The sequence below is a fragment of the Lingula anatina genome, chromosome 7 (assembly GCF_051362555.1).
Source record: "Lingula anatina isolate TDL-2025a chromosome 7, LinAna3.0, whole genome shotgun sequence".
Lineage (NCBI taxonomy): Eukaryota > Metazoa > Brachiopoda > Lingulata > Lingulida > Lingulidae > Lingula > Lingula anatina.
The window spans coordinates 10,071,827-10,216,005 of record NC_141773.1 but is presented as its reverse complement, the minus strand read 5'-3'; the positions used below and the strand labels follow the sequence as shown (position 1 = coordinate 10,216,005).

General features: G+C 31.9%; 2 long non-coding RNA genes and 1 other non-coding gene across 12 annotated transcripts; 2 read left to right on the top strand and 1 right to left on the bottom strand.

Annotated features, from left to right (window-relative positions):
* The first annotated feature begins 24,135 nt into the window (after positions 1-24,135).
* LOC106154014 (uncharacterized) lies at positions 24,136-27,450 on the top strand. Of its 9 annotated transcripts, none has more exons than XR_015335566.1 (3): positions 24,136-24,291; positions 24,548-24,636; positions 25,330-27,450. It is a non-coding gene; the product is annotated as an uncharacterized LOC106154014 (long non-coding RNA). The 9 variants fall into 9 exon arrangements; XR_001237478.3 differs by having other exon boundaries at positions 24,548-24,640; XR_015335569.1 differs by lacking the exon at positions 24,136-24,291 and adding an exon at positions 24,296-24,358.
* A 2,837-nt stretch (positions 27,451-30,287) lies between these two features.
* On the top strand, positions 30,288-125,982 carry LOC147760725 (uncharacterized). 2 transcript variants are annotated; one of them, XR_015335615.1, is made up of 2 exons: positions 30,288-30,417; positions 123,984-125,982. It is a non-coding gene; the product is annotated as an uncharacterized LOC147760725 (long non-coding RNA). The 2 variants fall into 2 exon arrangements; XR_015335614.1 differs by having other exon boundaries at positions 30,288-30,485.
* A 7,897-nt stretch (positions 125,983-133,879) lies between these two features.
* LOC106154015 (uncharacterized) lies at positions 133,880-138,790 on the bottom strand. Its single transcript, XR_015335528.1, has 2 exons — positions 138,589-138,790; positions 133,880-137,149 (listed from the first exon to the last, which is right to left on the bottom strand). It is a non-coding gene; the product is annotated as an uncharacterized LOC106154015 (transcript).
* Between the last annotated feature and the right edge of the window lie 5,389 nt (positions 138,791-144,179).

The following is a 144,179-nucleotide window of genomic DNA, read 5'->3' as shown; positions in this document are numbered from 1 at the left end:
ATTTTTTAGGAACTTTGCGGCTTCTTTTGAACAATACTGATGTCTAATTTTAAGCAATTAAGATTTGTATGTACCGCGCAATAGCATAAAAACATCATCACCAAGGATTTCCCTGCGGCCATTTTTTCCACATATCTCACCAATATCCAAAGCGTTTTTCCATTTGAAAAAAGTATTTCTTATACAGTGTAGGCCGTGCTTCCGACTCGTTGACCAATTTATCAAATCTATATGTGAAACAATATCGATGTGAGGTGACAGACTCCCCCATGAAAGACAGTCCAGTTCCCATCAATTTGCATAGGTAATTAAGCCCCGCCCTAGATTTTGACCCACTTACGTAGACTGACCCTAACCTGTATAATTAAATGGAGGGTTGACTCTCTGTTATCCAGACCCTCAGTTTCGTGGAAATTGCCTGGTGGGGGGTGGGGGGTGGGGGTAATGATGCGGGGGAGTATCAGTGCGGGGGGAGTAATGGTGCGGGGAAACAACAATGCAGGGGAGTAACGGTGCGCGTATAACGGCAATTTTAGAGGGGATTTATCGATGCAGGGATCTATTGGCGAGGAGTCGTATCGGTGTGCATAATGCAAAAATTTACTAAGGGGAAGTATCGGTGCGAGGGAGTAACGGTGCGGGGGAGTACCTGCATGACCCCTTTATAACGTTGCGTATTTTGTGTTGATGGCGTTGGCCCAGATCATGCAGTACGCGCTTTCCAAAAATATGTCAAAACCAGCTAAAAAGTTCCTTACACACCTAAAATCAATATTTCAAATGTTCTTTTTGAAAGATCATTGATAACTCAGCTGCTACTTGCATTTTATGATAACGCGATTTTTAGCATTTTAGGGTGATTTTCAAGATTTTCTACTGTTTCAGGACTGTCTTTCTACAACATGAATGAAAGTTATATAGGCCTGACAAGTTATTTCAAACTCACCAAAGCCAAATAAATGGGTTTTTTATTTGATTTTTTAAGAAATTTGTGTAAAAAGTTTATTTGAAAGGTAGCTAAATATTCAAAATCATGGCGGCATTGACACCTTATATCAATTACATCAACATGGTAATTCATCATTAATAGTTTTGATGACATTTTTCCTTTTAGATTTCTCATGATTTCCTTATCTTTTTAGGGTATCTATATTGTATTACTGAATAACTAGCTAGACAATGATGGCATCTACATGTAGCTTGTCTTGTAAGAGATGCTCTGGCATTGGAATATATCAGAATAGTCAATTAGTTTCATGCCATAACAAAAAGAAGATATTACCAGAAATGACAAAGGTTCTGGCTGTGCAACGCGGAAAATACTATGGATTTGGTGAATATCCAGTTAAATATCCTGTGTTTGATCAGTGTGAAAACATAGATGAGACCCCTGTCCACAACCTTCAAATGGAACGGCAGAGTGGTGACACCGTTCAAAGATTGAGGACGAAACCAAAACTAGAGGCTGTAGCTTGAGGGACTGTGCTAAAAAAAACTAGCAAATTAAGGAAAACTGTTTCTACTGAATACCGGTGTAACATGAAAATCTGACCCCCCCCCCTGAAATTTTGACTCCCCCCTGCAAACCTTTATAAATCTTATTTTATTTGAGTATATGACTTCTACAACCCAGAGACTCCCCTATGAAAAAAGCTATTTATTTGATATTTGATGATCATTTCAACATCTTTCCTTAAGTATACTTTGTTAAGAATATATTGGAAATATTAGAAAGTTTGATTGTAAAATATTGGGTAAAAAAAATGAAAAAAAATCTTGAAAAAATCTCCATTTTCTATGGTATTTGGACTCCCATGAAGAAAAAGTCCCATTTTATATTAAGTCACCATACCATTATTTTTCACATAGTTTGCATTGTGACGTATATTTTGTTAGTATTTGAAAGTTTGGTGGTAAAAAAATTGGTGAAAATGGAAATGATCACCAAATATCAAATAAACAGCTTACGTTATAGACACATCCTCATCACTGCCAAAATGTAGTCCTGTCTTCAGGATATTCAATACTGATGAGGGGAAGAGAAGGATGTTAACTCCAGAACAGTTTGGAATGAACTTGAAAAAGTTCCTGGAAAAAAAGAACTAAAGATCAACCATAACGCTAACTGACTTAAGCTTCCAAAAAGCATTGAATTTTTAGTGAATTGAATTCTTATTGAATTCCTGTCTTTTTTAACTTATTCTGAATCATTAACTAGGTGTAAGAACATTCAATTTAGTTTTCATATGCATTTAGTCCGTCTTTATGTCAGAATTGTTAGTCACAATAAAATTTGTGTTAAAATGTAAGCATAAACATTGATATGAAAAACCATCATATCTTACAAAATACAGAGTTTAAGTATTTTTAGCGATTTTTCTCCAAAATACTAAAACCCAAGTAGCAGCTCTGATAATAGAGATAGACTAATTTGGTTTTTTGTAGTTTGTTTTTAAGATGTATAAGCATCTTTTTAGGTGGTTTTGACATGGTTTTGGGGGAAAAGGTTATTAAAGGACCCCCCTAGCTTTAGTCCTTATGACCGTAGAATCATTGTAAAAACGTCAAATACACTCTCCATTAGAAGTTAGAAATCAACTATAAGTTTGAATAATACATTTTCTGTTATTTTAGAGAGGAAACGCACTTGCCAATGAAGAAGTGAGGGGCTTATTTTGGCTGCCAAAAGGTATGAACTAGACATCCGTCTTTAACAGTGTAAAACTATTGGGCAGGTATCTACATTCATTTTATGGGTTTTGTTTTATTGGAGAGGACAGCGACTTTTTTCAAAGTATGAAATATGTCCTGTTTATTTAAATAAACTTTAAACATACAAATGCGTATTCAGCAATAAAATGTTGTAATATGGCACTGCATTCCTGGAAACGACGGACTCAGGCTGGGTGCACGAGTGGAATGAAACAAGGCAGGATCTAGCTACTTTTTCATCAATATGCCCTACAAATAACTGTTAAAGGGATAACAACTGGTTGTTTTGGAAAAGAAAGTATTTACCTGGGGAAAACAACTATTTTCCCATACCTATATTAACCAATGTTTAACTACATTCAAAGTTAGTTCAAGTTTTTTTTTTCTAAAAAGTTTTTTTTCTTGTAATAATCTGCTAATAATCTTATGGAGGCATGAACAGCCACGTGGTTTGTTGGCAAGCACAGATTCCAGAATAATTACGATAACCACTGTTTTGGTGGTAAAATTGAGGCTGTTATATATTTCTAGGAGTTGTTTATAACATTTTTATTCTGAAATGTGAATCTCATACGAACATCATGCTTTTAATATCTCCTCGTCTTCTGTTTTTATTTTCCTTAACCCCCCTCCCACAGAAAACCCTGGCTTGGCCATTGAAAACGTGCCTAGATAACGCACATGTATTTTTCGCTCCTGTCAATCTTATGCACATTTGGCCCATCTGCCAAATGTTTTCTTTTACAGACTTATACATCTGTGAATCTTTCCGTGATACGAGCGCATGCTCTTTTCATATCTAACTTATAAATCTTAAGAAGCACGTTGACGTAAAACAATATGTTTAGGGTTTAAAAGAATGAGAATGACGCTATTGTAAAGTCTGCTACTGAAGAAAATGTGGTGGTTCATTAAATATGTTCATAATTTTTTATATTTCATTTTATATATAAATGCAAGAATAAGATGCTGTAATAATCTACATAATGCTTTATCAAATTGTTTTTTGATGTGATTTTTTTCTTTTAATTTCAGGGACTCCTAACCACTGCATTTCCAGGAAATGGGATATATGCTCCATGAAAGATCTAGGCTTAAGATTCAGACTGCCATGATGCTGGCAGTCTCGATTGTCCTGCCATGATGCTTACAGTCTCAGTTGTCCTGCCATGAAGCTGGCAGACTTGGTTGTCCAGCCAAGGTTCTGACAGATCTGGCTGTCCTGCAATTCTGATGACAGTCTCTGCTGTCCAGCCATGTTCTGGCAGTCTCCTGCCATGACACTGGCAGTCTTGGTCGTGCTGCCATGACGTAGGCAGTCCCGGTCGTCTACCATGATTTTGGCAGTCTTGGTTGTCCTGCCATGTTCTGGCAGTCTCGGTTGCCCTGCCATGTTCTTGTAGTCTTGGTGGTCCTGGATAAAAGTGAACATGTTTGCTTTAAATGATACTAAGGCTGAGTTGATGTGGTTTACATCAAGGTTCAAGACAAATAGGAAAAATGCAGCAAACGCCAACATTTGGATAGGAGATGTTCTTGTAAAATCATCTAGTTCTGTTAAAGATCTAGGAGTTACCCTCGATGAAAATGGCACTATGGGGAAGCATGTACAATGTATCTGAAGTGTGTAAATCGGCATCTTATGCACTATGGCGCATGGTGCTGGCAGTCCTGGTTATCCTGCCATGCTCAAATTAGAAAACCAGCTCTATAGGACTATCTTTTTCTAATTAAATTCATAGTATTTTTGAAATATTTTCATTTTTCTAATTCTGGCATTTTCAAAGTGTGTACTTGAACTCTCATGGGCCTGAACCTTTTGCTTGTTTCACATTTTACTAAAATCAGTTTTACCTGTTGTGCATTTTTCAGGGAGTGGTTACAAGGCAGCAAGAGAACTGGTATAGACCTGTCATTCAGTGATTCATGTCTGGATGTCTTACCAGTACACCTGTGGCAGAGTATCCCAGTGCATCTACCACCGCCCTTGGTTCTGAAGACAGCAAACTGATGAATCCCCCCCCCCCCCCAAGCAGCCACCTTTGCCCCTGTTCTCATTTTCACTCTGTATGTTGAGATCTAGCCATTGTGATCCCAGTCTACCTGACAGCAGCACCATCCGTCTAGCCAGCAAACAAAGCCACGTGTTATCCTTTCGACCTTACTTAACTGCAGGCAATCTGTCAATAGAGAGTGCAGTGAAAAAATTACAAATGGTTTAGAATTAACATTTAATATGTAGTATGTATTTTCAACTGAGAACAAAATTATTAAAGGCATTACTTCATCTGAATCATACATGGTACCAGACAGTACCAGAAGCGATATACCTGAATTCCTGTTTATATTCCTCCAGTGAAATGCAGATTATCTACATGTATTTGTAAAAACACATCCAACTTAATTATTAGCTCTTGGTAGTTTTCATGCAGCCTGGTTTTGGTTGAAATAAAAATTTTCTTCGTGTACTCTTAAATGTGAATCTGTACTTAAGTGTGAAGCTGTGTACATGAAGCTGCGTGATTTTGATGGCCACAGTGTACAGCTCTTCATTTCTTTTGTGATCTTATGTGGGCAGTTTGCCTCTGTGACATTTATATGAACAGTTCACTTAATGATGTGATACCTATATAGACCAATATATTTCTTGATAATAAAGTTTGTTTTTATTGCATATTTAGTATTTCACATAGCCTTTTCTGTTTTTTTTTACTTGCAGTAATGAATAAACTTGGAATAGTTATCATTGAAAGGAACATATTGGTGGCTGTTTTCTTTGTCATTTCCTGGGTAAAGTAAGAAAAGGCAATGTGCACTATTTAACATACATTGGTACTGTAGTGAAGATGTAGATGGCATTCTATCACATTGATTGATTTTTTACCACCATATAGGTGCAGTCTTCTGTTGAGCAATTTTTGTAATTCGAGTGTTTAGAAACATTGTGTTGAGTTTTAGTTTATTTCTCTTGAACAAACCCTAAACACTGAAGGGAAACAGTATTTTTCTTTTGTATTAAATGAAATGCAGTTTTTAGTACAGCCCGGGAGCCACCAGCTAATATGATGGTTATTTGGGAAAATATTAGATTTGGCCTCGTTTTCAAAAAAGGAGCGGAGAGCGCTAAGAAAAATGGGGGTGAAGGCATAGAGACAGGTAAGATGTACATATGTTTATACAATGACCAGTTAATTTAAATACTAATAAATTCGACAGGATAATACAGTATATGCTTAAGTTACATTTTATACACCAAAGGAATGTTCATGTATCGATTTCACTGGGTATTCAATATAATTCTACTCGGTTGAGCGAAGTGAATAAGAATGGAATTATTTTCTCCTAGGGGGCGACACTGTATATATTGTGTTAGTTGTGATAGTGGGTAAGTTACGATAGTTGTTCATTCGACCAGTTAGTGCAGACCAGTTGACACGTAAATTTTTATTTTTCAATTTGTTTATGGTTTTGTTGTTTTAATTTGATTAGTACATGTGAATCTTTTTTGTTTTATAACTACATTGGTTATTGCTGCAGTGGTTATTTTTATTTTTTTCAAAGTTTTTTTCAAAATGAGTACAGTGTATGTTGTATTAGTGTGTAGGCGTACAGTGTACATGGGTGCGTGTTTGGGGGTGCGATTTATGTTTATTAATACATTAATTTAATGATTGATTTATATGAGCTGTTTGGGAGGTAGTTTGCACTTGTGTAGTGGAGAGATGAGTTCGGAGGAGGTGTTTGGGAGGTGGTCTCTGGTGATTTCCTATGTACGGGAGAAATGAGATCGGAAGTGCTTGGTTTGTGATATTCTGTTAAATCCCTATGTAAGGGAAAGATGAGCTCGGGAGGCTATATGCACTTTATATGTTGTTTGTGTTGTTTTATTATTAATGTTATGCAGTGTCGGTTATTGTCTAGGAGAACTGAAGTTACATTCGTCTTCCAAAATGGCCACACACAAATACACTGCAGGGGCGGATCCAGAGATATTTTCTGACAGTCTTCCAAGTTATCTTTATTGATCCACCCTCCACTTTTGACCGTCTTCCAACCGAAAAAATTAGAGACCCGTCAATGTAAACTTGAAAATCTGACCGTCTTCCGGAAGACCCAGAAGACAGCCTCAATCGGCCCCTGCACTGCAAACACCTGCAAACACATGGCTTATTAGTTTGTGAAAGAAAATTGTTTCATGAAATAAAAACCTTATATTTGTAAAACTCCTCCTTTGTTTTAATTAATAAATATTGTGCATTTAAAATGCACCAGTACAATAATTGGTGTATGATAGTTGTGAACACTGTGGTTTGTAGACATGTACCCCAGTACTTTATGTATTTCCTAAAATCTTTAGGGCTTGATTTCAATGGGATTTTAATTGATTTAAAGGTGTGCATGTTTGCCACAGTTCAGCTCCTGATGATGAGCTTTATTTATACTGTATTTTGGATAATTTGATTGTTACTAGCTTCCCTATTACCAAGACTGCACAGTGCTTTATTATTTATAGTGTTGTGTGTGGAAAGATATTTGCAGTTAGAAAAGTGTTATGTTACTTTTTAAAACTTTTTAGTATATTAATCTAATATTTTTCTAGGCTTGAAGAACATGAATGGGACCAGGATTAATCATTTTTCCATTCCTTGGTCTGCAATTATTATGACAGAAGCACCTATCAGGGGCGGATTTAGGTCGTTTACATTGACGGGTAGGGGGCCTATCTAATTTTTTTGGTCAAAATTGGAGGATGAATCAACAGAGATAATTTGGAAGACTGTCAGTAAATAGCTCTGCATCTGCCCCAGCCTATCATTTCCAAATACTGTGTGGCAGTGAGAACCATCACAGCCTCTGATCATCATTCTTTTAAGGGATGAAAAATATTTTTGTGCTGTGCTAGCTGATGCCGCCCTGAGCTTCAGAGATAACTTGACACTAACCTCCTAACTATAGCCTATCTTCATCGTGTCAAGTTTAAAAAGATGAAGATAGGCTATAGTGAAGAGGTTAGTGTCAAGTTATCCCTGAAGCTCAGGGTAGCTGATGCTAATAATTATAATATTTATTGATCATCAGTATAACCAAGTTTGTCATATTATTTGACCGTTAGGTTTGAAGCGTGCACCACAAGTAGGGTAAATTAATTTTTTTCTGGATTAAAATGTGCAAAAAATAGGGTATGTTAAGTTTTTTTTCTGGATTAAAAAGTGCATTACTGGATTAAAATGTGCAAGCTTTTGCATACATTACGTGGCTTGTAGACAAAAAATTTGTATACTTATAAAAACAAAAGTTAATTCATATGCAAATATGTACTGGTACAGGAATAACTGGGTGTCAGTGAGAAAAAAACTGCTGATTTAAGGTAAATTTATAAAATTATATTTTTGTTAATATTGGTCCTGTTTCTGAAAGTGAGAAGTGTGTTGCTAACTGTATATGTACTTATCAAGAAGTGTAAAATATGATATAAATTACCATATCGATGTGTTGCGAAAATAAAAAATAACACTTTTTGCCACAAGTATGCATGTATATTTGCATAGCTTTAATCCCTGTTGGGTGTCACAATATTATTTTCTGTTGACAATATGTTTCATATGTTACAAAAGTTGCTCAAAAGGAAAAATTAAAATAAACTCAACTGATAAAAAATACTCATTTGTTTTGTTTTTTATTTGCCTTTTCATAAAAAGAAACTCTCATCAGTTGGCCTCATGTAATACACATGTAGATAAATGCTTATTTACCAAAAAAATGAGATATTTATATTTTCATTTTTCCCATTCTTCCTGTGCAAGCTTTATTTTTCTATATAGACAATATTGTGCGAAGAAAAATCCAAAACGAGATTAGATTAGAACTAGAATGTACTTAATAAAAAAAAGAGGCTGGAACGCGGATATTGCAAGTACATTTTTTTTCTGCGTTGTGAATTGATTTGTGCCATTCCTGGATGAAGGTAAAGTTCCTTACATGCTTACATTGACAGAAAGCTGAATAAATTTGCAAGAACTTGCTGGTAATTTGAAATTGCATTGTAGTTAAAGTTGGACTTCCGTTAATAGATTTAGTAAATTTTCGATTTCAAACTCCCTTTTGTACGCAAAATAGGTTTTAGATCAACTCGAGGAGCATCTCACATGATTTGAAATTTATTGCATAAAATGACAGTATACATAACGAAACTCATACCCTTAATAGCCGAGATAATCTGCCGTTTCTGACACCCTATAAATCTAAAAAAATTATTACCCAATTCAAAAATCTAGAACTTCCGGTTTGGTTAAAAGCCACCTAGCCACTGGTGGCTCCCGGGCTGATACGTACATATTCCTGTGACGTAAGCAAAACGAAAGAATTTCGGGGCTTTGCCATCCTAAATTGTTTGCCCTTAAAAAATCTAACTCGATCTATTTTATAGCCAAGCTAGCAATGATTGAAAATAAAACAGAGCAATAAAAATGAAAATTGTAAATGAATGAATGTAAAAATCGTACAGAAAGTCGAATATACTATTTCAACGCACTGTGCTTGTTGTAGTGAATCATTAATTGTACTGATAGTCCTCTAAATTTGCATACGCCATGTCTATTTACATTTGAATAATCAAAACTTAACTAAATATCTCATGTATGCAAATATAGAAGACTATCAGTACAATTAATGGTTCACTACATTGTGGAAAATGTGTGAACATTTTCGCACCTGATCCTTTTTTTTTCCATTTGCATAGTTTTAGTAATGCAGGCTTGATTATTTTGCAGTTCATAAGTGATCCATGCTTCTAACAATATTTTTTTTTGTAATTTTTGCCATTAACGTTATGCGACCTTTGCTCTAGAATGACATGTAGGTATACAGGGGCGGATCCAGGGTTATTTGAAGGGTAGGTTCTGTTTTTTAGGAATGACGGGCCTCGGCCGCGAAGCGGACCCTCGCCCCCTACTCCAGCCCCCTTGACATGTAGGTATGTAGGCCCGCTGAAGAGCACCGAAAATTTTTGGTATTTTAGAGGGCAAACGGTGCCATTTGCTACGGTCTAGAACTATGATTAAGCTAGTCAAAATTCTAATATCAAGAGAGGAGTATTGTTGTGTTTTATTTTTCAGAAACCGAAGGGGGGGGGGGGGGAGGACCCCCCTGACACTCCTTTAAACCTGCCACTGCTTAAACCCCCTTTACACTGGACGGCGTCCTATCTGCGTCCTTTGTGCGACCATGAAACTGGCCAGGACGCCGTCGGACGCTCAAAGAACGCACGGTGATCGCTAAGATCGCACAAAGAACGTTCAAGCATCGCCGAGGACGCCATGGACGCCGCGAAGTTTTGAGCATGTTCAAAACAATCGCAGAGAGAACGCGATGGAGGATGGACGATGGACGCTGCAAGGTCGCTCAATGGACGCAGAGAGGACGCACAAGCATCGCCGCGGTCGTAGAAAGGAGGCACAAGCATCGCTTTGGTTGCAGAACTCAAAGATCGTCCAGTGTTCAGCACCTAAAATTCATGAACCCATCCATTTTTGGAGGTTATTATATTTAACGAATATTTTGCCTTTTTTACAAGATGCAGTGAATGTGTCATCTGAAAACGGATTCAAACATTCTATGTTGTGTCAGTCATACTTTCATGTTTTCGGTGCCTGTCCTTCCTTCTTATAAGGATAACAATGAGCATCTGGCTGATTATCAGTCCATGCAGACCTTGAATCACTGTAGTTTAAAGCGTTTATTCCCATTTATTTGTTTTGTTTTCTGGAAATGTTCTTAATTGGATGACCTGGTCAGAACCGATGAAAAAATGGAGTTAGAATATATAGAAGGACGCACAAACAACGCCCATCGGTCAAGCAGTATGCAGAATGATCGTAGAATGGACGCCACTGATCGCCGATGAAGGTACAGAGAACGCAGCAAGGACGCTCAACGGTCGCTCAAACATCGCAATGGACACCGTGGGTTGCACAGGGGACGCACAGGAGAGGCAGACAGGTCGATCAGTGGATGCACGGGTCGCTCGCAGTTTTACAGGTAAAATCAAGATTCGGTCGTTCAAAGGACGCAGACGCCTTTGCACTGAGGCACGCTTTAATTGCTTTGGCGACCGTTGAGCGTCCTGACCACATTTTTGATGGTAGAAAGGACGCCGTCCAGTGTAAAGGGGCCTTTAGGCTGCAGTGTTTTGTCTGTGCTGCGGTCTCGGCCTCTTTGTGACGGCTAGCACAAAATTCATACGTTGTACTGATTGTTCTTACGCACGGTAGAAAAGGTTTAAAAAGTGTTAACTTTCGACCCGTTTGCCCTCCCACAAAAAAAAAAAAGAACCAGCCCGCCCCTTCCTCTGTTGACATGGAAAAGGTAGGCAGGGGTCTTTTTAAAACTTCTTTCTTTTTTTCTTTAGGCATACAGCAAAGGAATCATACAAAATATTATCATTCTTTTATATCCCGCGCTGCGACTGCCTTGGGCAGCCTAAGTGTGTGAGGAGGGGGCCTTCCCCCAATATATTTTGAAATAAGCCATTGATGCTCTCCTTTCGTCATGTAAACCAAATATTGGTCTTCAAAATGGAAGATACATGTAGACTGCCTTGTGTGAATAAAATTTTAATTAAAACAAACCTAGGCGGGGCTAGTCTCTATATAGTATGCTCTCTACTAAAATTGCCCCATTCTCGAGAAGACGCGTTCCTGTCTACCATTTAAAGACCCAGTTCAATAGAAAATGGAATGACTCTTTATATCAACCCTGTATCAATATCTGATTCCCCATCGAGTAAATTCTGAGTCATTCTTACGTATATAGAGATTAAAGTAGATTAAAATAAATGAAGAGAGAGAGAGAGAGTTAGAACCATAAGAATGGAACTACACGGCATTTCGGTACTGAGTTTACTTGTGAATGACCCTTAAATCGGGGCTTAAAAAATAATTAGGTAAGCTCAGTATCTGTGGGTATTCTAAGGGTAAATTTGAGACAAAAGAGGCCAAGATATGAAGTTGCCGCACACATTTTTTGAGTGCACTTCTTTTGTTTACGTACTGAAAGAGATGAATATCAAGACTCGCCTACCGCCCCCGGTTCCTTTCTTTGAACCCCTTTGACTTATCTGCTGACAAACCGACTTTTTCTCGACCTGGGGTCAAAACTACGGAAGATGTTTACATAATCTGGGTTATAGAAACAAGTTAAAGATGTTTATCTATGATAGATTAGTTGAAAAAAAATTAACGAGAGAAAAAAAGCTTCATTTTTCGTGTCATTTGCGGTATGAAACATTATATGCTGCACGTAGAATATTAACTGCAAAAAGCATGCCAGGAAATCTATTATATTATAATATGCGCCTTCGGGCAAAAAATCGGACAAAAAATCCATAGAATGTGCTAGATGAGGCAAAGCAAAGATGCTGTTGTTAATAATGAACTAATTTTTTTTCACTTAAAATAGAATAAAATAACTTAGATAAAAAAGTATTTTTACTTAAAAATAGAATAAAATAAATTAGAAAAAAAGTATGTTTTCAAGTAAATATTCGCTCAAATATTAATTCTTATACGGCGTAGCATCCATTTTATATATAATGAAAAGATAATTTTTACCAATCTGATGAAATATAGTATAAAATATTGAACGAACTACTTCAATAAATTAAACCAAGAATTTCAAGTCTTTGATTAAACCAGCCCGACTTATCCCACTATTAGTTTATTAATTTTCACACGTTATTAAAATCTGGAGTTTTTTTATACTTATGAAGTACTAACAATATGTAGCAGATTAAAGCTCGAAAGACTGTTAACGCATTGCATAAAATTGTTTTTAATTTTAATTTGGCAGTTTTAATTGTGTAGTTTATTTTAAAACAACAGTTTTCATGCAGGCTCCTGTCAATATACAGCGACGGGCTACTTATTGCCCCGGCCCTTGATAAGAACGAACAAAACCAGTACTTTTTCATTTTACCTGGCCACTAACATCATTATCTCGGCATTTTTTCTCTCCGAAGCTCATGAAAAAATGACAAGGTTTCACTTTTTATACCATTTGTTTTTTAAAAAATGATCCAAAAACATTCATTGGGTGTAAAAGAACATGAGCACGATTAAAGTAATATGTTCAGTTCGTATACGAAGTTCCGATATCGTAAGAGCATCAAAGAAAGGATTATGGAGCTACAAACATCGACAACAACGTTAATTCATGTATAGTCATTTTAACATCATATCCAGAAAAAGAATGACAACTGATTTTATTACAATTAAAAACGCCTGTGAAAAAATCTTTCACGTTGTTAAATTACAGTCACTCAGTTGAAATAAAGAACCCGACGTTTTTTAACGCGCTGCAAAAAAAGAAAATAAACTACCCCCTACCTCCAGAATGTTACGACATGTATTGTTATAGACAGGTATGAATCAAATTCAAACAGGCTAATTCACCTTTGATGGAAGCTGTCCAGCGCGCACGACTATGAATGACAGTTTTTTAAACAAACGTCAAACACAGTTGCTACACTTTTCTCTCCGAACATGTAAAACTCCAATATCCTTTGATTGACAAGATGCCAATCAAATTCATTAGTTTTTATAGTTGCTGTCAAGTAATAACAGCTTGATTGGCAGTTTATATAAACAAACGTCAATTACACTCATTACACACTGGATCACTTTATCACACTGGATAAATTTCAAGATGGCCGACTGATCTGAGAGGATGCAAAGAGCTCTCTAAAAGTTATACCAAAATACCTATACCAGCTACTAATATGCAACTGAATCAAGGTGAAGATTGTTTTTAAATTCAAAGGCATACCACTGGATCAAACATTTAAGGCAAAGCTTATGTGAAAAGACTAAATTCTGGAAAAGACTTTCAAGGAGCAAACAGACAGTCTCAACAAAGATGGAGGACAATCACTACACTAAGCTAGGAGTGAAGCCTAATGCTACTGCTGAAGAGATAAGGGATGCATTCACCTCAAAGGCAAGTAACCTGAATGAGTTCAATGGAAATACTCAAATCTTACTACAAGAATATAGTGAAGCTTACCACAAACTGATTAATCCAAAATCCAGACTAGTATATGACCAGGAAAATAGGATTGAATCAGATTATGACTATCAAGACGAGTACTATGGTCCTAATATTGTCTCCACAACCCACAATGCCCAATGTGCCATAGTTGGAATCAGTACTGTGCCCTTAGTGAAAAAGTGGTTTGAAGCTTGCAAATCATACCACAAACAAGCCACGGAAGATGTTGTCAATTCAGGATCAGGCTCACAACTCAAATTTCCCTATATCGGCTCTATGGGATCTAAACTAGGACATGTTTCTCTAACCTTCTACAGTACAGCCAAATCCAAGAAAATACATATCCAAGGAGCAGCTTATATGCTTTGGCTCGCAAATGACTATCCAAAAATTGCAATGCTCATATCAACACCCAAAAAGATCCAGCCAGCAGTGGCAGCCAGCCAGACAGTAGTGCAAACTGAAATCACAGAAATTACCAGTAAATCAGCAGAAGAATTTGATACAGCAATACTAGATAACAGTCAAACTGAGCTTAAAAAACCAACAAAGCCTCGCCATTCCTCAACTCCCAAAGGATTCAAAACAGGCAAACTTTATTCTAGTCCCAAAAACATGAAATCAGAGAGAGAAATTTGCAAAATACAAGAAACTCTTCAAACAATTGAAAACCAGTACTCAGTATTAATGCTTAAAACTGCAGATAAAGAGAGACAGGATACAAAGAATAGCAATGAAAAGTTACAAGCCATAGAGGAGCAGCTTACTGGGCTAACTACAGTCAATGCAGAGCAATACAAAGACTTGAAAGACACCCTGACCCGCTTAACAGCCCAATTAACAACATTATCAGATCAAGTGGGGAAGCTTGGCTGCCAGCTTACTGCAAAACAAACAACAAGTGTGAATGAAGGGACCCAATGTGCCTTTATTCCCACCATCACTGCAACATCAGATACTGGAACTCAGTGTGATATACCTCCTCCCCAATCACCAACAACAAACTGTGGAGTACAATGCATCATAGATGTGACAGATAATTGCACCTCGCCACAAGCACCTGCAGAGATGCCTCTCCCAAACAATGGACCAGGTAACAAGGAGTCACAGATATCAGAAACTACAGGTAACCTATTGATGAAGCCCACCCCTCTACCTGTGCTAACCAGCATCAAACTAAATCACGTAGAGACCAGCAACATGACATGTTCACCTGTGTCCACGATACAGGTGGGAGAAGAGGATCCCCTACCATCCTCTACTAACACCATACCCTCTAGTGGAGCTGCACAAAACAAATCTTTCCCACCCAAGGGTAAAGTAACTGAGACTTTGGATGTACAACCTCAAATCACCACAACCCCCACAAACAGTGATGGCACTAGTATCCAACACCCTTTGAACACTGAAAAAGGCCCTGGACATACAAGATGGAATATTAAAATCAACACAGGACCCCTTGATAATGCAATAGTATCTAGCTCAATTGGAAAGGGACTCAATGCTAACAAAATTTTCCCTGGGACCAATAGCCATTGTTTTGCTTTGAGTGGTGGACAAATATCAGATGCAAAGGCAGTGATCGAGGAGAGCAACTGGGGCAGTCCAAAAACCATTTCTCTTATAATTGGATCAAACAACATCCAAAAACAACAACCACGTGAAACTTGTGACGAATTGAAGAGCTTGATTACAAGTGTTAAGCAGAAATATCCTGACACTGAAATTATAGTCAGCAACATACTACCTCGGTGGGGTAACTGGTCATTCAACAAAAAAGCTCAGGAAACAAACACTCTCACCCAAAGATATTGTCAATCATTGGAAAATGTTACCTACATCCAGAACACTGACATCACTGACAAGCGGTGGCTATTTAGCCATGATGGAATTCACCTGAACTTTAAAGGGACAATATCGCTTGCTCGCAACATCAAACAAGCTGCCAGACACACACCTCGCCGTACCTTTCCTGCCCATCATGTACACCAACATCGGCGTAACAATGACATTCATCAGCCACAGCCAGTGCCACAGAAGGATAGCAATATTGGTAACGAACTTAAAATGCTGAGAGACTGCTTAATCAAACTAGAGCATAAGCTAAGGTAATTCTTTTCCAAAGCTAGTTATATGATCACTCACAAGTACAGTAAAGAACTACAAATATCCAGTGGATGCCATATGTAAGTAATAGTCATTATTAGTATTCATTACTTTGAAAGAAAGACTAATAGTCACAACCTATAAAATGAAAGAGTTATAAGTTATTGCAAACATTCTCACTATAGCTTACTACTTATATTCTAAATATACACACAATGGTTATGTTTACTAATTACTTTCCTACTGAAAATAATATAAGGAAAGTGTCTGTAAAAATCACTACATATAATCCATAAGTCAGATGAGGATGTATTGATTTTAATTAAGATGAAGCTGAACTTTTTTTTTTTTTTTTTTTTTTAAATTGAAAGCTTTAAGTGACCAACTAAATGCTTTAAGTAAATACTGAAAACTACTACTAGTAAGTGAATATCAACAAAAAGAAAAAGAAGATTTTCTCCCTGATTAATTACTAGTATAACACTGAGTAAGTTCATTGAAGTAGTGTGGATAGGTCTTTTTGTATGTTTTTTAAAGAGATATCAATAATTACAGAGAAACATGTTACGCATCGGTATGAGAAATATTAGAGGATTAGCAAAGAAACTTACTGATGAAAACTTTGTTGAGATGGTCGAAAATTTTGATATATTCATATGTGTAGAAACTTTTAGCACCCTGAGATCAAAAATGGTCCTACCTAGTGGAACACATGGCCACTTCTACAAAATAAAAACAAAAAAGAAAACAAAAGGACGCCCATCCGGCGGTATAGTCATATATTACAGAAAACAATTTAGTGGTGCTCTTCATGTAATGTCTAGCAAAAGTGAGAATACCTTATGGATAAGGCTACCAGGACAGTGTTTCGGTCTCCAAAAAGACTTATTCGTGTGTGCAGTATATATTAAGCCAAAGAATGGGAGATTTGATGAAGCTACCTTTGACATCCTTGAAGAGGAAATAGCTCAGTATCAATCAGATGGCATGATATGCCTCATGGGTGATTTTAACGCTAGAACTGGTACACTCCCAGATTATATCAAAAATGATAACACACACGGTATCCCAGTGCCTGGTAGCCACCCCACAGATATGCTCACTCCTGCTCGGAACAACTTAGACAGTATCATAAACTCTCAGGGAAGAACCCTTGTAGAATTATGCATTAGCAGCAATTTGAGAATACTGAATGGAAGAGTGTTAGGAAATTCATTAGGGTACTACACATGTTACAATCAAAATGGCTGTAGTGCAGTGGATTATGCAGTTTTGAGTGATAAGTTAGTTGATAGTGTAAAGTATTTCACTGTTCACCCAATTGACTATATCTCAGATCACTGTCTTCTAGATCTCACAATTGCAAGTAAGGGTTTCAAGGAGTCACCAAAAATTATTCCGCTTCAAAAATTCAAAGATCAGTACATCTGGGGCAATGACTCTGCAGATAAATTTCTTAGTGAACTGGAAAGTGAAAAAAACATAGAAGCCATATGTGAATTTCAAACTACCACCTTCCCAACTACTAAAGAGGGAGTAAATAAGGCATGTCAGTCTTTTAATAAAATCCTAGATGGCGCGGCTAGTGCATCACTGCGTACAAAAAGAATGTCAAAGAAAAATAGTAATCCAAGAAAAGGGAATAAAAAACAGCCCTGGTTTGACAATCAATGCATCGAAGTAAAACGGAATGTTAAACACCTTGGGAGACTACTCCACAAAAACCCGAATAATCACTTTATCTCTCACACTTATCATCAAGCTTGCAAAAAGTACAAACAACTTCTGAAAAAGAAAAAACAAGAACATAAAGACAACCTCCTTGAAAAGCTTTTGAACATTGAAGAAAAGAACCCCAAAGAATTTTGGCAAATTATCAAAAAACTTAAAAAAGAAGAGGATCAGAACAACCTTATTGCCCCTGATGTATGGCACAATCACTTCCAACAACTGTGTGGTATCCCGCCTCCAGGTGACAATGATATTGATGATGAATTGAAAAAATATGAAGATTGCCCTGGGAATCCCAAACTAGATGACCCTATAACCATTCTGGAGGTCCAAAAAGCACTCAGAAAGCTAAAAAATGGCAAAGCACCTGGGGCAGATAGCATACGAAATGAAATGCTTAAGACTGGGCGACCATACCTAACTGGTGCGATGACTAAAATTTTTAACCTGGTCTTAAACTCTGGTGAGATCCCTGATGCTTGGAATTTAGGCATAGTCATACCACTCTATAAGTCTGGTGAGTGTCTGGATCCCTCAAATTACAGGGGTCTTTGCATTACAAGCTGTTTGGGTAAGTTATTTAATTCTATTCTGGCAAATAGGCTAACTGACTTGATTGAAAAGGAAGGCAAACTCAGCGAAGAACAGGGTGGGTTCAGACCAAGTTACAGAACAACTGATCACATTTTCACACTTAAATCAATTATTAACAGATATACAAATCAAAATAGGAAGGTCTATGCATGTTTTATTGATTTTAAAAAGGCATTTGATTCGGTATGGCACAAAGGTCTATTACTCAAATTACAGAAACTTGGAATAGGAGGAAAATTTTACAATCTGATTAAACATATGTACAAAAATACTAAATTAGGAATCTCCACAGGCAACAGCTATACCAAACCTTTTTTTGCTAAGATTGGAATCCGCCAAGGGGATAATCTAAGCCCAACACTCTTTAATATATTTATAGACGACATAAAAGAATCCTTCCACACATGCAAAGCCACAGACAAGGTAGATGGCATCAATCACATACTCTATGCCGATGATCTGGTCCTACTGTCAAGAACAAAGGATGGACTGCAAAATCTACTGAACAAATTAGAACAGTACTGTCAAAAGTGGAAGTTACACATTAATACAAAGAAAACAAAAATAATGGTGTTTAGGAAGAAGGGCAAACTTGACCATCAAACAAAATTTTACATAAATGATGAACCCATAGAAGAAGTAAAACAATACCCATATTTGGGAATAGTTTTCTCCAATACTGGCTCATTAAAGGAAGCAATTGAAAATTTAAAGAAAAAGGCCCTAAAAGCCCTGTTTTCCCTTAAAGGAGCACTTGCCTCTCAAAACATCTCCAAACCTCTTTTGTGCATGAACTTATTTGACAAACTCATCAAACCAATTTTGCTTTATGGTAGTGAGGTCTGGTCACAGGAGATACTAAAACAGAAAAACATGTCTCTGAAAAAGATTAATAAAATGCCATTCGAACAGGTACACTTGAAATTTTGCAAATGGATTTTAGGTCTAAGAAAGCAGGCTAGCAATACCATGTCTAGAGCCGAACTCGGCAGGTACCCTATTTTTCCAACTATAGCTAAACTTGTCCAAAGATATAGTCTTAGACTGGAACAACTACCAGATAATAGAATTGTAAAACAGGTGTACAATCTTGAGCAAGACACAAAGGGAAACACATGGACAGAATCCATCCAATCTTTTCACAATTGTTGGGGTTTCTCAGAAGATAACAACCCACCAAAGAAATTACATCAAATAGAAAACCTAGTAGAAAAATTGAACATAAAAATCGAAAAACTCTTTTGGCAGGAATTAAATAGTTCGACCTCAAACAAATTAAGGACATACAAAACAATTAAAAAATCTTATGAATGTGAAAATTACATCAAAATGAGTGTCTCACCCTTAGATATCAAAACACTAGCAAAAATTAGACTAAGTGACCACGACCTAGCAATAGAAAGGGGCCGATACACAAACCCTAAAACTCCACTTGATGAGAGAAAATGTAAAGCTTGCAACTGTGTAGAGGATGAAAAACATTTCCTCACAGAATGCACAAGATACACTGTTGAGAGGCAACGAATGCATGATGAACTACTGAAAATCAGTGTAGTGGGTCTAGATGACAGTGATCAGATATTGTCAATTCTCCTTAATCCACCCTGTCATAAAAGTCTCAAAGTAATAGCAGAATTTGTAAAGACTGCTGTTAAAATACATAGTTCACCTGAAATCTAGTATATCACAGCCACTTATTGTCAATAATGCTGTGAATAGCTTAATTAATTAATATTATAGCATAATTTGCATTAACACATGTATGATTTAACATACTACATATGTAAACATATATAATTGTATACCCATATATATATTATGTAAATATTGTAGTCTAGAGAGCCTGCAAATGTATTCACATCATTTAGTGCTCAATAAACTTATTATTATTATTATTTAGTCGTCGAACACGTTTAGTTCAAGCTTCCTACATCCTTTGATTGACAAGGTGCCAATCAAATTCAGTTAGTTTTGATAGTTGCTGTCAAGTAATAACAGCTTGATTGGCAGGTTATTTAAGCAAACGTCAATCATTGCGCACTGTGATTTCTCTCGCTGTGAAACAGTGAGTACGCCGAAAGAGAGCGCTAAAATCTGAAGTAACTTGCAAAATATTTCAAGACAATATATACAACCTGTTTCCAAAATTAGTACTCTTTCTGAGCCCTTCAGCGTGTATAATACGACACTCTAGATTGCAAAATATTTTTAAAGACAACAATTTATCAAAAGAAACCAATTTAAAAAGAGATTCAAGTTTAAGAAATATGACATTTGACGTTATTCTGGAGGTAGCGCATGGGTCATTTCAAAATTAGTACAACTAGGTACCCCAGTATGTGCGTGGAAGAAGGAAGAATAAAAGTATTTGCATTATGTGTAGAATATTCACAGATTCTTTTACTGTCCAAGTCTACTTTCTGCAAAATAAATAAAGAAAGAAAGAAAGAAATGAATATTAAACGATACTAATTCATCTTCATTAAAGTTGACATTCGTGTTGTGGTTGAGGTAAGTGGGTTAATTCTTGCGGGGCTAAATGTTAGCAAGGACCTGTGATAATAAGTGGATGGGAAACAAAAATATTACTATCCTATTTAACAAACAAACTGCTCTTGTAACAATTTTGTTCGTTTATTTTACTGCAGTGCAGCGTGAATAAAATATAGTTCAAAACACCATCACAGTGCCGTTATTTTTGCGACTTCAGCTGCTGGGGTTAGGTGAAGGTGCGAGTACAGGAGCGGATCCAGCATTATAAAAAGGGGGATGCGAAACCGACCATCGCCTCCTTGGTGTGGGGTTTGGGGCCTGCTCAACGGCCCCGACAAAAAATGGTGTTTTGAAGAGAAAACAGAGCCCTTTGGTACGGTTTAGAACTATGATTTAGCTAGTCAAAATTCCAAGAAGGGAATATTGGTATGATATATTTTCAGAAACTCAAGGGGGTCAGGACCCCCTTGACCCCCTAAAATCGCCACTGTATATATGTGTGTGTGTGTGTGTGTGTGTGTGCGTGTGTGTGTGTGTGTGTAAGCCCACCGCCTGTCAAGCTGTTATGAGTTTGATGCTATCTCAACCATGATTGTGACGACCGCCATAAATATTACCCAATTGTGTTAGTGAAGACAGAGCTTGAAAGGGGGGGCGGGGATGTTCTCGAAGAAATGACCTGATAAGTTATGGGCAGTGATGACATGTTTTTCTATCTTTTATACCGATAAATCTATTACTATCCATATATTTGAAATATGGCAATTCACAAAGAGGGACTGATACATGCGGTTGATACAAGTCGAAAGGTTAAAATTGTTTTACGTAATGAAAAAGACTCAGAAAAAGCAAGTCAAATAGAGAACAAAATTATCTAATTGGTTTACTTGATATCATAATACAAGAATCTTTTTTTTTTCTTTAAAACTGCCCACAACCTCTAAACATACGTCAGTTGATAATAATATTGTAGCGTTTCTAAAGGCTATCTTCTTTGTGTGCCATCGCGTTTGACGAAAGTTGATATTTTGCCAAAGGTTTCCATTTCTCGCCATTGACCAAAGGTGTCAAAATTGTCAAGGCCATGATTCTCCAATCCCTCTTTTCTGATGGAATGGCCCAAGAACATCAGTTGTCTATCTTTGACTATATTGAGGAGCTGTCTTTTTTGGTCAACCCATCTAATGGTTTAATGAATTGAATTACCCCGAACTACAAGAAGAACGATGAAAAAGTATGGAGATGCATGTATAGGAAAAATCCATCTATAAAGGAAATGGAACGGCGGCACATAGCATAACGTCTCAAAAGTCTGAATATGGCGTCAGACCCACTGTCACTGTCACTACCCACCCCAATGAACCTGTACGGGTCCTATCTGAGAATAGTTGGTAATCGCGCAAGCGAAATTAAAAGAAAAAAAGTTGCATTCACAGAGCATTGTTGGGTTGCAGAAAGACGAAATACGTTTACCAGCTACAATAACTTCACTATGTTCTTAATGTTATTTTTCAATCACGCTAAGTGTTTATTAAGCCAACTTAAGGACCCGTCATCCTGACGTTGTTAGGTTGGTGCTACACGTGGGTTTTCTTAAACGAGCCGAAATGACCACTCTCTGCAGCAGTATGACGCGCAAGCTTATTTTCATGTCTAGAATTCATGAAGCAATTATTACGATACTGAATAATGTCCTGAAATTTATGTAAAGCAGTAGTTTGAATTTTTATGCTGGCCATCAGAGCCGTTATATAGTGTTATATTAACCTACTAGTTTATTATTGACTGCTTGCTGCAATGTGTTATTTTCAGTTACATACGGGACCAACTGACATAATTTTAATTTATTAATATTAAAATTTCCCCAATTTTGAGATTTTCAAAAAGCGTAAACCCACTGGTACTGTTTTTGTATCATATAACCTGCTGCTTGTTCAGCGAGGTCACACAATGAAAGTGATTGGTTGTTGATTGAAAAATCAAATAAATAGTTCACTTAGTGCAGGCAGAATGTGTTATTCGCTTGCGTTATAATGCTCAACCTCGAATAAAATTTTATTATTATTATTATTATATCTGAAATGATGACATGGAAGAAAATATAATATAATAAGATATCAAGTAAAAATGCTGTCTAAGAACAGTGGTGGATTTAAGGGGGGTTTCAGGGGGTACCGAAAGGCACCGTTCGTCTTCTAAAATACCAAAAAAGTATTAACACTGGACGCAACGCAACAGGTTACGGCATGCACCATTTCGGTTCGGTTAGATTATTGTCCCTCGCCCCCCACTAGGTTAATAAGAGAAAGATAGAAGATAAGAAACAGACAGAGAATGAAGATGTAAAATTGTAGAGGTGTAAGGTTCGATTTAATATTTACCGATCGAGAAGAAGTAAGCAACAAGAGTCGTGGATTTCTAAATAGCTTTATCCCACTGCTTAAGTTCGGGGCGCCACCGCGTCCCTTAGAGCGTTACCATGGCAGCAGTACATAAAAACTTTTCAGAATTCTCTGTTCTCAACAATTTCATTGAAAAAAATTACAGATTTTGTAAAAAGGGGACGAACGATTATATTTCCTAGGGGCGTTAGGTGTCATCTTCAAGACAACGTTAATTGGAGAAATTCTTGAATGATTGCATGGTGGAACTTCTTTGAAAAAAAAATTAAGATATTTGAAAAAGAGGAAGAAAGAGTATATTTCCTGAGGGGAAATGCTTTCAAATTACAGAAACAAACTAGACCGTTACAGATGTATTCTTGAAAGAGTCTCTTGTGACAGGAAAAAGAATTAAGTCATGTAGGTGAAAGTAATAAAGAACAATTTTCAATAATCGATTTTAGCAGTGCTTACAAAGTTTAAAAAGATTTGAAACTTTATAAAACGGCTTTTTATTTTCCGTTATTCGTGTGACAAAGTCATTATATTTATGCACGGTGATTCGTGATTCGCGCATCTTCAGTGAAATATGAATAAAGTTTTATTTACTGTGATGTGTGAAATAATGATTTTATTTCCCGTGAATTGTGATCACACCCCCCCCCCTCCTCAATGGTACCCTCTCATACGGCAGCTGGGCTGTATCCTCCCGAGGGAGGTGAGAAAATGTACACTTAGTTTGAGTCAGTATTAGTCTTTGCTCTAATGTACTTTATAAATCACATCTGTTAAGTCAATCCTAGCTGTGACAGCTCTAGTCAACTAAGCTGTACTCACTCTAGGTCCTAATAAACGCTGTCACTAATTTTAACGTTCTGTACAAATCGGGTAAACAAAAAACGCATCTTGTCTTCTCTAACACAATCGGTGCAGGTAACTTTTTTTTTTTGGGGGGGGGGGGGGATGAAACATAGCCAAATAATTTGATATCAAACTTAATGGTTGATAAGATGTTATTATATTCGCCATTATGATGGTAGAAAGCCTAAATCATCATCCCGGGATTAGGACCCCTTGAGCCATATCAAATAACAAAAACAAGTTTAAATCGAAACTTGCGTTCAAAAAGCGGGTGCCCTGTACATTATTATGTAATACAGGTGAGCATTTCGGTGAGAAGTGTTCAGGTAGGACCAAGGTCAGTAGAAGATGGAGAAGACAGAGGTTCTTGGTACGTTGATGCTATTTCCACATGTAGACCAGAAATTTAGCACAGAAAATGACAGGAAGCTGCCGTAGTATTGTATAGATGATATAAGATAACGTTGTGTATTTTGTGTAGACGACGTTTGCCCAAATGATGCGTTTCGCACAGGGACATTTTAGTCCTTATGACTGTGGGAACATTGCACTTATGTCCAATACACTCTCCATTAGAATTTCAAAATCAGCTCAAAGTTTGAATGATTTATTTTCTGTAATTTCAGGGAAGGAACGCACTTGCCAATGAGGAAGTGAGGGGCTTATTGCAGCTGTCCAAAGGTCTGAACAAGTCCTCAACAAGTAAGACGAATAGGCAGGTAACTCCATTCTCCTAATTGTTTTATTGGCGAGGTCATTGACCTGTTTTCAAAGTATCAAAAATATCTTGTATATGAAAGTAAACTTCAAACAGACAAATGCAAGTTCAGTAACAAGATGTTGAACTATTGTGTCATTGCATTCCTGGGAACGACGGGACCAGATTGGGGAGGTGAGGGGTAGGTGGGGGGTTGGGGGGGGGGGGGCTGGTACAGTGTCCTTCCCTTAATTTAAGAGGTATCCCTTCTACCTTCCAAATTAACAAATTTAAACAAGAACAAATCAAAAGTGCAAAAAAATTGTAAATGGCACGAAACTAGACGAAATCCAGCTAATGTATCCTCGCCCCCTCCCCCTGAAAACCCTGGCTTGGTCAGTGAAAACGTGCCTAGATAATGACTTTTTTAAAGATCCTGTCAATTTTATACTATATTGGGCCCATCTGCCAAATGTTTTCATTCACTGACTTTCATTTCCGTGAATATCTCCGTAATCCGGGCACCTGGTCCTTTCGTATGACATCTTACGTAAAGAAGGATGTTGTCATTAAACAGTGTGCACAGAGTAGAAAAGAATAGGAATGGCACAATAGTGTTTTGTTAACATAATCGCATGTTTTCCAAAATAGCATGCTAAAGATATATACATATTACCGTGTCGTGAATGTTATTTTCTTCGTTTATTTCAGTGGCTCCCAACTGCTGTTTACCGGATGATAGGATGCATAGCCGATTAAAGACATCAGATTCATGTTGGACATTGCCCGCAGCCATGCCAAGATTGTCTCGCTTGTTGAAGTTTGTTTTGTAGTTTATTTGCAGGATTGACATTTGATATGAAATGTAATTTTTGTCTTGGATAACAATATTCTGTATCAAAATAATTTTTGCACGCAGCAAGAATTTTTTAACGAAACTTCTGATCAGAGAAAAAGAAAGAAATGGATGGTGTCGACCCTGGTTATTAAGTTATATATTATACATTCTTTCTAAATCGTAGTACAGCACTCTATCTGCTCATATCGTTTCAAGGTGTTTTATTTATTGTATATATTTATTATTGTGTCAGGAGGAGGAACCCATCAGTTCTCAAACAAAAATACGGCTTGGAGTTCACCTTTGACAAAATATTTTTAATGCAAAAAGTATTTGCTGGAGTGATGGTTGAAAACAAAAATGATAGTTATCATTATTATAAGGCGATTTTAGGCAGAGTACTGTTTCTGTTCCTTCTAGTTGAAGGTAAAATTTCTCTGTGGGCAAATCTTCAGTTAGCCACTTAGCTGTGCATTTGAGGATATTTTAAATATTTTGAATTGAATTGAATTCTGAGAAATTTCAAGAAGAAAAATATCTCATCTTTATTACATGAAACTTATGAGAGATAAACGGTTACATATATTGAGTGTTAAGTTTGAGAAAAGAAAAGTTGTTAATTTTACTTACAAACACTGTACTTCAAGTTATAATGCTTTGGGAATTATAGCGTTATGAAAAAGATAAAATTTGTCCACGTGATTGCAGAATTGCCCATGTATTAGAAACGATCCTCTTTTAAAACGTGGCGTTTGTGACGCATGTTAAGCATTGCATGAGCTCATTTGTGTGTTGTTGGACTTTTTGCCAATATCGCAAAGCAGAAATGTACGTGCTATCCTGAAAAACTTTATTGTTCATATGCATAAAAATATCTATGTAGGACTGACATTTATCACAACCTTTACATTTTTAATTTCGAAAATTCATCGTGCAATTAAAATTGATTGCTTCAGTCGTCGCAAAAAGTTGGGGGGGGGGGTTAAAGTAACTTTCACTTATGTACTTTGTTCGAAGTGCTTTATTAATTGATATTTCTTTGGTTGAGAGGTGATTGAGGGGAAAGGTCATATTAGATGCCAGTCCAGCACGTCCTGTTGGGGGTATTTTTGCTTTATTTAAGTGTTTCTTTATCACTGAACACCGGAGACCAGAGTAAGGGTATTAGCATTTATGAATTAATGAATCTTAAGTCACCGTTTTTTTTTTTTGCGTAATCTTTTCAGTTTTGTTTGTATATTTTTCTTTTAAGAAATTAAAAAAAAATGTGATGACTAGAATAAGCTTGGAAATGAACCATGTCTTTATGCCGTTCTTGATTCGCATGTGTGCAAATTTAAGTTTTCGCTCAAACTCGTGTCATACCAATATTAGGATGTAATGAAATGAAAACAAAATAAGGTAAAACACTCGATTCTTAAAAATGACTATTTTTGTCTACCTTTTTCTGTGCGAGAATCGGCACGACGGCATAGAACAAGGTGTGCGTGTGTGCGAGTGCACGTGAGGGGAAGTCGCCTAGATGTGAGATTATATGCATTTTGGAATTTCGATATCATTCACACCACTGAGATTGGACACTTTGCTCCTCAATGGAATTAGTGATCAATTATTAACGTCAACTTTGAACAAAGTTTGACAAGTACGATATGATTTCAATTTATCTAACAGTCCTGGTCAATTTTTTAATATGAATTTTGTTTTGGTAAGAATTAAGTCGAAATTCTCTTTTATATAAATAAAAAGAATTTGTTGTTTGAGCAGCAATTTCCAAAGTGCATAAAATCCTTCATATGTGTTAGTTAGTCTACTATCTGGTAGACTTCTTGTATTTTTTGTAAAAGCATAATTTGTTAGAAATTTGACGCTATTGTAATGATTGCTATCAATGTAGAAAAAACGTAACTTCACGTATTTTGTTCTGTATAAAACTTCGTTGAAATTACTTGGAATTTGTTGAAACAATAAATAAAGAAAATAATGTACAGATATTTGTATGTTGAAATCCTTTTCATTTTTCACCTTCTGTTCCCTTTAGCTCTATTCGAACTCTCGTTCTCCAGTGCACATGTCTGTTGTCTTACCTGTAGAGCCTCTTGTATTAGTTTACCTTGCTTATTTGAATTTTTTTTTTTTGCAAAAGGTAATTTGCTGGGACCCAGGAGCGCCAGGTTTCGAACTTGGGACTTTCTGACTCGGAGGCAAGCGTGTTACCTACTCCTCTAACTGTTCCCACCCACCCTCCTCGAGAAGACTTTCCTCTTATAGTAACCAAAAGGAAATTTCTGTAAAGCCCCTTGAAAAGTATTCAATGATTTCCAAGTGCCCGAGGGGTACCACTGGGTCAATGAAATTATTGTAGTAACCAAAGTAAACTTCTAATAAAAATCCCAATACTTTAAAGAAATTTTAGAAACGTAAACCAAGGTCGAAGCCCAACCCCAGGTTGCCGCTGAGCAATACAACCGTCAAAGAAATAAGACTAAGACATTTTGTATACTTGGAAAGTATTTATTCAATTCCAAACAACTACGTATTAATTATATTTAAGCATTTTATTGTAAAACTAGCAAGTTTAAGAACAGTTAAATCACTACTTAATCACTTTGAATATCCGTAAGACATGCATGTAAGACAAAGTTATATCTCAAAGGTGTAACATATACAACAAATGTATTACATTTCACCAATAAACGGTCAACTTAACTACTCGTTTATAGTTTGGTGTTATCAATATCTACAAGCATTTCAAAAAATTTCAGAACAAATTTGAGAAATTGACAGTAATTAAAGAGATATAAAGCAGTTCATCAATTATTACACAAAATGTGCGTCACTGACTAATAAGATCAATAACTTGTGGCTATTTCTATATTTACATGATTTATTTTATTTATTATTATCATAGCAAAAAACGTGGAAAAAGGAAAAAATATAGAAAATCGCTGTTGGGAAAATATATCAGTAAATTGTTGTAACTTCCAAATAATCTTTCAAAACAGTCACTTTTGTCTTTTGAAAAAATGATGATCTCGACGATCAAAAGTTTCCATATTTGTGCATATTTTATTCGCACGACAACGTAACGCCAAGTCACCACTCGTTACCTTGCTGGTACTTTCGCCCTAAAAGGTTCGGAAACATCGTTATTTTGAATAGTTATAAAATAACCATTATTAGTTACGGTAAATATTTTATCCAAATATTGGTGGATAATAAACCCACCATTTGTTAATCTTTATTAACTCAGAAAATTTTCCCAACACATCAAATATTTTTTCCGATTATTAAAAAACAATATCACGTTTCCGAACTTTCTTGGTCGCGTGTATCATAACAATCTCTCAGGGCCGCTGATTTCATGTGCACTTTTCTCTGACTCATGCAGGTCAGAAAAGTCCCATCGTTTAACTAGAAACAAATCTGTGAAAACGTGTATCTAGTGAAAAATCAATCTGTGGCCCTGGTAGAGGGTAATCATTATTGTAGTATCATTTAACAAAGGCCACGGCGGCAAACTTGAAGGTCTTACGAGACAGGCACGTAGCCAGCAATTTCAAAAGGGGGGATCTTTTTCTGAAAAAGTGGACCCTTTTCCATAAAAACTTCATGTACCTAGTTCAAATTTTACCCAGAGTGGACCTTTTCCCAGCAAGAGGGGCGGTTCTTTCGAACCCCCCCTGGCTACGGGCCTGCGAGAATAGAGCACGTTGAAAGGCATAAGGGGCAGATATCTTTACTTAAATGAACCAAACCTGTATCTGACGATCACGCAGTCTTAAAAATAACATGTTTATAGTACCAATGCTTTATTTTAAAGGTATCGACATGAGGTATCAACAGAACGATTAACATTTGTTTGAAGCAGTATTTTGCGCTATCAGTTGTGCCCTATGCCTTGTATGGTTTACATTGTTGGCCAGTGAAGCCACAATTTTTAAAGCTCCCGTCACACAAAAATCTGTACAGTGTAGCTATAATTCAACTTATATATTCAACGGACTGAAATAGTACAACTGGACTAGTGAAATCGTGCCGAAATTAGAAGTTTAATACTTATACAGTGCACCTACTGTCTGTTATGATCGTTTTATTTCGACCTCCAACCGCTTACTATAAATATTTACATGTCAGTAAATAGGAATTTAAATGGGAGATTCCACAGCATTTTCCCTTTTTGTCTGCTTCTTGTAAATATTCTCCTGGTACGTCTTCAACTGACGATACTTTTTCTACTAACGAAGTTCGAAATAGTTATCATTTCCGTAGGACGTGATAAGGTGATGTAATGGAGGAAGCACAATGTTGTGGGGGAAACACTGGGGAATGGCCAAACCATTTTTATGCATGCACGCGTCACAATACATTTGTACTTCTTATAAAATTACAAATAAGTGAACATTAAATCCCTAACACTGATACATTGAAACGTTATACTGAATAGGTTGAAACATAAATATTCGTATACTTAGTTTCCAGATCGCCTCGCATCCACTCCCTGATCACGTAAGGTGTAACAACTCTTCCCAGTGAGTAGGTTCAATTTGCGTTATGGGGGAGGGGCTAAAGCTTTTCTGTCCAACGCTCACCCTTATCTGACGAACAAAACTTAATTAACAATTTACTAAAATCAAAATGTATATATATAGTGCATTTGTGTTAGATATATTTCAAAAACAAACCAGAAGAAAACACCCAAAATGAAATAATATTATGTAGGTCAATGGCGATTCTAAATTGGTCCACTGCTTTTATCTGAACAGTTTTCGCCATGTTTGACAAACTGGGCAGTACTTTAACGCCACCTGGAGGAAAATATAATCGTCTCTGTTGCAATAAGTACCTACCACATTATGATATCAACATACTACATGTAGTTGTATATGACATCTACGTCTTTGTATGTCCACACATGAATCTACAGTGTATGTACAGGTGTACGTGAGCAAAAATCTAATAAGGTTGGTTTTTAAACGTTGAACCTACATCGGTGTTTCAGTCTAGAAAGAGCAACTTGATTATGATTGAGGTAAGCTGTTGACTGTGTGTAATTGAAGTGAATTTTTGAGAAAAGTGAAAACTAGACTTAAAAGACTGGCAAATTCCGTAGATAAAAACAGTAAAATGTTAATAATAATGACATATCAAGTCCAATGGTTGTGACATTGTACAACCGAAGCTTAACAACTGTAAATCTGAGATAAGCTTATCAGTTGATTGTGTATGATGAAAAACTTTTTTGGACAATATATTAAAAAAAACAACTGATAATTACATTTAAAAAACTGGCAAATTACATGGCTTACGATAGTTAAAGCATTGATAATTTTGACAAATCTAGTCCATTATTTGTGATACTTTTGTACTTGCAATGCTGCTTAACAACAACAGAAATGTGATAAGCTCATCAGTTACACTGTGTGATTACTAATGACTGTGTAGTTGTGAACTTTTTAAAAATATATTTCAAAAGAGTGCAAATTACATTAAAAAACTGCCAAATTCAACAGATTAAAATAGTTATACGTTTTAACATTAAAATAACTCTTCAAGATGTACTGTCATGTTTGTGAAACTTGTAAAACTGTGGCTTCATTAGCAAATGAAATAAGATAAGCTGATCAGTTAACTGTATGTAATGAAAGTAATATTTAGGACAACATATTTGAGAAAACTGATAACAACTTTTAAAAACTGGCAAATTCCATTGATGAAAATAGTTAAAAGTTAATGATTTTGACAAATCTAGCCCAAAGTTTGTGAAATGTATACCACTTAAGTTTAAATAAAAAACATGAAACAAGTTAATCTGCTATGTGTAATTGAAGTGTTTTTTTTTCACAATTCATTTGAGAAAGGTGAAAACAAGAGGGTCAGAGAGGGGATACCGCCTCCAGGTTTTGTACCACCAGCTGGAGTAAGCACATTCTTATAGAAACAAAAAAAGGGAAACCACCTACAGTGTTGTGCTTGACATACTTTACAAAATGCAGTAAACAAGAGTTCTCAATTTTTTTAAGAATACATGTGTTACAATTTATAACAAATTGTGGGGAGAAGTAAAAGTTCAAATTCAAGGTTGCAGTAAGAATGAGAATGTAGGACTTCCCATCCAAGTTCAATTGTATATATCAGAGCTTGGAAATTTGGAAAGTGCGCTTCATGGCTAAAAGTAGGTAAAAGGTCAAATTCAAGGTCACAGGAATACTGTCAACATATGAGTTCTTATTCAAGTTCGGTAGTATCTATGGGCATGCCAATTTTGGAGACATAAGGGACAGAAAATTTGCAAAGTTCAGTTCATGGTGAAAAGTAGGTCAAGGGTCAATTTCAAGGTCACAGATTGCCAGTATATAACTTCCCATTGAAGATCAATATCTCTGCCAGTTTTGGAGTTATAAGGGATGGAAAAGTTGCAAAGTTCAGTTCATGGTGAAAAGTAGGTCAAGGGTCAAGTTCAAGGTCACAGTTAGATTGCCAATGTATAACTTCTTATTCAAGTTAAATAGGAACTATGGGTGTATCTCTGCCAATTTTGGAGATACAGTGATGGAAAACTTGCAAAGTTCAGTTCATTGTGAAAAGTGGGCAAAAGTAAATTTCAAGGTCATACATTGCCAGTATATGACTTCAATAGTAACTTTGGGCATTTCTCTACTAGTTTTGGAGATATAGGGGGTGGAAGACTTTCAAAATTCAGTTCATGGTGAAAATAAGGTCAAAAGTCAATTTCAAGGTCACATATTGCCAGTATATTACTTCCTGTTCAAGTTCAATAGTAACTTTGGGCGTATATCTGGCAGTTTTGGAGATATAAGGGACAAAAAGTTGCAAAGTTCAGTTCAAATTGAAAATTAGGTCAAAGGTCAATCTCAAGTTGACAGATTGCCAGTATATGACTTCCTATTGAAGGTCTATAGTAACTATGGGGGGTATCTCTGCTAATTTTGGAATTATTTCACATTTTATTTTCTCCAATGAATATTGCGACATTGTACTTTAAATTCTGATATGGCGCAACTCGTATACCATATGGAAAACAAAAAAAACAGACACCATCCCTAGTGTTCTGCTTGACAAGCTCTATAAAATGCATTAAACAAGAGGTTTCTAGCATTTATGGTTCCACGATTAGAGTTTTCAGTTCAGAAATCTAATGGCCGCTTCTCCCATAAAAATGCACCGACTGACCCCAAACTCACGAAGATGAAAGATGACCCTAAGGGTAATACCTGCCCATAATATTATAGGATAGGTCTGTTTACTTTCAGAAAATCAGCACAAATTTTTTTTAAGAAAACATTTTAAGAAAATTTTGGCCCATTTGACCTTAAATGGGCATATTTTAAATCTCCACATACCACTTTCAGTCATCCATAGAAATTTTTCCCGCAATTCCTTCAGATTGGGAGATATTTAGCATTTCATTTTGCAAATTTTGGACAAGGGTGAAATGTGACGAACACCACACCTGACCCAAACACCGACAAAGCCCAAAATTCACATGGATCAAGTTGAGATTATATCTGACCTACATACAAGAGATGGATACATGGGCTCTTACAGTTTAAGAGGAGAAGCAGTAACAGTGAAGAGGTGGCAGAGCACAATGTACAATAAGACTTAGAATGTACCAAATTACCATCATGAATATAATTAAATATTAACAATTTTGTCAATTATATTTTATTTCTTTTTAATTTTGAAAAAAATGAAGCTTACCAACTGCAAATATCTGTGATAAGCTTATCAGTTGACTGAATGTAACTAAGTATAGTTTATTGGCAACTGATATGAGAAGAGTGAAAATTAATGAAAACAAATATTTTAATAATGCAATATTTCATTCACTCGCAATGAAACATCAAATGTGATGCTTTCTTTCTTTGTGTAGAGGTGGCAAATTATCCAATATTGTGATCTGGAATATATATATATATATATATATATATATATATATATATATATATATATATGTCCATTCAAGACTTCTCCTTACTACCAATACAAGATGCAGATTCCTCCTTGCAATGGGTTTCTGATATCAGCACACCATTTAATGTCCTAAATCTTGCTAAATACCATTTATTGTACACATGGACAAGACACAGTACGTGTTGCTTTTGCTACTGCCTGATATTCCTATTATATAGGAATTATCCATGACCAGACAAGAAGTGTGAGTTCTCCTAGAAGCCACCACGCTGTATGTAAAGGGTCACCTGGAAAAAGAACAATATATAATTTGAAAAAAGTGAAAATTAAATTATAAAAAGTGACTAATTTAACAAGCTAAAATACTTAAACATTAATAATTTTGATAAAGTTAAGCTTAATAGTTGACTGTGTCTAATGAAAAGGATTTTTTTGGACAATGTATTTGAGAAAACTGAAAATTACATTGAAAAGACTAGCAAATTCCATGGATTAAAATAGTTAAACGATAATAATTTTGACAAATCTATTCCAATATTTGTAAACTTTGGACAAATGATGCTTATCAACAATAAAAATCTGCAATAAGCTCATCAGTTGACTGTGACTCATGAAAAAGATTTTTTTGGACAATATATTTGAGAAAACTGAAAATTACTTTGAAAAGACTAGCAAATTCCATGGATTAAAATAGTTAAACGTTAATAATTTTGACAAATCAGGTCCAATATTTGTAAAATTTGGACAAATGATGCTTAACATCAATAAAAATCTGTGATAAGCTCATCAGTTGACTGTGACCCATGAAAAAGATTTTTTTGGACAATATATTTGAGAAAACTGAAAATTACATTGAAAAGACTAGCAAATTCCATGGATTAAAAAAGTTAAACGTTAATAATTTTGACAAATCAGGTCCGATATTTGTGAAATTTGGACAAATGATGCTTAACATCAATAAAAATCTGTGATAAGCTTATCAGTTGACTGTGTTCCATGAAAAAGATTTTTTGGACAATGTATTTGAGAAAACTGAAAAGTACATTGAAAAGACTAGCAAATTCCAAGGATTAAAATAGTTAAACGTCAATAATTTTGACCAATCAAGTGCAATATTTGTGAAATTTGGACAAATGATGCTTGACACCAATAAAAATCTGCGATAAGCTTACGAATTGACTGTGTAATAGAAATGTTGTTTATTGGCAATTTGTATAAGAAGAATTAGAAATACCGAAAAAATTATTTCCAATTTTACAACATATAATTTAGTCTCAAATGAAACAGCAAATGTTATGATTTGTGTTTGTTTGTGTGAGAGGTGGAATATTACCCATAACTGTCATCCGGAAAACAATATATGCCCATTCAAGACTGCTCCTTACTACCAATACCAGATGCAGATTCCTCCTTGCAATGGGTTTCTGGAATCAGGGTTTAGCACACCATTTCACAATGTCCTAAATCTTGCCAAATACCATCTATTGTACACATGGATGAGACATAGCTTTCCTCTTGCTACTGTCTTTCACTGCCTGCTTTTTCTATAGGAATTAGCCATGACCAGACAGAAAGTATTAGTTAACCAAGAAGCCACCACGCTGTATGGAAAGAGTCACCTACAAAAACAACAATATATAATTTGAAAAAAGTGAAAATTAAATTATAAAAAGTGACTAATTTAACAGGTTAAAATACTTAAACATTAATAATTTTGATAAAGTTAAGCTTAATAGTTGACTGTGTCTAATGAAAAGGATTTTTTGGGACAATATATTTGAAAAAAATGAAAATTACATTGAAAAGACTAGCAATGTCCATGGATTAAAATAGTTAAAAGTTAATAATTTTGAAAAATCAGGTCCAATATTTGTAAAACTTGGACAAATGATGCTTAACATCAATAAAAATCTGTGATCAGCTCATCAGTTGACTGTGTCCCATGAAAAAGATCTTTTGGACAATGTATTTGACAAAACTGAAAATTACATTGAAAAGACTAGCAAATTCCATGGGTTAAAATAGTTAAAAGTAAATAATTTTGACAAATCAGGTATAATATTAGTGAAATTTGGACAAATGATGCTTAACAAAAACAAAAATCTGTGATAAGCTCATCAGTTGACTGTGACCCATGAAAAAGATTTTTTTGGACAATATATTTGAGAAAACTGAAAATTACATTGAAAAGAATGGCAAATTCCATGAATTAAAAAAGTTAAACGTTAATAATTTTGACAAATCAGGTCCAATATTTGTAAAATTTGGACAAATGATGCTTAACATCAATAAAAATCTGTGATAAGCTCATCAGTTGACTGTGACCCATGAAAAAGATTTTTTTGGACAATATATTTGAGAAAACTGAAAATTACATTGAAAAGAATGGCAAATTCCATGAATTAAAAAAGTTAAACGTTAATAATTTTGACAAATCAGGTCCAATATTTGTAAAATTTGGACAAATGATGCTTAACATCAATAAAAATCTGTGATAAGCTCATCAGTTGACTGTGACCCATGAAAAAGATTTTTTTGGACAATATATTAGAGAAAACTGAAAATTACATTGAAAAGACTAGCAAATTCCATGGATTAAAATAGTTAAACGTTAATAATTTTGACAAATCTATTCCAATATTTGTAAACTTTGGACAAATAATGCTTAACATTAATAAAAATCTGTGATAAGCTCATCAGTTGACTGTGTCCCATGAAAAAGATTTTTTTTGACAATATATTTGAGAAAAATTAAAAGTACATTGAAAAGACTAGCAAACTCCAAGGATTAAAATAGTTAAACGTTAATAATTTTGACAAATCTATTCCAATATTTGTAAACTTTGGACAAATAATGCTTAACAAAAACAAAAATCTGTGATAAGCTCATCAGTTGACTGTGACCCATGAAAAAGATTTTTTTGGACAATATATTTGAGAAAACTGAAAATTACATTGAAAAGAATGGCAAATTCCATTAATTAAAAAAGTTAAACGTTAATAATTTTGACAAATCAGGTCCAATATTTGTAAAATTTGGACAAATGATGCTTAACATCAATAAAAATCTGTGATAAGCTCATCAGTTGACTGTGACCCATGAAAAAGATTTTTTTGGACAATATATTAGAGAAAACTGAAAATTACATTGAAAAGACTAGCAAATTCCATGGATTTAAATAGTTAAACGTTAATAATTTTGACAAATCTATTCCAATATTTGTAAACTTTGGACAAATGATGCTTAACATCAATAAAAATCTGTGATAAGCTCATCAGTTGACTGTGTCCCATGAAAAAGATTTTTTTGGACAATATATTTGAGAAAAATGAAAAGTACATTGAAAAGACTAGCAAACTCCAAGGATTAAAATAGTTAAATGTCCATAATTTTGACCAATCAAGTGCAATATTTGTGAAATTTGGACAAATGATGCTTGACACCAATAAAAATCTGCAATAAGTTTACCAATTGACTGTGAGTAATAGAAATGTTGTTTATTGGCAATTTGTATAAGAAGAATTAGAAATACCGAAAAAATTATTTACAATTTTACAACATATAATTTAGTCTCAAATGAAACAGCAAATGTTATGATTTGTGTTTGTTTGTGTGAGAGGTGGAAAATTACCCATAACTGTCATCCAGAAAACAATATATGCCCATTCAAGACTGCTCCTTACTACCAATACCAGATGCAGATTCCTCCTTGCAATGGGTTTCTGGAATCAGGGTTTAGCACACCATTTCACAATGTCCTAAATCTTGCCAAATACCATCTATTGTACACATGGATGAGACATAGCTTTCCTCTTGCTACTGTCTTTCACTGCCTGCTTTTTCTATAGGAATTAGCCATGACCAGACAGAAAGTAATAGTTAACCAAGAAGCCACCACGCTGTATGGAAAGAGTCACCTACAAAAACAACAATATATAATTTGAAAAAAGTGAAAATTAAATTATAAAAAGTGACTAATTTAACAGGTTAAAATACTTAAACATTAATAATTTTGATAAAGTTAAGCTTAATAGTTGACTGTGTCTAATGAAAAGGATTTTTTGGGACAATATATTTGAAAAAAATGAAAATTACATTGAAAAGACTAGCAATGTCCATGGATTAAAATAGTTAAAAGTTAATAATTTTGAAAAATCAGGTCCAATATTTGTAAAACTTGGACAAATGATGCTTAACATCAATAAAAATCTGTGATAAGCTCATCAGTTGACTGTGTCCCATGAAAAAGATCTTTTGGACAATGTATTTGACAAAACTGAAAATTACATTGAAAAGACTAGCAAATTCCATGGGTTAAAATAGTTAAAAGTTAATAATTTTGACAAATCAGGTATAATATTAGTGAAATTTGGACAAATGATGCTTAACAAAAACAAAAATCTGTGATAAGCTCATCAGTTGACTGTGACCCATGAAAAAGATTTTTTTGGACAATATATTTGAGAAAACTGAAAATTACATTGAAAAGAATGGCAAATTCCATGAATTAAAAAAGTTAAACGTTAATAATTTTGACAAATCAGGTCCAATATTTGTAAAATTTGGACAAATGATGCTTAACATCAATAAAAATCTGTGATAAGCTCATCAGTTGACTGTGACCCATGAAAAAGATTTTTTTGGACAATATATTTGAGAAAACTGAAAATTACATTGAAAAGAATGGCAAATTCCATGAATTAAAAAAGTTAAACGTTAATAATTTTGACAAATCAGGTCCAATATTTGTAAAATTTGGACAAATGATGCTTAACATCAATAAAAATCTGTGATAAGCTCATCAGTTGACTGTGACCCATGAAAAAGATTTTTTTGGACAATATATTAGAGAAAACTGAAAATTACATTGAAAAGACTAGCAAATTCCATGGATTAAAATAGTTAAACGTTAATAATTTTGACAAATCTATTCCAATATTTGTAAACTTTGGACAAATAATGCTTAACATTAATAAAAATCTGTGATAAGCTCATCAGTTGACTGTGTCCCATGAAAAAGATTTTTTTTGACAATATATTTGAGAAAAATTAAAAGTACATTGAAAAGACTAGCAAACTCCAAGGATTAAAATAGTTAAACGTTAATAATTTTGACAAATCTATTCCAATATTTGTAAACTTTGGACAAATAATGCTTAACAAAAACAAAAATCTGTGATAAGCTCATCAGTTGACTGTGACCCATGAAAAAGATTTTTTTGGACAATATATTTGAGAAAACTGAAAATTACATTGAAAAGAATGGCAAATTCCATTAATTAAAAAAGTTAAACGTTAATAATTTTGACAAATCAGGTCCAATATTTGTAAAATTTGGACAAATGATGCTTAACATCAATAAAAATCTGTGATAAGCTCATCAGTTGACTGTGACCCATGAAAAAGATTTTTTTGGACAATATATTAGAGAAAACTGAAAATTACATTGAAAAGACTAGCAAATTCCATGGATTTAAATAGTTAAACGTTAATAATTTTGACAAATCTATTCCAATATTTGTAAACTTTGGACAAATGATGCTTAACATCAATAAAAATCTGTGATAAGCTCATCAGTTGACTGTGTCCCATGAAAAAGATTTTTTTGGACAATATATTTGAGAAAAATGAAAAGTACATTGAAAAGACTAGCAAACTCCAAGGATTAAAATAGTTAAATGTCAATAATTTTGACCAATCAAGTGCAATATTTGTGAAATTTGGACAAATGATGCTTGACACCAATAAAAATCTGCGATAAGTTTACCAATAGACTGTGAGTAATAGAAATGTTGTTTATTGGCAATTTGTATAAGAAGAATTAGAAATACCGAAAAAATTATTTCCAATTTTACAACATATAATTTAGTCTCAAATGAAACAGCAAATGTTATGATTTGTGTTTGTTTGTGTGAGAGGTGGAATATTACCCATAACTGTCATCCGGAAAACAATATATGCCCAATCAAGACTGCTCCTTACTACCAATACCAGATGCAGATTCCTCCTTGCAATGGGTTTCTGGAATCAGGGTTTAGCACACCATTTCACAATGTCCTAAATCTTGCCAAATACCATCTATTGTACACATGGATGAGACATAGCTTTCCTCTTGCTACTGTCTTTCACTGCCTGCTTTTTCTATAGGAATTAGCCATGACCAGACAGAAAGTATTAGTTAACCAAGAAGCCACCACGCTGTATGGAAAGAGTCACCTACAAAAACAACAATATATAATTTGAAAAAAGTGAAAATTAAATTATAAAAAGTGACTAATTTAACAGGTTAAAATACTTAAACATTAATAATTTTGATAAAGTTAAGCTTAATAGTTGACTGTGTCTAATGAAAAGGATTTTTTGGGACAATATATTTGAAAAAAATGAAAATTACATTGAAAAGACTAGCAATGTCCATGGATTAAAATAGTTAAAAGTTAATAATTTTGAAAAATCAGGTCCAATATTTGTAAAACTTGGACAAATGATGCTTAACATCAATAAAAATCTGTGATAAGCTCATCAGTTGACTGTGTCCCATGAAAAAGATCTTTTGGACAATGTATTTGACAAAACTGAAAATTACATTGAAAAGACTAGCAAATTCCATGGGTTAAAATAGTTAAAAGTAAATAATTTTGACAAATCAGGTATAATATTAGTGAAATTTGGACAAATGATGCTTAACAAAAACAAAAATCTGTGATAAGCTCATCAGTTGACTGTGACCCATGAAAAAGATTTTTTTGGACAATATATTTGAGAAAACTGAAAATTACATTGAAAAGAATGGCAAATTCCATGAATTAAAAAAGTTAAACGTTAATAATTTTGACAAATCAGGTCCAATATTTGTAAAATTTGGACAAATGATGCTTAACATCAATAAAAATCTGTGATAAGCTCATCAGTTGACTGTGACCCATGAAAAAGATTTTTTTGGACAATATATTTGAGAAAACTGAAAATTACATTGAAAAGAATGGCAAATTCCATGAATTAAAAAAGTTAAACGTTAATAATTTTGACAAATCAGGTCCAATATTTGTAAAATTTGGACAAATGATGCTTAACATCAATAAAAATCTGTGATAAGCTCATCAGTTGACTGTGACCCATGAAAAAGATTTTTTTGGACAATATATTAGAGAAAACTGAAAATTACATTGAAAAGACTAGCAAATTACATGGATTAAAATAGTTAAACGTTAATAATTTTGACAAATCTATTCCAATATTTGTAAACTTTGGACAAATAATGCTTAACATTAATAAAAATCTGTGATAAGCTCATCAGTTGACTGTGTCCCATGAAAAAGATTTTTTTTGACAATATATTTGAGAAAAATTAAAAGTACATTGAAAAGACTAGCAAACTCCAAGGATTAAAATAGTTAAACGTTAATAATTTTGACAAATCTATTCCAATATTTGTAAACTTTGGACAAATAATGCTTAACAAAAACAAAAATCTGTGATAAGCTCATCAGTTGACTGTGACCCATGAAAAAGATTTTTTTGGACAATATATTTGAGAAAACTGAAAATTACATTGAAAAGAATGGCAAATTCCATTAATTAAAAAAGTTAAACGTTAATAATTTTGACAAATCAGGTCCAATATTTGTAAACTTTGGACAAATGATGCTTAACATCAATAAAAATCTGTGATAAGCTCATCAGTTGACTGTGACCCATGAAAAAGATTTTTTTGGACAATATATTTGAGAAAACTGAAAATTACATTGAAAAGACTAGCAAATTCCATGGATTTAAATAGTTAAACGTTAATAATTTTGACAAATCTATTCCAATATTTGTAAACTTTGGACAAATGATGCTTAACATCAATAAAAATCTGTGATAAGCTCATCAGTTGACTGTGTCCCATGAAAAAGATTTTTTTGGACAATATATTTGAGAAAAATGAAAAGTACATTGAAAAGACTAGCAAACTCCAAGGATTAAAATAGTTAAATGTCAATAATTTTGACCAATCAAGTGCAATATTTGTGAAATTTGGACAAATGATGCTTGACACCAATAAAAATCTGCAATAAGTTTACCAATTGACTGTGAGTAATAGAAATGTTGTTTATTGGCAATTTGTATAAGAAGAATTAGAAATACCGAAAAAATTATTTACAATTTTACAACATATAATTTAGTCTCAAATGAAACAGCAAATGTTATGATTTGTGTTTGTTTGTGTGAGAGGTGGAAAATTACCCATAACTGTCATCCAGAAAACAATATATGCCCATTCAAGACTGCTCCTTACTACCAATACCAGATGCAGATTCCTCCTTGCAATGGGTTTCTGGAATCAGGGTTTAGCACACCATTTCACAATGTCCTAAATCTTGCCAAATACCATCTATTGTACACATGGATGAGACATAGCTTTCCTCTTGCTACTGTCTTTCACTGCCTGCTTTTTCTATAGGAATTAGCCATGACCAGACAGAAAGTAATAGTTAACCAAGAAGCCACCACGCTGTATGGAAAGAGTCACCTACAAAAACAACAATATATAATTTGAAAAAAGTGAAAATTAAATTATAAAAAGTGACTAATTTAACAGGTTAAAATACTTAAACATTAATAATTTTGATAAAGTTAAGCTTAATAGTTGACTGTGTCTAATGAAAAGGATTTTTTGGGACAATATATTTGAAAAAAATGAAAATTACATTGAAAAGACTAGCAATGTCCATGGATTAAAATAGTTAAAAGTTAATAATTTTGAAAAATCAGGTCCAATATTTGTAAAACTTGGACAAATGATGCTTAACATCAATAAAAATCTGTGATAAGCTCATCAGTTGACTGTGTCCCATGAAAAAGATCTTTTGGACAATGTATTTGACAAAACTGAAAATTACATTGAAAAGACTAGCAAATTCCATGGGTTAAAATAGTTAAAAGTAAATAATTTTGACAAATCAGGTATAATATTAGTGAAATTTGGACAAATGATGCTTAACAAAAACAAAAATCTGTGATAAGCTCATCAGTTGACTGTGACCCATGAAAAAGATTTTTTTGGACAATATATTTGAGAAAACTGAAAATTACATTGAAAAGAATGGCAAATTCCATGAATTAAAAAAGTTAAACGTTAATAATTTTGACAAATCAGGTCCAATATTTGTAAAATTTGGACAAATGATGCTTAACATCAATAAAAATCTGTGATAAGCTCATCAGTTGACTGTGACCCATGAAAAAGATTTTTTTGGACAATATATTTGAGAAAACTGAAAATTACATTGAAAAGAATGGCAAATTCCATGAATTAAAAAAGTTAAACGTTAATAATTTTGACAAATCAGGTCCAATATTTGTAAAATTTGGACAAATGATGCTTAACATCAATAAAAATCTGTGATAAGCTCATCAGTTGACTGTGACCCATGAAAAAGATTTTTTTGGACAATATATTAGAGAAAACTGAAAATTACATTGAAAAGACTAGCAAATTCCATGGATTAAAATAGTTAAACGTTAATAATTTTGACAAATCTATTCCAATATTTGTAAACTTTGGACAAATAATGCTTAACATTAATAAAAATCTGTGATAAGCTCATCAGTTGACTGTGTCCCATGAAAAAGATTTTTTTTGACAATATATTTGAGAAAAATTAAAAGTACATTGAAAAGACTAGCAAACTCCAAGGATTAAAATAGTTAAACGTTAATAATTTTGACAAATCTATTCCAATATTTGTAAACTTTGGACAAATAATTCTTAACAAAAACAAAAATCTGTGATAAGCTCATCAGTTGACTGTGACCCATGAAAAAGATTTTTTTGGACAATATATTTGAGAAAACTGAAAATTACATTGAAAAGAATGGCAAATTCCATTAATTAAAAAAGTTAAACGTTAATAATTTTGACAAATCAGGTCCAATATTTGTAAAATTTGGACAAATGATGCTTAACATCAATAAAAATCTGTGATAAGCTCATCAGTTGACTGTGACCCATGAAAAATATTTTTTTGGACAATATATTAGAGAAAACTGAAAATTACATTGAAAAGACTAGCAAATTCCATGGATTTAAATAGTTAAACGTTAATAATTTTGACAAATCTATTCCAATATTTGTAAACTTTGGACAAATGATGCTTAACATCAATAAAAATCTGTGATAAGCTCATCAGTTGACTGTGTCCCATGAAAAAGATTTTTTTGGACAATATATTTGAGAAAAATGAAAAGTACATTGAAAAGACTAGCAAACTCCAAGGATTAAAATAGTTAAATGTCAATAATTTTGACCAATCAAGTGCAATATTTGTGAAATTTGGACAAATGATGCTTGACACCAATAAAAATCTGCAATAAGTTTACCAATTGACTGTGAGTAATAGAAATGTTGTTTATTGGCAATTTGTATAAGAAGAATTAGAAATACCGAAAAAATTATTTACAATTTTACAACATATAATTTAGTCTCAAATGAAACAGCAAATGTTATGATTTGTGTTTGTTTGTGTGAGAGGTGGAAAATTACCCATAACTGTCATCCAGAAAACAATATATGCCCATTCAAGACTGCTCCTTACTACCAATACCAGATGCAGATTCCTCCTTGCAATGGGTTTCTGGAATCAGGGTTTAGCACACCATTTCACAATGTCCTAAATCTTGCCAAATACCATCTATTGTACACATGGATGAGACATAGCTTTCCTCTTGCTACTGTCTTTCACTGCCTGCTTTTTCTATAGGAATTAGCCATGACCAGACAGAAAGTAATAGTTAACCAAGAAGCCACCACGCTGTATGGAAAGAGTCACCTACAAAAACAACAATATATAATTTGAAAAAAGTGAAAATTAAATTATAAAAAGTGACTAATTTAACAGGTTAAAATACTTAAACATTAATAATTTTGATAAAGTTAAGCTTAATAGTTGACTGTGTCTAATGAAAAGGATTTTTTGGGACAATATATTTGAAAAAAATGAAAATTACATTGAAAAGACTAGCAATGTCCATGGATTAAAATAGTTAAAAGTTAATAATTTTGAAAAATCAGGTCCAATATTTGTAAAACTTGGACAAATGATGCTTAACATCAATAAAAATCTGTGATAAGCTCATCAGTTGACTGTGTCCCATGAAAAAGATCTTTTGGACAATGTATTTGACAAAACTGAAAATTACATTGAAAAGACTAGCAAATTCCATGGGTTAAAATAGTTAAAAGTTAATAATTTTGACAAATCAGGTATAATATTAGTGAAATTTGGACAAATGATGCTTAACAAAAACAAAAATCTGTGATAAGCTCATCAGTTGACTGTGACCCATGAAAAAGATTTTTTTGGACAATATATTTGAGAAAACTGAAAATTACATTGAAAAGAATGGCAAATTCCATGAATTAAAAAAGTTAAACGTTAATAATTTTGACAAATCAGGTCCAATATTTGTAAAATTTGGACAAATGATGCTTAACATCAATAAAAATCTGTGATAAGCTCATCAGTTGACTGTGACCCATGAAAAAGATTTTTTTGGACAATATATTTGAGAAAACTGAAAATTACATTGAAAAGAATGGCAAATTCCATGAATTAAAAAAGTTAAACGTTAATAATTTTGACAAATCAGGTCCAATATTTGTAAAATTTGGACAAATGATGCTTAACATCAATAAAAATCTGTGATAAGCTCATCAGTTGACTGTGACCCATGAAAAAGATTTTTTTGGACAATATATTAGAGAAAACTGAAAATTACATTGAAAAGACTAGCAAATTCCATGGATTAAAATAGTTAAACGTTAATAATTTTGACAAATCTATTCCAATATTTGTAAACTTTGGACAAATAATGCTTAACATTAATAAAAATCTGTGATAAGCTCATCAGTTGACTGTGTCCCATGAAAAAGATTTTTTTTGACAATATATTTGAGAAAAATTAAAAGTACATTGAAAAGACTAGCAAACTCCAAGGATTAAAATAGTTAAACGTTAATAATTTTGACAAATCTATTCCAATATTTGTAAACTTTGGACAAATAATTCTTAACAAAAACAAAAATCTGTGATAAGCTCATCAGTTGACTGTGACCCATGAAAAAGATTTTTTTGGACAATATATTTGAGAAAACTGAAAATTACATTGAAAAGAATGGCAAATTCCATTAATTAAAAAAGTTAAACGTTAATAATTTTGACAAATCAGGTCCAATATTTGTAAAATTTGGACAAATGATGCTTAACATCAATAAAAATCTGTGATAAGCTCATCAGTTGACTGTGACCCATGAAAAAGATTTTTTTGGACAATATATTAGAGAAAACTGAAAATTACATTGAAAAGACTAGCAAATTCCATGGATTTAAATAGTTAAACGTTAATAATTTTGACAAATCTATTCCAATATTTGTAAACTTTGGACAAATGATGCTTAACATCAATAAAAATCTGTGATAAGCTCATCAGTTGACTGTGTCCCATGAAAAAGATTTTTTTGGACAATATATTTGAGAAAAATGAAAAGTACATTGAAAAGACTAGCAAACTCCAAGGATTAAAATAGTTAAATGTCAATAATTTTGACCAATCAAGTGCAATATTTGTGAAATTTGGACAAATGATGCTTGACACCAATAAAAATCTGCGATAAGTTTACCAATAGACTGTGAGTAATAGAAATGTTGTTTATTGGCAATTTGTATAAGAAGAATTAGAAATACCGAAAAAATTATTTCCAATTTTACAACATATAATTTAGTCTCAAATGAAACAGCAAATGTTATGATTTGTGTTTGTTTGTGTGAGAGGTGGAATATTACCCATAACTGTCATCCGGAAAACAATATATGCCCAATCAAGACTGCTCCTTACTACCAATACCAGATGCAGATTCCTCCTTGCAATGGGTTTCTGGAATCAGGGTTTAGCACACCATTTCACAATGTCCTAAATCTTGCCAAATACCATCTATTGTACACATGGATGAGACATAGCTTTCCTCTTGCTACTGTCTTTCACTGCCTGCTTTTTCTATAGGAATTAGCCATGACCAGACAGAAAGTATTAGTTAACCAAGAAGCCACCACGCTGTATGGAAAGAGTCACCTACAAAAACAACAATATATAATTTGAAAAAAGTGAAAATTAAATTATAAAAAGTGACTAATTTAACAGGTTAAAATACTTAAACATTAATAATTTTGATAAAGTTAAGCTTAATAGTTGACTGTGTCTAATGAAAAGGATTTTTTGGGACAATATATTTGAAAAAAATGAAAATTACATTGAAAAGACTAGCAATGTCCATGGATTAAAATAGTTAAAAGTTAATAATTTTGAAAAATCAGGTCCAATATTTGTAAAACTTGGACAAATGATGCTTAACATCAATAAAAATCTGTGATAAGCTCATCAGTTGACTGTGTCCCATGAAAAAGATCTTTTGGACAATGTATTTGACAAAACTGAAAATTACATTGAAAAGACTAGCAAATTCCATGGGTTAAAATAGTTAAAAGTAAATAATTTTGACAAATCAGGTATAATATTAGTGAAATTTGGACAAATGATGCTTAACAAAAACAAAAATCTGTGATAAGCTCATCAGTTGACTGTGACCCATGAAAAAGATTTTTTTGGACAATATATTTGAGAAAACTGAAAATTACATTGAAAAGAATGGCAAATTCCATGAATTAAAAAAGTTAAACGTTAATAATTTTGACAAATCAGGTCCAATATTTGTAAAATTTGGACAAATGATGCTTAACATCAATAAAAATCTGTGATAAGCTCATCAGTTGACTGTGACCCATGAAAAAGATTTTTTTGGACAATATATTTGAGAAAACTGAAAATTACATTGAAAAGAATGGCAAATTCCATGAATTAAAAAAGTTAAACGTTAATAATTTTGACAAATCAGGTCCAATATTTGTAAAATTTGGACAAATGATGCTTAACATCAATAAAAATCTGTGATAAGCTCATCAGTTGACTGTGACCCATGAAAAAGATTTTTTTGGACAATATATTAGAGAAAACTGAAAATTACATTGAAAAGACTAGCAAATTCCATGGATTAAAATAGTTAAACGTTAATAATTTTGACAAATCTATTCCAATATTTGTAAACTTTGGACAAATAATGCTTAACATTAATAAAAATCTGTGATAAGCTCATCAGTTGACTGTGTCCCATGAAAAAGATTTTTTTTGACAATATATTTGAGAAAAATTAAAAGTACATTGAAAAGACTAGCAAACTCCAAGGATTAAAATAGTTAAACGTTAATAATTTTGACAAATATATTCCAATATTTGTAAACTTTGGACAAATAATTCTTAACAAAAACAAAAATCTGTGATAAGCTCATCAGTTGACTGTGACCCATGAAAAAGATTTTTTTGGACAATATATTTGAGAAAACTGAAAATTACATTGAAAAGAATGGCAAATTCCATTAATTAAAAAAGTTAAACGTTAATAATATTGACAAATCAGGTCCAATATTTGTAAAATTTGGACAAATGATGCTTAACATCAATAAAAATCTGTGATAAGCTCATCAGTTGACTGTGACCCATGAAAAAGATTTTTTTGGACAATATATTAGAGAAAACTGAAAATTACATTGAAAAGACTAGCAAATTCCATGGATTTAAATAGTTAAACGTTAATAATTTTGACAAATCTATTCCAATATTTGTAAACTTTGGACAAATGATGCTTAACATCAATAAAAATCTGTGATAAGCTCATCAGTTGACTGTGTCCCATGAAAAAGATTTTTTTGGACAATATATTTGAGAAAAATGAAAAGTACATTGAAAAGACTAGCAAACTCCAAGGATTAAAATAGTTAAATGTCAATAATTTTGACCAATCAAGTGCAATATTTGTGAAATTTGGACAAATGATGCTTGACACCAATAAAAATCTGCAATAAGTTTACCAATTGACTGTGAGTAATAGAAATGTTGTTTATTGGCAATTTGTATAAGAAGAATTAGAAATACCGAAAAAATTATTTACAATTTTAAAACATATAATTTAGTCTCAAATGAAACAGCAAATGTTATGATTTGTGTTTGTTTGTGTGAGAGGTGGAAAATTACCCATAACTGTCATCCAGAAAACAATATATGCCCATTCAAGACTGCTCCTTACTACCAATACCAGATGCAGATTCCTCCTTGCAATGGGTTTCTGGAATCAGGGTTTAGCACACCATTTCACAATGTCCTAAATCTTGCCAAATACCATCTATTGTACACATGGATGAGACATAGCTTTCCTCTTGCTACTGTCTTTCACTGCCTGCTTTTTCTATAGGAATTAGCCATGACCAGACAGAAAGTAATAGTTAACCAAGAAGCCACCACGCTGTATGGAAAGAGTCACCTACAAAAACAACAATATATAATTTGAAAAAAGTGAAAATTAAATTATAAAAAGTGACTAATTTAACAGGTTAAAATACTTAAACATTAATAATTTTGATAAAGTTAAGCTTAATAGTTGACTGTGTCTAATGAAAAGGATTTTTTGGGACAATATATTTGAAAAAAATGAAAATTACATTGAAAAGACTAGCAATGTCCATGGATTAAAATAGTTAAAAGTTAATAATTTTGAAAAATCAGGTCCAATATTTGTAAAACTTGGACAAATGATGCTTAACATCAATAAAAATCTGTGATAAGCTCATCAGTTGACTGTGTCCCATGAAAAAGATCTTTTGGACAATGTATTTGACAAAACTGAAAATTACATTGAAAAGACTAGCAAATTCCATGGGTTAAAATAGTTAAAAGTAAATAATTTTGACAAATCAGGTATAATATTAGTGAAATTTGGACAAATGATGCTTAACAAAAACAAAAATCTGTGATAAGCTCATCAGTTGACTGTGACCCATGAAAAAGATTTTTTTGGACAATATATTTGAGAAAACTGAAAATTACATTGAAAAGAATGGCAAATTCCATGAATTAAAAAAGTTAAACGTTAATAATTTTGACAAATCAGGTCCAATATTTGTAAAATTTGGACAAATGATGCTTAACATCAATAAAAATCTGTGATAAGCTCATCAGTTGACTGTGACCCATGAAAAAGATTTTTTTGGACAATATATTTGAGAAAACTGAAAATTACATTGAAAAGAATGGCAAATTCCATGAATTAAAAAAGTTAAACGTTAATAATTTTGACAAATCAGGTCCAATATTTGTAAAATTTGGACAAATGATGCTTAACATCAATAAAAATCTGTGATAAGCTCATCAGTTGACTGTGACCCATGAAAAAGATTTTTTTGGACAATATATTAGAGAAAACTGAAAATTACATTGAAAAGACTAGCAAATTCCATGGATTAAAATAGTTAAACGTTAATAATTTTGACAAATCTATTCCAATATTTGTAAACTTTGGACAAATAATGCTTAACATTAATAAAAATCTGTGATAAGCTCATCAGTTGACTGTGTCCCATGAAAAAGATTTTTTTTGACAATATATTTGAGAAAAATTAAAAGTACATTGAAAAGACTAGCAAACTCCAAGGATTAAAATAGTTAAACGTTAATAATTTTGACAAATATATTCCAATATTTGTAAACTTTGGACAAATAATTCTTAACAAAAACAAAAATCTGTGATAAGCTCATCAGTTGACTGTGACCCATGAAAAAGATTTTTTTGGACAATATATTTGAGAAAACTGAAAATTACATTGAAAAGAATGGCAAATTCCATTAATTAAAAAAGTTAAACGTTAATAATATTGACAAATCAGGTCCAATATTTGTAAAATTTGGACAAATGATGCTTAACATCAATAAAAATCTGTGATAAGCTCATCAGTTGACTGTGACCCATGAAAAAGATTTTTTTGGACAATATATTAGAGAAAACTGAAAATTACATTGAAAAGACTAGCAAATTCCATGGATTTAAATAGTTAAACGTTAATAATTTTGACAAATCTATTCCAATATTTGTAAACTTTGGACAAATGATGCTTAACATCAATAAAAATCTGTGATAAGCTCATCAGTTGACTGTGTCCCATGAAAAAGATTTTTTTGGACAATATATTTGAGAAAAATGAAAAGTACATTGAAAAGACTAGCAAACTCCAAGGATTAAAATAGTTAAATGTCAATAATTTTGACCAATCAAGTGCAATATTTGTGAAATTTGGACAAATGATGCTTGACACCAATAAAAATCTGCAATAAGTTTACCAATTGACTGTGAGTAATAGAAATGTTGTTTATTGGCAATTTGTATAAGAAGAATTAGAAATACCGAAAAAATTATTTACAATTTTAAAACATATAATTTAGTCTCAAATGAAACAGCAAATGTTATGATTTGTGTTTGTTTGTGTGAGAGGTGGAAAATTACCCATAACTGTCATCCAGAAAACAATATATGCCCATTCAAGACTGCTCCTTACTACCAATACCAGATGCAGATTCCTCCTTGCAATGGGTTTCTGGAATCAGGGTTTAGCACACCATTTCACAATGTCCTAAATCTTGCCAAATACCATCTATTGTACACATGGATGAGACATAGCTTTCCTCTTGCTACTGTCTTTCACTGCCTGCTTTTTCTATAGGAATTAGCCATGACCAGACAGAAAGTAATAGTTAACCAAGAAGCCACCACGCTGTATGGAAAGAGTCACCTACAAAAACAACAATATATAATTTGAAAAAAGTGAAAATTAAATTATAAAAAGTGACTAATTTAACAGGTTAAAATACTTAAACATTAATAATTTTGATAAAGTTAAGCTTAATAGTTGACTGTGTCTAATGAAAAGGATTTTTTGGGACAATATATTTGAAAAAAATGAAAATTACATTGAAAAGACTAGCAATGTCCATGGATTAAAATAGTTAAAAGTTAATAATTTTGAAAAATCAGGTCCAATATTTGTAAAACTTGGACAAATGATGCTTAACATCAATAAAAATCTGTGATAAGCTCATCAGTTGACTGTGTCCCATGAAAAAGATCTTTTGGACAATGTATTTGACAAAACTGAAAATTACATTGAAAAGACTAGCAAATTCCATGGGTTAAAATAGTTAAAAGTAAATAATTTTGACAAATCAGGTATAATATTAGTGAAATTTGGACAAATGATGCTTAACAAAAACAAAAATCTGTGATAAGCTCATCAGTTGACTGTGACCCATGAAAAAGATTTTTTTGGACAATATATTTGAGAAAACTGAAAATTACATTGAAAAGAATGGCAAATTCCATGAATTAAAAAAGTTAAACGTTAATAATTTTGACAAATCAGGTCCAATATTTGTAAAATTTGGACAAATGATGCTTAACATCAATAAAAATCTGTGATAAGCTCATCAGTTGACTGTGACCCATGAAAAAGATTTTTTTGGACAATATATTTGAGAAAACTGAAAATTACATTGAAAAGAATGGCAAATTCCATGAATTAAAAAAGTTAAACGTTAATAATTTTGACAAATCAGGTCCAATATTTGTAAAATTTGGACAAATGATGCTTAACATCAATAAAAATCTGTGATAAGCTCATCAGTTGACTGTGACCCATGAAAAAGATTTTTTTGGACAATATATTAGAGAAAACTGAAAATTACATTGAAAAGACTAGCAAATTCCATGGATTAAAATAGTTAAACGTTAATAATTTTGACAAATCTATTCCAATATTTGTAAACTTTGGACAAATAATGCTTAACATTAATAAAAATCTGTGATAAGCTCATCAGTTGACTGTGTCCCATGAAAAAGATTTTTTTTGACAATATATTTGAGAAAAATTAAAAGTACATTGAAAAGACTAGCAAACTCCAAGGATTAAAATAGTTAAACGTTAATAATTTTGACAAATCTATTCCAATATTTGTAAACTTTGGACAAATAATTCTTAACAAAAACAAAAATCTGTGATAAGCTCATCAGTTGACTGTGACCCATGAAAAAGATTTTTTTGGACAATATATTTGAGAAAACTGAAAATTACATTGAAAAGAATGGCAAATTCCATTAATTAAAAAAGTTAAACGTTAATAATTTTGACAAATCAGGTCCAATATTTGTAAAATTTGGACAAATGATGCTTAACATCAATAAAAATCTGTGATAAGCTCATCAGTTGACTGTGACCCATGAAAAAGATTTTTTTGGACAATATATTAGAGAAAACTGAAAATTACATTGAAAAGACTAGCAAATTCCATGGATTTAAATAGTTAAACGTTAATAATTTTGACAAATCTATTCCAATATTTGTAAACTTTGGACAAATGATGCTTAACATCAATAAAAATCTGTGATAAGCTCATCAGTTGACTGTGTCCCATGAAAAAGATTTTTTTGGACAATATATTTGAGAAAAATGAAAAGTACATTGAAAAGACTAGCAAACTCCAAGGATTAAAATAGTTAAATGTCAATAATTTTGACCAATCAAGTGCAATATTTGTGAAATTTGGACAAATGATGCTTGACACCAATAAAAATCTGCAATAAGTTTACCAATTGACTGTGAGTAATAGAAATGTTGTTTATTGGCAATTTGTATAAGAAGAATTAGAAATACCGAAAAAATTATTTACAATTTTACAACATATAATTTAGTCTCAAATGAAACAGCAAATGTTATGATTTGTGTTTGTTTGTGTGAGAGGTGGAAAATTACCCATAACTGTCATCCAGAAAACAATATATGCCCATTCAAGACTGCTCCTTACTACCAATACCAGATGCAGATTCCTCCTTGCAATGGGTTTCTGGAATCAGGGTTTAGCACACCATTTCACAATGTCCTAAATCTTGCCAAATACCATCTATTGTACACATGGATGAGACATAGCTTTCCTCTTGCTACTGTCTTTCACTGCCTGCTTTTTCTATAGGAATTAGCCATGACCAGACAGAAAGTAATAGTTAACCAAGAAGCCACCACGCTGTATGGAAAGAGTCACCTACAAAAACAACAATATATAATTTGAAAAAAGTGAAAATTAAATTATAAAAAGTGACTAATTTAACAGGTTAAAATACTTAAACATTAATAATTTTGATAAAGTTAAGCTTAATAGTTGACTGTGTCTAATGAAAAGGATTTTTTGGGACAATATATTTGAAAAAAATGAAAATTACATTGAAAAGACTAGCAATGTCCATGGATTAAAATAGTTAAAAGTTAATAATTTTGAAAAATCAGGTCCAATATTTGTAAAACTTGGACAAATGATGCTTAACATCAATAAAAATCTGTGATAAGCTCATCAGTTGACTGTGTCCCATGAAAAAGATCTTTTGGACAATGTATTTGACAAAACTGAAAATTACATTGAAAAGACTAGCAAATTCCATGGGTTAAAATAATTAAAAGTTAATAATTTTGACAAATCAGGTATAATATTAGTGAAATTTGGACAAATGATGCTTAACAAAAACAAAAATCTGTGATAAGCTCATCAGTTGACTGTGACCCATGAAAAAGATTTTTTTGGACAATATATTTGAGAAAACTGAAAATTACATTGAAAAGAATGGCAAATTCCATGAATTAAAAAAGTTAAACGTTAATAATTTTGACAAATCAGGTCCAATATTTGTAAAATTTGGACAAATGATGCTTAACATCAATAAAAATCTGTGATAAGCTCATCAGTTGACTGTGACCCATGAAAAAGATTTTTTTGGACAATATATTTGAGAAAACTGAAAATTACATTGAAAAGAATGGCAAATTCCATGAATTAAAAAAGTTAAACGTTAATAATTTTGACAAATCAGGTCCAATATTTGTAAAATTTGGACAAATGATGCTTAACATCAATAAAAATCTGTGATAAGCTCATCAGTTGACTGTGACCCATGAAAAAGATTTTTTTGGACAATATATTAGAGAAAACTGAAAATTACATTGAAAAGACTAGCAAATTCCATGGATTAAAATAGTTAAACGTTAATAATTTTGACAAATCTATTCCAATATTTGTAAACTTTGGACAAATAATGCTTAACATTAATAAAAATCTGTGATAAGCTCATCAGTTGACTGTGTCCCATGAAAAAGATTTTTTTTGACAATATATTTGAGAAAAATTAAAAGTACATTGAAAAGACTAGCAAACTCCAAGGATTAAAATAGTTAAACGTTAATAATTTTGACAAATCTATTCCAATATTTGTAAACTTTGGACAAATAATTCTTAACAAAAACAAAAATCTGTGATAAGCTCATCAGTTGACTGTGACCCATGAAAAAGATTTTTTTGGACAATATATTTGAGAAAACTGAAAATTACATTGAAAAGAATGGCAAATTCCATTAATTAAAAAAGTTAAACGTTAATAATTTTGACAAATCAGGTCCAATATTTGTAAAATTTGGACAAATGATGCTTAACATCAATAAAAATCTGTGATAAGCTCATCAGTTGACTGTGACCCATGAAAAAGATTTTTTTGGACAATATATTAGAGAAAACTGAAAATTACATTGAAAAGATTAGCAAATTCCATGGATTTAAATAGTTAAACGTTAATAATTTTGACAAATCTATTCCAATATTTGTAAACTTTGGACAAATGATGCTTAACATCAATAAAAATCTGTGATAAGCTCATCAGTTGACTGTGTCCCATGAAAAAGATTTTTTTGGACAATATATTTGAGAAAAATGAAAAGTACATTGAAAAGACTAGCAAACTCCAAGGATTAAAATAGTTAAATGTCAATAATTTTGACCAATCAAGTGCAATATTTGTGAAATTTGGACAAATGATGCTTGACACCAATAAAAATCTGCGATAAGTTTACCAATAGACTGTGAGTAATAGAAATGTTGTTTATTGGCAATTTGTATAAGAAGAATTAGAAATACCGAAAAAATTATTTCCAATTTTACAACATATAATTTAGTCTCAAATGAAACAGCAAATGTTATGATTTGTGTTTGTTTGTGTGAGAGGTGGAAAATTACCCATAACTGTCATCCAGAAAACAATATATGCCCATTCAAGACTGCTCCTTACTACCAATACCAGATGCAGATTCCTCCTTGCAATGGGTTTCTGGAATCAGGGTTTAGCACACCATTTCACAATGTCCTAAATCTTGCCAAATACCATCTATTGTACACATGGATGAGACATAGCTTTCCTCTTGCTACTGTCTTTCACTGCCTGCTTTTTCTATAGGAATTAGCCATGTCCAGACAGAAATTATTAGTTAACCAAGAAGCCACCACGCTGTATGGAAAGAGTCACCTGGAAAAAGAACAACATATAATTTGAAAAAAGTGAAAATTAAATTATAAAAAGTGACTAATTTAACAGGTTAAAATACTTAAACATTAATAATTTTGATAAAGTTAAGCTTAATAGTTGACTGTGTCTAATGAAAAGGATTTTTTGGGACAATATATTTGAAAAAAATGAAAATTACATTGAAAAGACTAGCAATGTCCATGGATTAAAATAGTTAAAAGTTAATAATTTTGAAAAATCAGGTCCAATATTTGTAAAACTTGGACAAATGATGCTTAACATCAATAAAAATCTGTGATAAGCTCATCAGTTGACTGTGTCCCATGAAAAAGATCTTTTGGACAATGTATTTGACAAAACTGAAAATTACATTGAAAAGACTAGCAAATTCCATGGGTTAAAATAGTTAAAAGTAAATAATTTTGACAAATCAGGTATAATATTAGTGAAATTTGGACAAATGATGCTTAACAAAAACAAAAATCTGTGATAAGCTCATCAGTTGACTGTGACCCATGAAAAAGATTTTTTTGGACAATATATTTGAGAAAACTGAAAATTACATTGAAAAGAATGGCAAATTCCATGAATTAAAAAAGTTAAACGTTAATAATTTTGACAAATCAGGTCCAATATTTGTAAAAATTGGACAAATGATGCTTAACATCAATAAAAATCTGTGATAAGCTCATCAGTTGACTGTGACCCATGAAAAAGATTTTTTTGGACAATATATTTGAGAACACTGAAAATTACATTGAAAAGAATGGCAAATTCCATGAATTAAAAAAGTTAAACGTTAATAATTTTGACAAATCAGGTCCAATATTTGTAAAATTTGGACAAATGATGCTTAACATCAATAAAAATCTGTGATAAGCTCATCAGTTGACTGTGACCCATGAAAAAGATTTTTTTGGACAATATATTAGAGAAAACTGAAAATTACATTGAAAAGACTAGCAAATTCCATGGATTAAAATAGTTAAACGTTAATAATTTTGACAAATCTATTCCAATATTTGTAAACTTTGGACAAATAATGCTTAACATTAATAAAAATCTGTGATAAGCTCATCAGTTGACTGTGTCCCATGAAAAAGATTTTTTTTGACAATATATTTGAGAAAAATTAAAAGTACATTGAAAAGACTAGCAAACTCCAAGGATTAAAATAGTTAAACGTTAATAATTTTGACAAATCTATTCCAATATTTGTAAACTTTGGACAAATAATGCTTAACAAAAACAAAAATCTGTGATAAGCTCATCAGTTGACTGTGACCCATGAAAAAGATTTTTTTGGACAATATATTTGAGAAAACTGAAAATTACATTGAAAAGAATGGCAAATTCCATTAATTAAAAAAGTTAAACGTTAATAATTTTGACAAATCAGGTCCAATATTTGTAAAATTTGGACAAATGATGCTTAACATCAATAAAAATCTGTGATAAGCTCATCAGTTGACTGTGACCCATGAAAAAGATTTTTTTGGACAATATATTAGAGAAAACTGAAAATTACATTGAAAAGACTAGCAAATTCCATGGATTTAAATAGTTAAACGTTAATAATTTTGACAAATCTATTCCAATATTTGTAAACTTTGGACAAATGATGCTTAACATCAATAAAAATCTGTGATAAGCTCATCAGTTGACTGTGTCCCATGAAAAAGATTTTTTTGGACAATATATTTGAGAAAAATGAAAAGTACATTGAAAAGACTAGCAAACTCCAAGGATTAAAATAGTTAAATGTCAATAATTTTGACCAATCAAGTGCAATATTTGTGAAATTTGGACAAATGATGCTTGACACCAATAAAAATCTGCAATAAGTTTACCAATTGACTGTGAGTAATAGAAATGTTGTTTATTGGCAATTTGTATAAGAAGAATTAGAAATACCGAAAAAATTATTTACAATTTTACAACATATTATTTAGTCTCAAATGAAACAGCAAATGTTATGATTTGTGTTTGTTTGTGTGAGAGGTGGAAAATTACCCATAACTGTCATCCAGAAAACAATATATGCCCATTCAAGACTGCTCCTTACTACCAATACCAGATGCAGATTCCTCCTTGCAATGGGTTTCTGGAATCAGGGTTTAGCACACCATTTCACAATGTCCTAAATCTTGCCAAATACCATCTATTGTACACATGGATGAGACATAGCTTTCCTCTTGCTACTGTCTTTCACTGCCTGCTTTTTCTATAGGAATTAGCCATGACCAGACAGAAAGTAATAGTTAACCAAGAAGCCACCACGCTGTATGGAAAGAGTCACCTACAAAAACAACAATATATAATTTGAAAAAAGTGAAAATTAAATTATAAAAAGTGACTAATTTAACAGGTTAAAATACTTAAACATTAATAATTTTGATAAAGTTAAGCTTAATAGTTGACTGTGTCTAATGAAAAGGATTTTTTGGGACAATATATTTGAAAAAAATGAAAATTACATTGAAAAGACTAGCAATGTCCATGGATTAAAATAGTTAAAAGTTAATAATTTTGAAAAATCAGGTCCAATATTTGTAAAACTTGGACAAATGATGCTTAACATCAATAAAAATCTGTGATAAGCTCATCAGTTGACTGTGTCCCATGAAAAAGATCTTTTGGACAATGTATTTGACAAAACTGAAAATTACATTGAAAAGACTAGCAAATTCCATGGGTTAAAATAGTTAAAAGTTAATAATTTTGACAAATCAGGTATAATATTAGTGAAATTTGGACAAATGATGCTTAACAAAAACAAAAATCTGTGATAAGCTCATCAGTTGACTGTGACCCATGAAAAAGATTTTTTTGGACAATATATTTGAGAAAACTGAAAATTACATTGAAAAGAATGGCAAATTCCATGAATTAAAAAAGTTAAACGTTAATAATTTTGACAAATCAGGTCCAATATTTGTAAAATTTGGACAAATGATGCTTAACATCAATAAAAATCTGTGATAAGCTCATCAGTTGACTGTGACCCATGAAAAAGATTTTTTTGGACAATATATTTGAGAAAACTGAAAATTACATTGAAAAGAATGGCAAATTCCATGAATTAAAAAAGTTAAACGTTAATAATTTTGACAAATCAGGTCCAATATTTGTAAAATTTGGACAAATGATGCTTAACATCAATAAAAATCTGTGATAAGCTCATCAGTTGACTGTGACCCATGAAAAATATTTTTTTGGACAATATATTAGAGAAAACTGAAAATTACATTGAAAAGACTAGCAAATTCCATGGATTAAAATAGTTAAACGTTAATAATTTTGACAAATCTATTCCAATATTTGTAAACTTTGGACAAATAATGCTTAACATTAATAAAAATCTGTGATAAGCTCATCAGTTGACTGTGTCCCATGAAAAAGATTTTTTTTGACAATATATTTGAGAAAAATTAAAAGTACATTGAAAAGACTAGCAAACTCCAAGGATTAAAATAGTTAAACGTTAATAATTTTGACAAATCTATTCCAATATTTGTAAACTTTGGACAAATAATTCTTAACAAAAACAAAAATCTGTGATAAGCTCATCAGTTGACTGTGACCCATGAAAAAGATTTTTTTGGACAATATATTTGAGAAAACTGAAAATTACATTGAAAAGAATGGCAAATTCCATTAATTAAAAAAGTTAAACGTTAATAATTTTGACAAATCAGGTCCAATATTTGTAAAATTTGGACAAATGATGCTTAACATCAATAAAAATCTGTGATAAGCTCATCAGTTGACTGTGACCCATGAAAAAGATTTTTTTGGACAATATATTAGAGAAAACTGAAAATTACATTGAAAAGACTAGCAAATTCCATGGATTTAAATAGTTAAACGTTAATTATTTTGACAAATCTATTCCAATATTTGTAAACTTTGGACAAATGATGCTTAACATCAATAAAAATCTGTGATAAGCTCATCAGTTGACTGTGTCCCATGAAAAAGATTTTTTTGGACAATATATTTGAGAAAAATGAAAAGTACATTGAAAAGACTAGCAAACTCCAAGGATTAAAATAGTTAAATGTCAATAATTTTGACCAATCAAGTGCAATATTTGTGAAATTTGGACAAATGATGCTTGACACCAATAAAAATCTGCGATAAGTTTACCAATAGACTGTGAGTAATAGAAATGTTGTTTATTGGCAATTTGTATAAGAAGAATTAGAAATACCGAAAAAATTATTTCCAATTTTACAACATATAATTTAGTCTCAAATGAAACAGCAAATGTTATGATTTGTGTTTGTTTGTGTGAGAGGTGGAAAATTACCCATAACTGTCATCCAGAAAACAATATATGCCCATTCAAGACTGCTCCTTACTACCAATACCAGATGCAGATTCCTCCTTGCAATGGGTTTCTGGAATCAGGGTTTAGCACACCATTTCACAATGTCCTAAATCTTGCCAAATACCATCTATTGTACACATGGATGAGACATAGCTTTCCTCTTGCTACTGTCTTTCACTGCCTGCTTTTTCTATAGGAATTAGCCATGTCCAGACAGAAAGTATTAGTTAACCAAGAAGCCACCACGCTGTATGGAAAGAGTCACCTGGAAAAAGAACAACATATAATTTGAAAATAGTGAAAATTAAATTATAAAAAGTGACTAATTTAACAAGCTGAAATACTTAAACACTAATAATTTTGATAAAGTTAAGCGTAATAGTTGACTGTGTCTAATGAAAAGGATTTTTTGGGACAATATATTTGAAAAAAATGAAAATTACATTGAAAAGACTGGCAAATTCCATGGATTAAAATAGTTAAAAGTTAATAATTTTGAAAAATCAGGTCCAATATTAGTGAAATTTGGACAAATGATGCTTAACAACAATAAAAATCTGTAAATAAGCTCATCAGTTGACTGTGAACCATGAAAAAGATTTTTTGGACAATATATTTGAGAAAACTGAAAATTACATTGAAAAGACTAGAAAAGTCCATGGATTAAAATAGTTAAAGGTTAATAATTTTGACAAATCAGGTCTAATATTAGTGAAATTTGGACAAATGATGCTTAACAACAATAAAAATATGTGATAAGCTCATCAGTTGACTGTGTCCCATGAAAAAGATTTTTTTGGACAATATATTTGAGAAAACTGAAAATTACATTGAAAAGACTAGCAAATTCCATGGATTAAAAAAGTTAAACGTTAATAATTTTGACAAATCAGGTCCAATATTTGTAAAATTTGGACAAATGATGCTTAACATCAATAAAAATCTGTGATAAGCTTATCAGTTGACTGTGTCCCATGAAAAAGATTTTTTAGACAATGTATTTGAGAAAACTGAAAAGTACATTGAAAGGACTAGCAAATTCCAAGGATTTAAATAGTTAAACGTCAATAATTTTGACGAATCAAGTGCTATATTTGTGAAATTTGGACAAATGATGCTTGACACCAATAAAAATCTGCAATAAGTTTACCAATTGACTGTGTAATAGAAATGTTGTTTATTGGCAATTTGTATAAGAAGAATTAGAAATACCGAAAAAATTATTTCCAATTTTACAACATATAATTTAGTCTCAAATGAAACAGCAAATGTTATGATTTGTGTTTGTTTGTGTGAGAGGTGGAATATTACCCATAACTGTCATCCGGAAAACAATATATGCCCATTCAAGACTGCTCCTTACTACCAATACCAGATGCAGATTCCTCCTTGCAATGGGTTTCTGGAATCAGGGTTTAGCACACCATTTCACAATGTCCTAAATCTTGCCAAATACCATCTATTGTACACATGGATGAGACATAGCTTTCCTCTTGCTACTGTCTTTCACTGCCTGCTTTTTCTATAGGAATTAGCCATGACCAGACAGAAAGTATTAGTTAACCAAGAAGCCACCACGCTGTATGGAAAGAGTCACCTGGAAAAAGAAACAACATATAATTTGAAAAAAGTGAAAATTAAATTATAAAAAGTGACTAATTTAACAAGCTGAAATACTTAAACATTAATAATTTTGATAAAGTTAAGCTTAATAGTTGACTGTGTCTAATGAAAAGGATTTTTTGGGACAATATATTTGAGAAAACTGAAAATTACATTGAAAAGACTAGCAAATTCCAAGGATTAAAATAGTTAAACGTTAATAATTTTGACAAATCAGGTCCAATATTTGTAAAATTTGGACAAATGATGCTTAACAACAATAAAAATCTGCAATAAGCTCATCAGTTGACTGTGACCCATGAAAAAGATTTTTTTGGACAATATATTTGAGAAAATTGAAAATTACTTTGAAAAGACTAGCAAATTCCATGGATTAAAATAGTTAAATGTTAATAATTTTGATAAATCAGGTCCAATATTAGTGAAATTTGGACAAATGATGCTTAGCCCCAATAAAAATCTGTGATAAGCTCATCAGTTGACTGTGTCCCATGGAAAAGATTTTTTTGGACAATATATTTGAGAAAACTGAAAATTACATTGAAAAGACTGGCAAATTCCATGGATTAAAATAGTTAAAAGTTAATAATTTTGACAAATCTGGTCTAATTTTTGTGAAATCTGGAGAAATGATGCTTAACATCAATAAAAATCTGTGATTAGCTCATAAGTTGACTGTGACCCATGAAAAAGATTTTTTTGGACAATGTATTTGACAAAACTGAAAATTACATTGAAAAGACTAGCAAATTCCATGCATTAAAATACTTAAATGTTAATAATTTTGACAAATCTGGTCCAATATTTGTGAAATTTGGATAAATGATGCTTAACATCAATAAAAAAAATCTGTGATAAGCTTATCAGTTGACTGTGACCCATGAAAAAGATTTTTTTGGACAATATATTTGAGAAAACTGAAAATTACATTGAAAAGACTAGCAAATTCCATGGATTAAAATAGTTAAACGTTAATAATTTTGACAAATCAGGTCCAATATTAGTGAAATTTGGACAAATGATGCTTGACACCAATAAAAATCTGTGATAAGCTTACCAACAGACTGTGTGTAATAGAAATGTTGTTTATTGGCAATTTGTATAAGAAGAATTAGAAATACCGAAAAAATTATTTCCAATTTTACAACATATAATTTAGTCTCAAATGAAAAAGCAAATGTTATGATTTGTGTTTGTTTGTGTGAGAGGTGGAAAATTACCCATAACTGTCGTCTGGAAAACAATATATGCCCATTCAAGACTGCTCCTTACTACCAATACCAGATGCAGATTCCTCCTTGCAATGGGTTTCTGGAATCAGGGTTAAGCACACCATTTGACAATGTCCTAAATCTTGCCACATACCATCTATTGTACACATGGATGAGACATAGCTTTCCTCTTGCTACTGTCTTTCACTGCCTGCTTTTTCTATAGGAATTAGCCATGACCAGACAGAAAGTATTAGTTAACCAAGAAGCCACCACGCTGTATGGAAAGAGTCACCTGGAAAAAGAACAATATATAATTTGAAAAAAAGTGAAAATTACATTATAAAAAGTGACTAATTTAACAAGCTAAAATACTTAAACATTAATAATTTTGATAAAGTTAAGCTTTATAGTTGACTGTGACCCATGAAAAAGATTTTTATGGACAATATATTTGAGAAAACTGAAAATTACATTGAAAAGACTGGCAAATTCCATGGATTAAAATAGTTAAAAGTTAATAATTTTGACAAATCTCGTCTAATATTTGTGAAATTTGGGCAAATGATGCTTAACATCAATAAAAATCTGTGATAAGCTCATCAGTTGACTGTGACCCATGAAAAAGATTTTTTGGACAATATATTTGAGAAAACTGAAAATTACATTCAAAAGACTAACAAATTCCATGGATTAAAATAGTTAAACATTAATAATTTTGACAAATCAGGTCCAATATTTGTAAAATTTGGACAAATGATGCTTAACATCAATAAAAATCTGAGATAAGCTCATCAGTTGACTGTGACCAATGAAAAAGATTTTTTGGAGAATCTATTTGACAAAACTGAAAATTACATTGAAAAGACTAGCAAATTCCATGCATTAAAATAGTTAAATGTTAATAATTTTGACAAATCAAGTCCAATATTAGTGAAATTTGGACAAATGATGCTTAACACCAATAAAAATCTGTGATAAGCTTATCAATTGACTGTGTGTAATAGAAATGTTGTTTATTGGTAATTTGTATAAGAAGAATTAGAAATACCAAAAAAATTATTTCCAATTTTACAACATATAATTTAGTTTCAAATGAAAAAGCAAATGTTATGATTTTTGTTTGTTTGTGTGAGAGGTGGAAAATTACCCATAACTGTCATCTGGAAAACAACATATGCCCATTCAAGACTGCTCCTTACTACCAATACCAGATGCAGATTCCTCCTTGCAATGGGTTTCTGGAATCAGGGTTTAGCACACCATTTGACAATGTCCTAAATCTTGCCACATACCATCTATTGTACACATGGATGAGACATAGCTTTCCTCTTGCTACTGTCTTTCACTGCCTGCTTTTTCTATAGGAATTAGCCATGACCAGACAGAAAATATTAGTTAACTAAGAAGCCACCACGCTGTATGGAAAGAGTCACCTGGAAAAAGAACAATATATAATTTGAAAAAAAGTGAAAATTACATTATAAAAAGTGACCAATTTAACAAGCTAAAATACTTAAACATTAATAATTTTAATAAAGTTAAGCTTTATAGTTGACTGTAACCCATGAAAAAGATTTTTATGGACAATATATTTGAGAAAACTGAAAATTACATTGAAAAGACTGGCAAATTCCATGGATTAAAATAGTTAAAAGTTAATAATTTTGACAAATCTCGTCTAATATTTGTGAAATTTGGGCAAATGATGCTTAACATCAATAAAAATCTGTGATAAGCTCATCAGTTGACTGTGACCCATGAAAAAGATTTTTTTGGACAATATATTTGAGAAAACTGAAAATTACATTGAAAAGACTAGCAAATTCCATGGATTACAATAGTTAAACGTTAATTATTTTGAAAAATCTGGTCTAATATTTGTGAAATTTGGATAAATGATGCTTAACATCAATAAAAATCTGTGATAAGCTTATCAGTTGACTGTGACCAATGAAAAAGATTTTTTTGGACAATATATTTGAGAAAACTGAAAATTACATTGAAAAGACTAGCAAATTCCATGCATTAAAATAGTTAAATGTTAATAATTTTGACAAATCAGGTCCAATATTAGTGAAATTTGGACAAATGATGCTTGACACCAATTAAAATCTGTGATAACCTTATCAACAGACTGTGTGTAATAGAAATGTTGTTTATTGGCAATATGTATAAGAAGAATTAGAAATACCGAAAAAATTATTTCCAATTTTACAACATATAATTTAGTCTCAAATGAAAAAGCAAATGTTATGATTTGTGTTTGTTTGCGTGAGAGGTGGAAAATTACCCATAACTGTCATCTGGAAAACAACATATGCCCATTCAAGACTGCTCCTAACTACCAATACCAGATGCAGATTCCTCTTTGCAATGGGTTTCTGGAATCAGGGTTAAGCACACCATTTGACAATGTCCTAAATCTTGCCACATACCATCTATTGTACACATGGATGAGACATAGCTTTCCTCTTGCTACTGTCTTTCACTGCCTGCTTTTTCTATAGGAATTAGCCATGACCAGACAGAAAGTATTAGTTAACCAAGAAGCCACCACGCTGTATGGAAAGAGTCACCTGGAAAAAGAACAATATATAATTTGAAAAAAAGTGAAAATTACATTATAAAAAGTGACTAATTTAACAAGCTAAAATACTTAAACATTAATAATTTTGATAAAGTTAAGCTTAATAGTTGACTGTGTCTAGTGAAAAAGATTTTTTTGGACAATATATTTGAGAAAACTGAAAATTACTTTGAAAAGACTAGCAAATTCCATGGATTACAATAGTTAAACGTTAATTATTTTGAAAAACCTGGTCTAATATTTGTGAAATTTGGGCAAATGATGCTTAACATCAATAAAAATCTGTGATAAGCTCTTCAGTTGACTGTGAACCATGAAAAAGATTTTTTTGGACAATATATTTGAGAAAACTGAAAATTACATTGAAAAAACTGGCAATTTCATGGATTAAAATAGTTATAAGTTAATAATTTTGACAAATCTGGTCTAATATTAGTGAAATTTGGATAAATGATGCTTAACATCAATAAAAATCTGTGATAAGCTTATCAGTTGACTGTGACCCATGAAAAAGATTTTTTTGGACAATATATTTGAGAAAACTGAAAATTACATTGAAAAGACTAGCAAATTCCATGGATTAAAATAGTTAAACGTTAATAATTTTGACAAATCAGGTCCAATATTTGTAAAATTTGGACAAATGATGCTTAACATCAATAAAAATCTGAGATGAGCTCATCAGTTGACTGTGACCAATGAAAAAGATTTTTTTGGACAAGATATTTGAGAAAACTGAAAACTACATTGAAAAGACTGGCAAATTCCATGGATTAAAATAGTTAAAAGTTAATAATTTTGACAAATCTGGTCTAATTTTTGTGAAATCTGGACAAATGATGCTTAACATCAATAAAAATCTGTGATTAGCTCATAAGTTGACTGTGACCCATGAAAAAGATTTTTTTGGACAATGAATTTGACAAAACTGAAAATTACATTGAAAAGACTAGCAAATTCCATGCATTAAAATACTTAAATGTTAATAATTTTGACAAATCTCGTCTAATATTTGTGAAATTTGGGCAAATGATGCTTAACATCAATAAAAATCTGTGATAAGCTCATCAGTTGACTGTGACCCATGAAAAAGATTTTTTGGACAATATATTTGAGAAAACTGAAAATTACATTGAAAAGACTAGCAAATTCCATGGATTACAATAGTTAAACATTAATTATTTTGAAAAATCTGGTCTAATATTTGTGAAATTTGGGCAAATGATGCTTAACATCAATAAAAATCTGTGTTAAGCTCATCAGTTGACTGTGACCCATGAAAAAGATTTTTTGGACAATATATTTGAGAAAACTGAAAATTACATTGAAAAGAATGGCAAATTCCATGGATTAAAATAGTTAAAAGTTAATAATTTTGACAAATCAGGTCCAATATTTGTAAAATTTGGACAAATGATGCTTAAAATCAATAAAAATCTGTGATAAGCTCATCGGTTGACTATGACCCATGAAAAAGATTTTTTTGGACAATATATTTGAGAAAACTGAAAATTACATTGAAAAGACTAGCAAATTCCATGCATTAAAATAGTTAAATGTTAATAATTTTGATAAATCAGGTCCAATATTAGTGAAATTTGGACAAATGATGCTTAGCCCTAATAAAAATCTGTGATAAGCTCATCAGTTGACTGTAACCCATGAAAAAGATTTTTTTGGACAATATATTTGAGAAAACTGAAAATTACATTGAAAAGACTAGCAAATTCCATGGATTAAAATAGTTAAACGTTAATAATTTTGACAAATCAGGTCCAATATTAGTGAAATTTGGACAAATGATGCTTGACACCAATAAAAATATGTGATAAGCTCATCAGTTGACTGTGACCCATGAAAAAGATTTTTTTGGACAATATATTTGAGAAAACTGAAAATTACATTGAAAAGAATGGCAAATTCCATGAATTAAAAAAGTTAAACGTTAATAATTTTGACAAATCAGGTCCAATATTTGTAAAATTTGGACAAATGATGCTTAAAATCAATAAAAATCTGTGATAAGCTCATCAGTTGACTGTGACCCATGAAAAAGATTTTTTTGGACAATATATTAGAGAAAACTGAAAATTACATTGAAAAGACTAGCAAATTCCATGGATTTAAATAGTTAAACGTTAATAATTTTGACAAATCTATTCCAATATTTGTAAACTTTGGACAAATGATGCTTAACATCAATAAAAATCTGTGATAAGCTCATCAGTTGACTGTGTCCCATGAAAAAGATTTTTTTGGACAATATATTTGAGAAAAATGAAAAGTACATTGAAAAGACTAGCAAACTCCAAGGATTAAAATAGTTAAATGTCAATAATTTTGACCAATCAAGTGCAATATTTGTGAAATTTGGACAAATGATGCTTGACACCAATAAAAATCTGCGATAAGTTTACCAATAGACTGTGAGTAATAGAAATGTTGTTTATTGGCAATTTGTATAAGAAGAATTAGAAATACCGAAAAAATTATTTCCAATTTTACAACATATAATTTAGTCTCAAATGAAAAAGCAAATGTTATGATTTGTGTTTGTTTGTGTGAGAGGTGGAAAATTACCCATAACTGTCATCCAGAAAACAATATATGCCCATTCAAGACTGCTCCTTACTACCAATACCAGATGCAGATTCCTCCTTGCAATGGGTTTCTGGAATCAGGGTTTAGCACACCATTTCACAATGTCCTAAATCTTGCCAAATACCATCTATTGTACACATGGATGAGACATAGCTTTCCTCTTGCTACTGTCTTTCACTGCCTGCTTTTTCTATAGGAATTAGCCATGTCCAGACAAAAAGTATTAGTTAACCAAGAAGCCACCACGCTGTATGGAAAGAGTCACCTGGAAAAAGAACAACATATACTTTGAAAATAGTGAAAATTAAATTATAAAAAGTGACTAATTTAACAAGCTGAAATACTTAAACATTAATAATTTTGATAAAGTTAAGCTTAATAGTTGACTGTGTCTAATGAAAAGGATTTTTTGGGACAATATATTTGAAAAAAATGAAAATTACATTGAAAAGACTGGCAAATTCCATGGATTAAAATAGTTAAAAGTTAATAATTTTGAAAAATCAGGTCCAATATTAGTGAAATTTGGACAAATGATGCTTAACAACAATAAAAATCTGTAAATAAGCTCATCAGTTGACTATGAACCATAAAAAAGATTTTTTGGACAATATATTTGAGAAAACTGAAAATTACATTGAAAAGACTAGAAAAGTCCATGGATTAAAATAGTTAAAGGTTAATAATTTTGACAAATCAGGTCTAATATTAGTGAAATTTGGACAAATGATGCTTAACAACAATAAAAATATGTGATAAGCTCATCAGTTGACTGTGTCCCATGAAAAAGATTTTTTTGGACAATATATTTGAGAAAACTGAAAATTACATTGAAAAGACTAGCAAATTCCTTGGATTAAAAAAGTTAAACGTTAATAATTTTGATAAATCAGGTCCAATATTTGTAAAATTTGGACAAATGATGCTTAACATCAATAAAAATCTGTGATAAGCTTATCAGTTGACTGTGTCCCATGAAAAAGATTTTTTAGACAATGTATTTGAGAAAACTGAAAAGTACATTGAAAGGACTAGCAAATTCCAAGGATTTAAATAGTTAAACGTCAATAATTTTGACGAATCAAGTGCAATATTTGTGAAATTTGGACAAATGATGCTTGACACCAATAAAAATCTGCAATAAGTTTACCAATTGACTGTGTAATAGAAATGTTGTTTATTGGCAATTTGTATAAGAAGAATTAGAAATACCGAAAAAATTATTTCCAATTTTACAACATATAATTTAGTCTCAAATGAAACAGCAAATGTTATGATTTGTGTTTGTTTGTGTGAGAGGTGGAATATTACCTATAACTGTCATCCGGAAAACAATATATGCCCATTCAAGACTGCTCCTTACTACCAATACCAGATGCAGATTCCTCCTTGCAATGGGTTTCTGGAATCAGGGTTTAGCACACCATTTCACAATGTCCTAAATCTTGCCACATACTATCTATTGTACACATGGATGAGACATAGCTTTCCTCTTGCTACTGTCTTTCACTGCCTGCTTTTTCTATAGGAATTAGCCATGACCAGACAGAAAGTATTAGTTAACCAAGAAGCAACCACGCTGTATGGAAAGAGTCACCTGGAAAAAGAACAATATATAATTTGAAAAAAGTGAAAATTAAATTATAAAAAGTGACTAATTTAACAAGCTGAAATACTTAAACATTAATAATTTTGATAAAGTTAAGCTTAATAGTTGACTGTGTCTAATGAAAAGGATTTTTTGGGACAATATATTTGAGAAAACTGAAAATTACTTTGAAAAGACTAGCAAATTCCATGGATTAAAATAGTTAAATATTAATAATTTTGATAAATCAGGTCCAATATTAGTGAAATTTGGACAAATGATGCTTAGCCCCAATAAAAATCTGTGATAAGCTCATCAGTTGACTGTGTCCCATGAAAAAGATTTTTTTGGACAATATATTTGAGAAAACTGAAAATTACATTGAAAAGACTGGCAAATTCCATGGATTAAAATAGTTAAAAGTTAATAATTTTGACAAATCTGGTCTAATTTTTGTGAAATCTGGACAAATGATGCTTAACATCAATAAAAATCTGTGATTAGCTCATAAGTTGACTGTGACCCATGAAAAAGATTTTTTTGGACAATGTATTTGACAAAACTGAAAATTACATTGAAAAGACTAGCAAATTCCATGCATTAAAATACTTAAATGTTAATAATTTTGACAAATCTGGTCCAATATTTGTGAAATTTGGATAAATGATGCTTAACATCAATAAAAATCTGTGATAAGCTTATCAGTTGACTGTGACCCATGAAAAAGATTTTTTTGGACAATATATTTGAGAAAACTGAAAATTACATTGAAAAGACTAGCAATTTCCATGGATTAAAATAGTTAAACGTTAATAATTTTGACAAATCAGGTCCAATATTAGTGAAATTTGGACAAATGATGCTTGACACCAATAAAAATCTGTGATAAGCTTACCAACAGACTGTGTGTAATAGAAATGTTGTTTATTGGCAATTTGTATAAGAAGAATTAGAAATACCGAAAAAATTATTTCCAATTTTACAACATATAATTTAGTCTCAAATGAAAAAGCAAATGTTATGATTTGTGTTTGTTTGTGTGAGAGGTGGAAAATTACCCATAACTGTCATCTGGAAAACAATATATGCCCATTCAAGACTGCTCCTTACTACCAATACCAGATGCAGATTCCTCCTTGCAATGGGTTTCTGGAATCAGGGTTAAGCACACCATTTGACAATGTCCTAAATCTTGCCACATACCATCTATTGTACACATGGATGAGACATAGCTTTCCTCTTGCTACTGTCTTTCACTGCCTGCTTTTTCTATAGGAATTAGCCATGACCAGACAGAAAGTATTAGTTAACCAAGAAGCCACCACGCTGTATGGAAAGAGTCACCTGGAAAAAGAACAATATATAATTTGAAAAAAAGTGAAAATTACATTATAAAAAGTGACTAATTTAACAAGCTAAAATACTTAAACATTAATAATTTTGATAAAGTGAAGCTTTATAGTTGACTGTGACCCATGAAAAAGATTTTTATGGACAATATATTTGAGAAAACTGAAAATTACATTGAAAAGACTAGCAAATTCCATGGATTAAAATAGTTAAACGTTAATAATTTTGACAAATCAGGTCCAATATTAGTGAAATTTGGACAAATGATGCTTGACACCAATAAAAATCTGTGATAAGCTTACCAACAGACTGTGTGTAATAGAAATGTTGTTTATTGGCAATTTGTATAAGAAGAATTAGAAATACCGAAAAAATTATTTCCAATTTTACAACATATAATTTAGTCTCAAATGAAAAAGCAAATGTTATGATTTGTGTTTGTTTGTGTGAGAGGTGGAAAATTACCCATAACTGTCATCTGGAAAACAATATATGCCCATTCAAGACTGCTCCTTACTACCAATACCAGATGCAGATTCCTCCTTGCAATGGGTTTCTGGAATCAGGGTTAAGCACACCATTTGACAATGTCCTAAATCTTGCCACATACCATCTATTGTACACATGGATGAGACATAGCTTTCCTCTTGCTACTGTCTTTCACTGCCTGCTTTTTCTATAGGAATTAGCCATGACCAGACAGAAAGTATTAGTTAACCAAGAAGCCACCACGCTGTATGGAAAGAGTCACCTGGAAAAAGAACAATATATAATTTGAAAAAAAGTGAAAATTACATTATAAAAAGTGACTAATTTAACAAGCTAAAATACTTAAACATTAATAATTTTGATAAAGTTAAGCTTTATAGTTGACTGTGACCCATGAAAAAGATTTTTATGGACAATATATTTGAGAAAACTGAAAATTACATTGAAAAGACTAGCAAATTCCATGGATTAAAATAGTTAAACGTTAATAATTTTGACAAATCAGGTCCAATATTAGTGAAATTTGGACAAATGATGCTTGACACCAATAAAAATCTGTGAAAAGCTTACCAACAGACTGTGTGTAATAGAAATGTTGTTTATTGGCAATTTGTATAAGAAGAATTAGAAATACCGAAAAAATTATTTCCAATTTTACAACATATAATTTAGTCTCAAATGAAAAAGCAAATGTTATGATTTGTGTTTGTTTGTGTGAGAGGTGGAAAATTACCCATAACTGTCATCTGGAAAACAATATATGCCCATTCAAGACTGCTCCTTACTACCAATACCAGATGCAGATTCCTCCTTGCAATGGGTTTCTGGAATCAGGGTTAAGCACACCATTTGACAATGTCCTAAATCTTGCCACATACCATCTATTGTACACATGGATGAGACATAGCTTTCCTCTTGCTACTGTCTTTCACTGCCTGCTTTTTCTATAGGAATTAGCCATGACCAGACAGAAAGTATTAGTTAACCAAGAAGCCACCACGCTGTATGGAAAGAGTCACCTGGAAAAAGAACAATATATAATTTGAAAAAAAGTGAAAATTACATTATAAAAAGTGACTAATTTAACAAGCTAAAATACTTAAACATTAATAATTTTGATAAAGTTAAGCTTTATAGTTGACTGTGACCCATGAAAAAGATTTTTATGGACAATATATTTGAGAAAACTGAAAATTACATTGAAAAGACTGGCAAATTCCATGGATTAAAATAGTTAAAAGTTAATAATTTTGACAAATCTCGTCTAATATTTGTGAAATTTGGGCAAATGATGCTTAACATCAATAAAAATCTGTGATAAGCTCATCAGTTGACTGTGACCCATGAAAAAGATTTTTTGGACAATATATTTGAGAAAACTGAAAATTACATTCAAAAGACTAACAAATTCCATGGATTAAAATAGTTAAACATTAATAATTTTGACAAATCAGGTCCAATATTTGTAAAATTTGGACAAATGATGCTTAACATCAATAAAAATCTGAGATAAGCTCATCAGTTGACTGTGACCAATGAAAAAGATTTTTTTGGAGAATCTATTTGACAAAACTGAAAATTACATTGAAAAGACTAGCAAATTCCATGCATTAAAATAGTTAAATGTTAATAATTTTGACAAATCAAGTCCAATATTAGTGAAATTTGGACAAATGATGCTTAACACCAATAAAAATCTGTGATAAGCTTATCAATTGACTGTGTGTAATAGAAATGTTGTTTATTGGTAATTTGTATAAGAAGAATTAGAAATACCAAAAAAATTATTTCCAATTTTACAACATATAATTTAGTTTCAAATGAAAAAGCAAATGTTATGATTTTTGTTTGTTTGTGTGAGAGGTGGAAAATTACCCATAACTGTCATCTGGAAAACAACATATGCCCATTCAAGACTGCTCCTTACTACCAATACCAGATGCAGATTCCTCCTTGCAATGGGTTTCTGGAATCAGGGTTTAGCACACCATTTGACAATGTCCTAAATCTTGCCACATACCATCTATTGTACACATGGATGAGACATAGCTTTCCTCTTGCTACTGTCTTTCACTGCCTGCTTTTTCTATAGGAATTAGCCATGACCAGACAGAAAATATTAGTTAACTAAGAAGCCACCACGCTGTATGGAAAGAGTCACCTGGAAAAAAGAACAATATATAATTTGAAAAAAAGTGAAAATTACATTATAAAAAGTGACCAATTTAACAAGCTAAAATACTTAAACATTAATAATTTTAATAAAGTTAAGCTTTATAGTTGACTGTAACCCATGAAAAAGATTTTTATGGACAATATATTTGAGAAAACTGAAAATTACATTGAAAAGACTGGCAAATTCCATGGATTAAAATAGTTAAAAGTTAATAATTTTGACAAATCTCGTCTAATATTTGTGAAATTTGGGCAAATGATGCTTAACATCAATAAAAATCTGTGATAAGCTCATCAGTTGACTGTGACCCATGAAAAAGATTTTTTTGGACAATATATTTGAGAAAACTGAAAATTACATTGAAAAGACTAGCAAATTCCATGGATTACAATAGTTAAACGTTAATTATTTTAAAAAATCTGGTCTAATATTTGTGAAATTTGGATAAATGATGCTTAACATCAATAAAAATCTGTGATAAGCTTATCAATTGACTGTGTGTAATAGAAATGTTGTTTATTGGTAATTTGTATAAGAAGAATTAGAAATACCAAAAAAATTATTTCCAATTTTACAACATATAATTTAGTTTCAAATGAAAAAGCAAATGTTATGATTTTTGTTTGTTTGTGTGAGAGGTGGAAAATTACCCATAACTGTCATCTGGAAAACAACATATGCCCATTCAAGACTGCTCCTTACTACCAATACCAGATGCAGATTCCTCCTTGCAATGGGTTTCTGGAATCAGGGTTTAGCACACCATTTGACAATGTCCTAAATCTTGCCACATACCATCTATTGTACACATGGATGAGACATAGCTTTCCTCTTGCTACTGTCTTTCACTGCCTGCTTTTTCTATAGGAATTAGCCATGACCAGACAGAAAATATTAGTTAACTAAGAAGCCACCACGCTGTATGGAAAGAGTCACCTGGAAAAAAGAACAATATATAATTTGAAAAAAAGTGAAAATTACATTATAAAAAGTGACCAATTTAACAAGCTAAAATACTTAAACATTAATAATTTTAATAAAGTTAAGCTTTATAGTTGACTGTAACCCATGAAAAAGATTTTTATGGACAATATATTTGAGAAAACTGAAAATTACATTGAAAAGACTGGCAAATTCCATGGATTAAAATAGTTAAAAGTTAATAATTTTAACAAATCTCGTCTAATATTTGTGAAATTTGGGCAAATGATGCTTAACATCAATAAAAATCTGTGATAAGCTCATCAGTTGACTGTGACCCATGAAAAAGATTTTTTTGGACAATATATTTGAGAAAACTGAAAATTACATTGAAAAGACTAGCAAATTCCATGGATTACAATAGTTAAACGTTAATTATTTTAAAAAATCTGGTCTAATATTTGTGAAATTTGGATAAATGATGCTTAACATCAATAAAAATCTGTGATAAGCTTATCAGTTGACTGTGACCAATGAAAAAGATTTTTTTGGACAATATATTTGAGAAAACTGAAAATTACATTGAAAAGACTAGCAAATTCCATGCATTAAAATAGTTAAATGTTAATAATTTTGACAAATCAGGTCCAATATTAGTGAAATTTGGACAAATGATGCTTGACACCAATTAAAATCTGTGATAACCTTATCAACAGACTGTGTGTAATAGAAATGTTGTTTATTGGCAATATGTATAAGAAGAATTAGAAATACCGAAAAAATTATTTCCAATTTTACAACATATAATTTAGTCTCAAATGAAAAAGCAAATGTTATGATTTGTGTTTGTTTGCGTGAGAGGTGGAAAATTACCCATAACTGTCATCTGGAAAACAATATATGCCCATTCAAGACTGCTCCTAACTACCAATACCAGATGCAGATTCCTCTTTGCAATGGGTTTCTGGAATCAGGGTTAAGCACACCATTTGACAATGTCCTAAATCTTGCCACATACCATCTATTGTACACATGGATGAGACATAGCTTTCCTCTTGCTACTGTCTTTCACTGCCTGCTTTTTCTATAGGAATTAGCCATGACCAGACAGAAAGTATTAGTTAACCAAGAAGCCACCACGCTGTATGGAAAGAGTCACCTGGAAAAAGAACAATATATAATTTGAAAAAAAGTGAAAATTACATCATAAAAAGTGACTAATTTAACAAGCTAAAATACTTAAACATTAATAACTTTGATAAAGTTAAGCTTAATAGTTGACTGTGTCTAGTGAAAAAGATTTTTTTGGACAATATATTTGAGAAAACTGAAAATTACTTTGAAAAGACTAGCAAATTCCATGGATTACAATAGTTAAACGTTAATTATTTTGAAAAACCTGGTCTAATATTTGTGAAATTTGGGCAAATGATGCTTAACATCAATAAAAATCTGTGATAAGCTCTTCAGTTGACTGTGAACCATGAAAAAGATTTTTTTGGACAATATATTTGAGAAAACTGAAAATTACATTGAAAAGACTGGCAATTTCATGGATTAAAATAGTTATAAGTTAATAATTTTGACAAATCTGGTCTAATATTAGTGAAATTTGGATAAATGATGCTTAACATCAATAAAAATCTGTGATAAGCTTATCAGTTGACTGTGACCCATGAAAAAGATTTTTTTGGACAATATATTTGAGAAAACTGAAAATTAAATTGAAAAGACTAGCAAATTCCATGGATTAAAATAGTTAAACATTAATAATTTTGACATATCAGGTCCAATATTTGTAAAATTTGGACAAATGATGCTTAACATCAATAAAAATCTGAGATAAGCTCATCAGTTGACTGTGACCAATGAAAAAGATTTTTTTGGACAATATATTTGAGAAAACTGAAAAGTACATTGAAAAGACTAGCAAATTCCATGCATTAAAATAGTTAAATGTTAATAATTTTGACAAATCAGGTCCAATATTAGTGAAATTTGGACAAATGATGCTTGACACCAATTAAAATCTGTGATAACCTTATCAACAGACTGTGTGTAATAGAAATGTTGTTTATTGGCAATATGTATAAGAAGAATTAGAAATACCGAAAAAATTATTTCCAATTTTACAACATATAATTTAGTCTCAAATGAAAAAGCAAATGTTATGATTTGTGTTTGTTTGCGTGAGAGGTGGAAAATTACCCATAACTGTCATCTGGAAAACAATATATGCCCATTCAAGACTGCTCCTAACTACCAATACCAGATGCAGATTCCTCTTTGCAATGGGTTTCTGGAATCAGGGTTAAGCACACCATTTGACAATGTCCTAAATCTTGCCACATACCATCTATTGTACACATGGATGAGACATAGCTTTCCTCTTGCTACTGTCTTTCACTGCCTGCTTTTTCTATAGGAATTAGCCATGACCAGACAGAAAGTATTAGTTTACCAAGAAGCCACCACGCTGTATGGAAAGAGTCACCTGGAAAAAGAACAATATATAATTTGAAAAAAAGTGAAAATTACATCATAAAAAGTGACTAATTTAACAAGCTAAAATACTTAAACATTAATAACTTTGATAAAGTTAAGCTTAATAGTTGACTGTGTCTAGTGAAAAAGATTTTTTTGGACAATATATTTGAGAAAACTGAAAATTACTTTGAAAAGACTAGCAAATTCCATGGATTACAATAGTTAAACGTTAATTATTTTGAAAAACCTGGTCTAATATTTGTGAAATTTGGGCAAATGATGCTTAACATCAATAAAAATCTGTGATAAGCTCTTCAGTTGACTGTGAACCATGAAAAAGATTTTTTTGGACAATATATTTGAGAAAACTGAAAATTACATTGAAAAGACTGGCAATTTCATGGATTAAAATAGTTATAAGTTAATAATTTTGACAAATCTGGTCTAATATTAGTGAAATTTGGATAAATGATGCTTAACATCAATAAAAATCTGTGATAAGCTTATCAGTTGACTGTGACCCATGAAAAAGATTTTTTTGGACAATATATTTGAGAAAACTGAAAATTACATTGAAAAGACTAGCAAATTCCATGGATTAAAATAGTTAAACATTAATAATTTTGACATATCAGGTCCAATATTTGTAAAATTTGGACAAATGATGCTTAACATCAATAAAAATCTGAGATAAGCTCATCAGTTGACTGTGACCAATGAAAAAGATTTTTTTGGACAAGATATTTGAGAAAACTGAAAACTACATTGAAAAGACTGGCAAATTCCATGGATTAAAATAGTTAAAAGTTAATAATTTTGACAAATCTGGTCTAATTTTTGTGAAATCTGGACAAATGATGCTTAACATCAATAAAAATCTGTGATTAGCTCATAAGTTGACTGTGACCCATGAAAAAGATTTTTTTGGACAATGTATTTGACAAAACTGAAAATTACATTGAAAAGACTAGCAAATTCCATGCATTAAAATACTTAAATGTTAATAATTTTGACAAATCTCGTCTAATATTTGTGAAATTTGGGCAAATGATGCTTAACATCAATAAAAATCTGTGATAAGCTCATCAGTTGACTGTGACCCATGAAAAAGATTTTTTGGACAATATATTTGAGAAAACTGAAAATTACATTGAAAAGACTAGCAAATTCCATGGATTACAATAGTTAAACATTAATTATTTTGAAAAATCTGGTCTAATATTTGTGAAATTTGGGCAAATGATGCTTAACATCAATAAAAATCTGTGTTAAGCTCATCAGTTGACTGTGACCCATGAAAAAGATTTTTTTGGACAATATATTTGAGAAAACTGAAAATTACATTGAAAAGACTAACAAATTCCATGGATTAAAATAGTTAAAAGTTAATAATTTTGAGAAATCAGGTTCAAAATTTGTAAAATTTGGACAAATGATGCTTAACATCAATAAATATCTGTGATAAGCTCATCAGTTGACTATGACCCATGAAAAAGATTTTTTTGGACAACATATTTGAGAAAACTGAAAATTACATTGAAAAGACTAGCAAATTCCATGCATTAAAATAGTTAAATGTTAATAATTTTGATAAATCAGGTCCAATATTAGTGAAATTTGGACAAATGATGCTTAGCCCCAATAAAAATCTGTGATAAGCTCATCAGTTGACTGTAACCCATGAAATTGATTTTTTGGACAATATATTTGAGAAAACTGAAAATTACATTGAAAAGACTAGCAAATTCCATGGATTAAAATAGTTAAACGTTAATAATTTTGACAAATCAGGTCCAATATTAGTGAAATTTGGACAAATGATGCTTGACACCAATGAAAATCTGATAAGCTTACCAACAGACTGTGTGTAATAGAAATGTTGTTTATTGGCAATTTGTATAAGAAGAATTAGAAATACCGAAAAAATTATTTCCAATTTTACAACATATAATTTAGTCTCAAATGAAAAAGCAAATGTTATGATTTGTGTTTGTTTGTGTGAGAGGTGGAAAATTACCCATAACTGTCATCTGGAAAACAATATATGCCCATTCAAGACTGCTCCTTACTACCAATACCAGATGCAGATTCCTCCTTGCAATGGGTTTCTGGAATCAGGGTTAAGCACACCATTTGACAATGTCCTAAATCTTGCCACATACCATCTATTGTACACATGGATGAGACATAGCTTTCCTCTTGCTACTGTCTTTCACTGCCTGCTTTTTCTATAGGAATTAGCCATGACCAGACAGAAAGTATTAGTTAACCAAGAAGCCACCACGCTGTATGGAAAGAGTCACCTGGAAAAAGAACAATATATAATTTGAAAAAAAGTGAAAATTACATTATAAAAAGTGACTAATTTAACAAGATAAAATACTTAAACATTAATAATTTTGATAAAGTTAAGCTTTATAGTTGACTGTGACCCATGAAAAAGATTTTTTTGGACAATATATTTGAGAAAACTGAAAATCACATTGAAAAGACTAGCAAATTCCATGGATTAAAATAGTTAAACGTTAATAATTTTGACAAATCAGGTCCAATATTTGTAAAATTTGGACAAATGATGCTTAACATCAATAAAAATCTGTGATAAGCTTATCAGTTGACTGTGACCCATGAAAAAGATTTTTTTGGACAATATATTTGAGAAAACTGAAAATTACATTGAAAAGACTAGCAAATTCCATGGATTAAAATAGTTAAACGTTAATAATTTTGACAAATCAGGTCCAATATTTGTAAAATTTGGACAAATGATGCTTAACATCAATAAAAATCTGTGATAAGCTTATCAGTTGACTGTGACCCATGAAAAAGATTTTTTTGGACAATATATTTGAGAAAACTGAAAATTACATTGAAAAGACTAGCAAATTCCATGGATTAAAATAGTTAAACGTTAATAATTTTGACAAATCAGGTCCAATATTTGTAAAATTTGGACAAATGATGCTTAACATCAATAAAAATCTGTGATAAGCTTATCAGTTGACTGTGACCCATGAAAAAGATTTTTTTGGACAATATATTTGAGAAAACTGAAAATTACATTGAAAAGACTAGCAAATTCCATGGATTAAAATAGTTAAACGTTAATAATTTTGACAAATCAGGTCCAATATTTGTAAAATTTGGACAAATGATGCTTAACATCAATAAAAATCTGAGATAAGCTCATCAGTTGACTGTGACCAATGAAAAAGATTTTTTTGGACAATATATTTGAGAAAACTGAAAATTACATTGAAAAGACTAGCAAATTCCATGCATTAAAATAGTTAAATGTTAATAATTTTGATAAATCAGGTCCAATATTAGTGAAATTTGGACAAATGATGCTTAGCCCCAATAAAAATCTGTGATAAGCTCATCAGTTGACTGTGTCCCATGAAAAAGATTTTTTTGGACAATATATTTGAGAAAACTGAAAATTACATTGAAAAGACTAGCAAATTCCATGGATTAAAATAGTTAAACGTTAATAATTTTGACAAATCAGGTCCAATATTAGTGAAATTTGGACAAATGATGCTTGACACCAATAAAAATCTGATAAGCTTACCAACAGACTGTGTGTAATAGAAATGTTGTTTATTGGCAATTTGTATAAGAAGAATTAGAAATACCGAAAAAATTATTTCCAATTTTACAACATATAATTTAGTCTCAAATGAAAAAGCAAATGTTATGATTTGTGTTTGTTTGTGTGAGAGGTGGAAAATTACCCATAACTGTCATCTGGAAAACAATATATGCCCATTCAAGACTGCTCCTTACTACCAATACCAGATGCAGATTCTACCTTGCAATGGGTTTCTGGAATCAGGGTTAAGCACACCATTTGACAATGTCCTAAATCTTGCCACATACCATCTATTGTACACATGGATGAGACATAGCTTTCCTCTTGCTACTGTCTTTCACTGCCTGCTTTTTCTATAGGAATTAGCCATGACCAGACAGAAAGTATTAGTTAACCAAGAAGCCACCACGCTGTATGGAAAGAGTCACCTGGAAAAAGAACAATATATAATTTGAAAAAAAGTGAAAATTACATTATAAAAAGTGACTAATTTAACAAGATAAAATACTTAAACATTAATAATTTTGATAAAGTTAAGCTTTATAGTTGACTGTGACCCATGAAAAAGATTTTTATGGACAATATATTTGAGAAAACTGAATATTACATTGAAAAGACTGGCAAATTCCATGGATTAAAATAGTTAAAAGTTAATAATTTTGACAAATCTGGTCTAATATTTGTGAAATTTGGATAAATGATGCTTAACATCAATAAAAATCTGTGATAAGCTTATCAGTTGACTGTGACCCATGAAAAAGATTTTTTTGGACAATATATTTGAGAAAACTGAAAATTACATTGAAAAGACTAGCAAATTCCATGGATTAAAATAGTTAAACGTTAATAATTTTGACAAATCAGGTCCAATATTTGTAAAATTTGGACAAATGATGCTTAACATCAATAAAAATCTGTGATAAGCTTATCAGTTGACTGTGACCCATGAAAAAGATTTTTTTGGACAATATATTTGAGAAAACTGAAAATTACATTGAAAAGACTAGCAAATTCCATGGATTAAAATAGTTAAACGTTAATAATTTTGACAAATCAGGTCCAATATTTGTAAAATTTGGACAAATGATGCTTAACATCAATAAAAATCTGAGATAAGCTCATCAGTTGACTGTGACCAATGAAAAAGATTTTTTTGGACAAGATATTTGAGAAAACTGAAAACTACATTGAAAAGACTGGCAAATTCCATGGATTAAAATAGTTAAAAGTTAATAATTTTGACAAATCTGGTCTAATTTTTGTGAAATCTGAACAAATGATGCTTAACATCAATAAAAATCTGTGATTAGCTCATAAGTTGACTGTGACCCATGATAAAGATTTTTTTGGACAATGTATTTGACAAAACTGAAAATTACATTGAAAAGACTAGCAAATTCCATGGATTAAAATAGTTAAACGTTAATAATTTTGACAAATCAGGTCCAATATTTGTAAAATTTGGACAAATGATGCTTAACATCAATAAAAATCTGAGATAAGCTCATCAGTTGACTGTGACCAATGAAAAAGATTTTTTTGGACAATATATTTGAGAAAACTGAAAATTACATTGAAAAGACTAGCAAATTCCATGCATTAAAATAGTTAAATGTTAATAATTTTGATAAATCAGGTCCAATATTAGTGAAATTTGGACAAATGATGCTTAGCCCCAATAAAAATCTGTGATAAGCTCATCAGTTGACTGTGTCCCATGAAAAAGATTTTTTTGGACAATATATTTGAGAAAACTGAAAATTACATTGAAAAGACTAGCAAATTCCATGGATTAAAATAGTTAAACGTTAATAATTTTGACAAATCAGGTCCAATATTAGTGAAATTTGGACAAATGATGCTTGACACCAATAAAAATCTGTGATAAGCTTACCAACAGACTGTGTGTAATAGAAATGTTGTTTATTGGCAATTTGTATAAGAAGAATTAGAAATACCGAAAAAATTATTTCCAATTTTACAACATATAATTTAGTCTCAAATGAAAAAGCAAATGTTATGATTTGTGTTTGTTTGTGTGAGAGGTGGAAAATTACCCATAACTGTCATCTGGAAAACAATATATGCCCATTCAAGACTGCTCCTTACTACCAATACCAGATGCAGATTCCTCCTTGCAATGGGTTTCTGGAATCAGGGTTAAGCACACCATTTGACAATGTCCTAAATCTTGCCACATACCATCTATTGTACACATGGATGAGACATAGCTTTCCTCTTGTTACTGTCTTTCACTGCCTGCTTTTTCTATAGGAATTAGCCATGACCAGACAGAAAGTATTAGTTAACCAAGAAGCCACCACGCTGTATGGAAAGAGTCACCTGGAAAAAGAACAATATATAATTTGAAAAAAAGTGAAAATTACATTATAAAAAGTGACTAATTTAACAAGATAAAATACTTAAACATTAATAATTTTGATAAAGTTAAGCTTTATAGTTGACTGTGACCCATGAAAAAGATTTTTATGGACAATATATTTGAGAAAACTGAATATTACATTGAAAAGACTGGCAAATTCCATGGATTAAAATAGTTAAAAGTTAATAATTTTGACAAATCTGGTCTAATATTTGTGAAATTTGGATAAATGATGCTTACCATCAATAAAAATCTGTGATAAGCTTATCAGTTGACTGTGACCCATGAAAAAGATTTTTTTGGACAATATATTTGAAAAAACTGAAAATTACATTGCAAAGACTAGCAAATTCCATGGATTAAAATAGTTAAACGTTAATAATTTTGATAAATCAGGTCCAATATTTGTAAAATTTGGACAAATGATGCTTAACATCAATAAAAATCTGAGATAAGCTTATCAGTTGACTGTGACCAATGAAAAAGATTTTTATGGACAAGATATTTGAGAAAACTGAAAACTACATTGAAAAGACTGGCAAATTCCATGGATTAAAATAGTTAAACGTTAATAATTTTGACAAATCTGGTCTAATTTTTGTGAAATCTGGACAAATGATGCTTAACATCAATAAAAATCTGTGATAAGCTTATCAGTTGACTGTGACCCATGAAAAAGATTTTTTTGGACAATATATTTGAGAAAACTGAATATTACATTGAAAAGACTAGCAAATTCCATGGATTAAAATAGTTAAACGTTAATAATTTTGACAAATCAGGTCCAATATTTGTAAAATTTGGATAAATGATGCTTAACATCAATAAAAATCTGTGATAAGCTCATCAGTTGACTGTGACCAATGAAAAAGATTTTTTTGGACAATGTATTTGACAAAACTGAAAATTACATTGAAAAGACTGGCAAATTCCATGGATTAAAATAGTTAAAAGTTAATAATTTGACAAATCTGGTCTAATTTTTGTGAAATCTGGACAAATGATGCTTAACATCAATAAAAATCTGTGATTAGCTCATAAGTTGACTGTGACCCATGAAAAAGATTTTTTTGGACAATGTATTTGACAAAACTGAAAATTACATTGAAAAGACTAGCAAATTCCATGGATTAAAATAGTTAAACGTTAATAATTTTGACAAATCAGGTCCAATATTTGTAAAATTTGGACAAATGATGCTTAACATCAATAAAAATCTGAGATAAGCTCATCAGTTGACTGTGACCAATGAAAAAGATTTGTTTGGACAATATATTTGAGAAAACTGAAAATTACATTGAAAAGACTAGCAAATTCCATGCATTAAAATAGTTAAATGTTAATAATTTTGATAAATCAGGTCCAATATTAGTGAAATTTGGACAAATGATGCTTAGCCCCAATAAAAATCTGTGATAAGCTCATCAGTTGACTGTGTCCCATGAAAAAGATTTTTTTGGACAATATATTTGAGAAAACTGAAAATTACATTGAAAAGACTAGCAAATTCCATGGATTAAAATAGTTAAAAGTTAATAATTTTGAGAAATCAGGTTCAAAATTTGTAAAATTTGGACAAATGATGCTTAACATCAATAAATATCTGTGATAAGCTCATCAGTTGACTATGACCCATGAAAAAGATTTTTTTGGACAATATATTTGAGAAAACTGAAAATTACATTGAAAAGACTAGCAAATTCCATGCATTAAAATAGTTAAATGTTAATAATTTTGATAAATCGGGTCCAATATTAGTGAAATTTGGACAAATGATGCTTAGCCCCAATAAAAATCTGTGATAAGCTCATCAGTTGACTGTGTCCCATGAAAAAGATTTTTTTGGACAATATATTTGAGAAAACTGAAAATTACATTGAAAAGACTAGCAAATTCCATGGATTAAAATAGTTAAACGTTAATAATTTTGACAAATCAGGTCCAATATTAGTGAAATTTGGACAAATGATGCTTGACACCAATAAAAATCTGATAAGCTTACCAACAGACTGTGTGTAATAGAAATGTTGTTTATTGGCAATTTGTATAAGAAGAATTAGAAATACCGAAAAAATTATTTCCAATTTTACAACATATAATTTAGTCTCAAATGAAAAAGCAAATGTTATGATTTGTGTTTGTTTGTGTGAGAGGTGGAAAATTACCCATAACTGTCATCTGGAAAACAATATATGCCCATTCAAGACTGCTCCTTACTACCAATACCAGATGCAGATTCCTCCTTGCAATGGGTTTCTGGAATCAGGGTTAAGCACACCATTTGACAATGTCCTAAATCTTGCCACATACCATCTATTGTACACATGGATGAGACATAGCTTTCCTCTTGCTACTGTCTTTCACTGCCTGCTTTTTCTATAGGAATTAGCCATGACCAGACAGAAAGTATTAGTTAACCAAGAAGCCACCACGCTGTATGGAAAGAGTCACCTGGAAAAAGAACAATATATAATTTGAAAAAAAGTGAAAATTACATTATAAAAAGTGACTAATTTAACAAGATAAAATACTTAAACATTAATAATTTTGATAAAGTTAAGCTTTATAGTTGACTGTGACCCATGAAAAAGATTTTTATGGACAATATATTTGAGAAAACTGAATATTACATTGAAAAGACTGGCAAATTCCATGGATTAAAATAGTTAAAAGTTAATAATTTTGACAAATCTGGTCTAATATTTGTGAAATTTGGATAAATGATGCTTAACATCAATAAAAATCTGTGATAAGCTTATCAGTTGACTGTGACCCATGAAAAAGATTTTTTTGGACAATATATTTGAGAAAACTGAAAATTACATTGAAAAGACTAGCAAATTCCATGGATTAAAATAGTTAAACGTTAATAATTTTGACAAATCAGGTCCAATATTTGTAAAATTTAGACAAATGATGCTTAACATCAATAAAAATCTGAGATAAGCTCATCAGTTGACTGTGACCCATGAAAAAGATTTTTTTGGACAAGATATTTGAGAAAACTGAAAACTACATTGAAAAGACTGGCAAATTCCATGGATTAAAATAGTTAAAAGTTAATAATTTTGACAAATCTGGTCTAATTTTTGTGAAATCTGGACAAATGATGCTTAACATCAATAAAAATCTGAGATAAGCTCATAAGTTGACTGTGACCCATGAAAAAGATTTTTTTGGACAATGTATTTGACAAAACTGAAAATTACATTGAAAAGACTAGCAAATTCCATGCATTAAAATACTTAAATGTTAATAATTTTGACAAATCTCGTCTAATATTTGTGAAATTTGGGCAAATGATGCTTAACATCAATAAAAATCTGAGATAAGCTCATCAGTTGACTGTGACCCATGAAAAAGATTTTTTGGACAATATATTTGAGAAAACTGAAAATTACATTGAAAAGACTAGCAAATTCCATGGATTACAATAGTTAAACATTAATTATTTTGAACTATAAGCTTTATAGTTGACTGTGACCCATGAAAAAGATTTTTATGGACAATATATTTGAGAAAACCGAATATTACATTGAAAAGACTGGCAAATTCCATGGATTAAAATAGTTAAAAGTTAATTATTTTGAAAAATCTGGTCTAATATTTGTGAAATTTGGGCAAATGATGCTTAACATCAATAAAAATCTGTGTTAAGCTCATCAGTTGACTGTGACCCATGAAAAAGATTTTTTTGGACAATATATTTGAGAAAACTGAAAATTACATTGAAAAGACTAACAAATTCCATGGATTAAAATAGTTAAAAGTTAATAATTTTGAGAAATCAGGTTCAAAATTTGTAAAATTTGGACAAATGATGCTTAACATCAATAAATATCTGTGATAAGCTCATCAGTTGACTATGACCCATGAAAAAGATTTTTTTGGACAATATATTTGAGAAAACTGAAAATTACATTGAAAAGACTAGCAAATTCCATGCATTAAAATAGTTAAATGTTAATAATTTTGATAAATCAGGTCCAATATTAGTGAAATTTGGACAAATGATGCTTAGCCCCAATAAAAATCTGTGATAAGCTCATCAGTTGACTGTGTCCCATGAAAAAGATTTTTTTGGACAATATATTTGAGAAAACTGAAAATTACATTGAAAAGACTAGCAAATTCCATGGATTAAAATAGTTAAACGTTAATAATTTTGACAAATCAGGTCCAATATTAGTGAAATTTGGACAAATGATGCTTGACACCAATAAAAATCGGATAAGCTTACCAACAGACTGTGTGTAATAGAAATGTTGTTTATTGGCAATTTGTATAAGAAGAATTAGAAATACCGAAAAAATTATTTCCAATTTTACAACATATAATTTAGTCTCAAATGAAAAAGCAAATGTTATGATTTGTGTTTGTTTGTGTGAGAGGTGGAAAATTACCCATAACTGTCATCTGGAAAACAATATATGCCCATTCAAGACTGCTCCTTACTACCAATACCAGATGCAGATTCCTCCTTGCAATGGGTTTCTGGAATCAGGGTTAAGCACACCATTTGACAATGTCCTAAATCTTGCCACATACCATCTATTGTACACATGGATGAGACATAGCTTTCCTCTTGCTACTGTCTTTCACTGCCTGCTTTTTCTATAGGAATTAGCCATGACCAGACAGAAAGTATTAGTTAACCAAGAAGCCACCACGCTGTATGGAAAGAGTCACCTGGAAAAAGAACAATATATAATTTGAAAAAAAGTGAAAATTACATTATAAAAAGTGACTAATTTAACAAGATAAAATACTTAAACATTAATAATTTTGATAAAGTTAAGCTTTATAGTTGACTGTGACCCATGAAAAAGATTTTTATGGACAATATATTTGAGAAAACTGAATATTACATTGAAAAGACTGGCAAATTCCATGGATTAAAATAGTTAAAAGTTAATAATTTTGACAAATCTGGTCTAATATTTGTGAAATTTGGATAAATGATGCTTAACATCAATAAAAATCTGTGATAAGCTTATCAGTTGACTGTGACCCATGAAAAAGATTTTTTTGGACAATATATTTGAGAAAACTGAAAATTACATTGAAAAGACTAGCAAATTCCATGGATTAAAATAGTTAAACGTTAATAATTTTGACAAATCAGGTCCAATATTTGTAAAATTTAGACAAATGATGCTTAACATCAATAAAAATCTGAGATAAGCTCATCAGTTGACTGTGACCCATGAAAAAGATTTTTTTGGACAAGATATTTGAGAAAACTGAAAACTACATTGAAAAGACTGGCAAATTCCATGGATTAAAATAGTTAAAAGTTAATAATTTTGACAAATCTGGTCTAATTTTTGTGAAATCTGGACAAATGATGCTTAACATCAATAAAAATCTGAGATAAGCTCATAAGTTGACTGTGACCCATGAAAAAGATTTTTTTGGACAATGTATTTGACAAAACTGAAAATTACATTGAAAAGACTAGCAAATTCCATGCATTAAAATACTTAAATGTTAATAATTTTGACAAATCTCGTCTAATATTTGTGAAATTTGGGCAAATGATGCTTAACATCAATAAAAATCTGAGATAAGCTCATCAGTTGACTGTGACCCATGAAAAAGATTTTTTGGACAATATATTTGAGAAAACTGAAAATTACATTGAAAAGACTAGCAAATTCCATGGATTACAATAGTTAAACATTAATTATTTTGAACTATAAGCTTTATAGTTGACTGTGACCCATGAAAAAGATTTTTATGGACAATATATTTGAGAAAACCGAATATTACATTGAAAAGACTGGCAAATTCCATGGATTAAAATAGTTAAAAGTTAATTATTTTGAAAAATCTGGTCTAATATTTGTGAAATTTGGGCAAATGATGCTTAACATCAATAAAAATCTGTGTTAAGCTCATCAGTTGACTGTGACCCATGAAAAAGATTTTTTTGGACAATATATTTGAGAAAACTGAAAATTACATTGAAAAGACTAACAAATTCCATGGATTAAAATAGTTAAAAGTTAATAATTTTGAGAAATCAGGTTCAAAATTTGTAAAATTTGGACAAATGATGCTTAACATCAATAAATATCTGTGATAAGCTCATCAGTTGACTATGACCCATGAAAAAGATTTTTTTGGACAATATATTTGAGAAAACTGAAAATTACATTGAAAAGACTAGCAAATTCCATGCATTAAAATAGTTAAATGTTAATAATTTTGATAAATCAGGTCCAATATTAGTGAAATTTGGACAAATGATGCTTAGCCCCAATAAAAATCTGTGATAAGCTCATCAGTTGACTGTGTCCCATGAAAAAGATTTTTTTGGACAATATATTTGAGAAAACTGAAAATTACATTGAAAAGACTAGCAAATTCCATGGATTAAAATAGTTAAACGTTAATAATTTTGACAAATCAGGTCCAATATTAGTGAAATTTGGACAAATGATGCTTGACACCAATAAAAATCTGATAAGCTTACCAACAGACTGTGTGTAATAGAAATGTTGTTTATTGGCAATTTGTATAAGAAGAATTAGAAATACCGAAAAAATTATTTCCAATTTTACAACATATAATTTAGTCTCAAATGAAAAAGCAAATGTTATGATTTGTGTTTGTTTGTGTGAGAGGTGGAAAATTACCCATAACTGTCATCTGGAAAACAATATATGCCCATTCAAGACTGCTCCTTACTACCAATACCAGATGCAGATTCCTCCTTGCAATGGGTTTCTGGAATCAGGGTTAAGCACACCATTTGACAATGTCCTAAATCTTGCCACATACCATCTATTGTACACATGGATGAGACATAGCTTTCCTCTTGCTACTGTCTTTCACTGCCTGCTTTTTCTATAGGAATTAGCCATGACCAGACAGAAAGTATTAGTTAACCAAGAAGCCACCACGCTGTATGGAAAGAGTCACCTGGAAAAAGAACAATATATAATTTGAAAAAAAGTGAAAATTACATTATAAAAAGTGACTAATTTAACAAGATAAAATACTTAAACATTAATAATTTTGATAAAGTTAAGCTTTATAGTTGACTGTGACCCATGAAAAAGATTTTTATGGACAATATATTTGAGAAAACTGAATATTACATTGAAAAGACTGGCAAATTCCATGGATTAAAATAGTTAAAAGTTAATAATTTTGACAAATCTGGTCTAATATTTGTGAAATTTGGATAAATGATGCTTACCATCAATAAAAATCTGTGATAAGCTTATCAGTTGACTGTGACCCATGAAAAAGATTTTTTTGGACAATATATTTGAGAAAACTGAAAATTACATTGAAAAGACTGGCAAATTCCATGGATTAAAATAGTTAAACGTTAATAATTTTGACAAATCAGGTCCAATATTTGTAAAATTTGGACAAATGATGCTTAACATCAATAAAAATCTGTGATAAGCTTATCAGTTGACTGTGACCCATGAAAAAGATTTTTTTGGACAATATATTTGAGAAAACTGAAAATTACATTGAAAAGACTTGCAAATTTCATGGATTAAAATAGTTAAACGTTAATAATTTTGACAAATCAGGTCCAATATTTGTAAAATTTGGACAAATGATGCTTAACATCAATAAAAATCTGAGATAAGCTCATCAGTTGACTGTGACCAATGAAAAAGATTTTTTTGGACAAGATATTTGAGAAAACTGAAAATTACATTGAAAAGACTAGCAAATTCCATGCATTAAAATACTTAAATGTTAATAATTTTGACAAATCTCGTCTAATATTTGTCAAATTTGGGCAAATGATGCTTAACATCAATAAAAATCTGTGATAAGCTCATCAGTTGACTGTGACCCATGAAAAAGATTTTTTGGACAATATATTTGAGATAACTGAAAATTACATTGAAAAGACTAGCAAATTCCATGGATTACAATAGTTAAACATTAATTATTTTGAAAAATCTGGTCTAATATTTGTGAAATTTGGGCAAATGATGCTTAACATCAATAAAAATCTGTGTTAAGCTCATCAGTTGACTGTGACCCATGAAAAAGATTTTTTTGGACAATATATTTGAGAAAACTGAAAATTACATTGAAAAGACTAACAAATTCCATGGATTAAAATAGTTAAAAGTTAATAATTTTGAGAAATCAGGTTCAAAATTTGTAAAATTTGGACAAATGATGCTTAACATCAATAAATATCTGTGATAAGCTCATCAGTTGACTATGACCCATGAAAAAGATTTTTTTGGACAATATATTTGAGAAAACTGAAAATTACATTGAAAAGACTAGCAAATTCCATGCATTAAAATAGTTAAATGTTAATAATTTTGATAAATCAGGTCCAATATTAGTGAAATTTGGACAAATGATGCTTAGCCCCAATAAAAATCTGTGATAAGCTCATCAGTTGACTGTGTCCCATGAAAAAGATTTTTTTGGACAATATATTTGAGAAAACTGAAAATTACATTGAAAAGACTAGCAAATTCCATGGATTAAATTAGTTAAACGTTAATAATTTTGACAAATCAGGTCCAATATTAGTGAAATTTGGACAAATGATGCTTGACACCAATAAAAATCTGATAAGCTTACCAACAGACTGTGTGTAATAGAAATGTTGTTTATTGGCAATTTGTATAAGAAGAATTAGAAATACCGAAAAAATTATTTCCAATTTTACAACATATAATTTAGTCTCAAATGAAAAAGCAAATGTTATGATTTGTGTTTGTTTGTGTGAGAGGTGGAAAATTACCCATAACTGTCATCTGGAAAACAATATATGCCCATTCAAGACTGCTCCTTACTACCAATACCAGATGCAGATTCCTCCTTGCAATGGGTTTCTGGAATCAGGGTTAAGCACACCATTTGACAATGTCCTAAATCTTGCCACATACCATCTATTGTACACATGGATGAGACATAGCTTTCCTCTTGCTACTGTCTTTCACTGCCTGCTTTTTCTATAGGAATTAGCCATGACCAGACAGAAAGTATTAGTTAACCAAGAAGCCACCACGCTGTATGGAAAGAGTCACCTGGAAAAAGAACAATATATAATTTGAAAAAAAGTGAAAATTACATTATAAAAAGTGACTAATTTAACAAGATAAAATACTTAAACATTAATAATTTTGATAAAGTTAAGCTTTATAGTTGACTGTGACCCATGAAAAAGATTTTTATGGACAATATATTTGAGAAAACTGAATATTACATTGAAAAGACTGGCAAATTCCATGGATTAAAATAGTTAAAAGTTAATAATTTTGACAAATCTGGTCTAATATTTGTGAAATTTGGATAAATGATGCTTAACATCAATAAAAATCTGTGATAAGCTTATCAGTTGACTGTGACCCATGAAAAAGATTTTTTGGACAATATATTTGAGAAAACTGAAAATTACATTGAAAAGACTAGCAAATTCCATGGATTAAAATAGTTAAACGTTAATAATTTTGACAAATCAGGTCCAATATTTGTAAAATTTGGACAAATGATGCTTAACATCAATAAAAATCTGTGATAAGCTTATCAGTTGACTGTGACCCATGAAAAAGATTTTTTTGGACAATATATTTGAGAAAACTGAAAATTACATTGAAAAGACTAGCAAATTCCATGGATTAAAATAGTTAAACGTTAATAATTTTGACAAATCAGGTCCAATATTTGTAAAATTTGGACAAATGATGCTTAACATCAATAAAAATCTGTGATAAGCTTATCAGTTGACTGTGACCCATGAAAAAGATTTTTTTGGACAATATATTTGAGAAAACTGAAAATTACATTGAAAAGACTAGCAAATTCCATGGATTAAAATAGTTAAACGTTAATAATTTTGACAAATCAGGTCCAATATTTGTAAAATTTGGACAAATGATGCTTAACATCAATAAAAATCTGAGATAAGCTCATCAGTTGACTGTGACCAATGAAAAAGATTTTTTTGGACAAGATATTTGAGAAAACTGAAAACTACATTGAAAAGACTGGCAAATTCCATGGATTAAAATAGTTAAATGTTAATAATTTTGACAAATCTCGTCTAATATTTGTGAAATTTGGGCAAATGATGCTTAACATCAATAAAAATCTGTGATAAGCTCATCAGTTGACTGTGACCCATGAAAAAGATTTTTTGGACAATATATTTGAGAAAACTGAAAATTACATTGAAAAGACTAGCAAATTCCATGGATTACAATAGTTAAACATTAATTATTTTGAAAAATCTGGTCTAATATTTGTGAAATTTGGGCAAATGATGCTTAACATCAATAAAAATCTGTGTTAAGCTCATCAGTTGACTGTGACCCATGAAAAAGATTTTTTTGGACAATATATTTGAGAAAACTGAAAATTACATTGAAAAGACTAACAAATTCCATGGATTAAAATAGTTAAAAGTTAATAATTTTGAGAAATCAGGTTCAAAATTTGTAAAATTTGGACAAATGATGCTTAACATCAATAAATATCTGTGATAAGCTCATCAGTTGACTATGACCCATGAAAAAGATTTTTTTGGACAATATATTTGAGAAAACTGAAAATTACATTGAAAAGACTAGCAAATTCCATGCATTAAAATAGTTAAATGTTAATAATTTTGATAAATCAGGTCCAATATTAGTGAAATTTGGACAAATGATGCTTAGCCCCAATAAAAATCTGTGATAAGCTCATCAGTTGACTGTGTCCCATGAAAAAGATTTTTTTGGACAATATATTTGAGAAAACTGAAAATTACATTGAAAAGACTAGCAAATTCCATGGATTAAAATAGTTAAACGTTAATAATTTTGACAAATCAGGTCCAATATTAGTGAAATTTGGACAAATGATGCTTGACACCAATAAAAATCTGTGATCAGCTTACCAACAGACTGTGTGTAATAGAAATGTTGTTTATTGGCAATTTGTATAAGAAGAATTAGAAATACCGAAAAAATTATTTCCAATTTTACAACATATAATTTAGTCTCAAATGAAAAAGCAAATGTTATGATTTGTGTTTGTTTGTGTGAGAGGTGGAAAATTACCCATAACTGTCATCTGGAAAACAATATATGCCCATTCAAGACTGCTCCTTACTACCAATACCAGATGCAGATTCCTCCTTGCAATGGGTTTCTGGAATCAGGGTTAAGCACACCATTTGACAATGTCCTAAATCTTGCCACATACCATCTATTGTACACATGGATGAGACATAGCTTTCCTCTTGCTACTGTCTTTCACTGCCTGCTTTTTCTATAGGAATTAGCCATGACCAGACAGAAAGTATTAGTTAACCAAGAAGCCACCACGCTGTATGGAAAGAGTCACCTGGAAAAAGAACAATATATAATTTGAAAAAAAGTGAAAATTACATTATAAAAAGGGACTAATTTAACAAGCTAAAATACTTAAACATTAATAATTTTGATAAAGTTAAGCTTAATAGTTGACTGTGTCTAATGAAAAGGATTTTTTGGGACAATACATTTGAGAAAACTGAAAATTACATTCAAAAGACTGGCAAATTCCATGGATTAAAATAGTTAAAAGTTAATAATTTTGACAAATCTGGTCTAATATTTGTGAAATTTGGATAAATGATGCTTAACATCAATAAAAATCTGTGATAAGCTTATCAGTTGACTGTGACCCATGAAAAAGATTTTTTTGGACAATATATTTGAGAAAACTGAAAATTACATTGAAAAGACTAGCAAATTCCATGGATTAAAATAGTTAAACGTTAATAATTTTGACAAATCAGGTCCAATATTTGTAAAATTTGGACAAATGATGCTTAACATCAATAAAAATCTGTGATAAGCTTATCAGTTGACTGTGACCCATGAAAAAGATTTTTTTGGACAATATATTTGAGAAAACTGAAAATTACATTGAAAAGACTAGCAAATTCCATGGATTAAAATAGTTAAACGTTAATAATTTTGACAAATCAGGTCCAATATTTGTAAAATTTGGACAAATGATGCTTAACATCAATAAAAATCTGAGATAAGCTCATCAGTTGACTGTGACCAATGAAAAAGATTTTTTTGGACAAGATATTTGAGAAAACTGAAAACTACATTGAAAAGACTGGCAAATTCCATGGATTAAAATAGTTAAAAGTTAATAATTTTGACAAATCTGGTCTAATTTTTGTGAAATCTGGACAAATGATGCTTAACATCAATAAAAATCTGTGATTAGCTCATAAGTTGACTGTGACCCATGAAAAAGATTTTCTTGGACAATGTATTTGACAAAACTGAAAATTACATTGAAAAGACTAGCAAATTCCATGCATTAAAATACTTAAATGTTAATAATTTTGACAAATCTCGTCTAATATTTGTGAAATTTGGGCAAATGATGCTTAACATCAATAAAAATCTGTGATAAGCTCATCAGTTGACTGTGACCCATGAAAAAGATTTTTTGGACAATATATTTGAGAAAACTGAAAATTACATTGAAAAGACTAGCAAATTCCATGGATTACAATAGTTAAACATTAATTATTTTGAAAAATCTGGTCTAATATTTGTGAAATTTGGGCAAATGATGCTTAACATCAATAAAAATCTGTGTTAAGCTCATCAGTTGACTGTGACCCATGAAAAAGATTTTTTTGGACAATATATTTGAGAAAACTGAAAATTACATTGAAAAGACTAACAAATTCCATGGATTAAAATAGTTAAAAGTTAATAATTTTGAGAAATCAGGTTCAAAATTTGTAAAATTTGGACAAATGATGCTTAACATCAATAAATATCTGTGATAAGCTCATCAGTTGACTATGACCCATGAAAAAGATTTTTTTGGACAATATATTTGAGAAAACTGAAAATTACATTGAAAAGACTAGCAAATTCCATGCATTAAAATAGTTAAATGTTAATAATTTTGATAAATCAGGTCCAATATTAGTGAAATTTGGACAAATGATGCTTAGCCCCAATAAAAATCTGTGATAAGCTCATCAGTTGACTGTGTCCCATGAAAAAGATTTTTTTGGACAATATATTTGAGAAAACTGAAAATTACATTGAAAAGACTAGCAAATTCCATGGATTAAAATAGTTAAACGTTAATAATTTTGACAAATCAGGTCCAATATTAGTGAAATTTGGACAAATGATGCTTGACACCAATAAAAATCTGATAAGCTTACCAACAGACTGTGTGTAATAGAAATGTTGTTTATTGGCAATTTGTATAAGAAGAATTAGAAATACCGAAAAAATTATTTCCAATTTTACAACATATAATTTAGTCTCAAATGAAAAAGCAAATGTTATGATTTGTGTTTGTTTGTGTGAGAGGTGGAAAATTACCCATAACTGTCATCTGGAAAACAATATATGCCCATTCAAGACTGCTCCTTACTACCAATACCAGATGCAGATTCCTCCTTGCAATGGGTTTCTGGAATCAGGGTTAAGCACACCATTTGACAATGTCCTAAATCTTGCCACATACCATCTATTGTACACATGGATGAGACATAGCTTTCCTCTTGCTACTGTCTTTCACTGCCTGCTTTTTCTATAGGAATTAGCCATGACCAGACAGAAAGTATTAGTTAACCAAGAAGCCACCACGCTGTATGGAAAGAGTCACCTGGAAAAAGAACAATATATAATTTGAAAAAAAGTGAAAATTACATTATAAAAAGTGACTAATTTAACAAGATAAAATACTTAAACATTAATAATTTTGATAAAGTTAAGCTTTATAGTTGACTGTGACCCATGAAAAAGATTTTTATGGACAATATATTTGAGAAAACTGAATATTACATTGAAAAGACTGGCAAATTCCATGGATTAAAATAGTTAAAAGTTAATAATTTTGACAAATCTGGTCTAATATTTGTGAAATTTGGATAAATGATGCTTAACATCAATAAAAATCTGTGATAAGCTTATCAGTTGACTGTGACCCATGAAAAAGATTTTTTTGGACAATATATTTGAGAAAACTGAAAATTACATTGAAAAGACTAGCAAATTCCATGGATTAAAATAGTTAAACGTTAATAATTTTGACAAATCAGGTCCAATATTTGTAAAATTTGGACAAATGATGCTTAACATCAATAAAAATCTGAGATAAGCTCATCAGTTGACTGTGACCCATGAAAAAGATTTTTTTGGACAATATATTTGAGAAAACTGAAAATTACATTGAAAAGACTAGCAAATTCCATGGATTAAAATAGTTAAACGTTAATAATTTTGACAAATCAGGTCCAATATTTGTAAAATTTGGACAAATGATGCTTAACATCAATAAAAATCTGAGATAAGCTCATCAGTTGACTGTGACCAATGAAAAAGATTTTTTTGGACAATATATTTGAGAAAACTGAAAATTACATTGAAAAGACTAGCAAATTCCATGGATTACAATAGTTAAACATTAATTATTTTGAAAAATCTGGTCTAATATTTGTGAAATTTGGGCAAATGATGCTTAACATCAATAAAAATCTGTGTTAAGCTCATCAGTTGACTGTGACCCATGAAAAAGATTTTTTTGGACAATATATTTGAGAAAACTGAAAATTACATTGAAAAGACTAACAAATTCCATGGATTAAAATAGTTAAAAGTTAATAATTTTGAGAAATCAGGTTCAAAATTTGTAAAATTTGGACAAATGATGCTTAACATCAATAAATATCTGTGATAAGCTCATCAGTTGACTATGACCCATGAAAAAGATTTTTTTGGACAATATATTTGAGAAAACTGAAAATTACATTGAAAAGACTAGCAAATTCCATGCATTAAAATAGTTAAATGTTAATAATTTTGATAAATCAGGTCCAATATTAGTGAAATTTGGACAAATGATGCTTAGCCCCAATAAAAATCTGTGATAAGCTCATCAGTTGACTGTGTCCCATGAAAAAGATTTTTTTGGACAATATATTTGAGAAAACTGAAAATTACATTGAAAAGACTAGCAAATTCCATGGATTAAAATAGTTAAACGTTAATAATTTTGACAAATCAGGTCCAATATTAGTGAAATTTGGACAAATGATGCTTGACACCAATAAAAATCTGATAAGCTTACCAACAGACTGTGTGTAATAGAAATGTTGTTTATTGGCAATTTGTATAAGAAGAATTAGAAATACCGAAAAAATTATTTCCAATTTTACAACATATAATTTAGTCTCAAATGAAAAAGCAAATGTTATGATTTGTGTTTGTTTGTGTGAGAGGTGGAAAATTACCCATAACTGTCATCTGGAAAACAATATATGCCCATTCAAGACTGCTCCTTACTACCAATACCAGATGCAGATTCCTCCTTGCAATGGGTTTCTGGAATCAGGGTTAAGCACACCATTTGACAATGTCCTAAATCTTGCCACATACCATCTATTGTACACATGGATGAGACATAGCTTTCCTCTTGCTACTGTCTTTCACTGCCTGCTTTTTCTATAGGAATTAGCCATGACCAGACAGAAAGTATTAGTTAACCAAGAAGCCACCACGCTGTATGGAAAGAGTCACCTGGAAAAAGAACAATATATAATTTGAAAAAAAGTGAAAATTACATTATAAAAAGTGACTAATTTAACAAGATAAAATACTTAAACATTAATAATTTTGATAAAGTTAAGCTTTATAGTTGACTGTGACCCATGAAAAAGATTTTTATGGACAATATATTTGAGAAAACTGAATATTACATTGAAAAGACTGGCAAATTCCATGGATTAAAATAGTTAAAAGTTAATAATTTTGACAAATCTGGTCTAATATTTGTGAAATTTGGATAAATGATGCTTAACATCAATATAAATCTGTGATAAGCTTATCAGTTGACTGTGACCCATGAAAAAGATTTTTTTGGACAATATATTTGAGAAAACTGAAAATTACATTGAAAAGACTAGCAAATTCCATGGATTAAAATAGTTAAACGTTAATAATTTTGACAAATCAGGTCCAATATTTGTAAAATTTGGACAAATGATGCTTAACATCAATAAAAATCTGTGATAAGCTTATCAGTTGACTGTGACCCATAAAAAAGATTTTTTTGGACAATATATTTGAGAAAACTGAAAATTACATTGAAAAGACTAGCAAATTCCATGGATTAAAATAGTTAAACGTTAATAATTTTGACAAATCAGGTCCAATATTTGTAAAATTTGGACAAATGATGCTTAACATCAATAAAAATCTGAGATAAGCTCATCAGTTGACTGTGACCAATGAAAAAGATTTTTTTGGACAAGATATTTGAGAAAACTGAAAACTACATTGAAAAGACTGGCAAATTCCATGGATTAAAATAGTTAAAAGTTAATAATTTTGACAAATCTGGTCTAATTTTTGTGAAATCTGGACAAATGATGCTTAAAATCAATAAAAATCTGTGATAAGCTTACCAACAGACTGTGTGTAATAGAAATGTTGTTTATTGGCAATATGTATAAGAAGAATTAGAAATACCGAAAAAATTATTTCCAATTTTACAACATATAATTTAGTCTCAAATGAAAAAGCAAATGTTATGATTTGTGTTTGTTTGTGTGAGAGGTGGAAAATTACCCATAACTGTCATCTGGAAAACAATATATGCCCATTCAAGACTGCTCCTTACTACCAATACCAGATGCAGATTCCTCCTTGCAATGGGTTTCTGGAATCAGGGTTAAGCACACCATTTGACAATGTCCTAAATCTTGCCACATACCATCTATTGTACACATGGATGAGACATAGCTTTCCTCTTGCTACTGTCTTTCACTGCCTGCTTTTTCTATAGGAATTAGCCATGACCAGACAGAAAGTATTAGTTAACCAAGAAGCCACCACGCTGTATGGAAAGAGTCACCTGGAAAAAGAACAATATATAATTTGAAAAAAAGTGAAAATTACATTATAAAAAGTGACTAATTTAACAAGATAAAATACTTAAACATTAATAATTTTGATAAAGTTAAGCTTTATAGTTGACTGTGACCCATGAAAAAGATTTTTATGGACAATATATTTGAGAAAACTGAATATTACATTGAAAAGACTGGCAAATTCCATGGATTAAAATAGTTAAAAGTTAATAATTTTGACAAATCTGGTCTAATATTTGTGAAATTTGGATAAATGATGCTTACCATCAATAAAAATCTGTGATAAGCTTATCAGTTGACTGTGACCCATGAAAAAGATTTTTTTGGACAATATATTTGAGAAAACTGAAAATTACATTGAAAAGACTGGCAAATTCCATGGATTAAAATAGTTAAACGTTAATAATTTTGACAAATCAGGTCCAATATTTGTAAAATTTGGACAAATGATGCTTAACATCAATAAAAATCTGTGATAAGCTTATCAGTTGACTGTGACCCATGAAAAAGATTTTTTTGGACAATATATTTGAGAAAACTGAAAATTACATTGAAAAGACTTGCAAATTTCATGGATTAAAATAGTTAAACGTTAATAATTTTGACAAATCAGGTCCAATATTTGTAAAATTTGGACAAATGATGCTTAACATCAATAAAAATCTGAGATAAGCTCATCAGTTGACTGTGACCAATGAAAAAGATTTTTTTGGACAAGATATTTGAGAAAACTGAAAATTACATTGAAAAGACTAGCAAATTCCATGCATTAAAATACTTAAATGTTAATAATTTTGACAAATCTCGTCTAATATTTGTCAAATTTGGGCAAATGATGCTTAACATCAATAAAAATCTGTGATAAGCTCATCAGTTGACTGTGACCCATGAAAAAGATTTTTTGGACAATATATTTGAGATAACTGAAAATTACATTGAAAAGACTAGCAAATTCCATGGATTACAATAGTTAAACATTAATTATTTTGAAAAATCTGGTCTAATATTTGTGAAATTTGGGCAAATGATGCTTAACATCAATAAAAATCTGTGTTAAGCTCATCAGTTGACTGTGACCCATGAAAAAGATTTTTTTGGACAATATATTTGAGAAAACTGAAAATTACATTGAAAAGACTAACAAATTCCATGGATTAAAATAGTTAAAAGTTAATAATTTTGAGAAATCAGGTTCAAAATTTGTAAAATTTGGACAAATGATGCTTAACATCAATAAATATCTGTGATAAGCTCATCAGTTGACTATGACCCATGAAAAAGATTTTTTTGGACAATATATTTGAGAAAACTGAAAATTACATTGAAAAGACTAGCAAATTCCATGCATTAAAATAGTTAAATGTTAATAATTTTGATAAATCAGGTCCAATATTAGTGAAATTTGGACAAATGATGCTTAGCCCCAATAAAAATCTGTGATAAGCTCATCAGTTGACTGTGTCCCATGAAAAAGATTTTTTTGGACAATATATTTGAGAAAACTGAAAATTACATTGAAAAGACTAGCAAATTCCATGGATTAAATTAGTTAAACGTTAATAATTTTGACAAATCAGGTCCAATATTAGTGAAATTTGGACAAATGATGCTTGACACCAATAAAAATCTGATAAGCTTACCAACAGACTGTGTGTAATAGAAATGTTGTTTATTGGCAATTTGTATAAGAAGAATTAGAAATACCGAAAAAATTATTTCCAATTTTACAACATATAATTTAGTCTCAAATGAAAAAGCAAATGTTATGATTTGTGTTTGTTTGTGTGAGAGGTGGAAAATTACCCATAACTGTCATCTGGAAAACAATATATGCCCATTCAAGACTGCTCCTTACTACCAATACCAGATGCAGATTCCTCCTTGCAATGGGTTTCTGGAATCAGGGTTAAGCACACCATTTGACAATGTCCTAAATCTTGCCACATACCATCTATTGTACACATGGATGAGACATAGCTTTCCTCTTGCTACTGTCTTTCACTGCCTGCTTTTTCTATAGGAATTAGCCATGACCAGACAGAAAGTATTAGTTAACCAAGAAGCCACCACGCTGTATGGAAAGAGTCACCTGGAAAAAGAACAATATATAATTTGAAAAAAAGTGAAAATTACATTATAAAAAGTGACTAATTTAACAAGATAAAATACTTAAACATTAATAATTTTGATAAAGTTAAGCTTTATAGTTGACTGTGACCCATGAAAAAGATTTTTATGGACAATATATTTGAGAAAACTGAATATTACATTGAAAAGACTGGCAAATTCCATGGATTAAAATAGTTAAAAGTTAATAATTTTGACAAATCTGGTCTAATATTTGTGAAATTTGGATAAATGATGCTTAACATCAATAAAAATCTGTGATAAGCTTATCAGTTGACTGTGACCCATGAAAAAGATTTTTTGGACAATATATTTGAGAAAACTGAAAATTACATTGAAAAGACTAGCAAATTCCATGGATTAAAATAGTTAAACGTTAATAATTTTGACAAATCAGGTCCAATATTTGTAAAATTTGGACAAATGATGCTTAACATCAATAAAAATCTGTGATAAGCTTATCAGTTGACTGTGACCCATGAAAAAGATTTTTTTGGACAATATATTTGAGAAAACTGAAAATTACATTGAAAAGACTAGCAAATTCCATGGATTAAAATAGTTAAACGTTAATAATTTTGACAAATCAGGTCCAATATTTGTAAAATTTGGACAAATGATGCTTAACATCAATAAAAATCTGTGATAAGCTTATCAGTTGACTGTGACCCATGAAAAAGATTTTTTTGGACAATATATTTGAGAAAACTGAAAATTACATTGAAAAGACTAGCAAATTCCATGGATTAAAATAGTTAAACGTTAATAATTTTGACAAATCAGGTCCAATATTTGTAAAATTTGGACAAATGATGCTTAACATCAATAAAAATCTGAGATAAGCTCATCAGTTGACTGTGACCAATGAAAAAGATTTTTTTGGACAAGATATTTGAGAAAACTGAAAACTACATTGAAAAGACTGGCAAATTCCATGGATTAAAATAGTTAAATGTTAATAATTTTGACAAATCTCGTCTAATATTTGTGAAATTTGGGCAAATGATGCTTAACATCAATAAAAATCTGTGATAAGCTCATCAGTTGACTGTGACCCATGAAAAAGATTTTTTGGACAATATATTTGAGAAAACTGAAAATTACATTGAAAAGACTAGCAAATTCCATGGATTACAATAGTTAAACATTAATTATTTTGAAAAATCTGGTCTAATATTTGTGAAATTTGGGCAAATGATGCTTAACATCAATAAAAATCTGTGTTAAGCTCATCAGTTGACTGTGACCCATGAAAAAGATTTTTTTGGACAATATATTTGAGAAAACTGAAAATTACATTGAAAAGACTAACAAATTCCATGGATTAAAATAGTTAAAAGTTAATAATTTTGAGAAATCAGGTTCAAAATTTGTAAAATTTGGACAAATGATGCTTAACATCAATAAATATCTGTGATAAGCTCATCAGTTGACTATGACCCATGAAAAAGATTTTTTTGGACAATATATTTGAGAAAACTGAAAATTACATTGAAAAGACTAGCAAATTCCATGCATTAAAATAGTTAAATGTTAATAATTTTGATAAATCAGGTCCAATATTAGTGAAATTTGGACAAATGATGCTTAGCCCCAATAAAAATCTGTGATAAGCTCATCAGTTGACTGTGTCCCATGAAAAAGATTTTTTTGGACAATATATTTGAGAAAACTGAAAATTACATTGAAAAGACTAGCAAATTCCATGGATTAAAATAGTTAAACGTTAATAATTTTGACAAATCAGGTCCAATATTAGTGAAATTTGGACAAATGATGCTTGACACCAATAAAAATCTGTGATCAGCTTACCAACAGACTGTGTGTAATAGAAATGTTGTTTATTGGCAATTTGTATAAGAAGAATTAGAAATACCGAAAAAATTATTTCCAATTTTACAACATATAATTTAGTCTCAAATGAAAAAGCAAATGTTATGATTTGTGTTTGTTTGTGTGAGAGGTGGAAAATTACCCATAACTGTCATCTGGAAAACAATATATGCCCATTCAAGACTGCTCCTTACTACCAATACCAGATGCAGATTCCTCCTTGCAATGGGTTTCTGGAATCAGGGTTAAGCACACCATTTGACAATGTCCTAAATCTTGCCACATACCATCTATTGTACACATGGATGAGACATAGCTTTCCTCTTGCTACTGTCTTTCACTGCCTGCTTTTTCTATAGGAATTAGCCATGACCAGACAGAAAGTATTAGTTAACCAAGAAGCCACCACGCTGTATGGAAAGAGTCACCTGGAAAAAGAACAATATATAATTTGAAAAAAAGTGAAAATTACATTATAAAAAGGGACTAATTTAACAAGCTAAAATACTTAAACATTAATAATTTTGATAAAGTTAAGCTTAATAGTTGACTGTGTCTAATGAAAAGGATTTTTTGGGACAATACATTTGAGAAAACTGAAAATTACATTCAAAAGACTGGCAAATTCCATGGATTAAAATAGTTAAAAGTTAATAATTTTGACAAATCTGGTCTAATATTTGTGAAATTTGGATAAATGATGCTTAACATCAATAAAAATCTGTGATAAGCTTATCAGTTGACTGTGACCCATGAAAAAGATTTTTTTGGACAATATATTTGAGAAAACTGAAAATTACATTGAAAAGACTAGCAAATTCCATGGATTAAAATAGTTAAACGTTAATAATTTTGACAAATCAGGTCCAATATTTGTAAAATTTGGACAAATGATGCTTAACATCAATAAAAATCTGTGATAAGCTTATCAGTTGACTGTGACCCATGAAAAAGATTTTTTTGGACAATATATTTGAGAAAACTGAAAATTACATTGAAAAGACTAGCAAATTCCATGGATTAAAATAGTTAAACGTTAATAATTTTGACAAATCAGGTCCAATATTTGTAAAATTTGGACAAATGATGCTTAACATCAATAAAAATCTGAGATAAGCTCATCAGTTGACTGTGACCAATGAAAAAGATTTTTTTGGACAAGATATTTGAGAAAACTGAAAACTACATTGAAAAGACTGGCAAATTCCATGGATTAAAATAGTTAAAAGTTAATAATTTTGACAAATCTGGTCTAATTTTTGTGAAATCTGGACAAATGATGCTTAACATCAATAAAAATCTGTGATTAGCTCATAAGTTGACTGTGACCCATGAAAAAGATTTTCTTGGACAATGTATTTGACAAAACTGAAAATTACATTGAAAAGACTAGCAAATTCCATGCATTAAAATACTTAAATGTTAATAATTTTGACAAATCTCGTCTAATATTTGTGAAATTTGGGCAAATGATGCTTAACATCAATAAAAATCTGTGATAAGCTCATCAGTTGACTGTGACCCATGAAAAAGATTTTTTGGACAATATATTTGAGAAAACTGAAAATTACATTGAAAAGACTAGCAAATTCCATGGATTACAATAGTTAAACATTAATTATTTTGAAAAATCTGGTCTAATATTTGTGAAATTTGGGCAAATGATGCTTAACATCAATAAAAATCTGTGTTAAGCTCATCAGTTGACTGTGACCAATGAAAAAGATTTTTTTGGACAATATATTTGAGAAAACTGAAAATTACATTGAAAAGACTTACAAATTCCATGGATTAAAATAGTTAAAAGTTAATAATTTTGAGAAATCAGGTTCAAAATTTGTAAAATTTGGACAAATGATGCTTAACATCAATAAATATCTGTGATAAGCTCATCAGTTGACTATGACCCATGAAAAAGATTTTTTTGGACAATATATTTGAGAAAACTGAAAATTACATTGAAAAGACTAGCAAATTCCATGCATTAAAATAGTTAAATGTTAATAATTTTGATAAATCAGGTCCAATATTAGTGAAATTTGGACAAATGATGCTTAGCCCCAATAAAAATCTGTGATAAGCTCATCAGTTGACTGTGTCCCATGAAAAAGATTTTTTTGGACAATATATTTGAGAAAACTGAAAATTACATTGAAAAGACTAGCAAATTCCATGGATTAAAATAGTTAAACGTTAATAATTTTGACAAATCAGGTCCAATATTAGTGAAATTTGGACAAATGATGCTTGACACCAATAAAAATCTGATAAGCTTACCAACAGACTGTGTGTAATAGAAATGTTGTTTATTGGCAATTTGTATAAGAAGAATTAGAAATACCGAAAAAATTATTTCCAATTTTACAACATATAATTTAGTCTCAAATGAAAAAGCAAATGTTATGATTTGTGTTTGTTTGTGTGAGAGGTGGAAAATTACCCATAACTGTCATCTGGAAAACAATATATGCCCATTCAAGACTGCTCCTTACTACCAATACCAGATGCAGATTCCTCCTTGCAATGGGTTTCTGGAATCAGGGTTAAGCACACCATTTGACAATGTCCTAAATCTTGCCACATACCATCTATTGTACACATGGATGAGACATAGCTTTCCTCTTGCTACTGTCTTTCACTGCCTGCTTTTTCTATAGGAATTAGCCATGACCAGACAGAAAGTATTAGTTAACCAAGAAGCCACCACGCTGTATGGAAAGAGTCACCTGGAAAAAGAACAATATATAATTTGAAAAAAAGTGAAAATTACATTATAAAAAGTGACTAATTTAACAAGATAAAATACTTAAACATTAATAATTTTGATAAAGTTAAGCTTTATAGTTGACTGTGACCCATGAAAAAGATTTTTATGGACAATATATTTGAGAAAACTGAATATTACATTGAAAAGACTGGCAAATTCCATGGATTAAAATAGTTAAAAGTTAATAATTTTGACAAATCTGGTCTAATATTTGTGAAATTTGGATAAATGATGCTTAACATCAATAAAAATCTGTGATAAGCTTATCAGTTGACTGTGACCCATGAAAAAGATTTTTTTGGACAATATATTTGAGAAAACTGAAAATTACATTGAAAAGACTAGCAAATTCCATGGATTAAAATAGTTAAACGTTAATAATTTTGACAAATCAGGTCCAATATTTGTAAAATTTGGACAAATGATGCTTAACATCAATAAAAATCTGAGATAAGCTCATCAGTTGACTGTGACCCATGAAAAAGATTTTTTTGGACAATATATTTGAGAAAACTGAAAATTACATTGAAAAGACTAGCAAATTCCATGGATTAAAATAGTTAAACGTTAATAATTTTGACAAATCAGGTCCAATATTTGTAAAATTTGGACAAATGATGCTTAACATCAATAAAAATCTGAGATAAGCTCATCAGTTGACTGTGACCAATGAAAAAGATTTTTTTGGACAATATATTTGAGAAAACTGAAAATTACATTGAAAAGACTAGCAAATTCCATGGATTACAATAGTTAAACATTAATTATTTTGAAAAATCTGGTCTAATATTTGTGAAATTTGGGCAAATGATGCTTAACATCAATAAAAATCTGTGTTAAGCTCATCAGTTGACTGTGACCCATGAAAAAGATTTTTTTGGACAATATATTTGAGAAAACTGAAAATTACATTGAAAAGACTAACAAATTCCATGGATTAAAATAGTTAAAAGTTAATAATTTTGAGAAATCAGGTTCAAAATTTGTAAAATTTGGACAAATGATGCTTAACATCAATAAATATCTGTGATAAGCTCATCAGTTGACTATGACCCATGAAAAAGATTTTTTTGGACAATATATTTGAGAAAACTGAAAATTACATTGAAAAGACTAGCAAATTCCATGCATTAAAATAGTTAAATGTTAATAATTTTGATAAATCAGGTCCAATATTAGTGAAATTTGGACAAATGATGCTTAGCCCCAATAAAAATCTGTGATAAGCTCATCAGTTGACTGTGTCCCATGAAAAAGATTTTTTTGGACAATATATTTGAGAAAACTGAAAATTACATTGAAAAGACTAGCAAATTCCATGGATTAAAATAGTTAAACGTTAATAATTTTGACAAATCAGGTCCAATATTAGTGAAATTTGGACAAATGATGCTTGACACCAATAAAAATCTGATAAGCTTACCAACAGACTGTGTGTAATAGAAATGTTGTTTATTGGCAATTTGTATAAGAAGAATTAGAAATACCGAAAAAATTATTTCCAATTTTACAACATATAATTTAGTCTCAAATGAAAAAGCAAATGTTATGATTTGTGTTTGTTTGTGTGAGAGGTGGAAAATTACCCATAACTGTCATCTGGAAAACAATATATGCCCATTCAAGACTGCTCCTTACTACCAATACCAGATGCAGATTCCTCCTTGCAATGGGTTTCTGGAATCAGGGTTAAGCACACCATTTGACAATGTCCTAAATCTTGCCACATACCATCTATTGTACACATGGATGAGACATAGCTTTCCTCTTGCTACTGTCTTTCACTGCCTGCTTTTTCTATAGGAATTAGCCATGACCAGACAGAAAGTATTAGTTAACCAAGAAGCCACCACGCTGTATGGAAAGAGTCACCTGGAAAAAGAACAATATATAATTTGAAAAAAAGTGAAAATTACATTATAAAAAGTGACTAATTTAACAAGATAAAATACTTAAACATTAATAATTTTGATAAAGTTAAGCTTTATAGTTGACTGTGACCCATGAAAAAGATTTTTATGGACAATATATTTGAGAAAACTGAATATTACATTGAAAAGACTGGCAAATTCCATGGATTAAAATAGTTAAAAGTTAATAATTTTGACAAATCTGGTCTAATATTTGTGAAATTTGGATAAATGATGCTTAACATCAATAAAAATCTGTGATAAGCTTATCAGTTGACTGTGACCCATGAAAAAGATTTTTTTGGACAATATATTTGAGAAAACTGAAAATTACATTGAAAAGACTAGCAAATTCCATGGATTAAAATAGTTAAACGTTAATAATTTTGACAAATCAGGTCCAATATTTGTAAAATTTGGACAAATGATGCTTAACATCAATAAAAATCTGAGATAAGCTCATCAGTTGACTGTGACCCATGAAAAAGATTTTTTTGGACAATATATTTGAGAAAACTGAAAATTACATTGAAAAGACTAGCAAATTCCATGGATTAAAATAGTTAAACGTTAATAATTTTGACAAATCAGGTCCAATATTTGTAAAATTTGGACAAATGATGCTTAACATCAATAAAAATCTGAGATAAGCTCATCAGTTGACTGTGACCAATGAAAAAGATTTTTTTGGACAAGATATTTGAGAAAACTGAAAACTACATTGAAAAGACTGGCAAATTCCATGGATTAAAATAGTTAAAAGTTAATAATTTTGACAAATCTGGTCTAATTTTGTGTGAAATCTGGACAAATGATGCTTAACATCAATAAAGATCTGTGATAAGCTCATCAGTTGACTGTGACCCATGAAAAAGATTTTTATGGACAATATATTTGAGAAAACTGAATATTACATTGAAAAGACTGGCAAATTCCATGGATTAAAATAGTTAAAAGTTAATAATTTTGACAAATCTGGTCTAATATTTGTGAAATTTGGATAAATGATGCTTAACATCAATAAAAATCTGTGATAAGCTTATCAGTTGACTGTGACCCATGAAAAAGATTTTTTTGGACAATATATTTGAGAAAACTGAAAATTACATTGAAAAGACTAGCAAATTCCATGGATTAAAATAGTTAAACGTTAATAATTTTGACAAATCAGGTCCAATATTTGTAAAATTTGGACAAATGATGCTTAACATCAATAAAAATCTGTGATAAGCTTATCAGTTGACTGTGACCCATAAAAAAGATTTTTTTGGACAATATATTTGAGAAAACTGAAAATTACATTGAAAAGACTAGCAAATTCCATGGATTAAAATAGTTAAACGTTAATAATTTTGACAAATCAGGTCCAATATTTGTAAAATTTGGACAAATGATGCTTAACATCAATAAAAATCTGAGATAAGCTCATCAGTTGACTGTGACCAATGAAAAAGATTTTTTTGGACAAGATATTTGAGAAAACTGAAAACTACATTGAAAAGACTGGCAAATTCCATGGATTAAAATAGTTAAAAGTTAATAATTTTGACAAATCTGGTCTAATTTTTGTGAAATCTGGACAAATGATGCTTAAAATCAATAAAAATCTGTGATAAGCTTACCAACAGACTGTGTGTAATAGAAATGTTGTTTATTGGCAATATGTATAAGAAGAATTAGAAATACCGAAAAAATTATTTCCAATTTTACAACATATAATTTAGTCTCAAATGAAAAAGCAAATGTTATGATTTGTGTTTGTTTGTGTGAGAGGTGGAAAATTACCCATAACTGTCATCTGGAAAACAATATATGCCCATTCAAGACTGCTCCTTACTACCAATACCAGATGCAGATTCCTCCTTGCAATGGGTTTCTGGAATCAGGGTTAAGCACACCATTTGACAATGTCCTAAATCTTGCCACATACCATCTATTGTACACATGGATGAGACATAGCTTTCCTCTTGCTACTGTCTTTCACTGCCTGCTTTTTCTATAGGAATTAGCCATGACCAGACAGAAAGTATTAGTTAACCAAGAAGCCACCACGCTGTATGGAAAGAGTCACCTGGAAAAAGAACAATATATAATTTGAAAAAAAGTGAAAATTACATTATAAAAAGTGACTAATTTAACAAGATAAAATACTTAAACATTAATAATTTTGATAAAGTTAAGCTTTATAGTTGACTGTGACCCATGAAAAAGATTTTTATGGACAATATATTTGAGAAAACTGAATATTACATTGAAAAGACTGGCAAATTCCATGGATTAAAATAGTTAAAAGTTAATAATTTTGACAAATCTGGTCTAATATTTGTGAAATTTGGATAAATGATGCTTAACATCAATAAAAATCTGTGATAAGCTTATCAGTTGACTGTGACCCATGAAAAAGATTTTTTTGGACAATATATTTGAGAAAACTGAAAATTACATTGAAAAGACTAGCAAATTCCATGGATTAAAATAGTTAAACGTTAATAATTTTGACAAATCAGGTCCAATATTTGTAAAATTTGGACAAATGATGCTTAACATCAATAAAAATCTGAGATAAGCTCATCAGTTGACTGTGACCCATGAAAAAGATTTTTTTGGACAATATATTTGAGAAAACTGAAAATTACATTGAAAAGACTAGCAAATTCCATGGATTAAAATAGTTAAACGTTAATAATTTTGACAAATCAGGTCCAATATTTGTAAAATTTGGACAAATGATGCTTAACATCAATAAAAATCTGAGATAAGCTCATCAGTTGACTGTGACCAATGAAAAAGATTTTTTTGGACAAGATATTTGAGAAAACTGAAAACTACATTGAAAAGACTGGCAAATTCCATGGATTAAAATAGTTAAAAGTTAATAATTTTGACAAATCTGGTCTAATTTTGTGTGAAATCTGGACAAATGATGCTTAACATCAATAAAGATCTGTGATAAGCTCATCAGTTGACTGTGACCCATGAAAAAGATTTTTATGGACAATATATTTGAGAAAACTGAATATTACATTGAAAAGACTGGCAAATTCCATGGATTAAAATAGTTAAAAGTTAATAATTTTGACAAATCTGGTCTAATATTTGTGAAATTTGGATAAATGATGCTTAACATCAATAAAAATCTGTGATAAGCTTATCAGTTGACTGTGACCCATGAAAAAGATTTTTTTGGACAATATATTTGAGAAAACTGAAAATTACATTGAAAAGACTAGCAAATTCCATGGATTAAAATAGTTAAACGTTAATAATTTTGACAAATCAGGTCCAATATTTGTAAAATTTGGACAAATGATGCTTAACATCAATAAAAATCTGTGATAAGCTTATCAGTTGACTGTGACCCATAAAAAAGATTTTTTTGGACAATATATTTGAGAAAACTGAAAATTACATTGAAAAGACTAGCAAATTCCATGGATTAAAATAGTTAAACGTTAATAATTTTGACAAATCAGGTCCAATATTTGTAAAATTTGGACAAATGATGCTTAACATCAATAAAAATCTGAGATAAGCTCATCAGTTGACTGTGACCAATGAAAAAGATTTTTTTGGACAAGATATTTGAGAAAACTGAAAACTACATTGAAAAGACTGGCAAATTCCATGGATTAAAATAGTTAAAAGTTAATAATTTTGACAAATCTGGTCTAATTTTTGTGAAATCTGGACAAATGATGCTTAAAATCAATAAAAATCTGTGATAAGCTTACCAACAGACTGTGTGTAATAGAAATGTTGTTTATTGGCAATATGTATAAGAAGAATTAGAAATACCGAAAAAATTATTTCCAATTTTACAACATATAATTTAGTCTCAAATGAAAAAGCAAATGTTATGATTTGTGTTTGTTTGTGTGAGAGGTGGAAAATTACCCATAACTGTCATCTGGAAAACAATATATGCCCATTCAAGACTGCTCCTTACTACCAATACCAGATGCAGATTCCTCCTTGCAATGGGTTTCTGGAATCAGGGTTAAGCACACCATTTGACAATGTCCTAAATCTTGCCACATACCATCTATTGTACACATGGATGAGACATAGCTTTCCTCTTGCTACTGTCTTTCACTGCCTGCTTTTTCTATAGGAATTAGCCATGACCAGACAGAAAGTATTAGTTAACCAAGAAGCCACCACGCTGTATGGAAAGAGTCACCTGGAAAAAGAACAATATATAATTTGAAAAAAAGTGAAAATTACATTATAAAAAGTGACTAATTTAACAAGATAAAATACTTAAACATTAATAATTTTGATAAAGTTAAGCTTTATAGTTGACTGTGACCCATGAAAAAGATTTTTATGGACAATATATTTGAGAAAACTGAATATTACATTGAAAAGACTGGCAAATTCCATGGATTAAAATAGTTAAAAGTTAATAATTTTGACAAATCTGGTCTAATATTTGTGAAATTTGGATAAATGATGCTTAACATCAATAAAAATCTGTGATAAGCTTATCAGTTGACTGTGACCCATGAAAAAGATTTTTTTGGACAATATATTTGAGAAAACTGAAAATTACATTGAAAAGACTAGCAAATTCCATGGATTAAAATAGTTAAACGTTAATAATTTTGACAAATCAGGTCCAATATTTGTAAAATTTGGACAAATGATGCTTAACATCAATAAAAATCTGAGATAAGCTCATCAGTTGACTGTGACCCATGAAAAAGATTTTTTTGGACAATATATTTGAGAAAACTGAAAATTACATTGAAAAGACTAGCAAATTCCATGGATTAAAATAGTTAAACGTTAATAATTTTGACAAATCAGGTCCAATATTTGTAAAATTTGGACAAATGATGCTTAACATCAATAAAAATCTGAGATAAGCTCATCAGTTGACTGTGACCAATGAAAAAGATTTTTTTGGACAAGATATTTGAGAAAACTGAAAACTACATTGAAAAGACTGGCAAATTCCATGGATTAAAATAGTTAAAAGTTAATAATTTTGACAAATCTGGTCTAATTTTGTGTGAAATCTGGACAAATGATGCTTAACATCAATAAAGATCTGTGATAAGCTCATCAGTTGACTGTGACCCATGAAAAAGATTTTTATGGACAATATATTTGAGAAAACTGAATATTACATTGAAAAGACTGGCAAATTCCATGGATTAAAATAGTTAAAAGTTAATAATTTTGACAAATCTGGTCTAATATTTGTGAAATTTGGATAAATGATGCTTAACATCAATAAAAATCTGTGATAAGCTTATCAGTTGACTGTGACCCATGAAAAAGATTTTTTTGGACAATATATTTGAGAAAACTGAAAATTACATTGAAAAGACTAGCAAATTCCATGGATTAAAATAGTTAAACGTTAATAATTTTGACAAATCAGGTCCAATATTTGTAAAATTTGGACAAATGATGCTTAACATCAATAAAAATCTGTGATAAGCTTATCAGTTGACTGTGACCCATAAAAAAGATTTTTTTGGACAATATATTTGAGAAAACTGAAAATTACATTGAAAAGACTAGCAAATTCCATGGATTAAAATAGTTAAACGTTAATAATTTTGACAAATCAGGTCCAATATTTGTAAAATTTGGACAAATGATGCTTAACATCAATAAAAATCTGAGATAAGCTCATCAGTTGACTGTGACCAATGAAAAAGATTTTTTTGGACAAGATATTTGAGAAAACTGAAAACTACATTGAAAAGACTGGCAAATTCCATGGATTAAAATAGTTAAAAGTTAATAATTTTGACAAATCTGGTCTAATTTTTGTGAAATCTGGACAAATGATGCTTAAAATCAATAAAAATCTGTGATAAGCTTACCAACAGACTGTGTGTAATAGAAATGTTGTTTATTGGCAATATGTATAAGAAGAATTAGAAATACCGAATAAATTATTTCCAATTTTACAACATATAATTTAGTCTCAAATGAAAAAGCAAATGTTATGATTTGTGTTTGTTTGTGTGAGAGGTGGAAAATTACCCATAACTGTCATCTGGAAAACAATATATGCCCATTCAAGACTGCTCCTTACTTCCAATACCAGATGCAGATTCCTCCTTGCAATGGGTTTCTGGAATCAGGGTTAAGCACACCATTTGACAATGTCCTAAATCTTGCCACATACCATCTATTGTACACATGGATGAGACATAGCTTTCCTCTTGCTACTGTCTTTCACTGCCTGCTTTTTCTATAGGAATTAGCCATGACCAGACAGAAAGTATTAGTTAACCAAGAAGCCACCACGCTGTATGGAAAGAGTCACCTGGAAAAAGAACAATATATAATTTGAAAAAAAGTGAAAATTAAATTATAAAAAGTGACTAATTTAACAAGCTAAAATACTTAAACATTAATAATTTTGATAAAGTTAAGCTTAATAGTTGACTGTGTCTAATGAAAAGGATTTTTTGGGACAATACATTTGAGAAAACTGAAAATTACATTCAAAAGACTGGCAAATTCCATGGATTAAAATAGTTAAAAGTTAATAATTTTGACAAATCTGGTCTAATATTTGTGAAATTTGGATAAATGATGCTTAACATCAATAAAAATCTGTGATAAGCTTATCAGTTGACTGTGACCCATGAAAAAGATTTTTTTGGACAATATATTTGAGAAAACTGAAAATTACATTGAAAAGACTAGCAAATTCCATGGATTAAAATAGTTAAACGTTAATAATTTTGACAAATCAGGTCCAATATTAGTGAAATTTGGACAAATGATGCTTAACATCAATAAAAATCTGAGATAAGCTCATCAGTTGACTGTGACCAATGAAAAAGATTTTTTTGGACAAGATATTTGAGAAAACTGAAAACTACATTGAAAAGACTGGCAAATTCCATGGATTAAAATAGTTAAAAGTTAATAATTTTGACAAATCTGGTCTAATTTTTGTGAAATCTGGACAAATGATGCTTAACATCAATAAAAATCTGTGATTAGCTCATAAGTTGACTGTGACCCATGAAAAAGATTTTTTTGGACAATGTATTTGACAAAACTGAAAATTACATTGAAAAGACTAGCAAATTCCATGCATTAAAATACTTAAATGTTAATAATTTTGACAAATCTCGTCTAATATTTGTGAAATTTGGGCAAATGATGCTTAACATCAATAAAAATCTGTGATAAGCTCATCAGTTGACTGTGACCCATGAAAAAGATTTTTTGGACAATATATTTGAGAAAACTGAAAATTACATTGAAAAGACTAGCAAATTCCATGGATTACAATAGTTAAACATTAATTATTTTGAAAAATCTGGTCTAATATTTGTGAAATTTGGGCAAATGATGCTTAACATCAATAAAAATCTGTGTTAAGCTCATCAGTTGACTGTGACCCATGAAAAAGATTTTTTTGGACAATATATTTGAGAAAACTGAAAATTACATTGAAAAGACTAACAAATTCCATGGATTAAAATAGTTAAAAGTTAATAATTTTGAGAAATCAGGTTCAAAATTTGTAAAATTTGGACAAATGATGCTTAACATCAATAAATATCTGTGATAAGCTCATCAGTTGACTATGACCCATGAAAAAGATTTTTTTGGACAATATATTTGAGAAAACTGAAAATTACATTGAAAAGACTAGCAAATTCCATGCATTAAAATAGTTAAATGTTAATAATTTTGATAAATCAGGTCCAATATTAGTGAAATTTGGACAAATGATGCTTAGCCCCAATAAAAATCTGTGATAAGCTCATCAGTTGACTGTGTCCCATGAAAAAGATTTTTTTGGACAATATATTTGAGAAAACTGAAAATTACATTGAAAAGACTAGCAAATTCCATGGATTAAAATAGTTAAACGTTAATAATTTTGACAAATCAGGTCCAATATTAGTGAAATTTGGACAAATGATGCTTGACACCAATAAAAATCTGTGATCAGCTTACCAACAGACTGTGTGTAATAGAAATGTTGTTTATTGGCAATTTGTATAAGAAGAATTAGAAATACCGAAAAAATTATTTCCAATTTTACAACATATAATTTAGTCTCAAATGAAAAAGCAAATGTTATGATTTGTGTTTGTTTGTGTGAGAGGTGGAAAATTACCCATAACTGTCATCTGGAAAACAATATATGCCCATTCAAGACTGCTCCTTACTACCAATACCAGATGCAGATTCCTCCTTGCAATGGGTTTCTGGAATCAGGGTTAAGCACACCATTTGACAATGTCCTAAATCTTGCCACATACCATCTATTGTACACATGGATGAGACATAGCTTTCCTCTTGCTACTGTCTTTCACTGCCTGCTTTTTCTATAGGAATTAGCCATGACCAGACAGAAAGTATTAGTTAACCAAGAAGCCACCACGCTGTATGGAAAGAGTCACCTGGAAAAAGAACAATATATAATTTGAAAAAAAGTGAAAATTACATTATAAAAAGTGACTAATTTAACAAGATAAAATACTTAAACATTAATAATTTTGATAAAGTTAAGCTTTATAGTTGACTGTGACCCATGAAAAAGATTTTTATGGACAATATATTTGAGAAAACTGAATATTACATTGAAAAGACTGGCAAATTCCATGGATTAAAATAGTTAAAAGTTAATAATTTTGACAAATCTGGTCTAATATTTGTGAAATTTGGATAAATGATGCTTAACATCAATAAAAATCTGTGATAAGCTTATCAGTTGACTGTGACCCATGAAAAAGATTTTTTTGGACAATATATTTGAGAAAACTGAAAATTACATTGAAAAGACTAGCAAATTCCATGGATTAAAATAGTTAAACGTTAATAATTTTGACAAATCAGGTCCAATATTTGTAAAATTTGGACAAATGATGCTTAACATCAATAAAAATCTGTGATAAGCTTATCAGTGGACTGTGACCCATGAAAAAGATTTTTTTGGACAATACATTTGAGAAAACTGAAAATTACATTGAAAAGACTAGCAAATTCCATGGATTAAAATAGTTAAACGTTAATAATTTTGACAAATCAGGTCCAATATTTGTAAAATTTGGACAAATGATGCTTAACATCAATAAAAATCTGAGATAAGCTCATCAGTTGACTGTGACCAATGAAAAAGATTTTTTTGGACAAGATATTTGAGAAAACTGAAAACTACATTGAAAAGACTGGCAAATTCCATGGATTAAAATAGTTAAAAGTTAATAATTTTGACAAATCTGGTCTAATTTTTGTGAAATCTGGACAAATGATGCTTAACATCAATAAAGATCTGTGATAAGCTCATCAGTTGACTGTGACCCATGAAAAAGATTTTTATGGACAATATATTTGAGAAAACTGAATATTACATTGAAAAGACTGGCAAATTCCATGGATTAAAATAGTTAAAAGTTAATAATTTTGACAAATCTGGTCTAATATTTGTGAAATTTGGATAAATGATGCTTAACATCAATAAAAATCTGTGATAAGCTTATCAGTTGACTGTGACCCATGAAAAAGATTTTTTTGGACAATATATTTGAGAAAACTGAAAATTACATTGAAAAGACTAGCAAATTCCATGGATTAAAATAGTTAAACGTTAATAATTTTGACAAATCAGGTCCAATATTTGTAAAATTTGGACAAATGATGCTTAACATCAATAAAAATCTGTGATAAGCTTATCAGTTGACTGTGACCCATAAAAAAGATTTTTTTGGACAATATATTTGAGAAAACTGAAAACTACATTGAAAAGACTGGCAAATTCCATGGATTAAAATAGTTAAAAGTTAATAATTTTGACAAATCTGGTCTAATTTTTGTGAAATCTGGACAAATGATGCTTAACATCAATAAAAATCTGTGATAAGCTTACCAACAGACTGTGTGTAATAGAAATGTTGTTTATTGGCAATATGTATAAGAAGAATTAGAAATACCGAATAAATTATTTCCAATTTTACAACATATAATTTAGTCTCAAATGAAAAAGCAAATGTTATGATTTGTGTTTGTTTGTGTGAGAGGTGGAAAATTACCCATAACTGTCATCTGGAAAACAATATATGCCCATTCAAGACTGCTCCTTACTTCCAATACCAGATGCAGATTCCTCCTTGCAATGGGTTTCTGGAATCAGGGTTAAGCACACCATTTGACAATGTCCTAAATCTTGCCACATACCATCTATTGTACACATGGATGAGACATAGCTTTCCTCTTGCTACTGTCTTTCACTGCCTGCTTTTTCTATAGGAATTAGCCATGACCAGACAGAAAGTATTAGTTAACCAAGAAGCCACCACGCTGTATGGAAAGAGTCACCTGGAAAAAGAACAATATATAATTTGAAAAAAAGTGAAAATTAAATTATAAAAAGTGACTAATTTAACAAGCTAAAATACTTAAACATTAATAATTTTGATAAAGTTAAGCTTAATAGTTGACTGTGTCTAATGAAAAGGATTTTTTGGGACAATATATTTGAGAAAACTGAAAATTACATTCAAAAGACTGGCAAATTCCATGGATTAAAATAGTTAAAAGTTAATAATTTTGACAAATCTCGTCTAATATTTGTGAAATTTGGGCAAATGATGCTTAACATCAATAAAAATCTGTGATAAGCTCATCAGTTGACTGTGAACCATGAAAAAGATTTTTTTGGACAATATATTTGAGAAAACTGAAAATTACATTGAAAAGACTAGCAAATTCCATGGATTAAAATAGTTAAACGTTAATAATTTTGACAAATCAGGTCCAATATTAGTGAAATTTGGACAAATGATGCTTAACAACAATAAAAATATGTGATAAGCTCATCAGTTGACTGTGAACCATGAAAAAGATTTTTTTGGACAATATATTTGAGAAAACTGAAAATTACATTGAAAAGACTGGCAAATTCCATGGATTAAAATAGTTAAAAGTTAATTATTTTGACAAATCAGGTCCAATATTTGTAAAATTTGGTCAAATGATGCTTAACATCAATAAAAATCTGTGATAAGCTCATCAGTTGACTGTGACCAATGAAAAAGATTTTTTTGGACAATATATTTGAGAAAACTGAAAATTACATTGAAAAGAATGGCAAATTCCATGGATTAAAATAGTGAAAAGTTAATAATTTTGAGAAATCTGGTCTACTATTTGTGAACTTAGGACAAATGATGTTTAACATGAATAAAAATCTGTGATAAGCTCATCAGTTGACTGTGACCCATGAAAAAGATTTTTTTGGACAATATATTTGAGAAAACTGAAAATTACATTGAAAAGACTAGCAAATTCCATGGATTAAAATAGTTAAAAGTTAATTATTTTGACAAATCAGGTCCAATATTTGTAAAATTTGGTCAAATGATGCTTAACATCAATAAAAATCTGTGATAAGCTCATCAGTTGACTGTGACCAATGAAAAAGATTTTTTTGGACAATATATTTGAGAAAACTGAAAATTACATTGAAAAGACTAGCAAATTCCATGGATTAAAATAGTTAAACGTTAATAATTTTGACAAATCAGGTCCAATATTAGTGAAATTTGGACAAATGATGCTTAACACCAATAAAAATCTGTGATAAGCTTACCAACAGACTGTGTGTAATAGAAATGTTGTTTATTGGCAATATGTATAAGAAGAATTAGAAATACCGAATAAATTATTTCCAATTTTACAACATATAATTTAGTTTCAAATGAAAAAGCAAATGTTATGATTTGTTTGTTTGTGTGAGAGGTGGAAAATTACCCATAACTGTCATCTGGAAACCAATATATGTCCATTCAAGCCTGCTCCTTACTACCAATACCAGATGCAGATTCCTCCTTGCAATGGGTTTCTGGAATCAGGGTTAAGCACACCATTTGACAATGTCCTAAATCTTGCCACATACCATGTATTGTACACATGGATGAGACATAGCTTTCTTCTTGCTACTGTCTTTCACTGCCTGCTTTTTCTATAGGAATTAGCCATGACCAGACAGAAAGTATTAGTTAACTAAGAAGCCACCACGCTGTATGGAAAGAGTCACCTGGAAAAAGAACAATATATAATTTGAAAAAAGTGAAAATTAAATTATAAAAAGTGACTAATTTGACAGGCTAAAATACTTAAACATTAATAATTTTGATAAAGTTAAGCTTTATAGTTGATTGTGTCTAATGAAAAGGATTTTTTGGGACAATATATTTGAGAAAACTGAAAATTACATTGAAAAGACTGGCAAATTCCATGGATTAAAATAGTTAAAAGTTAATAATTTTGAGAAATCTGGTCTACTATTTGTGAACTTAGGACAAATGATGTTTAACATGAATAAAAATCTGTGATAAGCTCATCAGTTGACTATGACCCATTAAATAGATTTTTTGGACAATGTATTTGAGAAAACTAAAAATTACATTGAAAAGACTAGCAATTCCATGGATTAAAATAGTTAAACGTCAATAATTTTGACAAATCTATTCCAATATTTGTAAACTTTGGACAAATGATGCTTAACATCAATAAAAATCTGTGATAAGCTCATCAGTTGACTGTGTCCCATGAAAAAGATTTTTTGGACAATATATTTGAGAAAAATGAAAATTACATTGAAAAGACCAGCAAATTCCATGGATTAAAATAGTTAAATGTCAATAATTTTGACCAATCAAGTGCAATATTTGTGAAATTTGGACAAATGATGCTTGACACCAATTAAAATCTGTGATAGGCTTACCAATTGACTGTGTGTAATAGAAATGTTGTTTATTGGCAATTTGTTTAAGATGAATTAGAAATACCAAAAAATTTATTTCCAATTTTACAACATATAATTTTGTCTCAAATGAAACAGCAAATGTTATGATTTGTGTTTGTTTGTGTGAGAGGTGGAAAATTACCCATAACTGTCATCTGGGAAACAATATATGCCCATTCAAGACTGCTCCTTACTACCAATACCAGATGTAGAGGAAGTGATAGGCAGACGGAAGTGATAATTAGATGGTGTCTAATGAAAAGGATTTTTTGGGACAAGATATTTGAGAAAACTGAAAATTACATTGAAAAGACTGGCAAATTCCATGGATTAAAATAGTTAAATGTTAATAATTTTGACAAATCAGGTGCAATATTAGTGAAATTTGGACAAATGATGTTTAACAACAATAAAAATCTCTGATTAGCTCATCAGTTGACTGTGTCCCATGAAAAAGATTTTTTTGGACAATATATTTGAGAAAAATGAAAATTACATTGAAAAGTTGAGCAAATTCCATGGCATAAAATGGTTAAACGTTAATAATTTTGACGAATCTAGTGCAATATTTGTGAAATTTGGACAAATGATGTTTAACATTAATAAAAATCTGTGATAAGCTTACCAACTGACTGTGTGTAATAGAAATGTTGTTTATTGGCAATTTGTATGAGAAGTGTTAGAATTACCAAGAAAATTCAACTTTATAACACATAATTCAGTCAGACATGAAACATCAAATGTAATGATTTGTTTGTTTGTGTGAGAGGTGGCAAATTACCCATAATTGTCATCTGGAAAACAATATATACCCATTCAAGACTTCTCCTTATACCAGTACCAGATGTAGAGGAAGTGATAAGCAGGAAGAACTTAGTCAACTCAGAGATATTTAACAGTACACAGTCAGAAGTGAAATGGATATTAATTTAATTCAATAAACTTCAATAAACTTTTATGAGATAATAATCATCCCCGAATTATACAGCCTTAATGTACACATACATTTAATAGAATGGTCTTCTTTAAAATGCCTGGAAGATATCTTGGTTTTCTGGATTGAAGGAGCCACCATATCTGTTGATGCAGTGGATCAGCTGACTTCTCCATTTGACTGAAACCTCAGACACCGCTGCGGATATGAAAAAATACAAATGTACCACCTTAATTCTAGTATTTTCCTAGGAAATGGGAGTTTCTTTGTGGAATCAACAAGCTAGCATATAGGCATATGAAGGTGTAAAACACTGAACATGAAATATCTTGAATTGCCTTTTTATTTATAATTCTTGTGAAAGTAAATTCACCTGGGGAAAGGCGAAGGAGAGGTAATGATAAAATGGTTTGTTTACTAGCCTTATTACCAGATGGTCATAAGGCCAGTTTTAGAATATACCACCCCTGTTTGGCAATTTGGATTAACAAATGAATTGACTGCTCTAGTAGAAAAGTCTTAAAAAAGAGCTCTTAAGATAATTTATCCTGATCTTGAATATGACGCTGCTTGTGAACATAGTAAACTTGAACTACTGAGTGAAAGACGCAAAAAGACGCAAATGCATGCAAAAAATTGTTTATTAGTATATCAAATGAACCAGATCATAGTCTGCATTATCTTTTACAACCAAAACAAAATGTCAAATATTCATTAAGGGAACAGGAGACATTCAAAAGACCTAAAACTAAAACCAAATGATCAATGAGTGACTTTTTAACAAGTGCGATATACAAGTTTCAAAATTAATTGATACAATTTTATTTCTTTGTATTTTAGTTATTTTGTTTTAATATACCTTTTAATATTCCTTTATTCCTACTCACTAGTGGTTTTATTCAACTACGATGCAATGATTGTAACTATCCAGATCCGGTGGATGAGATGGGTCGGAACTAAAACCATTTGTACCAACAGCACCAAGCTGGTCTTATAATTATCATAAATATGCACTGATCTGCCTCAGTACAAAACAAAGCCACTTAATAAATTTAAAGTGAAACAAAAATATGGTTTGGAAGTTAATAATTAAAGTTTATATGAATCGATTATGCTGATCTTGGAAAACAACAAGCCACTCATTAAATTTTAAGTAAAACAAAAATACAATTTGGCTGTTATGGGGTTAACGTCACCAAAATTGTGCAAAAAATCAGAATAATATTATCATTCATGTAAACTGATCATGCCGATTTTTTGAAAGGTACCAGCCTCTTTACCAAACAATGCCACTCAGTAAATTTAAAGTAAAACAAAAAAAAAACTGTTTGCCAGTTATGGGGTTAACGTCATGTGTCGGACAGCAACAGCCAGGACGACAGCAACGACCCGGACAGACAGATCAATCAGAACATATACAGACACTTACAGCGTCTGTACATAAAAATGAAGCTTAACAGCTGTAGAAATCAGAGATAAGCTTATCACTTTACTAATTTCTAATTTTAGTGTAGTTTATTGGCAATTTTTGAGAAGAGTGAGCATTACCAAAAACAAATATTATTTCAATATTGTGATAGATTTTTCAGTCTAAAATAAAATATCAAATGTGATAGTTTGTGTTTGTTTGTGTAAATGTACCTATGATAACTGTCATTTGGAAATAATATATACCCATTCAAGACTTCTCCTTACTACCAATACCAGATGCTTTCTGCTTTTCTATAGGAATTAGACATGAGCGGAAAGGTAGATTCAGTTCACCAATTAAGCCACCATGCTGTATGGAAAGGGTCACCTGGAAAAGGAGACAGAAGGGTTGATTTGTGAAGGGACACTGTCACAAGCAAGGTGTAAGAAAAAAAAACTACAATTGTCTGACCTAATATATAACAGTTATCAGCATTGAGGACTGAAATGTGACAATTTGGTTAAACAAGGCAGCATGCAAAGCTGCCAAATATACAGACCTGAAGTTGTAAACAATGACAGTGAACAAAAAATACATATACGGCACTGTAGTATAATCAGTAATACTTTTTAGTAATTTACTTTACCAAAATATAATTGAACAAAGAAAAAGGTGATTAGTTTTTTGTATTTATCTGCATTACGTATGACTAGCAATGACAACATAAATAAAGAACAAAGCATTAATTTTTGGGCATTACAGTCAATTTCAAATGAATTATCACTGAGTAATAGCATCAAGAGCACACAGAGGGATGTCAAATTCTGAGATCAAAGAGGTCAGTTCCATATGTGTGTCCAACATTAGGAATGTTACGAATCACAGTAATTGACAAGGAGTTCCAGTTCCACAAAACATTCACTAACTGCTTGTGTCAGTCCAGGAGAAATAAAACAACATACCCCAGGTCACAATGACATGATCATGTCCATGGGCTGTTGGTGTTTCACTCTGAGTAGGGCCAATGGTGGACACACATGGTATACTAATATGTTCAATTTAATGTGAAAATTCATGTGTCACTAGCATAAGGCTTCAGATCCCTAATGGGAGTTCAAAGTGACAACTTGATAACATGAGAAAAAATGCAACTACACTTTAAAAAACGTACATGTGCAAAGAGAGATGCTTGTTTTATACACTGAGATAAAGCAGACATGTTCTACTGTATCAGTGACATCATGCACTGTATATATAGTCATCTAGATATATTTACCTGTGGGTGCTGGTGTCACAGGTATCTGTACATAAATACAGATCTTCTACTATATCACTGACATCATACACTGTATGTATAGTGACACTGACATTTACCTGTGGGTGCTGGTGTCAAAGGTGTCTGTACATAAATATCTTCTACTGTATCGATGACATCACACAGTATATATAGTGGTACTGATATTTACCTGTGGGTGCTGGTGTCACAGGTGACTCTAAACTGGGAATAAAAGTAACAGGACCTCCTGGCGGCTGAATCCCTGGGATGAAAGTGACTATAGCTTGTGTAGTTGGTGTTCCTAGTAAAAAAAAAAGTTAAAATATACTGTATTGAGAAATGAAGTGTCAACTGTAGGTTTAAGGGGCATCATGCTATATATAAGAAAAGAGCTTTCTTCTAATTTTCTTGTATGTTTTCTAGGTTTTCTTTGCAGGCCAAGTGGTTTTCTTGTTCCCACTCCCCACATTATACACATGTAGGTCTCCAGTTAATAGTTTGGACAGAGAGATGGGTACATATGTATGTGGACCCATCTGATCTACTATAAAGTTATGTCACTAAATGGACATATTTCAGGATTTTGATACTTTTGATTTTTATCTCTTTTTTTGATACATTTTCCAAGTTTTCTTCACAACCAATGTTTTGCTTATCGCACTGTAGGTGTACACTACTGCTTCAGTATATGGCCCATTTTAAAATTTATCTTTGTCACATCTTTTTCATCTTTGTGTTATTGGATTGGATTATTTTAATAGCATGACTTTGAGGTGATAAGAAATTAAGCTCAGAGATTAACTAAACCAGGATATTTCACATTTTTCACGGGGATGAAGGACAGAAATAATTAAAAAATTAGGCTGAAGGCAGATACAATTTAACATGGAAAGTACATTCTTTATTGGAATTGTGACATGTTTTACATAAACAGAGGAAATAAAAGCACGATTTTATTTTCTGTAATTCCCTTAGATAAATAAAGTCTGTAGCTTTTACATTAGACCATATAGGATATAAAAAGTCACCTATCTGGTGCATACCTAGTGTCATTATTATTTTCTCAGTCTCTTCACGTAGCCAGTGCCAGCTTGCAATATCTATAATTATATATGGCACAGGTCTGCAATACTGAACAACCTATTTTCTTGTGTGAAAACTAGGCAATGTGTGTGACCGTAGATGATCTATTTCAATGGCCAGTCATTTTAAACTAAAAATGGAATAAACATCGAACCTTAGTGTAGAACGGGTCAAGTAGCAGTTAGTAGGTAGGAGAAAATGGCTCCTTACCCCAGGAAAATTCATTGGGATGGGGGGTGGGGGGTTAGATCCCGTGGAGAACTTCCTTAAGCCCCCTTTACACTGGATGGCATCCTTTCTGCATCCATGTAGTACCACCCCGTTTGAGAATAAAAAAAGAATACTTTACAAGCCAACAACTGGCCAATCATTGAGGATTAACTTAGCAACCAAAGCGATGTTTGTGCCTCCTTTTGATGACCACAGGGATGCCAGTTTCATGCTCGCACAAAGGACGCAGAAAGGACACCGTCTAGTGTAAAGGGGGTATTAACTACAAGCAATATGTTGAAAAAATACCATGGACAGTTTTTAAATAATGCGACTTAAAAAAAGTTTGAATCAATTTCATCTAAATAGTGTTATGACATTTTAGCTATATTTCAGCTTTTTACTTTTACATTTTTTTAATAAGCTTTTATTAAAATTCATTCTATTTATTTATTTATTTATTTTATTTTTTTGCAGTTATGAACAACCTTGTTGGGAGTTTGAACAACCTTAGTCGATCTATAAGTTTTACATTGCAGTATTTTTAACAAAATTTCTAAAATTTCAATCAAATTTTTAAAAATAGCCCATAAGGCCATATTTGACAATCATGCACCAACAGATGGGTATCCATGGAAGTGTTTTTACTATGGAAACACATTCTAATAAAATCAGATATAAAGTTTTCTAAGCATGTGATTTCCTGCTTTTCTACTCACATATATTGTATATCCTGGTATACCTGATCCCGCCAGGTGTCCAATAACAGATAGGCTATTCACACTAGCATTTTCATCCGCGGTCAAGGCCTGACCTATTGTGATCAGGTGCTCAGGTGACCACTTTCTCAAACAATTAGAAGATAATTATTAAGTTTTTAAAAGATCACCGAACTCTAAGTTAAATCGACAGGGCGTTAACTGACAGCGGTGCAATTTGTCAAAGTCGCTTTTATTCGGGAGATTGGTTACCTGTAGGGGAGATTCGTTCTGTATTCAAGAGACTCCCAGATTATCCGGGAGAGTCGACATGTATACAACAAGCGCAAACGAATGTCTCCCCTACGACCAAGTTTGAATTCAGGAAAACTTGGATGACTGAACACCGTTTTGTGTTGATTAGATCTAGACTATGGTTTTGTAGAAACACAATGAAAGACACGAATGTTGATAGATTTGTTTGTTATCACAAAACAGAAGTCTTAGAGCACTTATCGGAAGGGAAGCAAATAGTCTTTATACTTACCCAATAAACTAAAATGCACTCCTTTTCTTTCGATTGTGTTAACTTGCAAAACTATAGTCTGTAGTAGGCCTACATGATTTCCGCTCTTTCCCATCCCGAAAATCTTCACTGAATATATATATAAGGCGAGGTGCCAGTGGCGATTGAATGGGAGAAGATGACATTTTCTTACGTCGTTAATATTCCTAGATATATTCCATAACGTGCGAAATGCTTGAAAATAGTATTCCGATCCGAATGAACAAGTCTGTTGATGAAAAAAGACCTGCAGTGAAAACGCAATCAACATATCGGTCACATCTAACACACTATATCGGAGGCGAATCGGGGCACATCAAGCGCATCCCAGTTCAGCGCTACGTTCAAGCTATTTCGCCCTAGATCTTTTGATTTTTAGTTCAAATTGAAAATATTTTGGTTGAAAAGGATTTGAATTGTTCATTATTTAAAAGGATCCCAGTGTTCATTATTTAAAAGGTAAAGAAGTTATTTTTTACACTCCCTTTTCATTTTAATTTTCTGGGATGGTAGTCCTACCGGTAGGCCTATTGTTTGATGTCCGTTGCCCGATATAGATCCAGGAACCAGGATTATTTGAAGGGGGGTCCGCCGCAGATGCTTTTCTTACTCAAGCTGATGGCGTAGCAGCAGCGTTTTTTTGGGCAGAAAACTGTAAGATCGATTTCAAGCAGATTCTCCCTCACCTGAACATTATATGCATGTGTAATGTGGAGCTCAGCTAGACCAGTTTTATTATTTCTCCAAGGCGGATGAACTCCCAACCCCGAAATACTGTACACTGCACTGCACCTACATGTAGGTGAATGTTGACATTTTCTCTTTCCGTTTGCAAAGACGACGCACACCCACAACATAATGTGCAGCAAGGAACCATATAGATATTGGTTCACTATGTGTCGTATCCCGCCCCTCCCTGTACTGTAACCCAGATAACCCTTATGTACACAAGCAAGCTGTCTGAAGTTTCAGTCAAGTCCATCATTTATGGCAGCAGTTTCAATAAAATTTTGTTTAGGACTTCCAGGCCTTATAATAGAAATAGGCGTTTAACGGGGGGGAGGGGGGGTTGATTTCGCATCCGTGGAACCCCACCTTCAAATAATCCTTGATCCGCCTCTGTAAATCTGTCGAAGAGAAAATCGTCGAAGAGAGCCACGGCCCCCGGAAGTATAAATTTCAGCGGGAGAGTGCAAGGAAACTCTTAATTTGAGTAGTTAAAAATACTATTATTATTACTAGCTGGTAAAACACTGCATCACATTCGGTCTATTTTTATCACAGATGAGGTGAAAGTAACTTAGCTTAAAGTCATAATAACTCTTCGTTTTGGCCAAAAATTGGATTTTCCTGGAAAAAACGGCAATTTTCCCGTACTTACCAATGGTCAACAACCCCATTCCTCAAAGGAAGAGTTATTATTGCTTTAAGATTTGGTCATAAGGAAAAAAACTCACATAATGAACTTCTGAGAGCTGTCTGAAAAAGAAATTAAAAAAAAAAAAACAAGTCTTCAGCTTACCGTATCTACACCTGAACAATTTTTTTTTATTCACGAAAATTAATACAGGACATTTACAACACAATAAGAGACAAATACACCTTCCACACACCATTCACACACTGCAAACAAAGTTCTTACAAATGTTGATTAAAATACACGTAGAATTTTTTTAATAAAAGAATCTTAGAAGGCCTAGGCTACGACAAATGTTCTTTTCTATTCATATCAATATTTTTTCTATACTTTCCCATTTTTTTCTGAGATCATCTGCCTTTTGAGGACCCAGCGGGTATAAAGATTGAAAATCTATTTTCTTTTGCTTTTCCAAATACTTTTTGCAGGCATTCCAGAGAGGTGTAATTTTATTCTGTCTACATAGAGTTAAATACTTCTTTATATAAAGAAGTAGTAGATTAATACCTAAGAGAGGGCTGTCGTCCAGGATTCCAAATATAAATAGGCAAGGTTGTTGTTGTAATTCAACAGAGTACTGTGTACGTACATGTAGGTTCTGAATGAGACAAGTCCAAATAATTTGAACATACATGTATATATAATGAAAAGATAATTTTTACCAATCTGATGAAATATAGTATAAAATATTGAACGAACTACTTCAATAAATTAAACCAAGAATTTCAAGTCTTTGATTAAACCAGCCCGACTTATCCCACTATTAGTTTATTAATTTTCACACGTTATTAAAATCTGGAGTTTTTTTATACTTATGAAGTACTAACAATATGTAGCAGATTAAAGCACGAAAGAATGTTAACGCATTACAAAAAATTGTTTTTAATTTTAATTTGGCAGTTTTAATTGTGTAGTTTATTTTAAAACAACAGTTTTCACGCACGCTCCTGTCAATTATACAGCGACGGGCTACTTATTGCCCCGGTCCTTGATAAGAACGAACAAAACCAGTACTTTTTAATTTTACCTGGCCACTAACATCATTATCTCGGCATTTTTTCTCTCCGAAGCTCATGAAAAAATGACAAGGTTTCACTTTTTATACCATTTGTTTTTTAAAAAATGATCCAAAAATATTCAATTGGGTGTAAAAGAACATGAGCACGATTAAAGTAATATGTTCAGTTCGTATACGAAGTTCCGATATCGTAAGAGCATCAAAGAAAGGATTATGGAGCTACAAACATCGACAACAACGTTAATTCATGTATAGTCATTTTACATCATATCCAGAAAAAGAATGACAACTGATTTTATTACAATTAAAAACGCCTGTGAAAAAAACCAGGGAATCTTTCACGTTGTTAAATTTCAGTCACTCAGTTGAAATAAAGAACCCGACGTTTTTTAACGCGCTGCAAAAAAAAGAAAATAAACTACCCCCTACCTCCAGAATGTTACGACATGTATTGTTATAGACAGGTATGAATCAAATTCAAACAGGCTAATTCACTTTTGATGAAAGCTGTCCAGCGCACACGACTATGAATGACAGTTTTTTTAACAAACGTCAAACACAGTTGCTACACTTTTCTCTCTGAACATGTAAAACTCCAATATCCTTTGAGTGACAAGATGCCAATCAAATTCATTAGTTTTTATAGTTGCTGTCAAGTAATAACAGCTTGATTGGCAGTTTATATAAACAAACGTCAATTACACTCATTACACACTGGATCACTTTAGTCGTCGAACACGTTTAGTTCAAGCTTCCTACATCCTTTGATTGACAAGGTGCCAATCAAATTCAGTTAGTTTTGATAGTTGCTGTCAAGTAATAACAGCTTGATTGGCAGGTTATATAAGCAAACGTCAATCATCGCGCACTGTGATTTCTCTCGCTGTGAAACAGTGAGTACGCCGAAAGAGAGCGCTAAAATCTGAAGTAACTTGCAAAATATTTCAAGACAATATATACAACCTGTTTCCAAAATTAGTACTCTTTCTGAGCCCTGCAGCGTGTATAATACGACACTCTAGATTGCAAACTATTTTGTAAAAACAAGAATTTATCAAAAGAAACCAATTTAAAAAGAGATTCAAGTTTAAGAAATATGACATTTGACGTTATTCTGGAGGTAGCGCATGGGTCATTTCAAAATTAGTACAACTAGGTACCCCAGTATGTGCGTGGAAGAAGGAAGAATAAATGTATTTGCATTATGTGTAGAATATTCACAGATTCTTTTACTGTTAAAGTCTGCTTTATGCAAAATAAATAAAGAAAGAAAGAAAGAAATGAATAAAACGATACTAATTCATCTTTATTAAAGTTGACATTCGTGTTGTGGTTGAGGTAAGTGGTTTAATTCTTGCGGGGCTAAATGTTAGCAAGGACCGGTGATAATAAGAGGATGGGAAACAAAAATATAACTGTAAACAAAAATATTACTATCCTATTTTACAAACAAACTGCTACTTCGCTCTTGTAACAATGTTCTTTCGTTTATTTTACTGCAGTAAAGCGTGGATAAAAAATAGTTCAAAACACCATCACAGTGTTGTTATTTTTGCGACTTCAGCTGCTGGGGTTAGGTGAAGGGGCGAGTACAGGAGCGGATCCAGCATTATTAAAAGGGGGATGCGGAGCCGACCATCCCCCCTTGGTGTGGGGTTTGGGGCCTGCTCAACGGCCCCGACAAAAAATGCTGTTTGAATGGAAAACAGTGCCCTTTGGTACGGTTTAGAAATATGATTTAGCTAGTCAAAATTCCAAGAGGGGAATATTGGTATAATATATTTTCAGAAACTCAAGGGGGTCAGGACCCCCTTGACCCCCCTCTAAATCCGCCACTGTATATATGTGTGTGTGTGTGTGTGTGTGTGTGTGTGCGTGTGTGTGTGTGTGTGTAAGCCCACCGCCGGTCAAGCTGTTATGAGTTTGATGCTGTCTCAACCATGATTGTGACGGCCGCCATAAATATAACCCAATTGTGTTAGTGAAGACAGAGCTTGAAAGGGGGGGGGGGCGGGTATGTTCTCGAAGAAATGACCTGATAAGTCATGGCAGTGATGACGTTTTTCTATCTTTTCTACCTGTAAATCTATTACTATCCATACATTTGAAATATGGTAATTTACAAAGAGGGACTGATACATGCGGTTGATACAAGTTGAAAGGATAATTGTTAATAGTGAAAAAGACTCAGAAAAAGACAGAAAAAGCAAGTCAAATAGAGAACAAAATTATCTAATTGGTTTACTTGATATCATAATACAAGAATCATTTTTCTTTAAAAGCGCCCACAACTTCTAAATATACGTCAGTTGATAATAATATTGCAGCGTTTCTAAATGCCTTCTTCTTTGTGTGCCATCGCGTTTGACGAAAGTTGATATTTTGCCAAAGGTTTCCGTTTCTCGCCATTGACCAAAAGTGTCTAAATTGTCACCACTAAGGCCATGATTCTCCAATTCCTCTTTTCTGATGGAATGGCCCAAGAACATCAGTTGTCTATCTTTGACTATATTGAGGAGCTGTCTTTTTTGGTCAACCCATCTAATGGTCTAACGTATTTACTGCAGTTAACAATATACAACAAGAAACATTGGTAAAAAATGAGACATTTTGGCTGTAAAGAACTAGTTCTATCGCACTTTTTCAGAGTCGTGAGGTAGTCCAATAATGGAACTAGAATAGCACTCAGAGAGCGCAGGCTTCCGCCAAGGATTATTAGTTAGATTAATAACTAATATTAATTAAAGATTAATATTTATTTATTCATTACCTTATAAATTACCTAAATTTTAATTATGAAGCTGTTCAGCTAATTAATTAAGTGAAAAATTGGCTAATAAATTCATTTATCGCCACCAAAATGTAAGACATTATTGACCTATCAAATAATTAACTAATAAACCATTTTAATTAATTAATCAATGGATCACAACCAAACTCTTACCGTTTTTAACTTGGTCTACTCCAGACATATAGTGTCTGAAAATTTCACCAAAATCGGTCAAAATCTTTTTCCATAATCTTGCTAACAGACAGACAAACTGACAGATAAACGGAGCCAAAACCCTAACCTCCTTGGCGGTAGATTTCTTAAAGGCGCAAAATATATGATAGGGATCGTGTCATATAATCGCAAAAAACTGCTTGTCAGTCGCCAAATGGTATTGATCGCACAACTTTCAATGTATCTTCGTGTCATAATTACTTGTAAACCTTTTGTCATCTGTTAGATAGACACGCGAGTCTTCCAGACCCAGTTAATATTTGCAAAATCCCTTTTTTATTTTTTATTTATTTATTTTTTTTTTTTTGCTCAAGAAATAATTTTTGTTTCCAAGTTAACTAAAATACTGACATGGTGCTTAGTTTACAAAACTGCCATGCACACATTTTATTTTTCAATTTTTCTGCCTTTAATATACTATCATTCCTTTCAAATTATATTTAAGCTTTCAAACAATCTTAGTCTCCCATTGGTTATTTGCAACTGGGTTTGAGATATTCTTAGTGAGAAAAAAGACTGATTGCAACAGTAGGCTCAAAAACGTCAAGTGTGGACATTAATACACCGGATCCTTAAAGGGAAGTGAGCTATCTCCATGCGTTCTCCCTCTTTTTACCCATGATTGTGTAACAGATGTTCAGGATACATTTACGATGAAATATACGGATGATGCCACACTAATTGGTCTTATAAGCGAAAATAATAAGAGTACTGAAATAGAGACAATCACAACGGTAGTGGAGTGATGTAACGTAAACTATTCGGTATTTAATTAATGCTAGAAAAATTGAAGATTGAGTGGTGGGCTTTAAAGGAACCATAATATCAATACCAATAATGCCAATATCCATTAAAGGTACTGAGGTACAAAAGGGATAGAGAGTGTAAACGTACAGGGGTCCACATGAACGCCGAATTAAAGTGGTACACAACTTCCTAAAACAACGTTGTTATTATTATTATTGTCATTATTATAAAATACTCATTGTTACACAGTAAATTTCTTACTCCACGTCTTTCAAACCTGAAGTGGCTGCCGTTTATTTCGGGGACAGTTTTGCCTAATCTACAGGTACATCGACACGCTAAACCATGAACATATTGTACATACCTAGTGATAATATCTTTTTTTACGTTGATATTGTGATAATGATGTTTATAGAATTTGAAATAATTGGTCCCTGTCATCGCTGCATTCAGCAGATGGTTGTTTTTAAAACAGATATTACATTGATATCATGGTTAATTGAGAAGAAAAGGACACACCTCTGCACTTCTGTAAATATTTGTATTCGGTCAACATACTAATATATACATGTATATATTAAGGGACACCATAGTTTACATTCATTGTGCATTTTTGTGAAGATCTAAAACTCATATCACAGTTTACTGACAGATGTTATACACGAACATGTTACAGCTAACAAAACTGACCTTGTATTTTGCTAAAATGAGGTTAATAAGTCATGTTTTCAGAGGAACAACAATACAAAGGTCATTCATTATTCTTTCTATTCTGTATAAAATATGTCAATGTCATAGTACATCAACAGCCTGTCGCGATTGCCAATGAAAAAATACTGGCTAATCTAAGTCTAAATTGGTGTAAAGAGAGTGGTATAGCAGCAGAGTGAAATATCCCAGGTAATGATAAAGTAAAATCACGCCAAAACAAAATATTGATTTCGGTTTTGTTATATATCAACAGATTTCAACCTGCACAGAAAAAGTAAAAAATAAAAATAAAATGTTCTTTCTTACATTCTACAATGATATGTACTACTATGACTTTTTTCTTTGTTAAAAGTGCACAAGTCAATCAGAGGATCCAATATTCCGTGCAAGGCCCCTGGTAGTTAGGATTAATTAGTTCAATATCCTGCAGTTTTACATGCAGATATTGTTATTAATCTATTGGGGACGTAAATGGCTTTATGTTGCCATGGTTACTAAATTTTGCTCGATCACATCTAATGACAGGATTTCTTTGGTCTGGTCTTTGTGAGTGACACCTGAGGACGCAATCAAAAACAGACTAACAGTAAGGTCCTCAGTGAAAGTGTCACACCAGTGCAATTAACGGGCGAGATGATAACGAAGTCTAAAGCAGGTTTCACAAACCACTTTTACCCAGGTTGACTCCGTCAAAGCGGGTTAATATAAAGAACGTATAGGTGTAAAACGAATTCCACCTTCTGTTTTTTTTTTTTTTTTAATTTTTGATCCAATGTTATTTTAGTTGATTTCTGCCATATCACAAAATTTTTAATTGAAATTAATTTTCACTCAAAATTATTTTGTGAGGTCTGCCCTTGGTCTGAAATGTCTTCACTTTCTTGCATTAAGAGACTGCCTGAAACCCGTGGAAAATGTCGTGGTGTCGGTACATGTAATTCCACTGTGTAATGCACTTATAGCAACATCACTTCTTTGAGAGATGTAGCATCTTTCATGAAAGGTTTCCAAGAACACTGGCGTGAAGTAGGGGGTTTCATTCTTTATTGCCTTGCGGTGACGAGTGCGACATGCTAATGCTTCCTAGATAAAAGCATGTTATTTATAGCGGCCGCAGGTGTGTTTTCTTATGATACACCAATTACTTTCCACGTGTGGATGTGTCGTTTAGCTGATCTAGGATATCATGCTGGCTCCGATCTGGTGATACACTGATCTGCTTCATGAACTCCCCCTACTTTACTTCACCTTTAAGGTTCAGGCATTGTTCGCATAAGAAAACATATGTCTATAGTTCGATCACCCGTGGTCTTAAATTTCGGCCTCTATTGAATCTTCTGTCGCATGCAACCCACGATGACGCCCTAATTGCTGGACAGGCTGTATAACAGCAGGCAGCACAAGAGGACTGAAAATCATCATCCGTCTTTATAGTTGATAGGCATATCAAATAGACCGCACGCCAGCCCAAGATTCAGTGTGACTGGAACGCTTTATCTGCCTTACAAACATGTACTGATGTACACATATATTGATAAAATAATTCGCACACTCCTCACTGAGGATTTACTGTTGCCTGCTTAATTCACATTACGTGTGAAAGTTGTTTACGAAAATTATTAACTTTGGAAAAGTGCAAATGGGAATATTGTTGCAGGAAGAATCCTATGATGAAAACATCCGGTTTTGATAAGACACAAAGTTAGAATTGACCACAAAATTCACTGAAGGCATTTTAAAATCAACTTATGGAATTCATGCTTGAAAAATCTGTTTCTGCTGGCATAGATATAAGGGTTGAGAAACATGGAAAAATACAAAGGGACGAAACACATCTCTACTATAGGTGCTGGAATTGTCTGCCATATCTGCATTACCGATAAGACAATCGTCGGGAGAGTTGACAGAACATAAACCATTGTTAGAATGGAACTCGTGGCGGCCATGTTGGCTATGAAATTTGCAGAGAGAGGCTCCGTGTTTACGTCAGTGTCATCGCCTTGGCCTGATCTTCCTCTCCCATTTGGGTCATTTCCCCACCAGGGGGGTGTATGGCCACTGTGAATGATATGGCTAATTGTTGTGATTGGATGGATTAGATTACGCATGCGTTTGGCCTGTCTTAGCAGATATACATAGGATCCTATACACATCAATGCCAAAAAAGCCAACGCAGGGATGAAAAAGAATAATATCATAACTGGCAAATCCCCAATAGCATCAACAATTTCCGTACTTCCCGCGCATGCGTGCTCTATGGGTCCTGGGCCTTTGATGATGTATACCAGGAAACTTAACATTCCCGCACCCCACGTGACCGCTACTGAAAATACACCAGTTTTCTTAGACATACTGTACTTCTGTTTATACACGACATAGACCCGAACGATACTAATCTTCATTAAAGTTATTATGTTGATCAAATTGCAGGTAGTCGCCAAAGAGACACTTAAAGTGCACATGAAACCCCTGAAAGCCGTGTCTCCAGCACTGAAACACCAAGCTAATAGAAACGATGGAGTCCCAATCAGACACGTCGTCAAGTCAGCCATGGCGAGGCTGGCATGGAAAAGGTTGTGGACTGTCCGGAACCTGGGATGCTTCCTTATTATATGAATTACAAACACATTCCCCGGAATCCCGAAGCAAATCGCACAAAATGAAATGACTAAGGATAGCACTCGTATGAGGTCTTTTGCGTATGCATCCATTGTAATGAAGGCAGATATCGGTGCTGAACAGGGTATATACAATCTGAAAAAAATATTTGTCATAATATTAATATTTAGCTATCTTTCAGCTCGTGATGAAGATCAGCAATTAATATCAAATATGCGTGAGAGGGATGATCATGATTAGGCGATAAAAGTTATATTATGTTCCTCATCACCGCGCGCGTCACTTGAAACCTTTTGCACCAGACCCCTTTTTTTCGTTTTTGGTCTGAGATTGTGCATCGTTTTTGACCCCAAGTGGCTGTCGGGCCCAGCGGTGCAACACTGGTGGTCGAAGATCGGAAAAAAGCCTGTTGAGATTTATTTTGGACTCAAATAATAAACTACGCGAATTTCTACGTCACATTTGGGTCCTTGGAGACGCACAAGTACCCGGATAGGTACCTGCATACATGTCTGCGGCCTGTAGTTGACAGAGTCGTCGAACACCTGGTCACATGATAAAAATGTCACTGATCTACCATAAAACACTAGTGACAAACCGCAGTCTGTCGGTGACCCACCATAAAACACTTGTGACCCGATCCACCCTGTCGGTGACCCACCATTAAACATTTGTGACCTACCGCAGTCTGTCGGTGACCCGCCATAAAACATTAGTGCAGTCTGTCGGTGACCCACCATAAAACATTTGTGACCCACCCCACCCTGTCGGTGACCCACCATAAAACATTTGTGACCTAAAAGCAGGAACATAGACGTGTGCCTAGATGCGTTACACAAGGTGATACTTGTGCTGCTGTTATTGACATGGAATCTAAAAATGTTTATACCCTTACTCGAAAACCACAGTCTGTCGGTCACCCACCGGGGCATGCTAGGGACTCGCCGTATCTTACTGGTGACCCACTATGACATGCGAGTGACCTACCTTGGCTATTTGATGACGAACCGTGACCAGATCAGGCTAGAAGTTGATTACAATAGAGGGTGTTCCAAGAGAGATACAAGAAAAACACCTGACAAATTTGCCGTTGAAATCGAAGAAAATATATCTCCTAGTTAATGGTCTTCTTAATAACATCTGCCCCATCAATCTCCTCAATAATCCGTCTTACGAAAGTAACCAAGTATATATAACTATCATAGGTTAGGCAACTTGAAGCGATATAGAACATGCACAATACATGAAGTCTTAGACTGCCCTTTGCAGCTTATTTTATGGAAAAGAATGGCTTGTAAAGCCATGTCTAGAAACCCTGAAAATAGACATCATTTCATTTTTTAAACTGCATCAGGAAACGTGAAGAATTTAGCTCACTAATGATTATAGTGTTGTTTACGGAGGCCGGATGTGGTCTCAGACATACATCTAATCCATTACCCGTTTTCCGTGGACTACGATACGAAAAACAAGTCTTTCTAAATCTGCCCCTCGCTTCTCTCGCCAGTGGAAATGGTTGCTCCTAAGAAGTTATCTCGAGAACTGTTACTACTGGTACGCACACGTACACTTACCGGTCAGCTAAATGGATCGGTGATAAAAAGTGTATTTTTCTTAGACTCTTCTACCGAACAACATCTATACACATCAAAATGCAGCCGAGATCTCTGTTTTTAAGATTCTTCCTGCCCAGCACATACATTGCGGAATAACAAATTGTTGAGGCTGGGGTGAAACCGTTAAAAGACCGCAATCTACGTCACAATAAGTGTCACAGCCGTCATGCAGTGCAACCCGTCTTTATTAACCAAGCTTGAATTCTAGGTGTAAATGACAGCAGGAACATAGACGTGTCTAGATGCGTTACACAAGGTCATACTTGTGCTGTTGTTATTGACATGGAATCTAAAAATGTTTATATCCTTACTCGACCACTAAATGCCATTACTTTAAATCCGAACAAATAATAATGCATGTGATGTGTGTAATGCCTCCCGCATCGTGTGCTTAGAATCTTTCCACATGTGACAGCATCACCACGGATTCCTGTTGCCTATAAGGCAAATGCTAGCTAGATTCCAATTCTCACCTAGCACGTCGTTTGCGTTTGCTCTCAACTGGAGCGGGAAATCCCATTTCAAGAGTGCAAAAAATGGATACATGGAAACGATAATACGAATAAAAGCATGAAGGGCAATCAGAGCCAAATTAATATGTGCAAGTTGTGTTATGCAAATCACAGCAAACCAGACGAATTCTCTTTAACAACTATTTTGCTGAAGATGACTACCTGTGTATGGTAAGAGACGGCGACGATCCGGCATCGTGGTATTCATATGAATGCACATGGGTCAAGTTTTGACTATTGTAATGAAGGCGTGGGTTGTGGTTGTTGGTATGTCAAGTACATAACGAATCCTTTGAAACAGATGCAGACCTACAAAAGTTGATTTGCTTTTCCAGCTGAATTAAAAATCACTCCTAAATCTCAGGCCTAACCAACTACCAGACTCGGCACCTAAGGATCCTGACTTAACCGGTATATCGGACCACACTACCCGTTTTCAAGGTGTGTGTCAGATCGCATTTCGGAGTATCAGTCAGAACACCGACAGGATGAGCCCACGCTCGGCTGTCACCTTGATTGGATAGTAAACGATTGTCGTATTAAATCGCTATATGATTTAAAAACCGGGTGCATAAATTTGAAAGCCACCTAGATGAACCTTAGACTGGCATATTAATCTAATACAATGCAAAAAAAAGCCCTATCAAAAGTGGTTAAAGCATTCAAACCGAATGTCGTAAAGTCCCCATATACCCCCATAGAGATAATGAAATAAGTAATCTAAAGTAAGAGTGCAGTTTAAGGTTGTTCAGCCGAGCGTGGATGAGCCCGCAGTCGTCCTACAAAATTTGTTCTTGGGTATGATACTCCGAAATGCTATCTGACACACACCTTGAAAACGGGTAGTGTGGTCCGATATACCGGTTAATTCAGGAGTGAGTTCAGGAGTTAATTCATTGAGTGCCGAGTCTGGTAGTTGGTTAGGCCTGAATCTCTCACACTTTCAGATGCTTTCACAGACACATTATCAATGCGAACATTGGTTTTTAATTTTTACCACAGTCATCAATGCCTTTAAAAAAACCCCGACAATTTCAGTTTTTCTGTCATTTAAAGCAATCTTGTTGAATTGCATCCTCACAGGGATATCATCAATAGATTTCTCAATGGCTGACTCAACAATTTAATCAGGCTGGCTATCACAGTTTAGTCATACAGGCCTATATCTGAGTGTAACCAGCAAAAATGCTGTCTGAAGCATCACAGGAGCTTACGGACACCTGACTCAGGGGATTCCATGCAGAAGAGATATATATAGAAATGATGCAGTGCATCATACTGTGATAAAACAAGGTATTGACTCATTTCAAGATGGTCCTCACAATCAAATGGGCAGTAACAGTGGCAGAAGGCAGTAAAGGCTGAGAAGGATGCTAAATAGTTTTATGATTGTCTAGTCCAAGTGTGCAAATTTTCAACAAATTTGTCAATAAATGGTGGGTCTTACCACGCATCAATGGGACTTTTAGAACATGAAAATACATTTGGTGAGAAATCGTTGTTTCATTTGTTTGATTAAAGCATTTATATATCTTTACTCTTTATATAAAATAAATAAATGAACAGAGCAATTAAAAACCCACAGTATATTCAGCGCCCCCGGATGTCAGACATTGATGGGGGGGGGGGGGGGGGGGGGGGGGGGAGGTCAGCTGTCTTAGTTGTATATTGCCAAAAAAGGGACATATGATAATTTCAAAACATTGCTTGGTAATCATGCACTTCATAACCAGATAGGGTCCTGGGCAAAGTTGCTGATATGAGATAACTGTAGCGTCAGGATGTTATGAGCTCGACTGTATGAACTTGGTCAGAACGTGATATGATGGCTCTTTCTATTTTACTAGTATCTGGTATCTGGACTTCTTATGTAGCCAGAGTTCAAGTTTTGAAAGCTTTCATTACTACACGGTAGCACAGCCATCCTCAAGTTCACGTCGCGATTTTATTGAATTCGTTTTTTAAAAAATTAACTGATTTTGATCGGGTTTATGGCAAAGTAGCCTACTAGTTTAAGGTGATAATCTAAAGTTGTTTTACATGTATAGGGTTTTAAGGCTCTAATCATTAACCAGGGGACAACTGAAAGTAAATAAATCAATTAAACACACACACACACACTCACACACACACACACACACACACACATATAGTTAAGTAAATGACTTACACTTGCACTAATTGCAGATAATTTTAAAACGAAATCAAACGAGTAAAAGGATAGGGAGTTCAGTAGGAAGTTATTGATTGTAAGTTAAATTTCTCTAAGAGTCAACAAGTGTAGAAATTGTTTTCGTGGTAGGAAAAGGTGGAACGTGGCAAAGTCACACATAGTTCGCTTCGATTGGTTAATTTCTCAATAGATTTGCAAGTTTCTGACACTTGTAAAACACATGCAAACTAAGGATGGATATGGTCCAAGCATGAATAATTCAAATAATATTTTTAATATTTTAATTGAAAACAAGCCTCTTGGAGATTGCCTAATGAGGAAATGTTGCATGGCGGTTTGCAACATAAGAATGGAAAATTCCTTGTAATCTCATAAAGACAATGGAAAGAAAACAAGTAAATGCGTGATCAGTACGGAGAAATAGAGTATAAATACTTGTGAATTTGTATGTAAAAGAGAGCCGGTGAATAAACGTTCGAAAGCTCCAGACAGTCGTTATTTTTCACACACACACATACACACATATACATACAAGTATATATATATGTGTGTGTGTGTGTGTGTGAGTAATAGCGACTGTTATCACTATATATCTATAATGGATTGGCCCAAAATAAAAATACACGAGTATATCTTAACTTATATGATTTCAAACAATTTTTAAAAGTTCCAATGTATTCCACGTTGATAAAATAGCAAATTAACAGTTGCACCTTAGATTGGTGCATGTTCATTTAATATACTGTACATGTATATACAACAAATGTCTATACTGGTCCACGACGAGTCATATTCCAAAGCCGCCAGGAAGCCTCCCAATAAAATCCTGTTTAAGCCGATGACATGCCTGATGTATTATGGTTTCCCTTTTAATAGACATTCAAGACCTACTTAATTGCTGTCACGCCCAGCTTTACCGAAGGAAGAACTTTCACATGCCTTACACGCACTAAAATATAACAAAGAATTTCAATACACTACTTGGATATGCATTTACATAAGTCACAACTGGGACTTTTGCAAAGAAATCAATACATACATTAACTTTATATCTCAAAGCAAACTATGATGTATCATATACAGATGCTGACTCTGTTATTCATTTTGGCATTACATTGCTTCTTTCAGTAGCCACACGGAACATACCTGTAGGCTTTATTCCTTTCTGAAAAACTTACCGCTCCTCCTCCTCCTAGCCTGCACTCGTCTCTGAAAACTCAACTGGTACAGACCCTTCTTCTTGCTTGCATCAAAGATATTAGCACAAAGGCGACTTTTTCGAGAATACAAAAATATAAAAAACCAAACCACACCGGGTATTGCAAAACATGCAGTGCAATGTAAAATGATATTTATTATCCGGCTACCTCTCACTAATCTGATACACGTTACATGTAATTGATAAAACACAAAGTAATTGACTAAAACATCTGCAGGCCTATTCCTGTGAGTAGAAAATTTAAAAATGAAGAGAGATAAATTTCATCAACATATTACGTTTCAATAGTTTTGTGCTTGATCAACGTTGATCTTATTTGAAAGTACACACAACCCAGTCAAGGTTACAAAATTCAAAATGACCACCAAAACTATGACCTTGCATCGTTTTAACTTTAGCTCACGCCTGGGTGGGAAATCGGCATTTATATGTGCTGATAAGGTGCTAATAACGTGTAAAAGAGACAGGTAAAAGTAAACCAAACGGCTTGTAAAAAAAAAAAAAACAATTACTGGAAACATGCCGAGCCCTTATCCCCAATATTAAGACTGTCCTAGACCGTATTCCAATTGCTGGTGTATTACACTGTTGACAGCATAAGTTTATTTCTGTCATTTTCTGGGGTCTAAAAATTAATAAAATGAGCATTTCTAGTTATGCGAAGCAATTTACAACGCAATTTGATGACTCAGGGTAGGCCTATAACGAGACCAGCGAAAGGGGGGGGGGGTAGGGGTACCAACCGGTTATTGACGTCAGTGGTGCCAGTGTAGATTGCCATCGATTATAATGCCTTTACCTGGACCAAGTACCTACGACACGGTCAGACTAAACAGTTGGATGTGAGCTTGTGAATGGGGGCAAAATCCCCTATAGCGGTGTTTCTTGTTAAGGCCCATCAAAATAATTGAGATATATATTAGTATGCCCAAGAATCTGCCTGATTTTAATTGGGCTTGCACAATATATGTATATACATTCGCTATTGGAATACGATTACTGGTAAACAACTTGGAATAATCATACTGTATGAGAAGGGTATGAGAAGAAAATGGAGACATTTCTAAGACAGGGATGCCTGGGTTACTGGTACATGTTGCGGCACTATTAATGAAAGAATATTTTCACACTCTGCGGGGTGAAAAGTATTGAATGGTATATCTTAGTATGTCTCTCTTACCTTTATCCACGGAGCGATGGTGAATTGGGGAAAGTGGGTGGGGAAGGGAGAGAAGGATGGGGAGAGCAGAGTGGAAGAGGGAGAGGATGGTGGATGGGGAGAGAAGGGTGGATAGGGTGGGCCGGGGTGAGGTGGGCGGATTGGGTAGGGAGGGAGGGTAGATCGGAGGAAGTGGGAAGGGGGGTAGGTAGGGGACAGGAGGGTGGATGGGAGAGAGGCGGGATTTGGTTAACTTTTTATCTTTCTTTTTTTTCTTTGTTTGTCTCTTGTTTGTTTCTGAATTTCAGCCTGCCTTAAGTTGCAGTAACTCTATTGTATAAATTAGGCAGCGCGTGTTTTAAAAGTTATATATTAAGCATGTCTGCGTTGGCCTGTGGGTGAATAAAAGAATAGGAGAATCCTTGATAGTTGTTTAACAATTGCAGCCAACGGAGTGTGTTCAATATGAGGGAGCATTCACAACCA